At 60.5% G+C, this 138,695-nt stretch overlaps 2 protein-coding genes and 1 long non-coding RNA gene across 3 annotated transcripts in view; 2 read left to right on the top strand and 1 right to left on the bottom strand.

Moving 5' to 3' along the window:
* The window catches only part of SALL3 (spalt like transcription factor 3), a 33,310-nt gene extending 29,479 nt beyond the window's left edge, over positions 1–3,831 (top strand). Inside the window, exons 5-6 of the mRNA XM_028524338.2 lie at positions 1–2,010; positions 3,336–3,831. The exon at positions 1–2,010 is cut by the window's left edge and continues 1,500 nt beyond it. Coding sequence (XP_028380139.2) covers positions 1–2,010; positions 3,336–3,767 — 2,442 coding nt within the window. The 3' untranslated portion in view covers positions 3,768–3,831. The remainder of the gene's footprint in view (positions 2,011–3,335) is intronic.
* Positions 3,832–25,798: 21,967 nt separating this feature from the next.
* On the top strand, positions 25,799–126,732 carry ATP9B (ATPase phospholipid transporting 9B (putative)). The gene is given in 30 exon segments (XM_028524805.2): positions 25,799–25,978; positions 33,892–34,074; positions 37,482–37,632; positions 40,188–40,301; positions 40,565–40,673; positions 46,546–46,604; positions 52,555–52,606; positions 57,517–57,611; positions 63,955–64,035; positions 66,722–66,797; positions 69,581–69,657; positions 87,244–87,404; positions 95,347–95,489; positions 103,478–103,590; positions 105,692–105,940; positions 109,018–109,179; positions 109,613–109,705; positions 112,324–112,407; positions 112,630–112,800; positions 113,905–114,003; positions 115,446–115,535; positions 115,752–115,896; positions 116,210–116,274; positions 116,956–117,034; positions 117,037–117,110; positions 117,195–117,259; positions 118,638–118,746; positions 122,946–123,003; positions 123,622–123,825; positions 126,571–126,732. Coding segments are annotated over 30 exon segments (3,420 nt in total). The 5' UTR covers positions 25,799–25,856; the 3' UTR covers positions 126,708–126,732.
* On the bottom strand, positions 71,141–81,855 carry LOC118496923. The gene is made up of 3 exons (XR_004899478.1): positions 81,844–81,855; positions 71,409–71,412; positions 71,141–71,353 (listed from the first exon to the last, which is right to left on the bottom strand). It is a non-coding gene; the product is annotated as an uncharacterized LOC118496923 (long non-coding RNA).
* Positions 126,733–138,695: the final 11,963 nt, after the last annotated feature.

The following is a 138,695-nucleotide window of genomic DNA, read 5'->3' as shown; positions in this document are numbered from 1 at the left end:
ATCCCCTACGGCATGTCCCTGCCCCCGGAGAAGCCGGTCACCACCTGGCTGGACAGCAAGCCCGTGCTGCCCACGGTGCCCACGTCGGTGGGGCTGCAGCTGCCGCCCACCGTCCCCGGCGTCGGGGGCTACGCGGACTCCCCCAGCCTCACCCCGGCCGGCCGCTCCCCACAGCGGCCCTCGCCCGCCTCCAGCGAGTGCCCCTCCCTGTCGCCCGGCCTCAGCAGCTCGGAGCCGGGCGCCCTGGTGGCCGCCGAGTCGCCGCAGCCCGCCCTCGCCCTCGGCGTGTCTTCCCTGACCAAAACCGAGCCCCTGAGTCTGCCCTGCGCCAGCGCCCGGGCCGGGGACGTCCCCGCCGGCGGGCAGGTCTCCGCCGCGGCCACGGCGGACGGCGGCGTCTCCGCGGGCCTCTGCAGCCCGGTCCTCGCGGCCGGCTCCGAGCAGTTCAAGGCCAAGTTTCCCTTCGGGGGGCTGCTCGACTCCATGCAGACGTCGGAGACATCCAAGCTGCAGCAGCTGGTGGAGAACATCGACAAGAAGATGACGGACCCCAACCAGTGCGTCATCTGCCACCGGGTGCTGAGCTGCCAGAGCGCCCTGAAGATGCACTACCGCACGCACACCGGCGAGCGCCCCTTCAAGTGCAAGATCTGCGGGCGCGCCTTCACCACCAAGGGCAACCTGAAGACGCACTTCGGGGTGCACCGGGCGAAGCCGCCGCTGCGGGTGCAGCACTCCTGCCCCATCTGCCAGAAGAAGTTCACCAACGCCGTGGTCCTGCAGCAGCACATCCGCATGCACATGGGCGGCCAGATCCCCAACACGCCGCTGCCCGACGGCCTGCAGGACGCCATGGACGCCGAGCTCCCCTACGACGACAAGGCGGCCGAGGCCCTGAGCAGCTTCGAGGACGACGCGGACGAGAACTCCGTGGAGGAGGACGCGGAGCCGAAGGACCCGGCCACAGCGCTGCTGCCCTGCCCGGCCTCCTGCCCGCCCTCGCCCCCCTCCGTCATCTCCAGCATCGCCGCGCTGGAGAACCAGATGAAGATGATGGACTCGGTCATGAGCCGCCCGCCGCTGGCCGCCGCCAAGGCCGCGGAGAGCGGGTCCGGGGACAGCGACCGCCTCAGCAACGACTCCTCCTCATCCGCCGCGGGCGACCTGGAGAGCCGCAGCGCGGGCAGCCCGGCCCTGTCCGAGTCGTCCTCCTCCGTGCAGGCGCCGTCGCCCGCCAACAGCCACGGCGAGAGCCTGCCCTCCAAGTCCCCGGGCCTCAGCAGCCACGAGGAGCCGCCGCTGCCGGAGCTGCTGCTCAAGACCGAGAGGCCGGACAGCCCGCCCCCCGGCCCCGAGAACGGCGGCGCGCTGGACCTCACGGCCGCCCACCCCGGCCGGCCGGCCGTCAAGGAGGAGGCCCCCTTTAGCCTGCTGTTCCTGAGCCGGGATCGCGGTAAGTGTGAGCGGGCCGTGTGTCCCGTCTGCGGCAAGCCCTTCGCGTGCCGGAGTGCGCTGCAGATCCACCACCGCAGCCACACCAAGGAGCGCCCGTTCCTGTGCGCGGTCTGCGGGCGCGGGTGCTCCACTGTGGGCAACTTGAAGCAGCACGTGCTGACCCACAGGCTGAAAGAGCTGCCCCCTCCGTTATCTGGCCCCGACTCTGCTCCAGGTCCCAGCCAGAGCGCCCCCAGCCTGGTCTCCGGCCCCGCGCCCGCCCTGATCAAAATGGAGATGAACGGCCACGGCAAGGCGGTCACGCTGGGCGAGGGCCCGCCGCTGCCGGCCGCCGTGCAGGTGCCGGCCGGGCCGCAGGCGGTGCTGAGCCCCGGCCTCGCGCCCATGCTGGCCCCCCCGCCGCGCCGGACCCCCAAACAGCACAACTGCCAGTCGTGCGGGAAGACCTTCTCCTCGGCCAGCGCCCTGCAGATCCACGAGCGTACGCACACCGGGGAGAAGCCCTTCGGCTGCACCATCTGCGGGAGAGCCTTCACCACCAAGGGCAACCTCAAGGTGAGGAGGCCCGGGAGGCTGCCGCCAGCCCTGGGGCGCGGGCGGGCAGGCCCCCCCCACCCCGAGGTGTGGCAGACGGAGCTCTGGTGGTGGTCCGGGGTGGGGATGTGGGGGTGGCCAGCTGCTGGGGAGCCCGCACAAAACAGTACCCGTGCAGAGCGTGACTGTGTGCCTGTGTGGATGAGTGTGCATGTGGTGTGTGCACACACAAAGAGTGTGTGTGCACATGTGGCTGGGTGTGTGGGTGTGCACATGTGGATGAGTGCACATGTGGGGTGTGCACGTGTGTGCATGCATGCAGCTGGATGTGTGGGTGTGCGCACATGGTTCTTCATGCACATGTGGTATGTGCACATGTAGGGGTGTGTGCACAGGTAAGCGTGATGCGTGTTCACATCTGTAGTGTGTGTCAGGCTCATATATGCACTGTATGTGAATGAGTGTGTGTGTGCTGTGTGTGGCATGTACATAGTCTGTGGTGTGTGTGTGCCATGTGTGCACTCACATGCATGTGCTCACGTTCACTGGGGTGCGTGCCGTTTGCTCACACTCACGATGTGTGTGCTCTCTGGCTGTAGAGGACCTCCCCTCCCCTCAGGGTTTGTGCTGTGCCGGCCGCTGGTCAGGGTGCTGGGCCCCCCCTTAGGTGGTCTGGACCCTGAGGCGCAAGGGCTGGGCCTGGACACTGCTGCACGGGGCCCACACGGAGCATGAGCTGCTGGCCCGGCCGGGCTGGTCCTGCCTTCTGCCCTGTGGCTGCTGAGAGGCCGCGGGTGTCCGGGGTGGGGGGGCACCGCCCAGCCAAGGGCCCGAGCACACCGCGGGGGGCTGTCCACAGTGAGGGTCCGGCCTGCCGGCCCCATGCCCCGGGTGGGGGGAGTGTGCAGCGGGTGCTGGATGACACGTGTGGGCCAGGGCCCCACCCAGCCCCGGGCCCGGTGCCTGCCGGGGTCTCCGTGGCCTCTTTAGAGTCACAAGGTCAGTGCTGTGGCTCCCACAACCACAGAGACACAGAGGAGGTGACCTCCGGGGGCGGGAGAGGCCCGGGGCCCTGCGCTGGGGGACGCCCTCCGAGGGCTCTCGTGAGCCCCACGCCTCGCGGGGAGGGGGGTTCTGCCGTGTTCGTCAGCTGGAAGGAACACTCAGGCGCTGGCGGGCTTGGCTCCTCGCGTTTACTTAGAAGGCACGTGGCACGCCTGCGTGCAAGCTCAGAAGAGTTTGGTTCCCGCGGGCCCGTGGCCCCACGTGCGGTGCCCCTCGCGTGTGCGTCCGGGCGCCCCGCCTCGCGCTTGCTCACCGTGCGTGTCTCCGTGTCCCCCACGCAGGTGCACATGGGCACACACATGTGGAACAACGCCCCCGCGAGGCGCGGCCGCCGCCTGTCGGTGGAGAACCCCATGGCCCTGCTGGGCGGCGACGCCCTCAAGCTCTCGGAGATGTTCCGGAAGGACCTGGCGGCGCGGGCCGTGAACGTGGACCCCGGGTTCTGGAACCAGTACGCCGCGGCCATCACCAACGGCCTGGCCATGAAGAACAACGAGATCTCCGTCATCCAGAACGGGGGCCTGCCCCCGCTCCCCGTGAGCCTGGGCGGCAGCGCCCTGCCCCCGCTGGGCTCCCTGGCCGCCGGCATGGACAAGGCGCGCACGGGCAGCAGCCCGCCCGCGGTGGGCCTGGACAAAGCCGGCTCCGACGCGGCGGCCAGCCGGCCCTTCACGAGGTTCATCGAGGACAACAAGGAGATCGGGATCAACTAGCCTGGCCCCTGGCGGCCCGTCCGCCCCTCTGTCCCTCCTGCCCGCGGTGCCGTGCGGCCGTCGGGGTGTGCACTGCTGCCGCCGGGGCCTCCTCCTGCACGCCGTCCCTCGGTGGAACACCCTCCGACCGCGCGGCCGCTGCAGGCTGTCCCAGGAGCGCTGCATGGTCCTGTGTCTCGGTGAGCCCGGCTGGTCTTGAGAACCCCCCAGCCTTTCAAACAGATGGGAGTGCACTCAGGAGGAGCCCCTGCAAAGCTGCCCTGGACACCGAGGGGCTCAGTGCGTGCCTGCTCCGTTTGCCCCGACACCCGGCCATCCCCGGGGTGCAGGGCGGGGGGGGGAGCCGGGGTGCCCCAAGGTGTTCCAGGGACACTTCCGTGAAGCAGTGAGACCCTGGACTCGTCCTGGAGACGCAGCCCCGCCCGCCGCGCGCTGTGCCCCCCGACCGTACCCTTGTCTGTAGTATTTATAACGTGACGATTATGCGGGTAACCGACAATACAGCCCCAACTTCAAAGGTAGCTTTTGTACCGCAGCACACCGCTGGCTGTGTGATTTTTTTTTTTTAAAGCAAGATTCGTTTTACTATAAATAAGTGGGTTCCTTCAACGCAGGCAACTTGTGAAGCTCTGTTGGGAAAGATAGCATGCTTTCTGTGTGCAAGTACCTGTCAGTAACAAGCCTTTGGTTCTGGTTCTGGTTTTCGTTTCTTTAATTTAAATGTCTGTAGCTGCTATGTGGACGGTTGTTCTCTCGTGTGGTCCGGGAGCCAGTGGCGGGTGGCATCGCTGCCCGCTAGCCACCGCGTCATACACCGTTGTGAGTCGATGTTTCGCGCATCCGAGCTGTACAATAAAGAGGAGATGTTTGTATGCTGTGGTTGCGAACTCTTACTTTATACTGCTGCACTTTCAGCGTTTTGTATTAGGAAGTTTGTCTAGAATCTGAAGATTTAAAAAGATGTAAAGTATTTTATACATAGTCCTGATTTAAGGGAAATGAAAGAGAAAAAAAAAAACCTGTTACCGTTTCTTGTCTTGTCTCAAGGTCAGGCAACAAGAGAAATCTCTGCTCCTTAAACAGAAAAGCTACCGAGACGTGTCGGTCCCTCAGCCGGCGAGGGCCCGCCGTCCCGCCGTTAGAACGACCTACGTACCTTGTCTGCGACACTCTCGTTTAGGAGCCTGACCCCCTCTTGTGCAACCCTGATGCCTCGCGTCCCGGGAGTCCGACGCCGGCGGGAGCGGGGGCCACCTCCCTGCCCCCGTGTCTGGTGAACCGGGGGTGGGGGCGGGGAATATCGGTGTCTGCCAGGAAAGTCCACCGTACCTGGGAAATTCGCTCCCTTCCCGGTTTATTTATTATTTTCTCAGATGAAAACAAAGCACAATGTCATCCGATTATTTGAAACGCTGACGTGAGCAGTGACTTTTCTGCCGGAGGGAGGCCGGCCCGAGATCGGGCGGGTGGGCGGCGCCGGCGGGCTGTGTGTTCTACCTCATTTGGTGCGTGGCGGGCGCGGGGCCGTCTGGGACTGGCGGGCTTCCCCCAGCACCTCTGTCCCAGGGACCCAGTCACCGCGCGGGCCTGGGTGCCCCGAAGAAGGAGTCGGACAGCAGTGTCTTCCCCACCGAAACACAAAGACAGGACAATCTTCCCAACACGGCCCCAAGTGCAGCCCCGTGGAGCCGTGTGGGAGCCGCGTGGAGAGGGTTTCCGTCGGAGACGGACACCGAGCTCACTCCACGGCGTTTCCCCGCAGAGGGGCGAGGTGGCACACCCCCCCACGGGCTGCCCCCCCCCCCCCGGGGGTCGCGCGGGGCGCCTCAGTCTCGGGAAGAGAGAACGGCGCCTCCTGCTGCTGAGTCCCAGCAGTTGAATGTCTTTCTTATTTGTGTGCCCTTGCTCGGTGTGGGGTGTTGTTGTTGTTGTTGTTAGTGCTCGGAGCCCTGTAGTGTTGCTCTGTCTTCTCCCGAAAGGACGTGTAAATAGCTCCAGAAAGATGTACAGTGTGTAAATAAGACGGCTCGTGAGACCGACCGCCCCTCCGCGTGGCGAAGAGAGACACTATTTTTGTACTGCGATGCCGTGCGGGGCCCGGCCTCCCCGGACGGGCGGGGAGTCGCTGCCCAGATCCCTATTTTTTATGACGAGACCCGTGGCTCCACACACCTGCTGGTCGAAACGGGGGTTCAGTCCAGGTCCCTACGTTATTGTACGGAGTTGAATAAAATGCAGGGTGCAGTGTCGTGTCCGGACCGCGTCCCTTGGTCATCCGGATGGACACGGTGGGATTCAAGGTCGCGGCCGGTGCCGGTGGCGTCGCCCCCAGGAAGGTCCGTGTGGGCTGGCCGCTCAGATTGAAGCAATAGCTCCGGGTATCTCGGTGGGTCTTGAAATCGCTGGGTTTCACTTTCTTCTAAAATAAAAATGCAGCTTCCTGCTTCTGGACTTTCTCCATCTGCGGTGGAAGAGGCTGTAGCGGAACATGGCCATTGGGGCCGTCGGCAGCGTGTCCAAAACTGACCACACTCGGCGTCGGTGGCCTTCAGCGGAAACCCCGGCTCTCCCGGTCACTCGGCAGGTCGCCGGACGGGAAGGACACAGAAGCGGGGGCTGCCGCCGCTGCGACCCTTGGGGCGCCTGTCCGGCCGTGCCCGGCGGACACTGGTCTCAAAGCAGCTTTGCCCCCCGCAGCATTTGATAAGACTCACGACTTTAAATATAACTGAATAGCTCCTGGATTTCAACATACATCACCCACTTCTTCTGTTCTCTAGTGACTACTGATACCTTGCAGCCACAGCAACTTCTACCTGGAAGGTGCTGGGCGACGTCCAGAGGCTGACCACTAGCCGACCGCCCAGAGCACCTTCCCGCCCACGTGCTCAGCCTGAGGGGTTCGACCATGTCCATTTTGCGGCTAGACTAGAAGTTACTGGACTGAAAGGGACTTCATCAGGAGGTTCCACTTTTCTGAGTAAGGAGATAGCAAAGGTTCCTACAACCCCTTAAAATGTTTAATATAAATTAAAAGGCAGGGAAAGGGGGATACACTTCTTCTCGAGAAATTGTGTCCCACGTGAAACCAGAGGCATTTTGGCTTAACAAGCCCAGGTGTTTGCTACTTTGTGACACCAGCTCCCACGGCAGCGGAGGCCCTTCCTGAAAGAATCAGAAGTGCCAACAGCCCCCCGTGTATTATTTATTTAAGTATGTTTCTATTCTAAGTGCACTGCAGCCACCTCTCACGTTTAACACCAGTTACAAAGTGTCGCTAAAGGGCTAAAAAGTCACTGTCTTGAAACTCTCCGCTGGCCAACTCCAGCCCTGGGTGCAGGGGGGTGCAGTGGGTCCCGGCCTCTCCTGCCCGCTCGGCCGATGCGGTGGCTCCTGCCTGAGCTTTGCAGAGCCGGGAATCCCAGCTGCTGGTGTCTCCTTCACAAGGCTGCGGGGACCTTTCCACCCCCCGCCCCCCGGGCCACCTCCAGACCCGTGCGCCCACCTGCTGTCTGCCTGACACTGCAATGCTCCGCCCCCTGTGAGCTTGCAGCAGGCGACTGACTGTCACCCACGTGGGACCCCGTGTCCGGTGGCCTAGGGGCCTCCAGGGTCAGTCCCGTGTGTTGAGACCCCGTGCGCACTCGCTAGCTGTGGGGCCGAGGCCGGGGGAGCACGGGTCCTCCTCCTGACAAGCTGCTGACGACGCGTGGACACAGGCCCTGTCGGCTGAGCGTTAGCTGTGGTCAGGCCTGATCCGCAAAGTACTTTACACAACACTGGGAAGAAAACTCAATTCCCCCTTTCCACGCAAGTGGGAACTAGGAAGCATTATGTCGGCACTCTCTAAGAAAGGAAAACTGGGCAGTGAAATCAAACAGGATGTGCCTGCCATTCTGTCCACGCGCACTTGTACCAAGCTGCCGGGCTCGCTGCTGCCCCCACGGGTGGGCCGCCAGGGCCCCCCCCACCCCCGGCCTCACTCGCGGGACCCGAGAGCTCAGCCCCCTCCCTCCACTCCACCTCCTCATCTGTGAGAACCGGGCGAAATTTGTTATTCAAACCCTTCCCAGTTCGAGAACTCTAAGTGTTTTTTAACCAGAACTACCACTAATGTACCCCTCCCTCCCCTTCCCGCCCCCAAATTCACCAGACAGACGGACGGACAGTATTTATAGAGGAAGTGCAGATGGTTCCCTGAGAACATGCGTGTGAGAACTCTGTCACCAGTGACTTTGCTAAAGGAAGCGTGTGGAGTCGTTTTCGGACCACGAGAAATGTGCTGGTATCTTTGTTTTTGTTTTTTGTTTTTTAAATCATGGAATTTATTGAAGCTTTGAAAATGCAACTATATTTAAAGTAAAATAAAATCAAGCTCTGTGAACATTATGCCTGCTGCGTGTTCTGTCAGAAAAGAGTCACGTAAAGAGACCTGCTTGAGTCACAGGTTTCTAACACACGCGTGCAACACGGCTTCTTGTTAGGGTGAGAGATACATGTTCCAGAGAGTTTGGAATGTGAAGCAATGGTTATTTAAAAACATTGTTTTGAAGATTTTATTTATTTATTTTCAGAGAGAGGGGAAAGAGAGAGAGAGGAACATCAACATGTGGTTGCCTCTCATGCGCCCCCTACTGGGGACCTGGCCCGCAACCCAGGCCTGTGCCCTGACTGGGAATCGAACCGGCAACCCTTTGGTTTGCAGGCCGGCGCTCAGTCCACTGAGCTGGGCAGGGCAATGGCTATTTCTTATTGTTCGTTTCGGTGCTAGAGGGCCTGGGCTGCTGACCCCGGCTTTCCTGCCCTCCTGGGTGACCGACCGTCGGCAGGGTTTGGTCCAGCAGCACCGGCAGTCTGTCGGCCAGTCTGGGGGCCAGGCCGCCGTAGGTCCCCACGTTCACCTGCACCCGGTGCCTCGCTGAGCCAGGACTCACCTGGTGGGAGAAAAGCCGCATCGGTGAGACAGGAGAGATGTTAATGCAGGTGCCCCTGTGCTCTGTGACATCCGAAGTTCTCGGCATCACTGAGTGAGAGCGGGGTCCCCCGGCCCAGCCCAGGGAGCAGGGGACGGGGACCGGGCACTCGGTGACGCCCTCCCTGCGTGGGACCTGCGTGGAGATAAGGGTTCTGCCGACAGCAGCCCCACGTGGGGTGCTCTGTGAGGGTGGGACTCGCCCCCAGTACTTCCTGGGGTGGCATGAGACACACATCCTTAAATTAGGGTGAGATCTTACAAACCAGAGTCTCCCCGGAGACGTGAGTTACTTCCTCCCCTCTGCATCCAGGGTGTGGCGTACCCACTGATTCCACGTGTATATTTTCTTTCTCGCTTCACTTAAAACACCCCCGACTTTTCCACGTGTCCCCAGGAGGGACTCACATGTCTAAGTGACAGAAGCCATCCATCTGTTTTGCGATGGGTGGGTCCTTTAACTACGTGCACGACACAGCACAGTTCTTCCTTACTTCTACTTGCTGCAAGGAAAACTCCAAGGCTCTTGAACTAGGACCTTAGCTCTTGCTAGAACCCAAGACCACCCGGAGGAAATAGGTCAGGGCCTCCCGCAGAAACCCCCGGATGGGAAACGTTTGGGGAAGAATAACGGAAAACTATCTAGAAACGTCCCACTCGCTCGAACAATCCAAGATAATGAGGTTTTGAATTTTACGTCTGTTTTCTTGTACAAAGAAGCCGTTTTCCTAGGAAGCCCCTCGGGTCCCGACGTGGTTCTTCGGGGGGGAGGGTGTGCAGAGAGCAAGACACACGGCCGTTTCCCCGAAACTCCCGCCCTCGGGCTCTGCGTCCTCTAGTCGGGTCTCACCGGGGACTCTGCTATGCCGTGCCGGAGAGCTTCGTCAGGGCACTGGGCGTGGGTGTGCAGCTCAGCTGACGGCGACCCCGATGCCGGCTGTGGGCTCGAGGGCACAGGCCTGGGGCCCAGCCGGTCCCCCCACCCCGGGGCCCGTAGCTCAAGGGGGAGGGGCTCACACACGCCCTGGGACAGGCCAACAGTTGGGACGGGTGACTTTCTCTGCGGGCTCGTGGGCTCTTGGAGGGCGAGACTGTGGCTGCCTCGCGTCCAGAGGGGCAGCCCCACCTACAGAAGCAGCCGGTCCGGAAACTGCACCAGCAGAGGAGGGAAGAGTGGAAAACCCACCAGCCCCTCACAGGCTCACGGCTGCAGCAACCTCCGAGATTCTTGGGTGGGAGCCACCAGCAATGTGGGGAAATGGACTTTGCCAGTCGATGTGTGTAAGTGACTCGCTCGACCCGAGGAACGGCCCCAGACATCATTCCTCTGTTCGGACACTCCGTAGCATGCTGTGCACACACTCATTCCCTCACTCCCCACCGACCCCTGGCCGGGCACACAGCCACCTTCCTACCTGCCCTCACCTGCATGGCCGCCGTCCCCTGAATTTACCTCCTGGCTTGGTGTTTCTGATTTGTCAGCTTCGGTTTGACCTGGATCAGACCAGCTGTGCCCCTGCCTCTGCCGGAGAAGACAAGGAGAACAGCCTTCACTTTGTAATCATCGTTTGGTGGTTGTCCAGGGTGGTCCCTGGAGCTAAGCCCTGAGCCCAGACGTCTCTCTCCAGGGCCTGAGTTAGAATCTTAGTTTTAGAAACAGAGTCTGCGGTCGTTGAAGAAGCGCATCCAGCTGAAGACAATTCACGGATTTCTCTCCAGCCCTGGAAAGGGAAACAGGTGGTGGGTCATCACCTGGACACCCTCCCCGACAGGTGGCTTCAGCTGGAGTCTCGCAGGCGACCTCAGCGGTGCTCAGGCAGTGGGCGGGGCCACCGCCAGTGCCCGAGCCTTGCCTGCTGAGCCTTGGGAGCTGGCCAGGGCGCCCATGTCTGTGTGGGGCGTGTGCACCTGTGGCTGTGTGTGGTGTGTGCACCTGTGTGGGACGTGTGCACCTGTGTGGGGCGTATGCACCTGTGTGGGACATGCACACCTGTGTGGGACGTGCACACCTGTGTGGGATGTGTGCACCTGTGTGGGACATGCACACCTGTGTGGGGCGTGTGCACCTGTGTGGGACATGCACACCTGTGTGGGACGTGCACACCTGTGTGGGATGTGTGCACCTGTGTGGGACATGCACACCTGTGTGGGACATGCACACCTGTGTGGGGCGTGTGCACCTGTGTGGGATGTGTGCACCTGTGTGGGACATGCACACCTGTGTGGGGCGTGTGCACCTGTGTGGGACATGCACACCTGTGTGGGGCGTGTGCACCTGTGTGGGACATGCACACCTGTGTGGGACGTGCGCACCTGTGTGGGACGTGTGCACCTGTGTGGGACATGCACACCTGTGTGGGACATGCACACCTGTGTGGGACATGCACACCTGTGTGGGATGTGCACCTGTGCACTCCACAGGCGGTCTGGCGAGGCTCCTGCATGTCTCACCCCCACCTGCCGGCACCAGAATGGGGCCCCTCCCCCACAGTCCACAGTCGTCTCTGCCCACTCGACCCAACGGCCGGGCTTCCTCGGGCGTCGTTTCACGAGCTGAGAGTCCACGCTATTTCCTGCTCCGTCTCACCTGTGGCTCAGTCCCGTCCCACTTCCACTGTGCCTGTCGCCTGCCCCGGGCTCCAGCTCTCGCTGTGGGAACGGCCATCGGGGGCAGGCTGGGCACTGCCCAGCACTGTCCTCGTCCAGGGTGCCAAGCCCTGTGACGGCTCTGGGGGTCGCAGGGCAGGCTGCAGGGTCGGCTCCCCCGGGGGGCCAGCCTGGCGCGCTCCAGCCGCTGAGCAGACCCGGCCTGGGAGCGAGGGCCAGTCCCAGCACACCACCCCGGGGTGCAGGGCGAGGGCTGTGAGCGGGAACGGCCACAGCAGGGGCACCGAGGGGGGCGAGTGTGAGGAAGGCACTCGTCCAACCTTCCGTGACACTCCGGACTGCGTGCGGTTGAGGGCGGGCGGGCGGGTGGGTGGACAGAGGGGGACGGGTGGGTGGAGGACGGGTGGGTGGGTGGGCGGATGGCACACAGACGCAGGGAGGGGTGACAGGTAGACAACAGATAAAACACGATGGGTGGGTAGACAGACACACCCAGATGGTGGGTATGGGGACAGCGAGCGGACAGAGGTGGACGGATAGACGCTGGTGGGCAACAGACGGTGAGAAGAAGGCGCCTGGACTCGCCACCTGCCCGCGGGGAGCCAGGTTCTGCCTGGAGACTCCCCTGTGCGGAGGCCGCCCTGACGGCCGTCGTCCTCGGCAGCCCCCACCTCCCACCCCATCGGCGGGTGCCCCTCGAGCCCGGCAGGGGGTCTGCAGCCCTGCCGTCTGTCAGGGTCCCTGTGGCTGCTCAGCCCCCAGCACCGCCCCCCCACCCACCGAGAGGCCCCGCCCCAGCAGGTCCAGGGGTGGGGCTGGAGACTGTGTCTCTAAAGGGTTCCTGGGGACCCAGCTCCGAGAGCCCCCGACGGACGCAGTGGCCAGAGCGGGGTCCTCAGCCCTGGCTCACAGGGTCCCTGCAGAGACCGCCTCTCATTTGCACACCCGGCGGCTTCTCGGAAGACCAGGCAGCGCAGCCCCGCGGGGGGCTCAGCGGGACCTGGAATCCCACCAGGCTCTGCAAAGCCACAACCGCCAGACCCCCCGGGAAACCTCGGCAAAACGCAGACTCGGGCTCGGCGGGTCGGGGGTGGGGGTGGGCCTGGGCCTCTGCATTTCCACCAGGATCCCAGGGGGTGTGGGTGCCGCTGGTTGGTCTCGGACCACGGTCAGAAGGAGAGAAGCCGTGGAAGAGAAGCCCAGAAATGGCGTCGCTGCTCTGAGACAGGAGAAGCCCCTCCTCCACGCTGCCCTCGTGCCGGGGCCTCCGCCCTCCTTTCCCCAAGGCCCCTCCTCTGTCAGTCGGGTGTGCGTCCGACCACAAAGAACAGAAACCCCACCCAACAGCTTAACCAGAGGCTTGTTTTCCTCGGGTCATCCAGAGCCCAGAGTTCCCTCAGCGGCCCCCGCAGCACCTGCAGAGCCAGCCCCAGACCCGGGCACCGAGCACACCCCACAGACGTGTGCTGATGGGCAGAGACCGGGGTCACGTGTGCAAGAACACCTCAGAGCTCTAAAGAAGCCGGGGGGACGAAGAGGCAAGCCAGGCAAGAGGAAAGCTTGACTGCTTCCCAGGCCTCCCCTTCCTCCTGCGTCCACGGCGCCACGGGCGGCTGTGCGGAGCCGCTGCCCTGCAGCCGCCGCCTCTCCGTGCCTGGCTCCGTGATGCGGGCAGCTGCAGGCCGGGGCAGGGTGGGGGGGAGTGTGCGTTGAGGAGAACGTGAAGAAAGGGCATTATCGGTAAACGTGTTGGATGCCTGGCAAGTTTGAGAGGGTAAATTGAAATTTTACAGGACTAATGAGTTTCTGAAAACTGTTCGCCAGGCTGTCCAAACAGTTCTCTCCCCACTTAAGATTTTCTAAATTGGACTCGCAGAAATTTCAGGAGCTACTTTCGTCCCGGAATGAATAAACAGCCGAAGTAGACAGTGTGTTTCCAGCTGTCAGGCTTACACTGTGTCTCGCTCCCACTGTAACCCTAGTGTGTGGAGCTGCTTGAGCGAACATCCAGATACTTTGTAACCATCACTGAGCTCAGCTGTCAAAAAAGTGCGTCCTAGGTGTTTGTTTTTCATTTTTTTTATGGACGGTGGGGTGCTGGGCACTTCCACACAAGCCTAAAATTAAATGCTGGGGTTAGTAACTGTATTTTTGAAATTGTTCTTGGTTTAAAGAATTTAAACCCAGTGGATGTTCCAGTCTTGGAGTTGATTCTTGGGCTTAACACTTCGTGTCAACTTTGAGTGTGCACCACCAGTGCAAAGTGCAGTGGGCCTTTGAGGGGCAACCCACCCACATGCTTCGAACGGTGCGAGGCACCTCAGTCTTACGGCCGTGACCGTGGAGTTCCCCAGCCGTCGCTGCCGGCTGGCCTCAGTGCCGTTTGCCTCCCTGTGTTCTCGTCCTTTCCCCGGGACGGACGCCCACCCCTGGGCCGAGACTGTGTTTGCTTTGCGTTCACGCGCTTCCATTCGGTAACATCGTGCGTTTGCATGTGAGGAACATGCTGTATGCGCTTCGATGTCATTTTCCTTCCCACGCAGGTCACAGGGACCTGTGTCTTTGCAGCAACAACAACAACAACAATAATCTATAGTATAGTTTATCTTTGTTGTCTAGAAATATTCTTAAGTGCAATACAGGAAAGTCAAAGACAAAGTTGCTCACAATTGGAACTGACCAGAATTTGAGAAATAATGATAAATTATAAGTTGCCAGTTTCCTTTTTCTGTCTGTCTGTCTGTCTGTGTTTCTTTTTGGCCCACAACAACAACGTGATAGAGGTGCTTTGGTAACCTGTTGGGGCTCTTCCAGCCCTCGAGCGGGACCCACGCCGTTGTTTCACACCGACGCCAACGCTGGAATCACGGATTCCGAAAGGTCTAGTCTGTTGCCTTCCGAATCAGCAGTTCGTGGACACGCCTCCTTTTCACCTGGGGCCGCGTCCTCGTCGGGCCACCTCTGCGGCTAAAAGACCTAAGGATTTCCAGCGGCGGTTTTCCGCGTGCGAGTTGCAGCCGCTGTGGGTCCTGAAGCCACGTCCGTGGGCTGAACCACCTCTTTTGGGTGGAAGGGAGCGGGGGCGGGGGGGGGGGGGGGCGTTGGAAAACGCCCGACGGCAGGGGCGCAGGTGGAGACGGTGAGCTCCGCCCGCTCCCCGCCCAGCCTGCGGGCGGCGTCAGTGGGAGTGGGGCAAACACTGTGGTGTGGAGAGAGGTCTTGCCCCGTTTCCCTCGGCTTTCTCTCTCTCGGTTCCTGCCTGCCTGCCTTCTCCCCTCCCCCCTCCTCCCCCTTCCTCTCTCTGAGTCCCCAGCTCACTTGTCGGGATCAAAAGCCCAGACCACAAAACCAGAAGTCCGCCAGGCCTTCGAGGTGGGCACCGTCTTTCACCTGGCGAGCTGCTCGGCTGTCCCCGCTCCCGGCAGCGCAGGCCGGCTCCGGCACTGGCTCCCCGGCCCGTCGAGACCCTGCGTGAGCTCCGCACAGGTGAGTGCCGGGCCCAGGTTCGCCCTGCAGGCCCCCCGGAGCCGCCGCCGCCGCCGCCGCCGCCGCTGCTCAGCTCCCGGGCGAGCTTCCGCGCCAGTGTTCATCGAGTCGCTCACTGGTGTCAACGTGTCCACAACCCTTCTTGTGCATCAGTGTTCCAGCATGTCGCGTCTTGGGTCTGGCACCTGAACACAGGTGTCCGTCCCTTCTTATTAGAATTGTTTGCATGTTGATTAAGATTTTCTGCGGTCCTCGAGACAGGAACTGTCCGCCGTTACGGCGAGAGATGCCTGCTGGAGCTGAAACGTGTCGGAACAGACCCACCGAGGTTTCCGGCGACGGCAGCAAAGGCACACGTCCCAGGGAGGAGGGCGCAGGCCGCAGGCACTCAGGTCTTGGGCTGTGAGTACACGGGAGGAAGGACCATGAGCTACTTGGTGACCAAATGGTGACATGCAGCAATGCTGAAGGGGAGACACTTAGGAGTAAGCCCTAGGATCGTCTCTCGAGGTCTTGGAAGATTATCGATAAATCATCTAGGAAATCAAGAAGAAGGTCGAGCTGCACCAAAATGTGGAAGGACGACATGTAAACTGTCCAACCAGGGCTGGTGCAAGATCCAGAATTAAATCACGAACTTTGAAGAAAGCTGAAATAAAAAACGATTATTATTTACAATAGTTCTGTCTTGCAGAAACGTGTGAGCTTTTACGTAGACAACAACCATCAGAACCTTGACTCGGGGGCCTCGGCCAAACTGGGTTCTGCGAGGCGGCAGGCGGTGCCGACAGGCAAGGGTCCCGTCCTGGTCGACTGTGTCTTTCCAGGCACAAGGGGGAGGGGGCGTGACCCAGTGACCACAGAATGACCAACCCGGAACTCCAGAGGAGGTACAAACTTGACGAATCACCTCAGTAGCCACACAAGGCACAGCCCCAGACTGAACGGTCGTCTCGGCGACCCGCACTCTCTCTGCTTCTGAGAAGCCAGAAGGACCGCCGGCTTCTCATGTGGTGGTGGCAGGCGTGTGTGCCAAGTCCCTTTGTGAAGGGAGCCCCCCCACAGCTCTCTCCTCGGGGCAAACGCAGCCCAGCGGCGACACCGTCTCCCGCGCCATCGAAGGAGCTTTGTCTTCCGCGGGATGGGCACAGTCGGTCGCTGAGAAAAACGAAAGTGAGTTTTGTGCACGTTGGCATCTCTGGAGGACAGCGGTCCCCGCAGGAGTGGTCCCGCCTCTCCCACAGTGAAGGACACCGTGTCTCCCCCCCTGGAGCTGGCGGGCGTGGTCTTGTCGTGGGGGCGGGGGAGGGGGAGCTGTCCAGACAGACCGAATGCCCTTCCGAGGCAGGCGAGCAGGATTCAAAGCCGGGCCCCCAGGGGCCGTGTCCACGGACTCGAGTTATCCCCGAGGTCCTCTCCCGAGCAGCGTGAGCACAGGGCTGGTGCAGGGGCAGCAGCTCGCAGGTCACGGCCATCGAGGAGAGGGGCCAGGCCAGGGGAGCCGGTGATAAAAATCAAGTTTCGATGGCTGAACGTGCCCGTGTTAAGCCAGCCCGGGAGGGAGGCTCTGTGAGCACCAGCGTGCGGGGGCTCTGGAAGGTGGGCCTCAGCGGGTCCCCCGAGGTCCCCAGGGTGTCCCCCGCACGCCCGCGCCTCCGCCTCCTCTGCAGCCCTCAGCGAGGAGGCCAGTGGGCAGCAGGTCTGGACTCAGGGTCCGGACGTGACGCTTTCACAAGGTGAGAACGGAGAGGCTCTCTCCTTCACAACGGAACTGAAATAAAAGGCTCTCCCTGGCAGCCGGGTCGAAAGGCCGAGCCATATCGTCCTTGGCAGAGCTCCAGGGACCCTGGGGACCGACCCTGCAAGTCCCGGGATCCAGCCCAGGCTCAGTGGTTCCCAGAAAAGTCCTGCTGCCGGCAAACCGGCCGCCCGCCTCTCCCCTGGCACTGGGCTGCCCGTTCCCGGCGTTGTCGCCATGCAGAATAAAACACGCAGGGCCTCGCGAGCTGCTGTTAATTAAATTGCCAAGCTCCCCATTGGGGGTCAGCTGAAAGTTGTGCTGCTCCCTTCTTCATGTGGAATGAGCACTGCTCGGGGGAGGCGCCGTGGAATCCGGGACTCGGGAGAGAGCCTGCTGGGCTGTGAGTCACCGTCGTTCCCCGGGCTGCGGTGCTGAGCTCACGACAGTGCGCACGGGCCGCCGAGCAGATGGGGTCCGCCGCCATCGGGGTGACCGGGCCACGTGGAGACTGCAGGCGGCGACCTCGTCCCCGCAGCCCGGGGAGGTGGAAGGGCAGGGCTGCTGCCTGCCGTGGTCAGCAGTGCCAGGTGCTCTGAGAGCCCGAAGCCGCTCCATCCCCTGCAGGACGGCACACCTGACCTGACCCAAAGCAAAGCCACAATATTCCCAGGATGTGATGTGCGTGCGAGCACTCGCACGTCCATCTGTCCGCGTGTGCCCTGGTGTGACTGTCCCTGTCGCTGCCGAAGCCTGTGACTGACTGACAACCCCAGTGCCCCCGGGGCGTGGGGCACGTGTGCGGTGGCCCCTGTACCTCGTCCAGAGCTCCCAGAGTGCACGGAGGGCAGCTTCCTGGCTGCGGGGCGTGGAGACGCCGCTGTGCTAGCACCGACCTACAGACCCTGGGGGTGCTTGTGCCGGCCACATGCAGCAGGCTCTTCACCGCAGCTGGGAGCGGGGTCCCAGTGGGCCGGGAAGGCGGGCCCCCCCCAACCACGAGGAGCCTGCCTGCCGTGTGGGCGGGGCCGGTGCTCACAGGCACAGCCTGTGTATTTCCGAACAATCACCGTGTTGTGGTCAGATCAGCACCATCACCATCGCCACCTCTGGCTTCCTTGTCACTGGGGCAAAATCTTTATGTGCTGAGCCCTGGCTGGTGCGGCTCAGTGGGCTGAGCACCAGCCTGCGAACTGAAGGGTCCCCGGTTGGATTCCCAGTCAGGGCACAGGCCTGGGTTGCGGGCCAGGTCCCCAGTGGGGGGCGTGCAAGAGGCAACAGCACATCAATGTTTCTCTCCCTCTCTCACTCCCTCTCTCTAAAAAAATAAATAAAATCTTTTAAAAAAATTTTTTTAAATTAAATCTTTATGTGCTTGACTCTGCAGGGAACCAGGTAAAAAAACCAGGGTGAGCACACGAAGATCGCCCCACATGGTCCAGAGTTTCTGTTCCGGCCACGGGTCTGGCGCAGGCCGCTGGAGACAGGGGGGGTTCCGTCCCCTGCAAACACGTGCCCCAGCCTGGCCCGGCCACAGCGATGGGTGACGCGGCCTCCGCCTCCCGGGCAGCCCCCTCTCTCTCCTCTCTCTGCTCTCGCGAGGGCGGGCTGTGCGTCACACACACTCACTCACGAGCGTTTCTGAATTTTAGATTTTCTTTTTAACAGTGTACTTTAAAAAACCACACTTCCCCCTCAAGGAAATCTCACTCGTAGATTTTTTTCCCTCAATTTTCAACGTTATGCCCGTTCACAGTAGAAGGCGTGGCACGTGCGTGTGTAAGATGCAAATTCACCCTGACTCCCGTTCCCATCGATTGTTCCGGCAGCATTTCCTCACACTTCCGTGCAGTCTCGCGGTGCATGCGCGATACCCGCCTGGCTTCACGCCGGGCCTGGGGCTCGGGGCCTCTAGTGCTGGATTGGGGGGCGGCTGCCTGGCCGCAGCGATGCCAGTGGCCTCCGTGGGGTCTGCTGAGGCATGGGCATCAGGGCGCCACCTGCTCCCCGAGCTCCTGCGGTCACCTCGAAGGCCCTGGTTTATGCGGGTTCCAGGGTGAGGTGCCGCCACCACCGAAGTTAAGATCGCACTGGTGTGGCCGCCCCGTGACCCGGCGGTCCCTCTTCTGGGGCTTTATCCGAAAACTCGAAACACTGTTTTGAAAGAACCTAAGCACCCCCATGTCCACCGCAGCAGCGTGATCGACAGGGCCGAGCTGTGGAGGCCGCCCTTGGGCCCATCGGGAGGTGGGTGGGTGAACGACTGTGGGCTGTTCACACGAGGGGGTGCTGCGGGCCGTGACGAGGAAGGGAACCTTGCCCTTTGCAGCTGTGTGGGTGGACCCAGGGAGCAAGGTGCTCAGTGAAACAGGCCCAGAGAAAGGCAAACGCCATGTGATCTCCCTCGCGTGTGGAACCTCACAAACAAAGTGAACTAACAGGCAAAACAGTCGGACTCGTGGATGGAGGGCTGGCTGGCTGCTCCAGTCGGGGGCGGGGGCAGCAGAGCATGAGCCAAATAAAAAAAGGAAAAGGAAAAGGAGGGGAGAGAGGACTCCTGGACAGAGAACAGAGCAGGGATTGCTTGGGGGAGGGGGGGCAAGGGCAGGGGAAGAGGGGGGAGGGGAGACAGCGGTGGTGGGAAAAGTGTGATAAAAAAACTCGCAGCCGTGGCTCCCACGGGGCCGGCCAGGAGACAGGATGAAACGGCGTGAGGGGCTTCTCCGAGGGTCCTTGTGACGCTCTGGCCACCCTCGGAAGAAAAACACAGCGGTTTATACATATTTAACAGGAAACCGCATCGGTGGCCATAGGGGCACGTTTTCGACTTTCACAGACGTGTTTAACGGTAGCTGTTCTGTGCACAGGTGTCCGCACCGATGCTCGCACGCAGGGCTGGGAGGTGCTCGCCGGGTGCTGACTACAAGGGAGGCCGTGGACACCGTGCGGCTCCCCCAGCACACGCGGCTACTGCAGCCTCCCCGGGGCCCACGGTCTCGCGTGTTCCCCTCGATCGTCCCCTGCCTTCAGTCCTTTCCTCCTGGGAAGGAGAGGACGGCTGAGACGTGGCTGTGTCTGCATCGCCCCGACATGTCCCCTGGGTGCTGCAGCCGACCCGGCTGGGGCGGAGGACAGGTGAGCCCTCCCGGGTGGGGGGTGGAGGGGGCGCTGAGGGCTGGACCAGCTCAGCCGGGCGGGAGGGGCGGGGGCCGGCTGGGAGCCACACCCCCGGCCCGCACCCCCTGTTTAATGGAGCAGCCCTGCATTCATTTCAGTGGACAGAATCAAAGGCTAATGTGGATTTATTCCAGGCAATTGCTCCCTTTGTTTTTCTTAATTCATGAGTATTAATATTCTTTAATGAGGGATGTTTTATCGTTTATTTTTTTGAGGGAGCCCCACCTTCCTCCTTTCTGGAGCGTCGGGCACTCGGATGAACTCCAGGTCACGGAACACGCCCGAGGTGTGCGCACGACTCTGGGCAAGGGGACGAGGAGGGGAGGCTGGGTAAGGACCCTCGGAAGAGGGGGTGTTCCTGTCGTTCTCAGGCTCTGCGAATGTCATCACGGTCCCGTGATCACAACGTCCGTCTGAGGCCTGTCTTGCGACCTCTGGGTCTCCTGAGGCAGACCTGGTGCGTCGCACGGTTCACAGGCTCCGGTGTCTGAGCCGAAGGAAGGGAAGGCAAGCAGGGGCACCAGCCCTGGGGCTGAGGTGACGCTGGGAAAATCTGCTCTGAGTGCTTCATGGGTTCTCTGACGTGACTCTCACGTAATCTTTTGGCGGTCATGCTATGATCCTGAGTCCCCTTCCTCAGGCAGGGAAAGGGACACTCAGGCTTGAGAACTTGCCCCAGAAGACAGGGAGGTGACAGGGAGGTGACGGAGAGAAGACGTCACGGCCCCAACAGCCTGGGCCCGAGCACCAGCTCCCGGACACCGGGCTGTTCTCGCTGCTAAAATGCAACGAAGGCACACCAGACCCAAATGCACACTGCAAAGTAGCGTTGTTGTGCTAGGACGGGTGCTGAGTTTCGACAGTTAAAAAACGTTGCCAAATAGTTGCAGAAGGAAGAGACATTGATGAAACGTAACAGGCGGGGTAACAATGACACACGTCAGTATAGGACGCTTTTACCAGACCAGGCTGACGTGGTGGGAAGCGCTGGAGTCCCTGGCACGTCTCCCAGCGAGGAGGGCATGGGGGAGAGAAGGACGAGGCTGCGGGGTTTGAAGGCCTTGCCACCACGCAGGGAGCTTCGGACCCACCCTGAGCCCCACGGAGACAGGAGGGGCCTGCTCAGCTCTGCTCTGGCGCAGTCACAATGCCGACAGTGTCCAGGGCCCCAGGCCGTAGCTGAGCAAGGAGTGGACCACGGCTGTGACTCCGGACCTGAGCAAGCGCTGGGCCCCAAGGCAGCCCTCCTGCCAGCCAAGGTGTGGCTGTGCTCACCCCCAGGGTCCAGGGCTCTGGCTTTGCCCCCCTGCACAGCCCGGCCGAAACAGGAGAACCAGCCCCAGAGGGACCGAGGATCCTCGCTGCCGTCTCCCTGGAGACCAAAGGTGAGACGCAGTCACCGCGGAAGGTTAGACTCCAGCCCGAGTTTTCCTTACACAGATGGGGCGCCGGCGGTCAGCATCTGGAGCACTTTCTCACAAAAGTCCCCCAAGGTGACGCGCCAGACCTTTCCGTTCCAGGCACAAGAGCCCGTGAAACATCTCCGCGTTCCGGCATGCCGGCGGTGTTCGTGTGTGTGTGTGTGTGTGTGTGCATTCCTGTGCACACTTAATACCGGCACGTAGCGTCTCCTGTAAACTTGCTCAGCGGGGAGCAAACAAGCCGTCAGGGGGGCCGCACGAATACCCGCTCGCCCGCCCGGCGGGCCGCTCGGTAAACAGTGACATCAAAGGAAACCGGAGGAGCCGCAGATGGCGGGCAGAAGGGAGGCTGCTCCCCGTCTTCGCCGAGGTGTCCGTTACACGCCGAAGAGTTCGCTCGTCGGAGGTGCACACGGCTCAGGGGTATCAATGGAGTCACAGAGCCGGGCAGCATCGCCCCAACCTAGTCCGAGGAGATACTCCTCGCCCCCCAGATGCCCTGTCCCTCCGCACCCCCACGGCCGCCCCGGGCCGGCGCCCAGTGACTCGTGCCACCCACGGACTCGCCAGTTCTGGGCGTTTCACACAAATGGAAGCGTAAGACACGTGGTCGAAGGAAGATCATTCTGCCTGGGATGTCGGTTGCTATGTGCCCCTGACGAACTTTTAGACACTGCGACCCGAGTTGCTATTCCCCGCGGGGAGCGATGGGGAGGGAGCCCCGTGGGAAGTGTCGGGGCGCCTCAGCGAGGGTCTGGGAGGAGCTCCCGGGGCCGTTGGGGCGGAAGCACCCAGACCCCGTGCCAGGACGCTCCCTGGCCACCGCCCCCACGCTCACAGGATGGACGGGGGACACCAGCTTGCTCGTCACAGAGCTATTAGAGTCTCTGCGGACCCGCAGTCAAGGTCGCCTGGCACTTCCTGAGTGTGCGTTCTCTAAACAAAGGCTGGCACTTTCCACTTGGCGTGTGCGGCAGTCATGCACACACATGGCTTTGGGGCCACGGTTCCCACCACAGAGTGACCCCGGGTCTGCCAAAGTGCCGCCTCGCGTGGAACTCACTGCATCGGTCTCACTCCAAAGACGCCCTGCGTCTTTTATCACGTGACATTTAAGCTCCAAGAATTAACCAAGATTTTGGCGAGGGGGGGGGAATATCAAGGAAATCGTGTTTTCAGCCCGGGCTGGTGTGGCTCAGTGGGTTGAGGGCCAAGTGTTTCATACACACACCATATATGTAATTCTCCATATATGCACACCCACATACACATACATATCCTGTATGTAAACTATTTCAGATACAGAAACTTCTGCACGGAGTTTTCTGAAGATAAACTTTTGATATGGTGGTACTTGGTATTATATCCTTGGTATTATATCCTCTCAGGAATTTTTAAGGGGTACTTTTAAATCACTATTGAAAATATCCCACATTATGACTTGTGGATTTCCACAGTTTGCAACAAACGTAGTCGGTACGAACAATTTTCTTCTAAGAATTTTGAAGTGATGGGCCTCACCCCCCTAGAGTGGGAGATGCAAAACGAGACGTCGCAGCAGAACACACGTCCTCTGGGGCTTTGTCAGCAGAGGCTCCTTCCGGGCACCGCGGGGACCACGGTGCTGGGCCCGGAAAGGGCTTCTCAGAGGTTAAAACGACCAGCGGAAGGACTCGTCAGCCACACAGCTGTTGGCAGAACAGCCTTACTGGTTCCAAACCCCGTCCAACCATGAGGAGACCCCACTGCGGGCAGTTTGATTCCAGTTTATTTAGCCTTTAGGTGGCCCCCTGCAACTCTGCCTGAGAAGCTATTAATTACGTGTTTCCCGTTCTGACAGAAGAGTTGCAATATCCGTGGTTCAACACAAAGCAGTGATTGAGTGAATGGTTTAAAGAAAATTTTTTTTTTTATCTTTTTTTTTTTTAAGATTTTATTTATTATTTTTAGGGAGGGAAGGGAGGGAGAGAGAGAGAGAGAGAGAGAGACAGACAGAGACAGAGAGACAGAGACATCAATGTGTGGTTGCTGGGGGTTATGGCCTGCAACCCAGGCATGTACCCTGGCTGGGAATCGAACCTGGGACACTTTGGTTCCCAGCCCGCGCTCAATCCACTGAGCTACGCCAGCCAGGGCCTAAAGAAAATTTTGAATTCTCCAAGTACATTGCTCTAAATGACTTTCAGCCTGATCCTAAGCAACAGAAAACTCTTTTTCAAGTTCTCGGGCTTTCTAGGGGTGTGACTTAGGTTGCACGTGTCACATAGATTCCATGCATTCACACGCCCACTCACGGCATGCACACATGCATGCTCACATGCACACAAAAGTTTGTATTTGACCTAAATTCACAAAATGAGAGGATAGAATGAATTACTGCACAAATTTGGAAATTATGAACGTACTGTAACAAATGTGAGAATATTGTGTCATCAGTTGAACAAGTATCTTTTTCTATTGCAGTTACATTTTTCTCCTTTATAAACAATCCAGGCACCATAAATCTGGAAGGTACTTCATCTTTCCCTTTTTATAATTTTTTAAAAATCTTCACCCAAAGATATGTTTATTGATTTGAGAGAGAGAAATAGAAACATCAGCTGGTTGCTTCTCGTATGCACTCTGACCAGGGGTCAAACTGCAGTCTGGGCGTGTGCCCCGACTGGAAATCCAACCCACAACCTTTTGGTGTATGGGGACGATGCTCCAACCAACTGAGCCACCCAGCCAGCGCAATCTCTCCCCTTTTAAATGTACTTCCATTCCAGGAGTAAAATGTGATGTTGGAAATCTTGTATTTGGTCTAGGCTGAGGCGATTTGAGTTCAGATATATGGAAGAGAGCGGTACGAATAAAGATCACTTCTGGTTAACAGCTCACAACAAAAACACAGCACCCACCCTGGGGGAGGTTTTACCAGGGTGGAGAGACATACTTGCAAACTGCTATCTTTGTCGTGTTCATATCCCTCACCCAGGTACAAAACTGGAATGAAGAATCTTTGCTAAACTAAGTTAGCAATGTACAAAAGAAGAGGTCAGAATTTGGAAAAGACTTTAGGGTTTTGTGTTTTTTTTTTAAGTGGAGAGACTATGAAAGAGAATTGTCCAACCACCAGCCAAACCCTGTTGCTCACAGCTGCCTGGGGCGGCAGGTGCTGCCGGCAGTCCCTGGTTGGTCGAAGGGGGCAGGTGAGCAGTCCGGGGACATTCCAAACAATCCAGGTGAGGGGTGGCAGCTCCCTAGAACAGGATGGGGTGGCTGCGGGCTCTTGGAGCCCCTCAGAAGACACGACGACATGCTAAGCAGTGTCTCAAAACAGACCACACTTCCTCCCAAGTCCCCTCGGAACATTTGGAAAACGACCAGCCACTGGGTGTGGGCGGCAGGAAAACTCACAAACACTGCTGACTGAATCTTTAGCATTTTGGATCTTGGAATATAAAACCTACTCACAGAACATACAGTTTGGAAATCTGACCACATATTTGGCCAGGAAGAAAAACCTCAAATTTAAAAAAATGTTCTGCGTTCAGACCAAATTCCTGGGCCATAAACCAATAATCCTTAAATTAATATGATAGCAAAGTTCCGAACTCCCTGAATACTAGACCCTCTTTGGAGGCAACTTACATGGAATAATAAAATCTTAAGAAATAATACAATCCAGGGAAAATGTCTTCAGTGTAGGAGAAACCTGAACGTATTTGCACACAGAAGACCGAGGGAGGAGGCGGGGATTAGAACTCTCAGAAACTGGAAGCGCGGCGGTGGAGGAGCACGGAATTAGCCTTGGGGACTGAGTGCTTCACCGCCTGAGGTCGGGGTGAAGGGAGAGGACTCTGTCCCGGGGAGGAACGCGAGAGCTATGGACACCAGTGTAACAAATGGAGTAAATGCGCGTGTGCAGCAGCTCTGCACACCGCACGGACCCGGCGCACTCGGGACGAGGCCAGGGGTTTCCTAACACCGTTGCTCCGGCCGCAGCGGCCAGCGGCGCCGAAGGGCGGCTGTCTTTGCCCAGCAGGCGACAGGGGCCAGCGTCTCGGGGGTCCGCAGGTTGCCCTCGGCTTCCCCACCCGCGCGCACTCCGACCGCGGAACCCCGCACGGGCGCCGGCGCGGAGCCGGGTCTGCGGGCTCCCTGCGGGGCAAAGCCGCCCGGGCCGCAGCCACAGCCGGACGCCGGCCGCTCGGCCTCCACTTCCTGGAGGCGCGGCGCACGTGCGGAGCGCGCGCCGCACGGGGACTCCCGGCGACCCCGCGCGACTCCAGGGCCAAGGGGGCGGGGGCCCCACGTGACGCCCCCACCGGCTTCAGAGAAGGCCTCCGGTCCCGCGCGCGCGGCCGCGCCAACAGTACCCGCGCCCAGCGCGCGCCTCACGGAGGCCGGCGCACGGCGCGTGCGCACCCCACGCCCACCGCCTCCCCTCCCACCCTCGCCGCACGGTGACGTCACCGTGCCCCGAGGAGCAGCGGGCGGAGCCTCGGGCACCACCCCTCCCGCCCTCGTGCGCGCTGCGGTCATCGGCCCCCGACACGCGGTGACGTCATCTGCCGCCGCCGACTCGCGGACGGCCGGGAAGGGCCCGCGGGCGGAGCCTCCACCGGGTGGGAGCCGAGGGGCGAGGGCGGGGACGAGCGGCGAGCGGCGAGGGGCGAGGAGGGCGGGGAGGCGGGGGCCCGGACATGGCGGACCAGATCCCTCTGTACCCGGTGCGCAGCGCGGCCGTGGCGGCCGTGGCCAACCGCAAACGCGCGGCCTACTACAGCGCGGCGGGGCCCGGGCCGGGGGCCGAGCGACCCAGCAGGTAACGACGGCCCGCCCTCCTCCTGCCCCACCCCCTTCGCCCGCCCCGTCCCGGCGGCGCCCGCCCAGGTGGGCCCGCCGCCGGGCGCGTGGGGCGCGGTGCGCCGTACTTAGAGGACACCGCCCTCCTGCAGGGGCCCCGGGGCAGCGTCGGGGACGGGCGGGGCCCGCCCAGCCCTGCACCCCCCGACCCCGGGGTGCCCTGTCCCCCGGTCCACCCGGAGAAGTGGCGGCCTCCCATCCGGGGGAGCTGCTCTCGGAGGCGACGCGCGGGAGAAGCCGCGAGCGCTGGTCACGAGGACTGTCAAGTGTCCGAAACTCAGACTGGGACGCGGGCGGAGACCGCTCGCTGGCTCGCGGAGGGCGAGTCCCTTGTGTTCGCCCCCGGCGAGAGCACGAGAAGGCGGTTCGTCCGGCTTAGGAAGCACACTTGTTACCACAGGGAGCGTGTACAGAGCTTCCCGTAGACACCGGGGTTTGCCCTTAGGAAGGGGAAACGGAGACTTAGGTGAACGGGTTCGGTGCGCCACAGTTCGCCTGCAGTCCAAACGCACAGACGTTTGATTTAAAGTGAAAGTCTCATACCCTGTTTGGTTTTAACTCATTTATTTCACACCCCAAGAGAAGAATTCTGTGCACTTAATAAACGATAGGGTAATTTGAAACAGAAACTTGTAAGGGAAGATACTGCCTCTTGTGCAGTAGTTACCGAAGTTTTATTCCCGAGGAACTGAAGGGGCAAGTAGCCTTCAACACACAGAAGGGGAAGCCGCAGATTTCAACACCGCGCCCCGAGAGTCAGGGTTCAGATTTTGCTGCTGCTTGGGTTGAGGAGTGTCCCTTACCGGGTCCGCTGCAGTGAATCTCGTCCATCCACTTACCAGCTGTCTGATCTCAGACGCTGTATTGAGACATCAGCCCTGGTTTCCTCCCAGGAACTTGGGGGTTCCTCGTGGGTTGCTGAGGGCGAGGGGAGAACCTGGGAAGCTGCCCATGGTCCCTGCTGGGCCAGAAGTACCATTTCTGCCCCCCCCCCCCCCCCCCCCCCCTTTACACCTCCGTGAGTGCGGGCGCCCTAACTGTGTAAGTGGCCAGTTTCCGGAGATCATTGTCCAGCGAGATGCCACCTGTGTGGGTATAGGTTTCCGGCAGCTTGGGTCTGTCCGTCTTCAAGTCCTATTCCCGAGGCTCTGTAGTTTGGTGTGTACACATGTAGGACCCTTATGGCTCCCAGGTGGGTGTCTTTTATTGTTGTGCCAAGTTCCTCGCTGTCTCTGCGACTTGCCCCCTCCGCGGCCCACTGAGGTCTGCTTTAGTAGATGCTGACGTGGCCACTCCTGCTTGTCGTGGGGGCGTGGCTGCGTGGCTGGATCTGAAGTGAGTTTCATTGGGTCGCGTTTTCCATTGTGCGCTCCATTGGTCGCTGTCTTTCGATTGGTGCATTTCAGCCATTTACATTTAAGGTGATTACCGGGGGGGGGGGGGGGACCCCCACAACCTGGAATTTGTGTATTTAAATAACTGTATGTTTACTCTTACATGTTTAAACTTCGGTCAGCTTCAGAGTCCTCCCTACCTGGTGCAGTGCACCTACAAGACCTTTCCTCCACGGCTCAGAGCAGTTTTCGAGCTCGTCGATTTTGATTCCTCCTCGTGCTTCCGACGTTTTTGTTTTACCTGTTCCACATCAGCAAAATGTTTCCCTTTGAGGATTTTGTTCATCCTGGGAAACAAAAAAAAGTCGCTTGGGACAAGATCAAGTAAATAGAGAGGGTGGGGCTCAGGGGTCTTGCTGTTTGGGTCAAAAACTGCTGAACACGCAGCACAGTGTGGACAGGTGCGCTCCTAACTCACCCATCATGAAACGGGTGAACACATTGAGAGAGTCTTCAAGAAAACAAAAAATTTCACTGAAACCGAATGCAGCCTCTCACAGCAACACCAGCTGGTCCACGGATACAGACAGGTTCCTAGAACACTCACCTAACGGGGGCAGCCTGTACTACCAGGGGCCCACCCTTCAGAAGATAATTCTGGGGTGTTTTGGGTCCCCCCTCGTATCAATGGGTTAGAGTGTAGGCGTGCCCTTTTACTGTTTTGCTTGTCATTTATTTTTTCTGGTTCTCATTCGTGTTTCTCTGCTTGCCGTCCCTTGGATTACTTGAACTTGCCTTGATAGCTCTGGTGTTTCTGAGTGTTGATATTTGAATGGTTTCTGTAGCGATTGCTCTGGGCATTGCCGTGTACGGGGAAGTCACCAGCATGGGGGATGGGTGTCAGCATTTTCTTGTGTGGAGTCAAGCGTGGAGACCTGACTTCCGTTCCATTGCCTTTACCCACCTTCTCCCTCCACACCTCACAGCCACGTTGGGTGTCAGACCACGCCGATGCCTCTTGTTTAAACCGTCAAACACCACTTGGAAACTCGGGATGGTAAGCCCGCGGCACGGGCCCTGGCTTACTCTTCCTGTTACCCCTCCTTCCCAGCGCTCCACGGTTCCCTCTCTCGTGACTGCCTTTCCACTGGAAGAGCTCCCTGTAGCCAGTCTTGAAGTTTATCTGAAAGTGACTTCATTTCACCCCCGGAGGAGCGAGTCCTGGGTGCAGAGCTCTTGGCTGACGGGTCTCAGCCCCCGGGAGCCCAGCTCCCTGGCTCGTCCTTCGAGGCTCCTGCAGGAAGTCGGCCATCACTCTCCTCCTCCCACGGGGGGGGGGGGGGGGGGCGAGGGGGGGGCAGGGCGGCGTCCTCTCGCCTGGCGCTGCCTGCAAGGTTCTTATATTTGTCTCTGCTCTTCTGCAGTCTAGCTCCGGTGTATCTTACTTAGTGTGGATTTCTTCAGGCCGATGTTGTTTGGCATTCATGAAGCTTCTTCCATCTGTAGCTTCTGTCTCACCAAACTTGGGGATTTTCGCCATCGTTCTTCAGGGCTCCTTCAGTTCCGCTCCCTCTCTCCCTCCAGAGCCCCAGGGCTGTCTGGCTGGGACCCTCGGTAGTGCCGCTCCACTGCCTTGGGCTCCTTTCCTCGGTCTCTCTTCTCCGTGCCGTACACGTTGTGCAAACGCTGTCTGCTCGCTCCCGAGCCCCTGGATCCTGTCCTCTGACATCTTCACTCGGCTGCGGGTTCCTAGACCCCCTGATGTTTGGTTTTCACTGCTTTGGTTTTCAGTTTCACAATTGCTGTTCGTGTCAAGAGAATGCATAGTTGGTTGCTAGAGTATTCTTATGTTTTCTGCATAAAATGCTGTAACACAGGTTCAGTGTCCGAGGTGACCTTGGCTTTGGTGTGGGGGGTCGTCTCTTCTGGGTCTCGCTGTGAGTGTTCTGGGCCTGGGTGTGACTGGTGGTTTTCGCCGGGATCCTGGGTGTTTTGTCTCCACTGTTGGAGAGTGTGGGTCCTATTCATGCCTTTTCTAATGGGATTCCTTTGTGCTCAGTGAACACACTCCATGTGATTTTGTTTTAAACCTGGTGCCGTAGGTCTTGTGACTGCAGACCCCGTCTGCATTGGCAAGAACCCCGGGGCCCTCAGGAGAGAGTGTGGTGTTGGTGCGGGTGAGACGCTCTGAAGTGTCGACAGCTTACTTTGTCTGACATTGTTGTCACCGCTCCTGCATCCTTTCATTACTGTTCGCCTAGCGTGTAATGTTCCCACCGTCTACGTGTAGCCTGCTGGTCTCAGAAGTGACTTTCTCGTGGTTGGCGCGCGGTTGGTCGGTGGGTGTACCCACCCTGCCGGCGTCCGGTGTCTCCCGGGCGCTCGCCCTCAGGGCGGCGACTGGTGAGCAGGCCTCGCTCTGCCGCTTTACTCGCTGTTGCCCGTGTTTTCTGTTCCTCCGTGTTCTCTGCCTCCGCACGGGTTCCTGGAACGCTGTTTCTGGAGCTCCGGTTCGACTTACCTGCGGTGGTTTTCAGCATCTCTGTGTGCAGAGGCTCGGTGGTGCGTCTCGGTGCCGCGCAGACACAGGCTGTCACAGTGTAGCGGTGCCGGCGGTTTGCCAGTCTGAGTCAGGGGTGGGATCCTTACCTTTCTGTGTCCCCGAATGCTCCCTGTGGGTGATGTCATTGTCTTGTCCAGGCACACGCAGCCCTGGCCGAGCGGCTCGGTGGGTTGGGGCGTTGTCCCGTAACCAAGAGGTTGTGGGTTCTGTCCCCGGCCAGGGCACGTCCTGCGGTGCGGGTCTGCTCCCCGGGTCGGGCCGTGTCTGGTAGTGGACTGACTGATGTTTCTCTCGTACATCAGTGTTTCTCTCTCCCTCTCTCTCTCTGTCCCCCTCCTCTCTCTCTAAAATCAGTGGACATATCCTCGGGTGAGAATTTTTTTTTTAAAGTATATGTGAATTTTACATACGTGAAAGTACATAAATAGTTCTCCTATATACAATTGGAACCAAATAGCAGTGTTATAACTTTTGTTTCATCTTTCAGACATAATTTATAAAATTCGAGCTGAGAAGGAAAGCCTATTGTATTGACCCATATTGTTTGTTCTTTCTGTTCTCTTATTTCCTGATTTCCCAGAATTCCTCATTTTATTATTTCTATTCTGTTTTAACAATTTCTTAGCTATTCTTTTAAGGTAGGCCTGCTAGAAACAAGTTCTATATTTATTTTTCTTCATTTAGAGTATCTCATTTCCCCTTTATTCCTGAAGGATAATTTGAGCAGATAGACGCGATGGAGTTGACAGTTCCTTTATTTCAGCACTTGAAACACGTTGTGTCACTTTCAGTCCCCTCCCCCGCTTCTGCCGCCGCCTCAGGGCAGCGGGTGCCTCAGAGCTGGGGCTGCCCCGCTGCCCTGCTGCCACCGCCCGGGGGACAGGGGACGTGTGCTCGGCCGGAAGGGCAGGTGCCCACTCCGGTGCCCTTCCTGCGGGGCTGCCGCCCTGGTCCTTGGCTGGAGGGCCGGCCTCCTCGGCTGTGCCCGTGGGTTCTGTGGCTGCCGCTTCTAGTGCGCAGTGGGGCCCCACGAGGTGGGAGCGGAGCGTGGGGTGCTCCTTGAGGGGAGGCCCCTGGGCTGGCGGCCCCTCCAGGTCAGCCTCCTCCTCTCTTCCTCCACCTGCCCCCTCTCGCCTCCATGGCGGGGGTGCTGCCTGGGGTGCTGTGTGGGGGATGGGGAGGTGTCCCCTCAACCTGGTCCACAGCCGGCAGGGAGGGTGATTGACTTTTGCTCTTCGTTTCCTCTTTTTATTTTAAAGTCTTATTCCTTCCCGGTTTTTGACGCAGTTCACACACCACACACACCACCCAGTCTTCCCGGGACAGTGTAAGTTGCAGGGCCGCAGCGCACCCACAGGTGAGTGCGGCCATTACCGGCCAGCGGTGAGGACACTTCCGTCCCCAACGCCGGCCCCTCGCAGCCGCCCGCAGGTTTCTCCCCCGTGGGGGAGCGTGCAGGACAGCACGGGCCCTCGTGAAGTGCGCTTTTGACGTGCTCCAGACCCCACGGCCGCAGTGGACAAAGTTTTATGTAACAGTTACGGCGATTAAAACATTTACAGTCTGAGAAACGGGTGCCGTGTATTAGCATACAACTGAAACTAAAGAGCGGAAGCGAGAGTAGTCTCTGTTTTTGTCACATCTACCGGGGCCATCGCTGGCTAGACACGCACCCTGTGGCCTTGTGTTTCCAGAAACCCGCGTTTGCACCGGGAGGCCCTTCTGCCCTTGGTGGTGGCTGAGAGCGAATTACTAGTCCGAGAGGCAGCTCTGGTGCCGGCACCGCTCCGCGGACCAGCCTCGGGAGCCGCTGCCCTTGGCAGCAGGGAGCCCGGTCTGGCGCGCGCCGTGCCCGGGGGCCGCAGCGATGTGCCCCAGAGGCCCGCAGGCTCCCCTGGGGGGGAAGGGACTCGTCCTCCTGTCGTGACTGCCGCGCCAGCGTGGGGGTGCCACGTGTTCAAAGTGTCACGTCGGCGAGTCGTTACAGCACGTAGACATTTTCACCGTTGGGTTTGCACTTCATGAAGATTTCCCGCAGAAGACTCCGGCGTGACCCGAGAACAGGTTTAGTAAATGTTAGACGTCCAGTGTCTCGCTGTTCTCTTTACTGTGGAGGGTGAGGGTGGTCGCGTGCGCCTGTGCGAATGCAGCCAGGTCAGCGAGAGGCCGCGCACCCTGCACAGGTGTCCGTGGGCGCAGGTGTCCGTGGGCCGCTCGGGACGCAGCTCCTGGGGAAGGCTGCCCTTGGGGAGGCTCCGGCCAGCCTCTGGCCTGCTCCTGACGGCCTGGGGAGGAGGAGGAGTGTGCCCGTTCTCTGATGTTTGTGTTTCTGTCCTTTCGTTGGTGCCCGTGTCCCTTAAGCACCTTCCCCGGGGGGAGGGAGGGGGAGAGACGGGGGCGGGGGGGGGGGGGGCCGGGGGTAGGTACTGGGCGTGGTTTGTTTCTCGGAGCCTGTGAGTGCCCGCCCCCCCGCCCTGCGACCCCTGGCCCCGCTGGGGGACGGACGGCAGAGGGATGGACGGATGCCTGGGGCCCTGGTGGCGGGTGTGGCTCTGCAGCTGAGCAAGGGCACCCCGTGCCCCGCTGCACGGGGAGGCTGCACCCGAGGAAGCAGACACGGGCTCCTGGCCGGCACGGCGGCGTCTCGGCTCACTGACGCCCAGGCGGAGGGCACGTGTTTCTCTCTCTTCCAGAGGGCGTAAGCGTTGGTGCATTTTGAAGGTGTTCCTCCCTCAAGTGCCGGTTGACTTCTCAGAAACGTTTCTTATCAAAGTGGAAGCAATAAGGCTGTTATACTTAAGATAGAAATGTGGGTTGAGGCTGGTTGTCGTGCTGACCTGCTCTTCCAGGGTGCGTGTGAGTGGCGCGTCTCCTGGCGTCTGCGAGCCGGACGACGGCTCCCAATTGTCTTACACCCTCGGCAGCAGCTCCGACAGCTGTCTTCCCTTCTTGCTCGGCGGGTCTCCTGGGTGTGGTGTCATCCGTGCGTCGGCTTTGTTCGCATTGTTTTTACTCGTTTTAGAAATATGTTTCCAGAATGATACTTAATTGCTGCAAACGTTGATTTTCCTTGAGTGACACACCAATCAAGTTTGCATGACACTAGGCAACAAAGACACTTAAGATTCTCTGCTTAGCCCGTCTCTGAAGAAAATCCATTATTCATCATCTTATTGTTTTCAAATACTGAGGTGAGATGCTCAGCACAATAGGAAAATTGCTCTGGAAATGGGGTAAATTGCTCACCGGTTCAAAGGCTCCTTTCTGCAGTCGAGGCTGCTGCCGCTTCTGCTCATTGTCTCCGAGACCCATTGTTCCGCCCGCCCACCCGGCGTGGAGCCCGTGGAGTCCGTCGTTGGGGGCGGGGACTGCGGGTGGAGGCAGCGCGGCGCCCGGACAGCACGGTGAGCAGGGCTGGGGGTCCCCTCTGTGTGCTGCACCGTGCCTCCGCCGTGAAGCGGTGTCGGGGTCTTCACCGAGTTCTGTGTGAGAGCTCGTTTCCAGGCCGACTGTTCTCAGCGAGGCCGCGCTGTGCGGAGACCCAGACCCAAGGGGAGCTACGGGAACCCAGCTTCTCCTCCAGGCCTGTGCTGCTGCTGCGAGCGGCCCTGCTCCGTGGGCCAGCCGGCCCCCTGGGGGCGCTGGCGGGGGTGGGGCTGCCAGGGGCCGTGAGGTGTCCCCGGCGGAGGACGGCCGCTGTCCGCCCCTCTCCCGCCTCGCTGCTCGCGGGGCAGGCAGCACTCAGCTCTGCGTCTGAGCGGCCTGAGTGTGGGGAGGGAGGCTCCCCACCCCCCGCCTGCGGGCGCCCTTTGTGCGGCCCAGCCCGGCAGCCGTCTCCTGGCAGGGGGGCCTCGGACGCAGTTCAGGTTCTCGCCGGCCGGTCGGGGCCTGCGGTCAGAGTTAGCTCACAGCGCCGGGAAAAGGAGGCTTTTGCGGCGTCTCACGCAGTCTTCTCTGGTCTGCCCCGTCCGGCAGGTACCGGCTGGAGGACGAGTCCGCGCCCCTGGACGAGATGCCGCTCATGCTGTCGGAGGAGGGCCTGGAGAACGAGGAGAGCGACTACCACACGCTGCCCCGGGCCCGGGCCGCGCGGCGAGGACGCGGGCTGCGGGGGCTGCCGCGGCGGCTCTGCGGGGGCTGGGCGGCCCTGTGCACCAGGTGTGTGGCCCGCCGGCAGACGCACCCCCAGGGGGTGCCGTGCGGACGGCGTCCCGGGGTCAGTCGCGCCCCTCGGCCGGGCAGCCGGGGCCCCGTTCAGCAGCGTCGTTCCGTGCCCGCGGCTGTCCGCCCTGGCGGGCCCACGCGGCTGCTGTGCCTCTGACCGGAGGGGAGGGAGGGAAGGGAGGGACGCGAGTCTCGGACAGGGTCGCTGCCGGTCAAGATAAACCGATGCCGTGTGTGATGGGCACTGAATGGGTTCCCCTTTGACCTTAGCGTTGGTGTGTGAAAGCACACCGCACGCCAGGGACCCCGTGCCCCTGGCTGCCCTGCTGCCCCCGGGACGGGCAGGACGGGCTTGGGCTGACCGGGCCCTTGAGGGGGAGTGTCCACAGGCTCCCACGGTCCCCGCTGCTCGAGGTTTGCGGTCGGTGCCTGTCCTGCGGTCGTGAACTTGCACCCCTTTGCCCGGGAAAGGGACGACGTGATTGCAGAACAGTGCCTTGTCCCCTGTCCTTCCCGTCGTCCTGCTGGAAGTTACAGACAGGCGTGTGAGGCCCGTTGTGATTTCCGGGTCGGCTCTCGGGGCGGTGTCGACGCTGCGCCCCGGGGACCCCTGGGGTCGGAGGAGCCCCTCGGGGACCAGCAGATGGAGCCAGGCAGCCGGCGAGGCCCTGCAGGGCGTGGGCTAGCCACCCATCCCCCCCAGTCACCGCGGCCCCGCCCTCGGTGTTCTGAGCGAGTGGGAGCTTCCCACTCGAGGAAGGAGTCTCGTGGCCAAGCAGCTTCCAGGGGTTGCTGACGCGTGAAACCCGTGTTCAGACCTTCTGTGTCTTGTAAAAAACCGTTCTGCGCGTTACGCAGCCAGTGTCCAGGCGTGTCCTTTGTGGGCGGGTGTTCCAGCCCAGGGCTCGTCCCTGCTTGCTCCTGGTGGGCCCTCGCTGTGGGGACGCGGACTCTGACGGGGCACCGGGCGCTCAGGCAGGCTGCCCACCAGGCCCGAGAGCTGCGGACGTGCCGTGTGTCCGGCCTCCTCACGGCGTGGGAGGACGTTGTCAGAGTGACCGCTCCTGGCCCTTCACGGAGCCCCGCCGGGCGTGGGGTCCGTCTGTGACGTGTTCCTTTTCTCGAGGAGAACGTTAAGGACACATCTGACGATGCTGGTGTCCGCAGCGGCGACACCCGTGTCGGGGACACAGACATGCAATAACACATGCAAGACCCGTGTACGGAGAAGCAGACCATGCCACGTGGGCCGAGTTGGTCGGTCCGCGTGGCCCGGGGCCGGGCGGGTCGCAGTGTCGGCCGCCCCGAGAAAGTGCTGCGCGGCGGAGACCGTCTCCCGAGCAGGCTGGGTGGTTGGCCGCGCGCAGCGAGTGCTCTCCATCCTGCGCCTTGCGAGCCTCCGTCTCCAGCACCCGCTGCGCTCCGGGGCCCGAGCGCCAGGCACGGTGGAGCTCCGTGCCGCCGATGCCAGCAGGGGTGGGCGGAAGAGCAGAAGTCGGAGGGTGCTGCGGGGTGGGCAGGGGGGTGCGGGAGGCCCGCTGGCGGGCGCTGCGGGGAGCCGGCTTGCTGCAGAGTCTGGGAGCCCTCGCTCAGGGCCGATGCGGAGGCTCCAGTTTCTCCGTGGCTTGAGAACCGCTTCCTCATCACGACGACCGGGCCCAGAACCCCGGCTCTGCGCGCTGAGACTCTGTCTTCTGTCGCCTGCCCTGTGACACGCCGACTGTCTGTCCGGGCGGGGCTCCCAGGCACGTGGGCACCTGAGGTTCGGGGGCAGGCGGGGCCTTCTCCCGAGGTTCCCATCCCCCTCTCGCCAGAAACCTCTCCGTCCCTGGGACAGCGAGGCCTAACCAGCGTCTCCCTGTGCGCGGGGCTGGGGGTCCCGTGCGAGGCGTATTCCGGGCTCTGAACGGCCCCCATGGGCAGAGGTCGTGCCCCACATGTGGGTGCAGAAGCCCGGGCTCAGGGAAGCGCGGGTTTCCCACGAGGCCCGAGTGCGGTGCTGCCTGTGGCTTGGAGCCAAGGGACCTGGCGGATACAAGGAGGGTCTGATTCTTTGGGAGCTGGCCGCCGGTGTGGGGAGTCCCAGAGCTAGGGCTCATGGCAGGTCCAGAAGACGGCCTCTGGGGTGACAGGAAGACGCCCCACGCAGTGCCAGAGCGCTGCCTCGGTGCCACGGGCGTCGGGACAGGCTGCTCACCCGAGACCTTTCGAGGCCGTGCGCCCCTGGATGCAGGCTCAGTTTCTGCGAGGCGACTCGTATCTAACTGGGAAGGCGTCCTCCACAGCATCCACAGTTTGGGAACTTTGCAGCCGTAAGAAACGCCCTTCCGTAACCTTCCTGGCTCTGTGCTTCCAGAGGCTTCTCCTGGTTCCCTCGTCTGTCAATGCTCAGCCGCGGGGCGGTCTCCCGTCCCTCCGCCCAGGATCTGTTCCCTCCGCTCTGCCCCCAGGGCAGGTTCCAGGTGAGCGGCTGCGGGGATCTCACCTGGAGCTCTGTGCCCTGGACTCCCAGCACTGAAGTCGCCGGCCCTCCCCTGGCCGCGCCGGATGGCCCACAGGCCCGCAGCCGTTCCGGGGAGGGCCAGGCCTTTGCTGCAGCCCCGTGTGGATTGGCTCACACGGTTCCTTGAGGCCAGGCGTGGTTTGTCTGTGGCTCCCTGACCACCACTTGATTCTGTCTTTGCGTAAGGCAGTGATCAGAAACTCCACTTTCACGTGTTAACAGTTATCGGTAGCCTAGCGTTGTGAACAATGTAGCTGTGTCTTGGAGGTCTAGGCTTCTCCGTCTGTGGCACAGAGTTACAGGGACAGGCTAATCGCCTGTGGGACGTGTGCGTGAGGCCTCGGCTGGAACTCGGAGTGTCGGAGGGCAGGGCCCGTGCCTTCGCTCCAGCCGGCGCCACGGTGGCGCAGACACAGCCGCGGGCCTGAGAGACTGCTGGGGCCGGCGCAGACCCTGTGGAGCCCACGCCCCTGAGTTTCAGGGCGCGCTGCCGGGTCACACCCTCGGTGCCCCTCTGACACTGATGCTACGGAATCGCCATCGTCTGACGTGGGGGCGGGTCACCTCGAGCCACCCCGAGGAGCCCCCAGAGCCCCTGCTGGGGGCGGGCCTTCCCTCCGCGCGGGGAGCCCCCGCCCCTCCGGAAGGTCGGTGGTTCCGCATCCCGGGACGGTCCGCTCAGGGAAGGCCGCTCCCCCGGGGCCAGAGGGGCCCGAGTCTCCTCCTGCCAGGGGACAGTTGGTGCACCTGGCCTGGCCTGGCCTGGCCTGGGCGGCCCTGCAGCCAGCGCGAGAGGCGCGGTCCGTGTCTGGCGACCACGGGGGGCCGTCCTCACGGGCCTGAACTCGGGGAAGCAGTTTGAAGAGCACACACAGTGTCTGTCTCTCGTCTCGTGCAGCTGCTGCGACTGGCTGGTAAACGCCTGCCGGAGACAGAGGGAGCTGCGGGCGCGCACCGTGTGGCTCGGGCACCCCGAGAAGTGCGAAGAGAAGCACCCCAGAAACGCCATCAAAAACCAGAAGTACAACGTCTTCACCTTCATACCCGGGGTGAGACCCCTGCGTCCTGAAGACGGGCTGCCTGTCGGGGAGCGCTGGCTTCCTGTGCTCTCCTTGTTCGTTGTTTGTTTTCCGTTTTTTCCCTGGTCACCGGTGTCACCTCTTGCTTTTCAGCCGTGTTTAAATCATCGTTAGATGACTCATACGCATTTCCGTAGACATACCATGGAATTCAGCCGGAGAACATTTACGGTTTGATTGTTGCTTTCAGTTCTAGATAAACGTCGTATTTACGTTGCTGTAGAATTAGTCGAGTAAAGCTAAGTAAAGTGATCGGAAACGAGTGTGAGTTTTGTCTGGCTGGAAGTCTGTCTGGAGGGAAGGGTGGAGCGCAGCACTGAGAGCCCACCCGGGCTTGTCACAGTCACGGCAGCACAGCCTCCTGGGACACGTGACTCGGGGGCGGAACGTTCGCTAGTGTTCATGGCCACCTGTTCTTCTGCACGTTGTAAATTCTGCTCCTTGCCGTAGTGTCCTGCCTCTGGTTCTCTTTAATAGGCGCTGTGCTAATTTTATGATTTTATTGAGTTACCACCCTGAGCTAGTGTGTGTCACTGCACTAAACAGTGGCCCAGGTTTGGTGCTGGTGCATCATTCCCTCCTCGGTGACGGACTTACCCGCCTTTCCGAGGTCAGAGGGGTGCTGGCGCGGACTGCGTCTCCGTGTCGGGGTGCCTGGCACGTCCCGGGCACTGGCTCTCGTGCGGTTTTGCCAGGGAGTCTCTTCGCCGTGCGACACCAGGGCCGCTTTGCCCCTCATGTGTCGTCCGTGGTGTCGCGCCGACTTCACGCGGGCACCGACCACCCCCACCGTGCCCTCGGGAGTTGGCCAGTGCGCGGTGAGTCCCGCGGGCCCTCCCAGAACACACAGCCGACGTCTGCGGTCCGGGGACGGCCCTCTGCCTGGACAGCAGCGTGCAAAGTGTCTTTCGGACGGAGAGACTCGCTCACCTGCCGTGAGCCGTTGTCCCCGGGTTGGCCGTTGAACACTCGCGGGCTGGCCGAGCCCGGCACGGTTTCCTGAAGGTCCCCCACCCTTCGGTGGGCAGTGACGTGTCGTGACAGAGGTTCGGAGCCGGCGATGCCGCCCCCCGCCACCCCCCCCCGCAGACCGGCGCGGCCGCCCGGACGGCTGCCCCCGAGCACCTGTGGGTGGTCTGCACACTGCGGCTGTGTGAGTGATGCTTTCTTAGGTTGTCTCTTAAATTAGTCTTTTCATCTAAAACGTAGTATTTTAGAAACATTTGGTAATTGCACAGTAGGAATTCTATTCCGTTTTTAGTGTGAATGGCAATTTCTGAATTGCTAATAGGTATAATTTATGCTAACTGAGATTTTAAAGAAATCACTGAGGAGAAAGAGGGCTCTCTGTCCTGCTGGGATTAATTCATGAAATGACCCCAAACATCGCCGACAGCCGTGGCACACGATGACGCGTGTAGACGCGCCACCAGCGTGACTGACTGTTCGGCCGCAGGCACGGCGGTGTGGTGACGCGGACACCCCCGCTCTGCGGGAGCCGCGGCGCCCGGCCCGGGGCCCCGGCCTTCCAGTCTCGGGACGGCGGCGTCCCAGGGGGCCTGGGTGTGCGGGCTGCGAGTCCCTAGTGCGTCTCGTGCTGAGTTGTTCTCACCTATACACGGGAGATTTGTTCCGCTTGAATTTCAGTTTCAATCTATTGATTTGAAAATTTGTGAATGGAAGTCTACTAATATACTAAGTCTTGTTTTTCTACCTTAAAAGTCATCCTGTCTGAACTAAGCAAAAACACAAAGTCACAGGATGTGCCTCTCTAACGCTTGATGGAATGAATGGTGGTGTGTATTTTGTATTTCAAATGACTGTTGGAGACCAGGTATCGGGGCCGTACAGAATGTGGAGGCAGCTGTCTTCTGGAAGGTTGGCCTGTGATTTGCATGTCTTCACGTTTTATCGTTTCCTATGCTCTGAGTGAGGTCAGTGCCTCGAGGAGATGAAGGCAGCTCTGCAGGAAAACCACGCCTGTGAGCGCGTTGCTTATTCGCTCAGTCTTCGTAAAGCTGCCCAGAGTCCACAGGCAGGAAGTGTGGCCGTCACATCTTACTTTTACCGTGTCCTAAGCACAAGGATAGCACGACCCCTCCATCCCAGTGTTTTCTGAGTTGGTCTCGAGACGCACCTGTGTGCGTGTGTCCTCGCCGACGGCTCAGCCTCGGGGAGGCTGGGCGGCCTGCTGCTCGGCTGTGGGTCTGACGGGTCACGGACGGAAGAGGGTCCGGCACAGGGCGGCTGTGCTCGGGACAGTCCGGAGCTTTTCAGGGGCACGTCCAACATCGTTCTGGTGGTCCGCTTACCGGTTTCGCTTTAGACGTAGGCTGGGGGTAATGTGTCTTTCTTTGCATATGGTTCGCTCTTTGGAAAGCTGGTGCCAAAATCGTTGCATGGATTCAGACGTAAGGCACGTTTACTGCTTCATGGAAATGCAGTTTTTTGGGTGTTGTGCTGGCTTCACTGTTTAGGGGAGACTTCCCTCGGAGAGACTGTTGGCCCTTCCTTCTCCTCTGCAGGTTCTGTACCAACAGTTCAAGCTCTTCCTGAACCTCTACTTCCTCGTCGTCTCCTGCTCCCAGTTTGTGCCGGCGCTGAAGATAGGCTACCTCTACACCTACTGGGCCCCTCTGGTGAGAGGGGGCTGGAAGCCAAGGTCGCGATCAAATGTGTCCTTGCTGAAGACTCTCCTCACGTACTTTTAGACGGGGGGTGAGGAGAGGAGAAAGGGAGGGGGAGGAACACCAGCGTGCGGTCGGTCCTCTCGCCGGCCCTGGGACTGCGTCCCTCACCTGCGCCTTCGGGGCAGGCCAGGGTGCGGGGCTGGCGGTGAAGGGTGTGCGTCCTTCCTCTTCTGTTCGCAGCCTCAGACGCCGCGTTTCCTCTTGTCTCACAGGGGTTTGTGCTGGCCGTCACGATCACGAGGGAAGCGGTCGACGAGTTCCGGCGCTTCCGGCGAGACAAGGAGGTGAACGGGCAGCTGTACAGCAAGCTCACCGTGAGAGGTGGGCGCGGCGCGCGGTCCGGTGGGTCGCTCGTGCGGCGTGAGCGCACACGCGTCAGAGCTCGCGCGGAGGAGAGGACGCGTGTCCTCGCCGAGGGGGGCGCCGGGCGGGGGCGTGTGCGGTGTCTGGTTCGTTCTCACGTGATGCGGAGACACGCTCCCGGGGGGGCTCGCATTCATCCTCTCAGTTCCTGGATGCACCCGTGTGACTGCAGGCACACACACACACACACTGCGTGCGTACACGCGTGCACACATGGATCCACGGTCGCCAGACGCGCGCTGTCCCGTCCGTGTACTGAGACGCATGTGAACCCCCGGCGTGTGCGCGTTCTCCGTGAAGCGTGACGGCGCTGCACCAGAGCTCTCTCCACGCCGTGTTTGAGCCCAGCCCTGAGGGTCCGGCGGCCGGGGCCGAGGCTGTGCTTGCGGGAGGGACCCTGAGATGGAGTCGGGCCGCGAGCGGAGACGGACGTGTGCCCGCCGCTCCTGGCCCCTCGCCCGGGCTTCTCCTGTGCCGCGTGTTCTGTGCTTCTTAACGAGCCCGTTGCCGTGGTTTCCGCTCCCGGCAGAAGCCTGGGGAGACTGCTTTAGGACGAGAACGGGTGGGGCTCTTACGCACAGGGGCCGGACCCGAGGGGGGTGGGGCGGGGCGGGGCCTTCCGTCTGCAGAAGACGTCTGCGCGGTGGGTCGTGGGCTTGAAGGAGCCCCGCCCAGAGCAGGTCTTTCTATGCTTGACCGGGATGTGTTTCGTGGGGCCGTGCAGTCCACGGCTTTCGGTGCATTCGCAGAGGTGGGAAGGCGTCGCCGCCGCGACCGAGAACCCGTGCCACACTCGAGAGAGAGCCGACGGCCGACGGCCGCACCCACGGGCCCCCCCCCTCCTCCCCCCCCCCCCCCGACCTCCCGCGGCCTCGTCTCTGCAGGTGTGCCCTCCGCACCCGCGGCGCAGGTGGGCGCTCGGCCTCCGGTCCCTGGCTCCCGTCACTGGGGGGCTCTTTGCAGGGTTGGCCCCGTGGTAGCAGAGGCAGTGCTTGGCTTCTCGTCGTTGCCAGACACGTTCCACGTGCGGCAGACGGCGCGTCACTCGCGCCGGGCAGGTGGCGGGACCGTGAGTCCCGGGGGCAGTAGCGCTCTGCCCGTCACGTTCCCGCCGAGACCCCCGCACGTCCTGGGGAAGGGGCCCCCAGACCCTGAGGGCCGTCCCTGGTGTCGTCGGCAGCGGGGAGCCCGTGTGCCCGCTCAGTCCCTCTCGGCCCGAGTGCTGCCCAGGCCTGTGTGCCGCCCTCGGCCATGGTCTGGGTGCCAGGCACTGGGCGTGGAGAGGCCCCGACTGTCACCGGGTGCACTGTGGTCGCCCCAGAGCCCGCCCTCGCTCCCCCTGCCCCGGGGGTCGGGTCTCCTCCACACTGGGACTGGCTCCTCTGAGCCCCGCCCCCGCCCCCTCTGCAGGTGGGCCTTTTCTCCGTGGTCTCGGGGCCCGTGACCTGGGGGCAGGGACTCTTCCCGTCTCTGCAGCCGCTGCAGCCTCTGCTTGAGGCGTCCTTTCTAAGGACGAAGGCTTTGCCGAACTCCAGGTCACGGAGATCTTCTGCTGTGTTTCTCCTGTTTTCTGTCCTGCTTTGTGTTTTGTTTCAGGGTCCACATTATGCACACACACACACACACACACACACGAGCATACACACGCGTGTCTGTTTTGAGGACGTGTGCCTGGAGAAGGTGTGGGCGTGAGCACTTCTCTTGCACGCGGACCTCCAGTTGGTTCTAGCACCGTTTTTGGAACCAGTGACCTTCCCCTGCATCGCCGCACGCTTTTGTGAGAAACGACTTCTGTTCCAAGTGCGGGTTTAGCTCTGGCTTCTCTCCCGCCCGGGTGTCTGAGTGTCTGTCGCTACACGAGTCCCACGCCCTCCTGACCGCGCTGCTCTGTGCTGGTCCCTGAGGTCGGGTGCTGCCCACCCTCCGCTCTGTTCTCCGTCTATGGAGCCGCCCTGGCCGGCCTGGGTCCTGGCGTCTCCGTGCGACTGCGGGCCCGTGTCCGTGAGGCGGGCGGCTGGGGTGTTGGCCGGGGTCCCACTGAACCCACAGGTAAATCTGGGGGGGACTCACATCCCAATAACGTCGAGTCGCCTGGCCCGGGAACGAGATCGCTCTCCCTCCATCTAGGTCCTTGAAGCTTCTCTCAGCGACGCCTCGTCTTCCCTCCAGAGCGTAGATGTCTTTAAACGGCGTGTGTGTGTGTGTGTGTGCGCGCACGCCCGCGCGCAGATAAAACCATCCGTTGCTCATTTCCCGACTCGCCACTTTGCCTCGTCGTCTGTGCTAAATCAGGCTCCTCCCTCCACACCCGCCCACATGACAGAGGTCGGCCAGGCAGCCCCTGGGGGCGTGGGGTCGTCTGCCTGCTACCTCGACGCCCTGCTTTGGGGCGTGTGCGCTCCTTGGTGACCCGTGCGTGCCGTCCTGGGGGCGCGGGGCTGGGCGGTGAGTGGCCAGTGTGTTTCCAGGCGTGCTGGGCGACCTGTCTGTCTGGTGAGGCGTGTCCCAGGGCGTGTGTCCTCTTTGGTCCGCCGGGACCACCGGCCTGCTCCGGTGGTCCCACTGGCAGGACGGGCTCAGACTCCCCCTCGTGCTTGGAAGCCGGTGCGTGTGGACGCGGTGCCGCCGTGCGGGGCACTGAGTGTCCTCCGAGGGCATCTCAGTTGCACTCGCGGGGCCAGATGCCTGAGATGGGCCCGGCAGCGGGCCCCAGGCTCAGTGGGCTCTCGGACGGGGCGGGGGGGGGGGGGGGTGGCCGCACCCTGTGTGGAGGGGGCCTTTGCACTGGTTCCTGGGGGCACAGCAAGGCTCTGTGTGCCCTGGGGCCAAGGCAGTCTGGGAGGGGCGAGGTTTGGGGAATAGGAGGCGTGGCGGAGGGGGGAGGAGGGAGGGGGTCACCACAGGGCAGTGGGACAGGGGCCGCATGAGGGTGCAGCAGGGATGGGAGACAGGGACGGGAGACTGGGACGGCTCGGGGAGCCAGCGCGCTGCTCGGAGGCCGGCTGTGGGGAACCCGCGTGGAGGGAGGCGGGTGTGCGTGGTCTCCTGAGGAGTCGTTGAGTCAGGGAGCTTTTTGGGGGGAATGAACGTGATCCTGGGTATTTTCAGCGAGTTCTCTGGAACGTCACCCGGAGTCAGGGGAGCTGTGGCGTTGGAGACCGTTTGGTGGCCTGGTCTCCTCGCACAGACAGACACTCTGAGCCGCAGTGGGCCGCGGGGCCGCACGGAGGCCGGGGTGGGGGGGGGTTGGAGTCCCTCTGACCCCGGGGAGCCCCTGCACCTCGGCTCGCAGGACAGGCGAGGTGAGTGTGTCTCTCCCGCGGGAAAGCGGCGCCACCCGTCCTCCTGCAGCGCTGCGGCGGGCGCCCGGGGGCTGGGAGCCCGGGGGCGGGGCACGGAGACAGCGGAGAGGCCTCGCTGGGCCGTTCCGGGCAGGGGCAGGGGCTGCTGTCGCCTCGCTCCGAGTCCCTCACTCGTCACGAGGGCACCGAAAAGGGAAGGGCCGGCGGGGGGACCTGTGTGCCTCCCCGCGTGGGACCTGACAGTGGGCGGGGTGGGGCGGGGTGCTCCTCAGGCAAACTGTCACTGGTCCAAACACTGAAACGCGCCCTGCGGTGGGTGTCCTCACGGCTGTGCTCGGGACTGGCCTCGGGTCCGTTCCATGTCAAGCCTCATGCGCCCATTTCACGGACACTCGGGTGGACACCCCTGTTGGTTGGGCGGTTGTGTTCTCTCTGTGCGGTGACCTGTCACATTCAGGGGCGTTCTGTTGCCGCCCGCGTCTGCCGACTCTGGTGTCCGTATTTCTCCAGGGCCGGCCGCCGGCTCAGCGCCCAGAGGGCGGCAGCAACTGCACGGTTCGCGGCCCCGGGGCTGTTCAGAGGGGCAGCGAAGGTTGCGGTGCGGGGCTTCCCCTGGGCCCACGCAGTGGGCCCAGGCGGTTTTCCTGCTCCCCCCTGCTGGGCCGCTCACGGGCAGAACTGCAGGAAGGGGGCCCTGGAGGACACGCAGGCCTGCCCCTGACCCCAGGGTGAGCGTGAGCTCCGAGATGTGTCCCCTGAGCACTGATGGGAGGCAGACCGTTGTGCTGGTCAGGCCCTGGACTGCCTGGCCTCCCCTCTGTGCACACGAGGACACTGACGTTGGAGAACCTCACTCACACTGCCCCCTGCCTTGGACTGTGTTCCTTGGCGTGGAGTTGCAGGTCAGTCACGTTGGAGTGAGTAACAGTCGCTACGTAATGCTTGAGATTGAGGGCTGTTGAATCTGAATTCTGTCTGTTATGTGAAAGATAGTAACTTTCTTAGAAATGTAAAATCTTTTTTTAATATATTTTATTTATTTATTTTTAGAGAGGGAAGGGAGGGAGATAGAGAGAGAGAGAGAGAAACATCAATGTGTGGTTGCTGGGGGTCATGGCCTGCAACCCAGGCATGTGCCCTGACTGGGAATCGAACCTGGGACACTAGAAATGTAAAATCTTGATCAAGAAGGCAAGAAGGGTATGTTTCTGTTTTAGAACACTGTAAAACGTGTTGACTGCTTGTTTGTGGCACGGTGGTCTGGGACAGGGGGGCAGGGGGTGAAGAGGCCGAGGGGAGGAGCGGTGGGGGGGCAGGGGCAGGAGCGAGGGGAGTGGTGCCTGGTGGGAGGGGCTCCGCGGAGGCCGGTGGTGGGGGGGGGCGGGCGGGCGTGGACAGGAGGCTCCGAGTGACCAAGGGAGAAGGGGTCAGAGCAGGCGTTCCTCTGTGGCTGTTTTCTGGCTGTTCACAGACACACGCTGACCCGTCACAGAGACAACGCAGGACTTGTTGCGCAGGTGACTGACTCAAAAGGACGTTGCTGTCTCATGAATAGAAAGTGGCTCCAGCCCGTGGGTGTTTGTTATGTGATCGAGGACCAGGACAAATGTGACGGCATTTGCAAAGCTTGTTGACGCCCTGCAGACAGCTCTTAGGGACCAGCCGGGCACCACCCCCGTGAGGAGGCAGTGTTCCGGGGACCGGGCTCTCTGGCGGGGCGAGTGTGGTCTGGAGGACGGTGGGGCAGCGGGGTGCAGGGTGGCAGGCGTGTGCCGTGAGCTCGGCTCCGTTCTGCCAGCCGAGTGGACCGGATGTTAAAGTGGCAGCTGCGGGAGCGTGGGGACCCAGGAGGCCGCCACTGGTCCAGACAGGGCGGACGGGGAGCAGCGGGGGGGGGGGGGGGGGGGCGCAGACACTCGGGGGGAGAGGGAACTCGGGGCCTCACCTTGGCCGCCTGTCCCCTGCTCTGCGGGGTGGGGCCCTCCTCTGGGGCAGGTGTCAGACGCCGAGTGTTGTGTGTGACGGGGGTGCAGCCGGTGGGAGGGCGTCCCCCATCTGGCGGAGCCTCGGGCCTTCATGCCCCGTCTGAGCCGGTGTCCGGGGCGCTGCCTGACCGCCTCTGTCCTCCCCCCCCCGCCCCACATGGGCTCCGAGCCGGGCGGGCCGGGCACCGCGGCCACAGGGGTCTCACACTGCTCGGGGCTCACCTGCCATCCTCACACCACTCCCTGTGGCTGAGTGTCTGGTCCCGCCCGAACTCGCGGCCGAGTCGGGAGGAGCCTTCCGGGTGGGGCCTCGTCCACGTGCCCGGGGGGTGTTTCCGGGGGCGGCTCATTGTGTTTGGGGGCCAGCTAAGAACTTAATTTTAGTGGCTCATCTGGAATGTCTATCTTGGAAGTATAGATGGAGATAAGCACCTAAAGTCGTCCCCCCAAGAGTTATTTCCGAAGTGTTGTGTGTCAGCTGAAAGTGTAACTCTGGCGTGCTGTTGTTGCCCTGAGTTGACTGTGCCTCTTCTTCTTTTCAAGGTAAAGTGCAAGTTAAGAGTTCAGACATACGAGTTGGAGACCTCATCATAGTGGAAAAGGTTGATGCATTTTTAATATATTTTAGACACGTATATGCCAATTACTGCCTTTCAGTGTGATTGCGAGTAACTCGTGAAGATGAAGGAAACGGACATACTTGTTTTACATCTTAACCTCGCTGTGTAAGGTTTGCTGCATATGAAGAGAAACCCAGGTTTTCCCGTGGTGTCGTCTTGTTTGGCTAAAGTACACCTCGGCGCGTGGAGGGGGAGCCACGTGCTGTCTGTAAAACCAGACGTGTCGTCACCTGCTCACTGCTGCACTGTCGGAGTTCTCTGGCTTCCGCAGGAGCTGGGCCAGAGTCCGCCTCCGGCAGGATGCACTTCGGCCTCTAGAACTGCCCTTGACAGGGGAGGCCGGCACGTGGAGTCGCGGGACAGCCGTCCTTGGGGCCGTTGACAGGCCGGGTGTGGAGGCACCGAGGCGCTCCCGGTTGGCGGTGAGGTCAGGGAGTGCTCGGAAGGAGAAGTGGGCGTGAGAAGGGTCAGCAAGGGACAGCGTAGGTCAGTGTGGGGAGAGGCCGCCAGAAGACCCTCACAGTGGCCGGAGGGGGGAATCTCGGGCTGCCGCGGCCTGGGGAGCAGCCATGGGGGGGGCGACCACTCCCCATCCGGGACAGCACCCCAGCCCCTTGCTTTCACAGCCCAGGAGTGACTGTTTAGACATGCGAAACGGCAAGTGCCGAGAAGCCCCCTGCAGAGCAGCACAGCGCAGCCTTGGTGCCGGCTGGCGTCCAGGCCACAGGGAGGGCCACTCGGGCACCAGCCCGAGCCCCGGGGGGGGGGGGGCATCGGGCACCAGCATGCAGTGCCCCCCCCTGCAGACCGGAGCAGCCCCCCGTCCCACCCGGCTGGCCGAGGGTGGCTAGGGCCGTGTTCGGTCTTGCAGAGGCGAGTGGGAGACAGCACCCTGATTCGCCGCTCGTTTGTGTGGCGTGCACGTGCGTGGGTGCCGTGTAGGTTGCCAACCTTCGGCTCCTCCTGGGATTGCAGGTGCTTTCCGTGGCGAAGGGCCCCAGTGAACACCCCCAAGCGGAAAGGAAGAGGCAGACGTGCCCCCGGCCACAGGTGACGGGCCCGCGTGCAGAGGAGCCCGTGCCATTGCAGGAAACCTCCCGGGACTGACAGGGGCACGGTGGCTGCAAGCGATGAGATCCACACGCTGGCGCCAGCGACAGCGGGCGAGTGGAAGCTGAGCCGCGGACGCAGCGCCCTCGGTCGCCCCGAGGAAACACGGCCATGGAAACCCTGCGGGGGCGCTCACGGCGGGGAGGTCCCATTCACGGCCTGGAGAGCCGCACTGCGGTCTCGGGTGGCAGCTGCCCAGGGCTCCCCATGACTGGTCCAGGGCACCAATGCACACCCTGTCAGCACCTCGGCCAGGCTCATATGCTTCGTGAACAGAATAAGCTCGCTCCGAAACCGAGTTGGCCAGGCCCAGGCGCGGAAGTGGCCAGGAGCAGTCTTGGCAAGAGAAGGGGGGGAGGGGCATCTGTCTCCCCAGGCCAAGTCCTCCCCGGGGACGTCGGGAGCACGGCCTGCCTGCGAGGGGCACGGGCCGGCCCCCGAGACGACGCCAGGGAGAGCCCAGAGACAGGCCCACCCAGACACGCTCACGGGACGCACTGCGGGAGGGGAAAGCCCCGCCCCTGGTGGGTGAGCCGGAGCCCCCTGGGTGCACCCTCACCCAGGGGAGCACCCAGGGCACCCTCAGCGAGGCGTCACACTTCGTACAAACGCCCAGTCAGAACGGATCATGGGTTTTCGAGTAAACTGGAGAACTGGGAAAATTTAAGAAAAACAGGGAAAACACGTTCAGGATCTCGGCCAGGAAAGCAGCTCTTGGACTCGTCCCCAGAAGCACAGTGCACCAGAGGTGAGACCTGACAAGCTGCGTCCCGGGAACGCGAGAATCCCTGCTTTGCGAAAGACTCGTCGATATAAGGAGAAAACAGGCGAGAAGGGGGAGGGAATGTTTGTAAACCACGTGTCTGACAAGGGTTTTATCTACAACGTGTAAAACTGTTAAAAGTCAACAGTAAAATAAAGTCGAGTTAGAAAGTGGGCAGCAGGCACACAGGATTTCGCCGAAGAAGGAGGCGTGGACACAGCAAGTCGCCCACGGAGAGATGCCCCGCCTCACTGCCGCCACGTGGCAGCGAGCGAGTGGGCGGGTGGAGCGTCCCACGCGCGAGCAGCGCGGCTGCAGGGAAATCCAGGGCCAGGGCGGAGCTCCAGCAGCAGCCAGGGACAGGAGGGGTCGCCTGTGCTTTCCTCGTGGGAGTATCCGGTGTTACGGGCATCCCGGAAACTTGTCAGTCCGTTAGAAAGCTAAACACACACAGACTTCGTGACCCGGCAGTTGGACTGTCGCGCCTTCGTCGCAGAAAAGCGTTCGCTCGAGTCGGCACAGAAGGCTCTGCCTGACAGTCTGTGCCCTCGCCGTCGGTGGCGGCCGGAGGTCAAGCGGCCCAGCTGGGGACGGGCAGGGCGACTCTCGCACTCGACCCCAGGGCCTCACGGCCGCGACGCCCTCGCGCTGCTCCCGGTCTGCAGGGGAGGGGAGGGAGAGGCGTCCAGCAGTTATTTAAAGTTACTTCGGTTACTTACGGGTGCCTCGTAGACAGTAAACATGATGAGGGGGTGCAGTGTAATGGCTTGAAAATGAGGGAAGAGAAGAATTTCATGTACAGTGGCATCAGGAAGAATCAAGTACTTATGAATAAAACAGAATTCTCTTTCAAGACTAGACAGAAGCACAACACTTGCACTTGAAAGCCATGAAGCATTGTTGGCACGTGCTGAAGAGGACGTGAGTGGAAAGACGCCCCACGTTCACGGGTTGTTACGACGACCCCTCCGCTGGCCCGCGCGTGCAGGAGGGGCCCCGTCCCCCCCCCAGCCCCTGCCCCTGCCCTGTCCACCCGTCCTGCTGACCTTGTGCAGAAGTTGACGAGCTCAGCCTCACGTCCATTTGGAAGTACGAGGGACCCAGAACAGCCCACGTGACTTTTTTGAAGTGAACACAGCTGGAGTATCCGCATTTCTCCGCCTCAAGCCCTCGTGCAGAGACAGTCCTGGCGATCCAGACACCGAGGGGCTGGCCCAAGTTCGGGGTCGAGCGTCCGTCCACAAGGAGAGCCGTCACTTGCGGCCGGCCGACCTTTGGCGAGGGTGCCCGGAAGATTCGGTGCGATGGGGGTGTGGCCGGGCGGGCGCCCTTCTCAGCCCAGTGCGGCGAGAGAGGCCCTTCCGCCTCGTCGTCACGCGCGGCTGCAGCTCCTCCGCTTCGCTGCCGCGTGAGCTGCCCTGTGTCCGCTCTGCTGCTGCCGCCGAGCGCTCGGGCCGCTTCTCAGTGCTGCCGGCCCGGGGGCTCCTGCTTCTGTGCTGCCGCGGCGTGCGTGGGGTGTTGGGTGGGGGCGCACGTCCCAGCCCGCAGGCGCTCTGGTCAGCGCGCGTGAGGCCCGCGCTCCCGGCCTGCCGGCGTCCCGGTCTGTGTGCAGCCGACGCGGCGCTGGTGTGCACGCCCCTGGAGCTGACAAGGTGGGGCGTCTTCCTGTGTGGCCTGGGGCACCCCCCTGACCGGGGAAGAGCCTGCTGGGGTCTCCCGCCACCTCTCTCCTGGGCTCGCCTCTCTCCTTGCCAGCGTGGAGGCCCTCCGGGCAGCCCTCTGTCGCGGTCCCTCTTCCCTCCTGCTGTGCTGTGCTGTGCTGAGCAGAGATCCTTGCCTTTAGTCAGGTCCGCTTCACTGGTCTGTTTGCACTTCTTAAAAACACTGTTGACGGCGGGGAAGGATCTTCTTCCTTCCAGAGCGTCGTGAACATGCTCTCCTGTGTTATTGTTCAGGACTTCTGTCACGTGGATTTTGAAATTCAGAAATGCAGTTCCTCTGGAACAGATCTGTGTTTTTCAATGGAAGCAGGGCTCAGGCACCCCCTCCCCACCGCGGGCGTCTGGTCTTCTCCGCACCCGCGGGGGCTCCTCCCGGTCTGCCTGCAGTCCCCCCTCCCCCGCAGACCGGGCCCCCCTCTCGGGCGCAGTGCACTCGCTGGAGGAGGCCTGCCTCGTGGGTGTGGCTGTCCCGGCCCGGCCGTCAGCACAGCGCTGTCCCTGTTGGCCTCAGTCGTCCCTGGCCTTCGCGTCTCCCTGCACATGGTCGCGGGGCCTTGTCAGTTCCCACCGAAAAGCGCAGTCAGATGTTGTTGAATGTGTAGACCAGCTTATGGGCACTTGGCATGTTTGCAGTGCCGTATATTGTAGCCTTGGAACATGATACGTTGTATTTTTTAGGTTTTATTTAATTTCTCAGTAATATTTTATAGTTTTTTGTAAGGCTCGCCCATCTTTTATTAGTTTATTTTATTAGTTTTTTCTTACTATTCAGTTGGGCATATTTGAAAAATATTTACTTTCTATATTTGTTTTCTGTGTCATTAATTTTTGTGCTTATGTGTGCTTACATCTTGTACTTTCTCTGGTTCATTGGCTGTTTTTTCTTCCTGCTTCCAAACGGGTATTCAGTTCTCTGTATTTTCAGCTTCCCTCTTCTGTTGTATGCATTTGCTTGTGTATATTTTCCTCTGAAGGTTTTCCTGACTTTGGCTGTGTTCCACGCATTTTGATGTGCTGAGATTTTATTACTGGGTAGCTAAAAACCTTTTCTGATTGCCTTTGTGATTTCTTCCTTGGCCTGGGAGTTCCTTAGAGTGTAAATGCCGTTCTTTCTTCATGTTAGAAACAAGTGTCTTTCTTCTGCAACATCCTTTTTTCGCCTTAGCAACTTATATTTGTTTTTTGTTGCTTGCTGACTAACAAATAATCCATTTGTTTCCTTTTTACTGAATTAATTGGGGTGGCGCTGGGTAACAAAGTCACACAGATTTCGGGCACAGGGTCGCACGGCCCGTCGTCTGTGCACCGCACTGCCCGCCCGCCATGGGGTCTGTGTCCACCCCTGTCTACCCCCCTGCTGCGCCCCACCCCCATGCCAGCGCACCATTGTCTGTGTCTGGGAGTTTCTTCTCTTCTTTGCTCCATTCCTCCAGCCCCACCTCCACAGCTGCCGGCCCGCTCCCCGTCTTACCCTTGGCGACCGTGTGGGTGAGCGTGGGGGGCGTCATGCTGAGTGACGTGAGCCAGTCAGGGAAAGACAGGTGCCAGGTGATGCCACTCCTGCGTGGCATCGAACACACACGCTGAGCCGACAAGCAGAACAGAGACAGTCCGTTCCTGGTATCGTGTATGGGGACGTCCTTGTGTAGGTCTCAGAAAGTACAATTCCTGCAATTACGTGAAATATTCTCATTATACACTTTTTCATTTTGATACAGCTTTCTCAATCGATAGATTGTTAATAATAACGATTAAGTAAATATGTGACAACAGTTTTTATATGTCACATAGTATCATTGAGTTATTTTTTCCTTTTATAAAGCAGAAGAGGAGAAATAACTCAGTTTTACGGAGCGTATCTTTGGTTGCTCGGTTGAACATTGATTCAGTCACTCAGAATTTGCTAAGCGTTTTATTTACGGCACGCTCTGTTCTGTGTGAGGCGTTGGGAGAAGGCTCACCTGACTCTCCAGGGTCATTCAGTGTGATGGGGAGCGTGTGCTTTAATAAGGCAGCAACTGCTGTGTGGGGAGTGGGTCAGGGAGCGGTGGAGGCCACAGAAATGGTGACAGTTAACATTCCTCAGAAATGGGGCCGCTTTTGAGCTATCACTGAGTACTAGTCACATGGCTCATTAATGGGAAAAAATCTTAAAGGTCCAACTGAAGCATGAATCAAAATATTTGTTTTAATACAGATTGTAAATCTGAGTTGTTTCAACATAAATTTTAATGTAACATTTTAGTTGTTTTTATTAGCTATTTCTGCTTTGGAATGAAATTGTGTTTATTTATAAACCTGCATATAGATAATTAACATTTTGTGTTACTCTCTACAGAATCAAAGAATTCCATCGGACATGGTATTTCTTAGGACTTCAGAGAAAGCAGGTATCTTTATTCTTATTTACATTATTGATGACTCGGTATTTTGGGAGTTTAATTTTCATTTTGAAAGGAAAATTTTATAAAAACGTTTTTTTGAATGATAAATAATTAAATTCATTAATTTCTAAATTACATTAAACTGTTGATATTTAAAAGAGTGGTGTTCCCGTGTTCCCGTATGTTTGTTTAGAAAATAGGATCCTTTCAGAACCTACGTATCACATGAGCGCTTTCGTTCACGCCCGTGCTGCTGCCTAAGGAACTCGTGGTGTCACGGCTGAACATGTGGTTGTGCTCTGCGCCTGCGGTTCCATTCATCAGCTCAGCCGGCGTGTATGTGCCCTGACTGCGTGCTGGGCACTGCGTGGTGCGTGGGGCGGCAGAGGGAGCCACGCGGGTGCCCGCGGAGCTCGGGAGCCTCGCCCCCGGGCGGGTGGGGGCGCGCACACCGGCAGTGGCGGTGTGGTGCGGTGCGGTGTGGACGCGGTCAGGCGGGGCCCGGCCCTGCGGGCGGCTGAAGGAAGGCGGCTGGCAGCCGCGTGCGCCGCGTCCAGCCTTGGCCTTGACCTGTCCCAGCGGCTGCCTGCTCTGCTCTTCCCAGGCGGCCGGCGCACCGCTCTCGCGGGACCGGGGGCCTGGGAGCTGCCTGTTGAGATGGCGGAGCTCCGTGTCCTTCCGTGACCAAGCGTGTCCTTCCGTGACTCTGCGTGCGAGAGAGACGTTCTCGAAGGACCCAAACTGCCAGGCTTCTCCCTCCCATAGGCAGTGTCCTCCTGGCCCCGCGGCCCGGCGGCGGGCGGTCGGTGCCCGGCCTCCCCTGCACTTCGGGGCCCCCCCCCCGGGGCCTCCAGGGGCGCCAGGCGTCCCCACACAGATGGCCCTCGTGTCCCAGCGGCGGCGTGTCAGAGCTTCCCAAAGCCCCTTCCTGTCCTTTGGTGTCGGCTTTTAAGGTTTGTGTCGAACCCGTCGTCTACCCTGACTTGATGGCCCCTGCGGCGGCTGTTTCGATAAGCCACGGCCCCTGACGGCTTCCGACAAGCCGCCCGGGGGACCGCTCTCCCCAGTGGGTGGCCTCCGCCTCAGGCGCCGTCCAGACAGGCCCTGCCTGCCGGGGGGCCGCAGCTCTCTGGCCAGAGAGCAGCCCCCCGCGCTGCTGTCGGTGTGCTTCTCGGACAGACACGCCCGGACGGTCACGCAGTGTCTGTGCGCCAGGGTCCCGAGCAGGCCGCTCCGCACAGTGTCTGCTGGTGGTCTCACACAGCGACGGGGAGGGGACCTTCAGAGACTATTTATGCCGCCCTCCCTGCCGACACCGCCTGCCTGCGGTGTGCCGTCATCTGCAGACACACACACTGCAGTCGTCACCGTGAGTGACCGAAACCTGTCCCTGTGGACGGTGCTTCGACCCCAAGTGGCCCTTTCAGTGACTGTGCTGAGAGTGCACCTGAGGCTGAGAGCACTCCCCCGAGCGTGGAAGTAGTTCAGTCGTTGAAGGAAGTGGACGGCAGAGGCCGTGGTAGGGGTGGAAGACGAGGAACACCCCGCATTTCACAGCCGGAGACAGGAGTGTCCGCTCTCCAGAGGAGGACTCCGAGGCCGGGGACTGTCCGACGGCCGCGGTCCTGGACCTCCTTTGAGGCCTCCCGCCGGCCTCCCACCGTGCCGTCGCCGCACCGTGGTTACAGCAGCAGCGGAATGGAGTGGACGAGCGTGCGCCGGGCCAGTGGGATGGGCTGGGTGTTGCCCCTGGGCTGGCACCAGCGCTCCGTCCAAGCGGATGGCGCCCTGCCCCCCGCCCCCTCCCGCTGCACTGTGCCGGGTCGTGGGGCCGCCGCTGTGCGGAGGGGTGGCGCCCAGGGTTTCGGGTCTCTTCCAGAATCTAGGAGTTAGCTCCTTGTCACCCACAGACATGTACATTCATGCACACGTGTGCTCGTTTTTTTATGGCTTTATGTATTTTGGAAGGTTATTGATGGATCCAAGTTCAGCGCTTTGGTCTGTTTTAGCCTGTGATTCTGTTATATTTCTCAGCTTTATTTTGTTTCTATCAAATTACAAAAAACAATTGCTAGTTACTCATACCGAAATGTCAGATATGTTTCATGCTATTTTTATGTTCTTTGTAAAGTGGACCAAAAGCTTCCCACTGTATAAAATTTGTGCCATAAAATTACCTGCAGTTAAGGACCCTTAGCGGTGGCAGTTCTGTTTCTGTGACTTCAAGTAATTGTTCTAAGTGTTTTGCCTAGTTTTCAAAAGTACACATACCCAGGATTTTTTGTGTATCTGCTAGCACTGTCAATAGTACTTTATTGCTACTTTTCAGTTCCCGCTCAGAGACACCTGGTGGGGCATGGCCTGTCGCAACAGGAGTCGCCCTGGGGGCGTCGGAGGCCTGGGTCTGTGGGGCGAGGGGGAGCCTGGGCCGTCCCACGGGCGTTTGTCAGTGCCGCTCAGCGAGTCTCTCCGTGGCGTCGTATCGACTGTGTATTAATACAGGACGTTCTATTGGGCCGTCAGCTGATTGTTTAGAATGCAGATGAAGCTGTTGATGGATCTGGTGACTGATGGCTTAAATTCCAATTAATCAATGGCTTCATCAGTTTCTTAATTCAGATCAATTATCTCCTGAATGCACACGGTTCTTTTAGCGGTATTAAGAGAAATTAATGCTTGAGAACTAATTTTCATCAATCTCTTATAAATGCCAATATCTTTTTCACTTGCCTCCTAAATGATGACATTACAGTTTAAGTGTCTGGGACACATTACAGTAGCTCAGCTGTCACTGGTTAGTGGGGCGAGGGCAGCAGGTGACACCGTACTCGTCCCCGCTCTCTCTGCGGCGCTATTCATCTTGCCGTCGGCTTAAAAATTTCATGCGGAGTCATTAAGTCGCATGAATGATTCAGAAATTAAGTTTGACGGCGAACGATCTGGTCTCTCACGTGCAGAGTCGATGCCGGGTTTCCTCCCGTCGGCACACGCCGTGGCCGGCTCTCTTGGAGCTGTTGGCCCCATGGGCCGCCGTGGGCCGTGGGCTGCCATGCTGGGGGCTCATGGCAGGGCGTGGCGGGCTCGTGCGCTGCGGCCACGTCCACGGCGTGCCCGCAGTCCCAGCGTCGGCGTCTGCTGCGGCTCCGCTCTGCACCACGGGCACCGGTTGATCTCAGCTTGATTGTCACTGGGCCTGCCCTTTCCTGTCAACTCTTGTCAATTACACAAAATAAAATCCAGTGTTCATACGAAGTCCGTAACAGGACACAAGCAGACCGATTTAATAATTCACTTTTGCCAAGCCCTGACAGGCATCGGTTGGAGCTCACGCTGGCTGTTACAAAATCGGCAGCTACGGCTCCTGTAAGACAAGCCCACTTGGCCGTACCTGTGGTCACGGCCGCCCCAGCTCCTGCTCCAAACCCCATCAGTCACTGCAACAGCGGCAGTGCTCCCTGTAACGGGAGATAAATGGCACGTCAATTTCTTGTAAATTTTTAAAATAGCACATAATTATTTAACGTGCAGCAGGTCCTTTTCTTTAAGAAAGGCAGCTATACTGTTTCCCCGTTCCATAACTTACAGCAATCCAGACAGACACGCCTTCCCCTTGAGAGGCCCAGAGCGTCTGCAGGGGGTGCCCCCCGGGGGGACGCCCACGTCGTCCCGTTCCGCGCTAGAAAGCTGACCTGAGCAGGGCGGGCGCTGACCTTTCAAAGTGCGCGCCAGACAGGATCCAGCCTCCAGCCTGTGTGCGGCTTTCGTGTTCTGCACCAGACCACACACACACACACACACACACACGCAGGGTGATCACATACAGACGCAGGGTGACATGCACAGACGCAGGGTGACACGCACGCAGGGTGACACAGATGCGGGTGACATGCACAGACCCAGGTGACGGCCGCACGGAGACGTCTCGGGTGACGCACGAGGCGATCGGACGGTCGGCCCTGTTGCGCCCCAGGCGGGGGCCCAGGCTCTGCAGGCCTCCTGGGTCCCTTAGGCTGTGGGGACACCCGTGGTAGAGGCCGGTCGGAGGGGAAAGGTGTGACTGGTGAAGAGCCGGCGTGGGTCGCGCCTGCGGCGCAGAGTTGCTGGTGGTGTGACCAGTGGGAAGGGCGTCGGCGGGCAGAGAGCCGTGCCTGGCGCTGTGCACGCAGGAGAGCCGAGCGTGCGCAGGTCTGTGTGAGCCCTGGGACGCGTGCACAGCTGTGCTGGCTGAGTTGTGGGACGGTTCCTGGTCGGTCTTCGTAACACGTGTCCCCAAGCGTGAGAACTGACATCGCCCCAGTGTCCCCGGGTGTGTCGCGCTGTGCGGGTGGAACGTGCCATCCTCTGAGGGCCGGCTCCGGGAACAGCGTCGTCGGGGGGCGGGGTGGGGGGGCCTGGGTCGTTGGAGCGTGGCGTCTGCCTCTTCCTGCTTCCGGCCGGGTGGGGGTGTCCATGCGACTGTGGCCTGGACTGGGGTGTCAGCAGTCTACCTGTGCCTCTGTGACGGAGCGTGGGCTTTGTGACGGAGCGTGGGCTCTCTGGCGGCGCCCGGACGTTTCAGCGCCAGAGTCACAGCTCGCGTTCCTGGGTCACAGCTCGCGTTCCCGGGCACTTTTGAGCCTTTGCTTATTGTTCTGTTATCAAAACATGAGTCGGCGGTAGAAGTGATCGGTGAGGTCTTCTGAAATAAAGCAGAACTGACGTTAAACCTCGCCAGGCAGGAACACCGAACAGGAGGTGAGCATTACACCGTCAGTGGCCTGCACCCTTCGGCAGGCCTGTTGTGTGGATCCAACAAGTAGGGCTGCTGAAGGCTTTTGATGGGACTCTGTAGACGTGTGGTTTGGGGTCTGCCTGTGCTGAGCAACTTCGGTTTTTGAGTGCCTGTGACTCAGGAATTCCTCTTCTCTGTCCCCAAGGCTCGTGTTTCATACGAACAGATCAACTCGACGGCGAAACCGACTGGAAGCTGAGAGTGGCCGTGAGCTGCACGCAGAGGCTGCCAGCCCTGGGGGTGAGCACACCAGCTGACTCACTGAATGCACTGGTGATTTTTAAGATAGCGTTTTTTACCAAAGGAGAATCATCGAAAATTATGCCAAAATGACTTCTGTGGTATCTCAGCACGTACCCTGTTCTGGGCACAGTTTCGAGTGTCCCTGTCGGCTCGACCCCGAGGTTTCCTTCCTTTTCGTTCCCTTTCTGCTCGTCAGACCCTCTCTGTCGAGCCGTCTTTGAAAAAGCAGCGCGTCGACGCGGGTTTGGTGGGGTTTGGTGGGCCCTCCACGCTGACTCGGACCGTGCTCTCTGGGTGGGCGTCGGCCCCGCCCAGCGCGCCGCAGTCCCGCCTGTGCAGGCAGCTGGTCCTTTGGGGGGGGGCGGGGCTTGGATCCGGAGCCAGCGCAGTGGCTGGGGCTCTGCGAGAGGGGAGGGCACTCACACTCAAGCTGGACCTTTGTCCCCGGGGACCAGCAGGGGTGGGGCCAGGCAGGACCGGACTCGGCACTTGGGTGTTTTGGGCGATGTCTCAAGCATGTCACTGACGCTGAGAATCTCCCCAACTGGTAAACATCTTCTTTCTTTCTTTTTTTTTAAACAAAACCACAGTTGCAGGCATTTGGGGTTTATTTTATGGTATGTGTGGTGTTCATCCGAATGAGAGAAGCTTCGTTGTGTGTGACCTGCTGATACTCAGTGGCCGGTGAAGAGGGGCTGAGACCCTCCAAGAAGGACTGTTTGCCCACGTCCGTGGGGGCTTGGGGGCCGTCCTCGGGGCCCGGGGTCCTAGACCAGGCAGGGACCGGACGGGGCCCTGGGTGTGAGACTGGGGCGCGTGCGGTGCTCCGGGCGTCGGGGCTGCCCGTGCCCCCGGCGGTCCCTCAGCTGGAGCCCGTGGGGCTGTGCTCCTCGTCCTCTCCGTGCCCAGCCGCACGTGGCTTGCTCCCGCTTCCCGAGCGAATGTGGGTGCCCGTGTGCGTGGGGGCACTTGTTGGTGCTGCTTCTGCGTCTGTTACGGAGCCCTCACTTGGCTACCTCGGGCCGCACCGGCCTCGTCCAGCTCGTTGGGAGGAAGCCCGTCTGTCTCCTGCGTTGTTTGGATGTGCTCGGTATGAGAGTGGTGTTACTTCTTTTTTAAATACTGCACAGATTCACCCCTGAAACCACCTGGGCTAAGAGCTCGTTTGTGGGAAAGTATTTAACTGTGGATTAACTTTCTGAATTAGATAGTAGAGTTAATCAAATTTCCTGTTCATTGGGAATTTGTGGTTTTCAGTGAATTTATTCATTTTCTATAAGTTGCCAAATTGAATGGCATGAAATTCATACTGTTATTTCTAGCGTTTGTAGGTCTCACGACCTCCTTCATCCTCAGTATTGGTTCTTTACATCCTTTTTTCTTGGTCAGTCCGGCCAGAGGCTCATCAGCTTCAGTGATCATTTCAAAGAGCTTTGGGGTTCGTTGATTATGATCTGTTCGTTTCCGCTGTTACTGATTTCTGTTCTTCATTTCCTTCGTTCTGAGTTTGGGTTTAATTTTCTTTTCTTGCTTAACTTTTTAAAGAAGTTAGAATCTCGATTTTGCACCTTAGTCTTTTCTGTTACCAACTTTTAGAGCCCAGAGTCCCCTTCGAAGCGTCACCTCGCCGGCACCGTCGTCACCATCTGGTCCGGGATGTCCTCGAACTCCTTTGCTGCGGCTTGCTCTTTCACCCTCGTTTACTGGGGGACGCACTGTTTGTTCACCAAGTGTTCGGGGTTTTCTCGTTGTCGTTTATGGTTTGTTACTCGATTCTGTTACGTCCACAGAATGCATCTCGCTCTGTCTCAGCCCTCCTGTGTGTGAGCCGGGCCCGCACACGCTGCCTCTGGGTTAGTGTTCCACGTGTGCTCAAGACATGTTCTCGTGCGCCGTGCGTCAGCGTCTGCCTGGAGCAGCATGCAGCTCCCACACGGTTGTCCAGACGAGTCGGTTCTCGTCAGGAGACAGTCTCGCGGTCGGTTGGCTTCCCGGCGGGGGTGGGGCTGCTCGCTGGGTCTGTGCTCCCCGCCCAGTTGCAGAGCGTCCCTCCTCTGCGTCCTCCTCCCTTTTCTAGCGGCAGCGTCCTCAGCAGCCACTCCCGGCGGAAGGGGGGGAGGTCCCCGGTGGCCGGCCAGAAGGGTTTCCTTTGGCCGTCCGGCTGGGAGGGGCCCCACTCCCAGGAACCCTCCACTCACGGGCGAGGCCCCTGGGAAGGAGTTGCACTGAGTCGTCAGTTGTAGCAGATTAATTTTGTCACGAGTGGTAGGGAAGATGTGCAGAGGTAAAGCACTGCATGGGAAAGAGTTGGTCTGAAAGAAAAGCCAAACGTAAGCCAGGCAGACAGAAGCGTGTGGTTTCTGGCGGCACGAATGGTAATTCCGGGTGGGGGGTGGTGGAGGCTGCAGATGGCAGGGAGGCCTGCAGGGGGCGTGAGGGAGGTGTCGGGAGGGAGCCTGACGGTGGTGACGGCACAGGTGTGCACGTGTGTTAGCGTGCAGAAAAGTGGACGCTTGTATTTTTAACTTTTTTCTTATGATCGATTCTAAAGAGAGGGGAATGGAGGGAGAGAAACACTGATCCGTTGCCTCCTGCATGCACCTCGACCGGGGACCGAACCCTCAGCCCGGCATGTGCCCTGACGGGGAGTCAAACCCCAGACCGTCCGTTTTGTGGGACACACCCCGCCCACTGAGCCCCACGGCCAGGGCAGAGTCGTGCCCTTTAAACAGGTGCCACTTATTGCCTGTAAATCATGTCTTAAGAAAGTAAAGTTACATCGTTATTATCTCTGCTTTTTAGTATGAATCATGGTGACGGGAACTGACATTTCATCATATTCAGGATTGTAAGGATGGTTTTCATTTTTATTAGTGACACAGATGTATAAATTTCAAAACATTACAAAATTACAGTGAACAAGTCACGTAATACTAACTTTAAAACGTCATGGTCAGTACTAACTTCATGGCAGGGAGTGGGGTGGAGCATTTGGACTGAGCTACTATGTGGTGAATGAAAAACTTTTTAAGTTTCGATGTGGCCATAAAACCAAGAAGCAGTGTATTCCCAAAGTAGGAAATTTAACTGAATTTCTGATTCATCAGTTAGATTCAGCGTGTAGCTTTGTATAATCAGGCAGGTTTTACACGGCTGTTTCTTTCACGGGAAAGACAGCTGCAGTGCTACCGTGGATACAGGCCAGGCAGCCTGGTTCCTCATGTGCCAGCGGGCACACCCGTAACTGTCACTCACGGGACCCCTCCGTCCGGAAAGGAGTGGGTCGGGACTACTTGGTGTCATTTGCTGTCGGTCCCGTCACCAGCCGGGCGCCGTGTGCCCTGGGACACCAGCGGTGAGGACACCCCACGTCTCAGGACTTTCCTTCGGAACCGAGGACCTGCCCAGAGTAGCCTCCCCGGGTCCTGCGTCCCCGGAGCGCCTGCTGCCAGCAGAGGGGACGCGGCCCCCGGCCCCACGGCAGGTCCCGCAGGGCCCCTCGCGGTCGCACTGCTGCCCCGGCGTTGAGGAGACCCGAGCTCCAGGCACCTCACACCTCGGGAAATACGCTTCTGGCTTTTGTCATCGGGCGCATTTATTAACAACGAGTCACGGCGGTTTTCAATAAATCATGACTCGCTGATTTATTTCAGAAGATCCATAGAGCAGTAAACAATACCATTTACATTTAATGAGTTTTATTGAACGAAGGGCAATTTTATTTGTAATGAACCACATGTTATGATTAAGGATGTATTTTAATGACCTTTAAGCAATGCAAACAAATGTTGCCCTTGACCTAGTAGCAGAGGCTTTTCCACGTGATGGAAAACTTGCGAATGGTTTTTAAATGATCACGAGGAGCTCCAAGTGGCATTCTCATTACTGTGCCATCACTCCGTCATCTGGTGTCTGATACGCCAGATGAAACGCGTTCCCCTAAACGTCCGTGTCGACGTGCGGGTGGCTGCTAGCTTGTTCCTCATTGCCGTGTCTCCAGAGGTAGTGTGTTATAGGAGCGTTTCGATTTTTAGAAATTACGACGACCGTGTAATACGAATAGTGAGGGGTTCTCGAATTTGCCTTACCCTAGGAGCTGCTGGCTGCGTGTTCGGTTCGACCTGCTAGTCACACACACGAGTGTAAAACGGTCACGCCAGGCATTTCGCCTTGCGTAAGCTAGCTTGGCCCCGTTAACTTGAAAACATTGTTCTCGGTTAGCACGTAGCCCGGGCTGCCGTCGGAGACCCGCGGTGCTGAGCCGGTCCGTCCGCCCGCGGCCTGGCACGGCGCCCCTGCCCCCTGGCCCCCGAGAAGCTGTCTCTGGCGTCTTCCTGCGCGGCCTCCTTGAGGGCGAAGGCGTGAAAACAGCTCGTGCGGTGCAGCACCTCCAGCACCTCCCCCTCCCTCCCCGGCTCAGGAGCCTGGAACCTGAGGAGCCCCCTCCGCCCTCGGGCCGAGGCTCTGTGGGCGGGGCCTCCCGGGGCCCATCCCTGCTTCCCTCCCGCCCTGCAGGGCTCAGGGACGCCCACGGGGTCCTGGCTGCAGCTGGCAGATCAGCGCCCATTCACCCACAGTCCACCCAAGAAGACCCAGCCGCCCCTTGGCATTTTGGGCCTTGAACGTCGCTGGCCGCTCTCCCGGCGACAGGAGGGGAGCCTGCGGACCTTTTGGAGGGGTCAGGGCAGCCTTGCTTCCTCCCTCTGCCCGCAGTGACCTCTGTGGTCACAGCAGCGTCACTGGGGTCAGGCAGCTGTCCCAACACCCCAGCCCTTCAGTCACCCCCTAACCAGGTGTCTCCCTCACTGCAACAACGTTGCTCAATAGTCAAGCCACCTGAGCGAGGCGGGTCCCGGAGGGCAAGGGGTCCCGGTCAGACCCCGGTCCTCTGTGCAGGCTGCACTGCGACCTGTCTGGGGGTGCCGACCACTAGGGAGCAGCAGTGAGGCGCCCGAAGATGGGGCCTCCCACTTGCCCCGCGGGCAGGGGTCCCATGTTGGGGCTGATAGTGGCCCCATTTCAGATGGCCATCAGGGCAGAAGCCCTCAGTGCGGTCAGCTCAGACGGCCTAGCTGGTGCCCGCAGCGCCGACCGAGGACGGGGACAGGCCCGGACTGGTGTCCCTGTTCCTGTCAAACTCTGCCCTTTGGTAAAGACAGGTGACCTTAAACTTCTGTTTTGAATTTGTCCAGCTTTCTGTAGCCGGTTGGAAGTGTTCAGAAAGAGAGAAACAACTGAAATATCAATAATTAAAAGACCCTTAAAAGTCGACCCAGGAACAGCTCCAGCGTGGGCAGCCTCCATGTGCGGCTGTGGTTTGTGCGATGCTGGATTCCTGTGAGCAATCCCAAACACGCACGGGTGCGTCTGGGTTGTCACCACCCCCATCACGCCATCGGTCTGAATTCAGGCGAGCCCCACGGCTGCGTGCCTGCGCGTCTTGTCGGACACCGCCGCGCAGGTGTGAGGTCAAAGTGCGAAGTCACTTTCCTGGGTGGACTCCCATGCGGGCTGTGGACTCGTCAGAGTCCAGACAGGAACGTTGCGTCTTGGTGAGGTGGTGAAGTCATGGTGTGTCATTCAAAAATTAAAGCTCTTTATGTACACTGCTTACATTACTATACCTTCTGCTATTTTAGGAAAACGTAAAACCAACTGAACCTTCCGAACCAGCAGGCATACTTTTATAATTACCGTAAACAGGGTGCTTAAAACCTCACGTTGGAGACGTGCCGTTTAACTCTCACGTGTTGCGGGGAGCGGGGTGACCCGTGGTGCACATCTGCTCTGCTTCCCCACTGCCCCCGGGGAGGGGGTTCCGCTTCTGAGGATCGGCCGGGGCCCCCAGGACGCCTCTGTCCTCTGCACAGCTTCGGGGGAGGTGGCAGTCCATGGCAAGTGTGGCAGCTGCCGGGACACCAACATCTGCACACAGGAGGCGTTTTCCGGGTTCTCTCATAAAGCACAAATCCCACCGAATACCGAGGACTGGGGTATTCCGAGAGCTTCTGACCCCCCATGCCCAGCCTCCCCCACCACAGCCGGGTCCTAGGGCAGCCCCAGGCCACACACACCCGACCAGCGTCTCCCAAGGGCCTTGGCCTGTCGACAGGTAGCAGTTGTCTGTCAGAATCAAGAGAAATTGCCACACCTCCGATGAGCTTAAAAAGTGTTTGTTTTAGTTACCTTCCATCCTAGTTTATACCGTTGGCGTGCAGAAGGTAAGGAAGTCAACCACCACCTCTGGTAAATAACGTGTAAACACATTAATTGGTGACTGGGAGGCTTTCAAGGCCTCCTGCCTGGTGACACCCACTCACGCAGCTGTTCTGTGCCCCAGGACCTCCTCTCCATCCGTGCGTACGTCCACGCCCAGAAGCCGCAGCTGGACATCCACGGCTTCGAAGGCACGTTCACCAGGGTGAGTGGCCCGCCTGCGTCCCGCGTGTTCATCGTGTGCATCGGTTAAGCACTGCAAACCTCCGTTTTGAAAGAGCAGTCAAATCAAGGGTAAACTGATAGAAATTTTGAACTAAGGAGGGAATACCTAGAAAATGTTCCAAGTTTTTAAGTTTTTCTATATCCAGTCTTTCTTTAGGATGCATTCAGTATATTTTTAAAGCATATTTACTGTTGGTAAGATCTTTCTCCCGGAAAACATTCTGAGTCAGTAAGATGAGGTAAGTTAGCTGTTTGAGTTCTGACTTTGGAGAACAGGCGATCCACTACAGTATCCACACTATTTCTTAGTGCTGTGAGCTAGCTGGAGGAGGAGTGTGTGTGTCCGTTCCCTTACACACGCGTGCGTATGCGTTCTGCTCATTACTGTGGTGTGCGGTCCCCTCCCCTCCTGACCGCGTGGTGGGGCTCGGAGGAGTGAGTTCACGCCACGTCAGCAGCGTGTCCTGACGTTGTCAGTGGTGCACAGCACTGAAGGGACCTTTGCGTGTGACCGCAGCCCGTCTTTAACTGCTGCAGCTACTGTGGAAAGATCTGTGGGTGCGGTCAGCTGTGTTTCACCCTGGGTCACACGCAAGGCGTGGCGAGCAGCCGTCCCTTGAGAAACCGTTTGCTAGGGGTCTGATGTGTGCCCATCCTGGGCGCCTGCTGCGAGTGTCGGTGCGCCGACCTGCCATCCGCCAGTGCTTGTGTTTTGCACGCCTCTGGGTGCCCCGTGCTGACGTCAGCGCACACGTTCGGGGTGGCCATTTCAGTTCACACCAGAGCCACAGTAATGCTGGCTTTCAGAGGAGTGATTTTCCTTGCCTTTTGCATTCAGTGTGTTCGTCTGTTATATGGTGTGTTGGACGGAAAGTCTGGTCTCCAACCACTGCTGCACTAACATTCGCCTTCACGGGGGTTGGTGAGTTTACCGGCACCGAGACCTGTGTTGGCGGTCAGCTTCGCGTCAGTGTCGGGCCCCTCGCGGCCCCCACAGGACGCCCTGAGCACTCCTCGGCGGCGGGTCTCGTGCCCACAACTCTTCAGCTCGGCCCGTCTTGCAGCGTTTTGATTTCTTCCTTGCTTTGGAAGGACAGTTTTCCTGGACATCCAGACTCTCCTTCCCTGTTAGCATCGGGACTCCATCAGCCCGCTGCCTCTGGTCTTCAGAGGTTCTGAGGAGGACCCTTCAGAATGCGCGCGGTGACCCTCTCTCGGCTTTCAAGACCGCTCTCTGCGTCTCTCTCTGTCCAGACGTCAGCTGTGATGTGTCCTGGCCTGGGTCTCACCGAGTTCCTCGTGCTGCGCGTCTCAGCGCGGATGTTTGTGCTGACGCCTCTGGCCACGCTGGGGGGCTTTCAGCCCTGTTTCCCCAGGCCCCGCCCCCCTCCTCCCCAGGCCCCGCCCCAAGCCTGGCCATTGGCTTCCTGCTGCCCCTCGGTCCTGGGGTCCCTTCCTGGGGCCCCTCCCCTTTCCTCCAGCCTCCCCTCTTCGGTGGGGCTCCGCGGACGAGAGCGCCCCCATCATCCTGTTCCCACGCTCACTGCCTGAGGTTCCTTGGGCGGGTGTCTGTATTTCTGCTGCTGTATTGTCGCCTCTTGAACTTGTCCTTTCTTCTGGTTTCTGTTTAGGTGTTCTGTCTCTTTATTCGTAGATCATGTTTTTAACTTTGCCCACATCTTCATTTCTTTGAACATGTTTCATTTGTTTCCTTTAAAGTCTGTGTCTAGTAGATCTGCGGTCGGGTCCTTTCCAGAGTTGGTTTCTGTTGATTCACGTTTTTCTTTTAAGTGGACTGCACTTTTCTGTTTTGTTTTGGTTTTTTATGGCTTCTTTTCCGGTTGAACAGTCCTGTGGTGGCCCTCGAGGTCAGGTTCTTCCCCTTCCTCGGGTTCTGCCGCTTTCTGCAGGCTCCCTCCGTGCCAAGGACCAGCCTGCAGTATAAACTTCACCTCTCTGCGTGCCTCCTCTGAGCTTTCCCCGGCCAAGTGCACGCCCTTGCCGCCTTTCCTCGTGCCTGTTTCGATGGCCTTACCCTTCGTGTCTGGCTCCCGGGAGTGCAAACGCTGGAAAATTACGGTGTGGGCGAGTCCTCGCTCTTTCCGCTTCCGGAAGTCACTGGAGTGGCGGGGCCTCGCCCCGCCGCCGCGGAGGGAGACGCAGCGCCGCGGCCACCGCTGCTCTTCTGCGGCTGTGCTGCGGCGCAGCGTGGGCGGCGGCGGGGCGCGGACCCCGGTGCTGCGGACCGGACCGGGCTCTTTAACTGCCCTGTTTTGGGTGCATGTGTGTAAGCAGCCGCTTCGGAGCAGGTGTCCCGGTGCCCGCTGTGCAGCGGGCTGGGGGTGGGGGGGAGCCGGTGGGCTGGTGCCGAGACCCACGATGGACCGGAATTAACCAGAACTTACCGCCCACGCCTTCCTCTGGAACTTGGCAGCCTTCAGGAGACTTCGGTTCCAACGCGGCTGCACCACGCGCGTTGTGCCCGCGACGGCGCGCGGTGCCCGCCCTCTGCTCAGAGCTGCGGCTCGGTCCCTGGTTCCCACCGTGTTTGGCCGTGCCCTTGCCCTGCAGCCGGCCCGCGGACTGCCCCACGCGGCGGCCCTCCGCGGGGTGAGCCGTGAGAGTGGTGGTGACTGACTGCTGTCCCCTCTTCTCTTCCCGAGCAGGAGGACAGTGACCCGCCGGTTCACGAAAGTCTCAGCATAGAAAACACCTTGTGGGCCAGCACCGTGGTGGCCTCAGGTAAGAGGTCCATTCTGTTCTTACTGTTGATTCGCTCGTAGTGGGGGATGCTTCGTGTTTTCAAGGGACACCCCCCCCCCATGCATCTCGTGGGAACGTCACTAAGGGAGCCTGCAGGGCCGGGGCCCTGGGCGGCTGGGGCGGGGCGGGGCCGCAGGGCAGCGGGGCGGCGGCTGAGCGAGAGCACCCGAGCGCAGACGCGGGGACGTGTCTGTGGCGGTGGACGAAGTGATTCACTGTTGAACCAGTGGGGGCGCGTCTGCTCTTTGTTTTCATATCGTTTCTCTCGTTCGCTAGTGGTTGTGGTATTCTACAAAACTAGTCCTCGGGACAGAGGAGAGGTTTAAAAATGAAACCCGGCCCTCTGTCGCACCTCGTTGGGGGCTCCCGCCCCAGAACAAGGCCAGTGGGTGCAGAGTGCAGGGTCGGGGTTCTGGGGTGCGACTACCTCCTGCAGCTATCCGGGTGTCCCTGGCAGCGACGCAGGGGGGTGAGGTAGGCGGGGCACTCCGGCAGGGGGCGGGGCCATAGCAGGTAGTCCAGCCCCGCGGCCGGGCACTGGCGTGTGCAGCCCCAAGGCCGGTTCCTGGCTCCAGCTGGAGCGCTGTGTGGTGCTCACGGATCCCCTGTCCCTGCCATGTCTCTGAACCACCTACCTGGTGCTCGCTCTCTGCTCCCCCAGTGACCCCGGGGCGCACGCAGCAGCCCTGCGCAGAGGCTCTGCCGTCAGCTGGGCTCCAGGACAGGCTGCGGCCACCGGGGCTGGCACTGCTGCGGGGCGTGGCTGGGCCGTACCTGGGATCGGCCAAACCCGTGGCTTGACAGCTGTCTGTCAGCCAGTCTGTGTGTCTCCCCACAACATCTCGTTCTTCTCACACACACCCTTTCCTTCAGTCTGATGAGTATGTTGTTTTGTTGCCCGTCACGTCCCATCTCTCAGATTTACAGGCAACCCCTTTCCGTATGCCTCTCTGTCACATGTTCAGCTAACTCGGCCTTCCAGCCTGTAAATACGTGCCCTTTGTCAGAGGCGGTGGAGGGTATTTCAGATGCGCCGCCCCGACTGCAGAGGCCTTCGTCATGAGACTGCGTGGTTCCGACTGCAGCGGGCCGTCCTCCCGGGGAGAGTCCCGGGGAGAGCCCGGGAGTGCCTTCACCAGCCGTGGGGCGGTCGGGCGCCGGAGACGGCCGGGGCACCCTGGTTAGCACGCGGCACCGGACTCGGCCTGCGTCCATCTGCGTGCAGTGCCTCCTGGCCGTCCTGCCGGCCCTCAGACCCCCCGTGGGACCCTGGGCAGTGTCCCGGCAGCGTGGGCCCCGTGCTGCTCCTCCACTGCCTGCTGTCGGGCAGTGGCCTCAGTAGTTTCCAAGCCTCCTCTAGAAGACAAGACTTGTTTGTTCACTGACCTTGGGAACACTTTAATTTTGTAGGTTTCCTTGGTCTATTTTTATACTTACGTTAGTGACACTTTTACACTTTGATGAAGTTAAACTTGATTGGCAGGTTAAGAAAGTGTTGAAACTGTCGGATCACTACGTATGGAATGCCCTCCTGCGTGCCGAGTGCAGCCTGCAGGCCTGGGCCGCTCACCGGGGCGGGGTGCAGGAGAGCGCCCCCCAGGGGCTGGGGCAGGCAGGAGCCCAGGGGAGTCGGGCCTCTCGGCCTCCCCAGGGCCACACATTTTACAGAGGCGGCGCGGGGGGGGGGGGGGGGGGGTGTGAACTCTGAAACAGAAAGGTATGTGTGGCCCCTGCAAATGGCACTGCCGGGCAGGACCCTGGGCACTCGGGGGAGCTGGCCACCAGGGACCAGTGGGAGGCGGAGCCGTCACTGCCACTGTGCTGTGTGTCCAGGACCTGCCGCCACACTTCCTCGGTGGTCCTGGCTGACGACTCCGTAAGGACCACCCTGAGTTAATGTGACATCGGAGTGTAGTTGTTGTAGCCAATTCTGCACTGGCTGAGGATGATCTTCCTCACCTTCGTCATAGCTCTTACCTTCAGGACTTGCAGAGTGGGGGCTGGGAACAGCGCCAGCTGCGGCTCCAGAGACAGATGTCCCGCCTCCCCTTGGCCCTGCAGAGGCGCAGCCTCTGCACCCGTGTAGTTTGTGGGTTATCCCCGGGGTGTTTCACGATTCTTCTGTCTGAAGTTTGGCAGTCCACAGAATTACCGTTTTTCTTGGCGTGTTCAGTTAGAAGACCAGACTTTCAGGAGACGTGACTAGAGGAGACCGACAGGGTCTAACTTCTAACTCGAATGTTTCTGACACTGTCTCCCTCACTGTTCTGACTGTGTGTGTGCCGACCCCTCAGCAGGGGCGCTGAGACCTACGGCTTCGGCCCCCGCAGTGAAAGTGCCCTGCGGGCTCTCGTTCAGGGGCCCCGGCTGAGCTGCCAGCCGTGCGGTTTGAGGGCCCCACGACGACTCTGGCCAGTGTGGAAGGTGGCCTCTCGCCCCTCAACTTCAGGGTCAGAGTTGCCGTCTCAGCGGCTGCCGACTGGCAGACGAGCCCCCCTTCCGGCCTTCAGAGGACGTGTGACCGTGTCCGGACACTGCGTGTGGGCGAACTTGTGTTGCTGTAGGAGCTGCTGCAGTGTTTCAAAGCTTATTTTAAAAGTTGAGATTAGGTTTTCTTTAATCAAATTAAATACACTGCTGGGTAAACTTGTATGAAGTTAAGTGGTATGATGGCATTTTCCGTCGAAAGTGTCGATCAGAAAGCATTACCTCTGTGCTCGCCTTGAAGTGCCTTTGTAAGGACCGCTCTCGTGTTTTCGCAGGTACTGTGATAGGTGTTGTCATTTATACTGGGAGAGAGACTCGGAGTGTCATGAACACGTCCAACCCCAAAAATAAGGTAGGCTAGACGGGGGCGGCCCCCTCCCTGACCGCGCCCTTCCTCCCGGGGAGGAAGTCCACGTGGCTCCGCTCAGCCCACTGGTCGCAGCGCCGCGCAGAGCTGTGGGGGGGCGCCGCGTGGGCGCACGGAGACACTTCCCCGAGTACCTTTTCTCGATCAATCAGAATCGCACGTGTCCCTTAAATTTTCATTGTTGGATATGTAATTTGCCCATAATTGGACAGTTAATTGTACTGTCCAATTGTTGATTGGACAATTGGACAATTGTTGATTGGAATTGTTGATTTTTCTTCAATGTCTTTAACAACTTGCACCTTATTTTATGTTGATGATTCATTTTAAAAGAAAGGAATCTATATGAATGTTTATAGAGTATTTAGTTTGATGGTGTTATGTTGTTCCCTAGTTTTGTGTAAGTTACTTCCGTTTTTAGAAGAAGTATATTAGAAACCAGATTTTAGTTTTAAAGACTGCTTGATTGTATTTATAAATTGATTATATTCGTGTTATCATCCTAAAATTGTTATTTATCCAGTCAAGGTGTATGTAAGGTAAGCATTCGAGGTTGTTTAGATGAACTTTCTCCGGTCGGTGGCTGCAGGTAAGGGCTCTGGCCCTGGAGCTGGACCGCCTGGCCGTAGCCTAGGCACTGCCGCCGACCAGCTCTTCCACTCCGGGCTTGTGGCTGAACCCTGTGTCCCCCTGCACCGTAGAGGCCACCTGACATCACCATCTTTCTGTAGAAGGGAATGGGAAGTGTGACGAGTGCCACAGGCTCTGGGCCCGGCCCCCCTGCCGGTCGGAAAGTGCTCGCTGAGGTAGCCCTCGTGCCAGGTCCTGGGCCGAGCCGCCGCACTGCTCCACCCTCCCTTCTTCTTCCAGCCGCCGGTTTTCGAAATGGCTTCTAGGTTTCCTTGTGGCTGGCAGAATGCACCTTGTGACAGGAAGGCCCCTCTGAAGTTTGCACACCTGGATTTAAGTCCTCCCTTTGCCACTCGACAGCCTCGCACCTGCAGACCTGCTCCTCCAGTGGCCAGTGCCTTTCATGTGCTTGCTCAGCCCCTGGGGCCCCCATCCTGACAGGAGTCGTGGGAGCAGGGACAGGCTGTCTGTCTGGGATGCCCCAGCCTTTCCGCTGGGGCCCTGAGGCTGTCCGACCTCCCACTGGTGGCGCTGAGCGCCCCCAGGACTAGCCCTGGGGCTTCATACACTGACCTCCCGGGCTGAGCAGGCGGGTGGTGCGATTTGAGTATTTTAGGTTGCTTCATAAAACGACATATTTTTAAACTTGGCATTCTCTTCGGCTGATGTGCCAAGCCTTCTTTTCTTCAGTTCTCTTTTTTAAGATTTTATTTGTTTTTAGAGAGAGGGGAGGGGGGGAGGGAAAGAGGGAGAGAACCATCAATGTGTTGTTGCCTCTTGTGCACCCCCTACTGGGGACTTGGCTTGCAACCCAGGCATGTGCCCTGATTGGGAATCAAACTGGCGACCCTTTGGATCAAAGGCCAGTGCTCAATCCACTGAGCCAAACCGGCAAGGGCTCTACCTGCCTTTTAAAAGAAAACGTCAAACAGAAAAATATGATTATTCATATACCTAAAACTGGAGTGAACAGCTATTGTTCCACTTTATTCCAAGGGTGCATTTTTCTCTGGCTGCTGCCATAGCTGCGTGTCCTGCTCTGTGACTCCTGCTCTGCGCCACAACGACCTGAGGCGCACAGAGGGTCAGAGTTCGTCCCTTTAGACTGGCCTTTGAAATCGGACCTTGAAACCCAGCTTGCTAATGTTAGATCATCAGGATGTGCTCCACTCACACTGCAGAAGTTTATCAGAGTGCTTCTGTAAGAGGGGGTGTGCTCCATCCTGACTCGGGGATGGGAAGGGGGATGGGAAGGGTGTGGGAACGCCCTGCAGTGGGAGGGAGCGTTCTGGGGGGGGGCCGGGGGCGGGGAGGGGGTGCTTGGAGCCCTTCTCCAGGTGAGTGCTCTCCCCTCCCGTGCCCTGGGGCAGACGTGAAGCAGGGAGGTGGGTCTACACCAACGTGAAGATCTTGTTTTAGAACTTTGAACAAATCAAAAGTTTTTATTAGTAAGACATTACTTTTACAGTAATATTTGGTGAAAGTTTAAATTATAAGGAGTGCAGCTTGGGTAATGGACTGCTTTATAAACTGGGCTCGAGATATGTTTAATAAGATGACACTTGATTCCATTTAAGAGGAAAAAAACTCCTGCGGAAGGTTAGGAAGAATCCATTGTGACAGGCTGCCATTTCCACGCCACTCATAACAGTAAGTGGCTCGGAGCCGGAGCGGCGGGATGAAACGGCAACGCAAATTGCTGCAAGCGGTTATTGCGGTCCCTCGGGCACATCGGTTTGTGTTCCTAATAAAACGACACTCAGGCGTCTCGTGACAGGCGGACGGGCTGCTTGCCATTGTGTGAGTCGAGGCTGGGTGGCGAGGGCGTCTGCGGGGAACGGAACGCGGAGGGCCCGGCTCCGCGCGCTCCCAGGTGGGAGTGCCGAGGCCGTTGGCAGACGAGCTTCCTGTTCTGAAACGTCAGTCTGTTGATATTTCTTAGGTTGCGTTGGGTCCATTAAAATATTACAGTGCGGGCACTTTCTTTTGCCGGGGTTGCATGCAGGCACAGCACCCCTTAATTTTTTAAATAGTTTCCTTTTTGAATAGTAAATATTTTCAGCTTTAGACGCTGGTTCGGAGTGTGAGGCTCCTCTTGCTCAGTTGGAGTCTGTGCCAAAACGAGGCCGATGAGAGCCCCTCCCGCAGTCCGGGCCCGTGCACTGAAGGCTCGCCCCCTCCTGGCTGAGCAGCAGGGCTGGTGGTGTTCTGTTTGGACGGAGGAGAAAGGCAGGAGAGGGGGTGGCAGCCAGGGGGGCGTGGGGCACGGCGGCCGGCAGCACCCGGGCTCCTGGGTTCACCGGCTCCTCTCCTGGGAAGGTCTGATTTTCTCGACAGGCAGGAAGACACTGTCGGAGAACTGTAAAGAGCAGTCCTTTTTGGTTTATTCCTGTTTTTTAAACAAATCTATTAGACCACGAAAATGTATTCTTGCAAAACAGGTAAAGGAGAGGGATTATTTATATGAAAAGTTTGAGTTTAAAAAGCTTTCACCCTAGCACTTTTATTTATTTTTTAAAATATGGTTTATTGATTATGCTATTACAGTTGTCCCATTTCCCCCCCTCCACTCCCCTCCACCCTGCACACCCCCTCCCACCCACATCCTCCCCTTTAGTGCATGTCCATGGGTCATACATGTAAGTTCTTTGGCTTCTCCATTTCCTAAACTATTCTTACCCTCCCCAGGTCTATTTTCTACCCACCATCTATGCTACTTATTCTCCGTACCTTTTCCCCCTCTCCTCCCACTCCCCTATTGATAACCCTCCATGTGATCTCCATTTCTGTGGTTCTGTTCCTGTTCTAGTTGTTTTTTAGTTTGTTTTTGTTTTAGGTGTGGTTATTAATAATTGTGAGTTTACTATCATTTTACTGTACATGTTTTTTAACTTCTTTTTCTTAGATAAGTCCCTTTAACATTTCATAAAATAAAGGCTTGGTGATGATGAACTCCTTTAACTTGACCTTATCTGAGAAGCACTTGATCTGCCCTTCTATTCTAAATGAGAGCTTTGCTGGATAGAGTAATCTGAGATATAGGTCCTTGTCTTTCATGACTTGGAATACCTCTTTCCAGCCCCTTCTTGCCTGTAAAGCCTCTTATGAGAAATCAGCTGACAGTCTGATGGGAACTCCTTCGTAGGTAACTGTCTCCTTATCTCCTGCTGCTTCTAGGATTCTCTCCTTCATTTTTACCTTGGCTAATGTAATTATTACGTGCCTTGGTGTGTTTCTTCTTGGGTTCAACTTCTTTGGGACTCTCTGAGCTTCCTGAACTTCCTGGAAGTCTATTTCCTTTGCCAGATTGGGGAAGTTCTCCTTCATTATTTGTTCAAATAACTTTTCAATTTCTTGCTCTTCCTCTTCCCCTTCTGGCACCCCTATAATTCGGATGTTAGAATGTTTAAAGCTGTCCTGGAGGTTCCTAAGCTTCTCCTCGTTTCTTTAAATTCTTATTTCTCCATTCTTTTCTGTTTGGTTGTTTCTTTCTTCCTTCTAGTCTACTCCATTGATTTGAGTCCCAGTTTTCTTCCCATCACTGTTGGTTCCCTGCGTATTTTCCTTCATTTCACTTAGCGTAGCCTTCATTTTTTCACCTAATTAGCAACCAAATTGAACCAATTCTGTGAGCATCCTGATCACCAGTGCTTTGAACTGTGCATCTGATAGGTTGGATATCTCTTTGTCACTTGGTTGTATTTTCTGTGGAACTTTGATCTGTTCTTCCATTTGGGCCATTTTTTTTTTTTTTTGTCTTGTTGCTCCTGTTACTTATGAGGGGCAGAGCCTTAGGCGCTCACCAGGGCGGGGCAACCCCGTCGCTGGGTTGTGACGCTGTATGTGGGGGCGGGGTCCACGAGGGAACAATGGCGCCTGCTCCTCTCCCTGTCGGACTTCAGTCCCTTCCGCTGCTTCCCCAAGCAAACTGGGCCCTTCTGGTGCTGATTCCCGTATGGGTGGGCTTGTCCACGCTCTAGGACCCCGTGGGTCTCTCCAAGGAACTCTCCTGTGAGGCTGGGAGTCTCTCCCTCGGCCTCAGCCCCCACAGGTGTTCTCAGTCAGTGCCCCGGGGCTCTGTTTCCCAGCACTGGGACCCTGGGTTGTGCTCAGTGCCTTGCTTCACAGTCGCTGCCTCGCTGGGTCTGCCGCTTGCCACCCCACGCCCAGGGTCCGCCCACTGCGGTCTTGCACGCCCAGGATGCCTTACACCCTGGTCCCACTGCTCTTTGTGCCTCGACCCCTCTCGGCCCGGCCGCCCCTCCTACCGGTCTCGATGAACGTGTCTATTCGAACTGTGTGGTTGTCCGACTTCCATACAGTTCAGTTTTCTGTCAGTTCTGGTTGTTACTCTGTTTCTAAATTGTCGGTGTCCCTGTCTTGGTTGTGCGAGGAGGCGCAGTGTGTCTACCTACACCTCCATCTTGGCCGGAAGTCTCCAGTAGTTTGTTTTTTTATTACAATTACAAGAATTGTTTCATAGCCGTAAGATATAGTCTGAAACACACAATACAGAGAACAGAATTTTCACAGGGGATTCATTTAATATGTTTTAAATTCCAGACAATGTAAAGAAAAATGGCTGCTCCCAAGGGTTAATTTCCATGGAAGATGAGGTGTGTGCCCGCACTCGGGGTGGCCATGGCAGCAGTGGGGCGGCTGCGGGCTCCGGGCTGGAGGGGAACGTCGGGGGCTGCGGTGCGGGCCTCCCTGGCGGCCCACCGGCAGTCAGCTCGTGCTCGAGGTGCTCTGTGGAGCGCAGCGCTGTGGGCAGGGTCCTGACAGCTTTGGAAACAGTTGTGGTTGCTGATGAACTGAAGCCAAAGAGGTGGATGTGCGTGCTTGGACACGCTCAGGTTCCCGAGCTCCCGGCACCGCTGCACTTCCACGCCCTTGAGTCGGGCGGGGCCGCAGGCTGTGGCCCGGTCTGCTCCCTGGGAGTCGGGGCGCCGCGGGGGGAGCGAGGTGCACGCTGCTCGGGAAGGACGCCCCGCGTCCAGGTGTTCAGAGCAGCGAGGGCAAGCTAGTCATCCCCCCCCAGAGTGGCTGCAGGCTGCTCGGGACGTGCAGCAGGGAGCGCGTGGCGGCTGCTCTGCGGATGCCCCCGCGGCAGGTGCTCGGGGCCCACGGGGCGGGGCTCGGCGGCCCTCCTGTCACGCCGCGAGGGCACCGCAGCGCCCGCCGGTGACCTGCTGCCCAGCCCTGGTGGGTCTGCGGCCGTGTGCGTGCAGCTCGCGCTGTAGCCCAGACCGGCTTCGCTGTGCCGGGCCTCTCGCTGCTGCTGCTTCCGCGCGGCGGGTTCCGCGAGGACAGGCTCAGGCTGGGCGCGCGTTCTGGGTGTGGCTCTTCCTCGAGCTCCGGAGGGAGGGACGCCGGGTGTGACGCGTGCTCCTCCTCCTCCGGCTCGGGGAACTCGGGGTTCTCGACACGGAGAAGACCTGGACGTGGGCCTGCCTGTCCCTCGGGGCGTGTCGCTGGCGCGGGAGCAGGTCCCGTTAAAGCAGACGCGACCCTTGTCGCCCGGGGACCGACAGGTGTGGGGGGAGATGGACCCTGGCGCACACCTGGGGGTGCTGGCAGCAGGCGGGGAGCGCAGCCCGAGGAGGGCGGCACAGGGCGCCCCAGGAAGTGGCCTGTGGGGGCCTCCACCCGGGAAGCCAGCAGCGCACTTTGGGGTGCGGGTCACTCACATCCGAAACACTCATTCCTGGTTGTGACGCGCTCCCTGGGATGCGGTCACACGACATCCGTGAAACGGAGCGTCCGGGACTCGTTCCGCAGACACAGAGGCGCACTTCGCACGCCGAGGCTTGTGTCCTGTGCCGGGGACACTGCCCCGCCCGGCCCCCGGGGCGCTCCTGGCGCCAGCAGGTGGGGAGTTGCAGGGGGCACAGCTCCGTGCCCCCGGCCACGCTGGCTTCGTGGGGCAGAGGCCGTGCCTCGGAAACAGGGGCCCCACGGGGCCCCCCGGAGTCAGGGTCCGAGGACCGGGGCCCACGCCGGGGCAGGGGGTGCACGAGGGGTCTGAGGCGGGAGTCGGGACCAGAAGCCCCTGTGGCCCTGACCTCGAGGGCGGCTGGGTGCCCTCAGCTGGGCAGTCTCCGGAGCTGCCGGGACGTCGGCCGCAGGGGGCGGAGGAGAGCAAGGGGCGACCGAGGGGACCTGGACGGTCCTCCTGAGGTTGGGCTGGTCCGCGGCGAGCCCATCCGGGACCCTCAGGGCTGCCCGACCGAGGGAGTGGGAGCTGGCGGGAGCCCCGGCCCGAGCTCGCGTGCAGGCACCGGGGCAGGTAGGGCGGGGAGTGGGGCCCCCCTCCACACACCCACCCACCCCCCTGCACTGGCCCAGCAGACCAGAACGGGGCCCCCTGGTGGCGACAGGAGGCCAGCACAGAACGGCCCTGACACACCTGGGGGAGTGGGAAGCGTTCGGTCGGAAGTGGCTGGGTCGTGGGGGTCAGAAGAGAACCAGTTACGCACAAGTTAAACCCCAGAGGGAGCCGCTCCACGTGAGTGAGTGGCGTGGGATTCACCTCGTGGAAGGAAACTGGTGACGCATCTTTGTGCGTCTGTCTGAAGCCTTTTCTGACGCCAGCTCCCGACTGGGGCCAGCCCACAGGGTCGGGTGGCGCAGCCGCTGCCTCCCTGCCCCCCCGCCGGCCCTGGGACCCCCTTGAGGAGGCTCCGCGCCCCCCGCTGACCCGGCCGCCCTCGGTCCCCGCCGCGGCCAGAGCCTTCCTTGTGGCTCTCTCGCGTCAGCCACAAGCAACGGTCTTCGTGGGGGGGGGGGGACCTGTTGCGTGTTGTTTGCCCCGAGACGGTTCCCTGATTACGGAACCTGCTCCCCTTCAGTTCAGGGCGGCCTCCCCGTTGTGCCGGGGCCCGCCGGTGTCCCCCAGCCAGCCCGCGTGATCGCATCTGGAGTGAGTGTCTCCGAGGGCTTCAGCCACCGGGGCTGCGGCCCAGCCGCTGTCTCCTGGAGGATGGGTAATTAATGGGCGTCTGAGAGCTCGTGAGTGTGGTGCCGCCTCACACCGGCTCCCGTGCGGACGCCGTGCGGGCTCCCGGTGACCCTGAGCTGCCATCTGGTGCAGAGCCGGCGCTGCTGTCATCTGCTGCTAATTGCTGTCACCTGCACACCCAGTCCTCCGGCGGAGGCCTGGGAAAGGGGACTGCAGGCTGTTGGCCTCTCAGTGGAAGTGTTTGGGTTCGTTTGCACTTTAACACACGAGGTGTGGAAGACGGTGACCATTTGTGAAGGTTACTAGTTCACTAAATCCAAGTGTTTTGTCTCTTTTATGATTTGTTTTCATGGTTCCAGCAGTTAGTGGCCCATGAGGGCCCGAAGGTCACCCCACATCTCCCAGACGACCCCGTGCATGGACGAGCGTGCGTCGGGGCCGGGGCCCCTGGCGCCACGCTCGTAGATCTCACTCGTAACTCGGAGGTCGAGAAGGCTGCCCCGGTTGGAGGCTGCGCGGTGCCCTGTGGCACTGGCACAGCTGATAACCGTGGACGGGAAAGATGTGTATATCAAATAGTTTACCAAATGAAGCCAGCTGTGTTTCCCTACAGACTGCGGCTTCCTGACATGCATCATTAAACCTGATTAGCTGCTTCCTTTTACAAAGATTCTTGCAGTCCTGAACGCTGCATATTAACATTTTCTGCCCCTCCAACTGGAAATGATTTGCTTTATTGCAGAGTGTCAACTTGCTCTAGTTTCTGACGCGTTCTAATTGGTACTTCAGAGTATAATCATCGGGAGATACCACGCCACGCATTTCTTTATTTGGAAATTAATACAGACCTTTTCACTTTATCTGTCAATCTGGGCAACTTTTCACAATTCCCAACTCTTGGGATTGCTTACAAGCCATTAAGTATGAAATGGTTCATAAAATGTCTTTGAAGACATAAAGTAACACAAAAATTTTAGATGGTTTAAAATACTGTTACATTTTGCCAAGATACCAGTAATAAACCTCTTTAAAGATAGTTTTAATAATACAAAGCAAGATGAAAAGTTTATTCAACCCTATTATGTTTATCATTTAAACTCTTCTGGAAAGCTGCAAAATTCTGTTTTTGTTACAAAACAAAAGGATGCACATCATGAGAACCACGGATCCTGAAAACCAAAATGGATGCAGTTTCCATCCTGCTCGGTGCTTCCTGCCGTTCTGCCGGAACTCCCTGAACGTGGCGGTGTTTGCTGCACCTGCCTTGGGTGCGCGGCTGCTTATGTGGGCGTGCGCTGGGGCAGGGCCTCATCGCTGTGTTCCAGGCAATAGCAACTCCACGGTGTTTCGCACCCTGGCCAGCATGTGTGTGTCTCCACGTGTCTTCAGTGTGATCAGACACAGGTGACGCGCACTTTGTGTGAGGAAATGGCGCGGACCCGGCGACTGCCATGGAGATTCGGGTTCCGGTGAACCTCCTGGTGACGGGCCTCGTCAAGGCAGCTAATGACGCTTGATTTAAAAACACCGTCACGTGCCTTTGCGCAGTGATAGGTGCCAGGTATCGGGAGATTGGGGTGAGGACCTTATATGGTCCATAAATTCCCGCACATTTACTCAATAAACCACAGCACACCAAAGGCGATGGTGACACAGCACAGCCTTGGTGACACTTTGTGAGCTTCCTGGTCCAGGGCGGATTCTCGGGGAGCCACCCACAGGAAACGGATGTGGGGCACATGCTGAGCCAGAAGCCTGCCCACCAGGGCAATTACGAACTGCGGAATTTTCCGGCTAATTGTCCCCCACTGCGCCCCAAGATACTGTTACTCACTCAGAAGAGCGGATTCATAATGCCGTGTCTCACACTTGACCACAGCAGTCCTTAAAGGGCCCAGACCTGTGGCACCTGCCACATGAAAACAGCAGTAGCCACTGTTTAGTGAGTCCCCTCACACGGACCACGAACTACTTAGCATCTGCTGGCGCACCCCAGTTAGACGTGAGACGGCGGCGTTTTGAAACAAATCACCACACAGATTTCTGACTTTATTATAGAAACTCATCTGTGTCGTGACCTCTTATGAACAGAATCTAGGACTAGAAATTAAAGGTACGTTGTAAATTAGTGACATTCACTAATAAAAACGTAGCCATTCCCCTTTTCTGAAATTCGATCCACGCCGCTCCCGTTATAAACAAGTCTCCTGGGCAGTGGCCACACAGCCTCTCTGTGGGGAGGGCGCGCTCCAGGCCAGCCCCCTCTTCTGCGGCCCAGCCCTCTGACGTCGGGGGGCAGCAGCTCCGAGCCCTCCTGGGCCGCGGGGGCAGGGAACGCCGTCTCGGCCCTTTGGGGAGAACCCAGGGGACTCCCTGGGGGGAGGTGCCCCCTCCGCCCCGAGCTCCAGGCCCCGGCCCTGGAGGCCCCGGCTGTGCTCAGTGAGACCCCGGCGGAGCACCCGGCCCCCACGTTTCAGCAGCACAGCAGTGTTCTGACTGTGCGCACGTTACTTGAAAAGACAAGACCACTCCATCCAGTCACGTATTTTATGAATTACTTAAGGGAATATTTTAAGGACGTGTTTAAGGGTGTTTATAGAGCACACACAAGATCTCTAACAGGAAGGACTTGCCACGTTCCGGAGGAAACGCAGACACACGTGCACCTGCCCCCCAGAGGGAGGTGTGCGCCCGCTCGGCGGCCTGTCCGCCCCTTTCTCTCGCTGCGCCCGCTACAAATTCTGGGATTCGTCATGGAAGCCTTCCTTTAAAAACACCCGCACCGCTCAGGGGAATGATTGGGACGGTCTGTTTCTCACACTGCTGGGGATCGGAGGGTTCCCAGGGGTCTGGAGAAGCCCCGAGCGGCCCAAGTCCCCGGCCTGTCCCTGCGCACCTGGGCTCCCTACTTGCAGGTGGCCGGGATTCAGGAATATCTGTTAAAACATAATAAAAGTTACCAGTGTAAGTCACTTATGTAACTGAATTAAATCGAAACCCAAATCCAAACACCTGGCCTCAAGTGTCTCTCATATGAATGATACGGATGTGGGGGTTTCTGGTGTCGGGGGTCGCTTAGGTTAGCGTGGTCATTATTTTAAATGGGTGGGTCGTCTTGCAAAACCATTTAACATGGACAGCTTCCTACATTGTTACGACAGTAAGGTAAATGTACATGTATACACATGCGGGGTCTTGAAACCGTTAAGGGGAGCTGTTACCACAATTCCTGTGAGTTCAGAGATTTTCAGAGCCGCGGCTCTGTCCCTGTGGGGTGACCGCCTGTAGGACTGCGGGTGCCACGGCCTTCCACGCACTTCCGTGCAGGACAGTGGTTTTCACTCAGGATGTCCCCCCCCCCCCCGTATGTAATCGAGTGTACTGCTCTCTGAGACGTCTGTCTTGAATTTTGCATGAGAAAATAGATTTTTAGGGTTGCTCCTTTTGTTTAAAAAATGTCTTAAATATACTGAATTGGTGGAATTAGATCTAAGGTCCCCGTCACCAAAAGCAGGTTTTCACAATTTAGAAAAAAGAATCGTCAAACTTGAGCGCCCTCTGCTGGCCAAGCCACCCCATGTCACGTTTGCCTTGGCTTTCTTTTCCCAGCCTGAGAAATGCTACTGTAAAAACCACAACAAAATGCCGACACCAAACGTGACGATTGCAGTGACCTCGGACTGTATTCTGTAGAGTGCTGGAATGGTCGTTATTTGCATGGTTTGGTCTCCTCTCTGCCCCTACTTTTCAAGTCAGCTGTGTGCACTATTGTAAAATAGGATCAGGAGGACCGTGTGTCAGACAGTCGTGGGGTTTTCTTAATATTCAGTGCTGGGCTTTTTTTAAATGTTGTTTTTTTACTTAAAGATTTTATTTATTTCTAGAGGGAGGGGAAGGGAAGGAGAAAGAGAGGGAGAGAAACACCAGTGTGTGGTTGTCTCTTACCTGCCACCCACTGGGGACCTGGCCTGCAACCCAGGTACGTGCCCTGGACTAGGAATTCAACCAGCAACCCTTTGGTTCACAGGCTGGTGCTCAGTCCCCTGAGTCACACGAGCCAGGGCTCAGCGCTGGGTTTTAATGCCATTTGTGTACAGAGAGAACAAATTAAATTTCCACACACTTTTCACACTGTTTTGCATATTTGTGCATACTTATTTTTGTTTTAAATTTGGCTTTGTTGTGTCACAGTTGAGAATATTTGAAGTAATTTATAATAATTACTAAACAAAAAAGTAGGTTACCACTTTATTTTTACATCACTGTATTGTTTTAAACCTGATGACGTCTGGTACATTGGTGGTCCTCTGACAAAGGCTCAGACACCACCGAGAGGCCGTCAGACAGTGGCCGGCCTGATCAATTGTCCTGCTTGAACGTGAACGTGTGTGCAAAAGCCAGTCCGAGGGGGGGCTGTGTGAGCATGTTTATAGAAACGTGCTGTTTCATGGCACTTGGACAATTACGGGAAGTGTTCTGCTGCGTGGACACGTGTCCCAGTGAACACAGAGGCCCGTGTTGAAGTCCCCCAAGTGACCGGGACGGTGAGCAGGTTGAGGAGAGCCTCCCTGTGCGTCCACAGAGCCTCTTCAAACTTAGCAGGCGGTGTGTTTGCGAATTTGAGGAGTAATTTCGCCCACTAACGTGTGTGTTGCAGGCCGGCTGATGAAGGGTCTGGCAGCGCGCTGTCCTGAGTGTCCTGAGTGGGTGGGCAGGGCAGCACCACCCTTGCGTGAACCATTTCCCGTCCCCCCGGCTCTCACACTGACGTGGGGAGCAGCTTGCCCTCCTCGTTGAGCAGCTGTGCCTTGCGGTGACACGTCTTTGTTTGCGTAAAAATACAGCAGCTCCGTCTTCTTTCAAAATGCCAAGTGTTCAAAGAAAAAACATCTTAATAACTATATTGTAAGCAAGAAAAACCCTTAAGTGCTGAATGTAGACTAGTCTGGCAGAATTTGTCGGAAGGTAAAAATGTAGGGTATGAAATATTCTTTCAGATTAGACTTTAAAGTGTTGACTGTGTAAGTACGGACTTTGATTTTTTTAAATGAAGGTGATTTATTGCAGCATTAAGAATTGTCATACCAATACTTACTCAGGCAGCATTTAAAGGGCAGGTTATGGAGCCAGCAGCTGAGAACAGCTCAAAGCTACGCCTATTTCGCACATCACTGGGCGGAAAGGGCTCACGGCTCAGGCTCAGCTCACGTTGGGCCGCCTGCAGGCGGATCGGTGTGGGCCACACCGTGTGGTTCGTATCCCAAAAGGAGCCCATGCATAAACTGAAAAGGAGGGAAAAAGACGGTCTGGCATCACTTAAAAATACTTTTATTTTGAAAAAGTGGTTGCTCCAAGATTTAGGAGTTATTTGAAGGTCTTCAAGTTACTTATTTTTGTTGTGTTGCTGTTTAATATTCTAGTAAAGTGGAAAATAGAAGGCTGGTTTGCTTCAGGGACGTTTGAGAGGAGTCCTGTGCTTTGTGTAGGAGTTTCAGTCGCGTCGGAATGTGGCCCTGTGTCAGTTTGGAGTCCCGGTCCAAATTCTGCGTGGCAGCAGCCAATTCGCTGGTTGAGGGTAGCTCACCTGCTGAAAGGTAAATAGCCTTGGTGGCGATGCTATTTTCCCTGAATCATCTTTCATTACAACACCGTGCTGCTGCTGCTGTGTGGAGTCCTCCTGCGTGAATTAGCTGCTGGACTGGAGGCTCTTCTGGTTTTCAACTTGTCGTGTGTTTACAGGGAAAATGTAAGACAGAATAATAATACTCAGCTTTCTGTAAGAGTTTAAGTTGGCTTTCTGACATTTTGCATCTTATTTTGCTGTTCTAAAATGTTTTCGTGTAACAATTAGGTTAAGTGTGAGTTTTAAAGGAGTGGTAAAAGTATGTTGATGTTCACATGTTAATGTGCACGATGTTAATACCATAGGATCAGCAGCTAGGGGTGCGCGTGCCTGTGTCCCAGGTAGTGGTTCTGGGAAGTTTTATCACGTGAGACTTGGTTGCAGTTTGGTGTGCACATTGGTCCCCTGGGGACGTGGCAGCAGGGCCAGGCCCAGCCGAGACGGACGGGTGCTGGGTCCCAGATGCAAGGTGGGGTCTTATTTGTCCCCCGTGCGTCCAAACACTGGCCTGACCTTTCCTCGATTAGGGGGAGAATACCATATTTACCCTTTATTGTTGGTGCAAACCATTATTTTCCTGAGCGCCATTAGCTGTTTAAAACTTGGTACATAAATTAAAGAGGAGCTAAGTGGATTTGTGATCGCTGCCATTAGCGGCATTTTAGATTATACAGGCAATTATTGTGCTCATTATCCTAGAACAGCCCCTTTGCAGAACCATTGTCGTGTCTTAGACATTATGCACAAATTTTCCCTTAGAGATTAAAATTTCCAGTAGCGTATTTAATTTTGTTATCACAGTTGTTTCAAATAAAACAAATATTATGACAAGTAGAAGACAATTTGCTTTACTAAGAAATTACAACAAATATTGAAAATTACTTCCTAGTGTACTTAATTTACCTTTCCTTATACAATCATAATTACTTCAAGTGATTATTAATATATTTTATGGGTGGAAAGGTTCTGCAGTCATAACAAAAGATATCTGGTCTGTTCAGTGTTCCAGGAAATATTTTAAAGAAGAGGTTCACGTGAAAACCCAAGTTACCACCACCTGTACAGAATCTGTAACTTTATAAGTTCACTAATTTTTATATTGAGTAGTTTCCAAGAGTCTAGATTGCATTTTAGATGATTTGAAGAAACTTTAAAAGGTGTTTTAGGGAAATGAGTATAAAAATTAACTACTAACTGAAAGTTGACTTTAAAAAACATGAGCTGAAATGTATCTACTTCTCACTGTTTGTCAGAGCTGGCGAGAAAGATGAAGACCACGGACGTGCTGTAGCTTGGTTGCAGTTACGTTCCGGGGAAGACCCGCCCCGGCTCAGAATAGGCTCCGTGCAGGGACGCAGGGACCGTGGGAGGGCAGGGCTGGGTCTTGCCTGGCACGGCCCCCACGGCGGCCAGTGTGCGGGTGCTCGCACCGGCGTGTCCGCGTGTCCACGCGCCGCTGCCCCTGGACTGGCAGCCGCTGTGCGCGTTTCCAGAGGGAACGCTGTGCCGGCTCCTGGCTGCTCTGTCCCTGCACTCCCGCTTTCACGGCTCTGATGCCGGGAAAGTGTGCGGCACTGGGTATACGTTCTGCAAGACAGTGATCCTTTATTTTATTACAGAAAGAAGACCAACTCTGGAAGGCCCGATTAAATCATTCCTTTCACTTTTTAATGGGATTTGGATGAATAGAGTAAAATATGCACTTTGCATTCATTGATAGCATCTTTAGGTCGAGGTAATTGAGTCTTTTTTCCTGACTGAATGAGTAATGACTTCATCCGACCCTCAGCGGGCCTGAGACTTGGGCCGCCTTTGTCACAGCGGCAGGAGCCAGGCTTTGAAACATGCTCTACTTCCCTGCCTTAATTTTTCTTCATTTTAATCCAAAACCCCATTTTTCTCCATAATTCAAGCATAAACTATGTAGTAGTTGAAGGGGCGGAAATGGCAAGGTGTTTGTCCTTGCCGCGCCGCTTTGTGAGCAGGGCTGATCCGTGGGCTGCCGAGGGCCCCGCCGCCGCCGTGGGCCCCCGCCCGCGGGTACCGGCTGGGGCGGCTGCCAGCAGGCAATCCAGAGAGTGCGGTGGGCCTTCCTGCGGGGCGGGGGGCCCTGCTGAAAACTGAGGGGGCGGGCTTCACCGGCTGTCATGCCGACAGGCGGGGGAAGCGCCTGTGGACCCGGTAGTGAGGTTCCCCGTGCCCCGAGTCAGGAGTCTGCGCACGAAGTGACCCAGGAGACCACATCTCGCGGGCCTGGGGCTTCCTCTGCTGTCCCGCAGCGACCGGGGAGCAGGGGTGCGGGGCTCGGGGGTATGGCCTGTGGGGGCGGGGCCCGCACAGACCCACCCCCACCCGAGGAGTCCCCGCAGCTGCCAGGCCTGCGTGGGGACTCTGCAGGGCCAGCAGACCCCAGGCTGCAGGCGGACGTCCGTCACGGGGAGTCCCAGTGCCCACCCCCATTGTCCCTGCCCTGTGTTTCAAGGCCGCGATGTGCCCGCCAGCGGCAGGGCTGGTCGCCAGTCCTCAGAAGTGAGTCCGTGAGCTGGTTAGGGAGGAGGCCTTCTGTTCGGTGACTCTTTATAATAGTGTTTGTTGCTGGTGTTCATGTTATTTTTTCTGCTGGATTGGCTGTTTCCTGTGGGTAAGATCTCACAGTTTACCCATTTTTCATGACCTTTGAGTTTAGTGAAATTATATAGACATTTCCCTTTATTTGTGTGATGAATTTTCTTCACAACTAAATGGAATATGTGACAAAATTTTCTGTTTTCTCTCTAACTACAGGTTTGACATTCCCATGAGAGTTTGTGGCAAATATTAATCCAAAACATATGTAAACTAAATGCATGAAATGTGGAAGAGGCTAGCTTTTTATTGGCCAAAGTTTTGGATTTGCAAAAGTACTATAAAATAAAACAAGTTAACAGTTCAGTAATTCTCAAATTTTTTAAATCTAGTTTTTTAATCAAAGTTTTGAAATTTTGTTTTCTTTTTTAATTGCTCTTTTTTAAAATTCATACCAGAATCAGGAGAAACTCAGATGGCCTGACGTGAATGCCGTCTTCTGCTCGGGTCACACAAATCATGCGTGAGCAGCTGTGTGCAGGCGTGCTGTGCCCCCCGGCAGCCCCTGGGGAGCCCCCAGGCCAGGCCTCCCCAGGGCCTCTGTAAGCCGGGTGGTGCCAGCTTACAATGAGGAAAGTGAGGCCTAAAGAGTGTGAGGACATTCCCAGGGTCACTCGGTGTGTAAGCCAAGACTCAGGTCCACAGTTTTGATGATGATGAGGATGATGATGACATGCATCTAAGCTTACCTTCTGCCTGGAGCTCTGCATCATGTCACGGAACCCAAATCCTTGTTAGCAAGGCACTGCCTGAACCCGGTCCCTGCTCCCTCGGGCTGGGCAGCCAGGCCTCCTGGCCCAGCAGGGGGCCTGCCTCTTCCCTCTGCCTGGACTGCACACCTTCTCCACAGCCCAGGCCCCTCCACCGTGCACACTGCCTCGCGCGGTGGTCCTTCCAAGGTGACACTGAGCAAAGGGGAAGACTCCACCCGCGTTGCCGGAGCTCAGAGCGGGGGTTGTGCTCCTCAGAAGCGCGGTGTTCTCTCGGGGGGTGAAGTGGAAGGCGTTTGGGCCGCTGCTTCTACACAGAACACAACAAAAACTGACCTGAATCTCACTGACATAATTTTCACACCCCTTTTGCTCAGCTCGTCAGTGGTCCACAGAACGCACATGCGTGTGGTGTGCCTTCCTGGGAGACTCTCAAGTGTAGGATTTGTGCAAATCACAATACACAGTGTCTCATTGCAGCCTCGCTGCTCTATCTGTTGCTTTTCTTCTTAATTAGGAGTTCTTTGCAGAGAGGCTTTCGGCAGACAGGGATGGCAGACACCCCTTCCTGTTCTCGGGGGCCTGGAGCTGAAGGAAATCCGTGGGGCGGAGGGTGCGTGCAGCCTCGGTACCTGTCAGAGCGGTGCAGGGAAAACGTACACCCGCTCTCCCAAGAGCTGACCACACCCCCAGCTCTGCTGGGCCCATTGCGTCCTGTCTCGGGTGTTCCCACGAGCGGTCACACCACCACCACCACGCAGAGAAGCACCTGAGTCTCCGAGGCTGGACTCTCGGACTAGCACACCTGCCTGGACACGCCGTGGGAGCGTGACTTGTTCTCAGGAATCCTGCCTACCTCTGTCTCTGAGGGGCTTCCCGGGAGAAAACCAGAGTCAACACAGTTTTGCATTTCATCCTAATGAGGGCTGTTGCAAAAGACAACGTACAGGTGTCGTCGCTCGTGTCCAGATGTGTTGTTAGGAGCGTTATGCTTCTGCCCTAATTCCCTGTTTCCCTTTCAGGTGGGCTTGTTGGACACTGAGCTCAATCAGCTGACCAAAGCGCTGTTTCTGGCTCTGGTTGCCCTCTCGGTTGTCATGGTAACCTTACAAGGCTTTGCTGGGCCGTGGTATCGCAATCTTTTTCGGTTCCTCCTCCTCTTCTCCTACATCATCCCCATAAGGTAGGTGGAAGACTTACGGTGAAACAAATGTCTAGTTTAATTGCATGTGATTTCATGGAAATTTGAAATGGAAATTTGTTTCTCAACATGAAAGAAATTGTCCACACAAAGGTCAGAAGGAAGGAGTCCAGAGCTCTGCTGAATCCTTAGGAATCATTCCACAGAAAACAATGTGTAGGAGCCAGTTTTGTTAGAATAATCTAGAAATCTGATATCTTATCTTGTATGAATGTATTGATAATATAATCTTCAACAAGTGGGAGGAGAGACAAGACGTAAATCTGAATCTAATACAGCAGCTGTAGTTGACTGCTGACACACGTTTGTTTCCGGTGCCCTTGGGTCTGCACGCGGTCGCCGACATGTTCAGGTCCTCTGTATTCCAGAGACCGTGTACTGTGCCTGTCAAGTCCGATAAAACGCTGGGTGAGGCCGTCTTCTAAGCATGAGAGCCCATCTCACTCGAGACTGGGAGACATATAGTATCAGATGCTTTTCATCAAAGACTGATATTTACAATAAGTGTACGTTAGTCCATCTTAAAATATTTCCACAAAGGATATTTTTAAAAGATACCCTTAATATATACGTTTGGAAATTTCATGTGAATGAGCAGTTAAATCCTAGTAAGTCGTGCGCGAAGTGCGAATCCAGAATGGCAATCTTCTGTAACAGAAAACGGAGTAAAACCATGTGCAAGTATTAGGCACAGAGGTGGAAGCATGCCTTTTCATCTGCAGACCGCCGTTCTCCGTCCGTGTCACGGCTGAGTCTCCTCCTCCCCCCGCATCACGGTGAGGGCACTGTGGCGTCCCTGGGCCTCACGCACAGGTGTGCACACGCTTCCTGTCCCGCAGCTGCCGGGCTCTCCTGCACCTGTCTCCGCGGAGCAAACGTCTTTTCTCCGGTCTTGTTTCTCCTCACTGCTGCCGCTTCCGCCCGTTCTGCCACGTGTGTGATGTCGCCTTCGTGGCCGCATCACGGCACGACGCACGCAGAGGCCCGGGGAGAGCTCTGTGCCTCCCTCCTCCAGGGCCTTCCTCCCCGCACCCGGTGGGAGCCATTAAGCAGTGTGCACGCCTCTCGCGGTTTCTGAATGAAATACTTCATTTCTGTGCACTGTCTCCAATTTCTTTCTTCAGTAAAATGATAATATGAACAGACTTGACACTTTCCCCTTTACCAAAGTAACAAAGAATTGATTCCAGTTAGGACAGTTAATGCGTGAGCATTTTAAAACTAAAACTGATTTTCATTGTTTTATATTTGAAATATGTACGTTTGTACTAAAAATTAGACGAGACCTGATAACAACAGAAGGCCGGAAGCGTCATCTCACTGAGCCCTGAGCAGCCCTGCAGGGGCTCGCGGATGTGTGCACACCCTTCCACGCACGAGTGTGCGGGGGCCCGCGCAGGTGCACCAGCGCGAACACACCCTTTTTCAGGCTGAGAGTCTGTTTCCGTCCCGTGTTTCAGTCCACAGTCGAACGTCGGGGAGTCTGAGCGTGCGGAGACTCCCCAGACACGGCCGCCGCCCGGCGGCAGCGTGCCGGGGCGCACTCCACTGGGAGGCCGCCTCCTCCGGGGGGGGGGGGACGCAGGCTACGCCCCTGGGCGGGGGACGGGCGGCACACTCGGGAGCGGTTTACATGGGATTCAGCCACGCTTGTTTCCCTTTGCACAGTTTCCTGGAAATATGATGGATAATATATTCCAGTATTTGCTAAATATGCTTTCCAGTTTAACCAAAGATTTTAACATATTTTCTTGTTTTGCAAAGTGTGCAACTCTGGAAAGTGCTTTTTCCTCTACCGACCTAACACTCCTAAACAGCTTTTTAAATTTAAGAAAGTGAAGCTGTTTTTATAAGGTTTTTCGTTACAGAATAAAATGTTTGAGTCACCTGATAGAATTTACTTTGTCTTTCGTGTAAAATACGACAAGATTTAACTCTTGCTTTTCTAACTGACACGAAAGCACATTCCCCGAAGCATCTGTGTCCCTCGTGGCCAACGGCAGACTGACTGTGGGTTCTTCACAGGACATGTGGGCGCCCTCGGGCCGGAGCCCGCGGTTCCTTGTCTCTTTCATTTTCGCCCCTTTGCCTGTGCGAGTCCCTTGCGGCCCTGGCTGGTGCGGCTCCATGCACTGAGCTCCAGCCTTTGATCCAAAGGGTCGCAGGTTCAATCCCCAGTAGGGGCACAAGCCTGGGTTGTGGGTCAGGTCCCCAGCAGGCGGCGCACGAGAGGCAACACGATGTTTCTCTCCCCCTCTACCTCCCTCCCTCCTCCTCTCTCTGAAAATAATACATATAAAAAAAAAAAGTCCATTCACATCCCAGCCGTAAACACTGCCTCATCCATGCGGGGTCAGAGTTTTTCACGCTCCAGTGCAGCCCCGTGGGTGACGAGCCTCGGCGGGGGCGTCTGGGTCTGGGGGCGGGCTCCATGCCCTTGACCACCCTTCCGCCCGCCGCCTGGACACCCAAGGCTCCGCCCCGAGCCCCCCACTCACCGTTCACGGAGAGCGGACCATCTCAGCGCCGGGCGACGTGGGCACCAGTCCACGGCGGTTCAAGTGGGCGCGAACCTGCCGGCCCGCCCAGTGGCCCTGGCCCGCGGTGCAGAGCGTGTGCAGAAGGACGTGCGGGGCCGGCTGCGGGCACCCGAAACCATAGGCAGGCGGCTCCTGGGGCCACTCGGCTGTCGCCGGACATGCGGAGACCCGGAGAGGCCCTGGGGTGGCTGTGAGGGCAGCAGCGCGCTGCATGGCCCAGAGGGGAGGGGCGCGGCCCACGGGGCAAGCCGTTGGGGGAGAAGCCGTCGGGTGTCCGGGCTGTGGCACGGCTGGGCAGCGGAGCGAGGGCTTCGGGGTGAGCGAGGCCCCGGGCCTGCGTGGCTCTGGCGGTCCCGCAGTCTCAGAGGCGGGGTCTCGCTCGGCCAGCGAGGACACATGGGAGCCAGCCACGCGCTTCGCGTGGGCGACGTTCTGCGGGCAGGGATCGCTCTGCTTCGTGTAAGGGGGCCTCCCCCCGGCCCCGCGGTGCGGTGGCCTCCGACCTGAGAAGGAGTGGTTTGTGGCCTGAGGGACGTTTTCGCCTGGTTCTCCCTCTGGTCGTCTTCGCGCCCTGTCAGGCGGACTCGGGCCCGCGGACGTGGGGCCGGCCGGGGTCGCCTGCGCGGCCCCTGCCTGTCCATTCCCGAGGCAGTGACGGCCGCCTGGTTTCCACGCCGCGGGAGGGCGCCAAGGCCGACAGGACGAGCCCCACCGGGTTCTGCCATGCGCGGCCCCGGGCCCCTGCTGGGCCGTGGAGCAGCCTCCGCGTGGCGCCCGCGCGCGGCCTGCTTTCCAGCCGCCCCGGGGACGCGGCGGTCGGCGGGCGCTGCTGTCCAGGCCGGCCGTCTTCGGGAGGACGGCCTCCTCCGCACGGGCTGCGGCCACGGGCAGGTGCAGCCGGTTTCTGCACGACGACCAAACGCGCCAGCTCCAGCCCACTGCTGACCGCTGCCCACCCGAGTCCGCGGGGCGGGGTGTCGGCAGTCACGGCCACGCCGCCGGGAGCGCACCTCCGCCGCGGTCGGAGGCCCCCCGCGCCTCGCCGGGGGTCGTTTTTACGTCGGGAGCGCGGTTTTGAGGCCCTTTCGTCTCTTCCGTTTCTGTTCTTGAACGTCTAGGCGCGCTGAGCGGACTCGGTGGCCCCGGTCCTGCCCGAGCCTGGCGCTGGGGGCGGGGGGGCAGCGGGGGGCTGGGCCGGGACACTCGCGCTCTCGCCCGCCTCGCGGGGTTCCCCGCGCGCCCCCTCTGCGGCCCTCGCCTGCTCTCCGCGCACGCGCAGACCTTGTGTTTCCGGCCGCGAGCGCCCGCTCCCGGGCACCCGAGCGGGGGAGGGGCGCGGGGCGGCGCTGGCGTCTGCGTGGCGCACCTGCGGTGGCGCACCTGCGTTTCTTGGACAGCTCCGGCTGGAACAGGTGACTTCCGCCAGAAACCTTGGTTTCAGGGTTTTTACGTTTTCTTGAGTCGGTTTTGCGACTTAGGGCGTTTGGGAGCCTGTGGGCTGCACCCGAGCCCTCGAGCCCTTCCGCGGCGGCTCGCCCCGCGTGGCCGTGGGAACGGGCCTCGGCTCCCGGCCCCGCCCGAGCCCTCTGCCGCTTGGTTGAGGCGGGCCGGGGCTTCCACTGCCGGGACTCCTCCAGACGGACGCGCAGCTCCCGCGGTCCGCTCTCGCCGGGGCCGCGCCCAGGGTTCCGCGGCTGCCCCCCGACAGAGCGCGTCTGGCTTCCGCCGCGAGCTCTTCCTGGGCCCACGGCCAGCAGTTCACCCGGACGCTCGAGCTTCCCGCTCGAGTTCGGTTCCCTGGGCGGCCGGCCGAGCCCGCGCCTCGCGTCCTCCCCTGGTGTGGGGCGCGGACCCGCCCAGGCCGCGTGGGGGGCGGGGCCTGGCGCGTCGGCGCGGGGGCTCGCGGTGGCCGGCCTGGGGGTCCCGGGGCCGCGCACCCCGCCGGACTTCCTCGCGGCCTCTCCTGGCGGCCGGTCCGCGTGGCGTGGAACCCTCGGGTCAGTCCTGTGCGCGCGGCCGCTTTCCCGCTCTCCCTCGGGAGCCGGTCGGTCTGGGCGTCGCGTGCTTGTGCGGCGTTGGTGCGGGCGCGTCCCCGCTGAACTTCGCGGTTTTCGCTGTGAAGCGACTTTCTCTGTCTCCTCCGAGGCTCCTTGCGTTGCACTCTGCTCCGTTTGTGTGGGTGGAGCAGCGCCGCTGGCCCCAGTGCGCGCGGCGCGTCTTTCGTCTCTGCGCCGTCAGCGCCCCTGCGTGTGCGTGTGCCCTTGCGTGTTTCCGTGCGCGTGTCTCCTGCAAACAACACGGCGTTTGATCCCGCGGGCTCGGGTCACTGTTGCGCGTGCGCGGTTGTGCGGTGCTGTTACGCTTTTGGCCAGAACTATTGCTTGTTCTGCATTTTCAGCATGACTTGACCTTTCCTGCATACTTCTTTCTTACACTGTATTTTTTTAATAATTTCACCTTTTTCCCTAGTACTCGGGACATTTGCGAAGGGTTTCTGTTCTTCCGGTGGTTATCCTAGAGGTTAGAAGCGTCAGTTTTAATTTGCCGAAGTCTGGAGTGAGTCGCTCCCGTTACCCATCACCTCGCAGCGGTCGGCTTCGCTCACCGCCGCTGACCTCGGGCCGGTTCGCCGTTTGTCCTCGCTCCGGTCGTCCCGAAGCCCCCGAACACCGTCTGTGCATTCCCTCCTCGTTTTGATAATCGTCCATGGTTTTGTTCTGCGTTTTGTCTTGCGTTTCAGACCTTCCATGTAGCATGATTCCTCTGTCAGAATTTCCTCTTTAGTTTTTGTGTAATGCCCATCTTTGTTCAGAAGTGTCTAGGTTTTTGCATGGCCGGCCTTCGTGAAAAAACTCACCTGTCACCTGTGTGTGGATTTCTACGTGCCACCTTCACTTTACTCTCTCTCTGCCTCCATGGTGCTACTTGGCAGCGGTGGGGACTGTCTGCCCCCCCCTCCCCGCCCCCCCCCAGCCGCTCCTCCTCCCTGTGTCCCGCTGGGTGCTCGCTGGGCTCTCCAGTCTGTGGACGGGTGTCTTCCCTTCCCCCCGGAAAGTTCCCAGCCATCCTCTGTTCACGCACCGGCTGCCTTTGTCCCGCCCGTGTTGTCCCCTCACTCTGGGGACGCCACTCGTGGCCCCTCATCCATCGCCGGGTGGAGGCACCTCCGTCGGGCCTGCGCCTCCCACCGCCCGGATCTGCAGTGTCGCTCCCTGTGGGGGGGGGGACAGGGGGGGGGGGTGGGGAGGGAGGTTGTGTGGGCACTCCCCGCCCCGGCAGCTGGTCTAAACTTAGCCCGGGAAGTCTTCCCTGCCTAGTCAGTTCTTTGTTTCCCTTAAGAGTTAAAGAAACTTGTCACGTGGCATTTCCTGTTGGGTTCGGTGGCAACACGGATCAAATGAGATAGCCTGCTTTTACCCAGGGCCACAGAGCTGTCTTTTGAGATTTTCATATGAAGGAAATTACACACATTAGAATGAAAATTTCCGATGAGCTTCCATGGCAGTACTTGCCAAGGGTAAGCTTTTGAGTTCCCAAATGTGGTAAAATGGCATCTGTGCCATTTCTGTTAAATAACAGTTTGCAGGACGAGGTTTTGACGAAGCTCCTCGTGGAAATGGCAGGCGCTTCCTTTCTCTGGGGCGAGGGTCTGAAGTCCCGATGCGGAGGGTGCGGGCGGGTGACCTCGGGTGGACCCTCCTGGCGGCGTGGCCGCCCTGGAGCCACGTCACCTGCTCGGGCTGGTTCTGCGGGTCTCCCTGTGATGGGCTGGCGGTGTCCGAGCGCAGCGGGCCGCTGGGGGCCTCCGTGGGGCGGCGCTGCTTGTGTCAGAAGAACACGCCCTGACTTACTCGGGGTCCGGGTCGCCCCTGAGACGTGTCTGTAGGCAGAAGATGAAACTGGGCACAGAAGTGCCGCCATCACAGTGACGTCCCGTCATCACAGTGACGTCCTGTCGTGGAGGTAGCCTGTGCCGTCTCGCCGCAGCGGGCGTTCCTCCGCACCCCAGGCCGTCGGCACGTTCGCTCTGGCTCCTTACGGGGGGGGGGGGGCAGGGAAGGGCCCGGCCGTCTCTGGTTCCGAGACCACAGAACGTGGCAGGGGACTCTCCCTTTGCTTGGATCGGGTTTGTGGCCGACGGTGTCACCGTTGCTCAGTGAGCGGAAAACACGTCTGGCATCTAGAACTTTATAATCTGCTCCTGTAATTCTGAGTCGTAGGCGTCCCATACCTCTTTCGCTCACAAATGTCGTGATAAGGTTTAAGCCACATTGAGGTCTGCGTTTTCAAATTCTGTGAAATCAAATCATTACTGAGCAGTAAGCTAAATATAATTGCTCTGTCAACTTGATGTTTGAAGGTTGAGCTTCTAAAAGTTTTTACTGTTAAAAAGCACCTGGGTCGCACTGGCACTAACCCTGGATCGCAGCACACAGTGGGGGTCGGAGTGGACCCCCTGCTCGGCGTTGTCTCTGCTGCAGACACTGTCCTCGGCCTCAGTCTCGGTCTGTCCCCTGTCACTGAGGGGGGTTCCCAGCCCGGGGTGGCCTCCGTTCTTCCTCCAGCCTCCAGAGCGCATTTGTGGTCCGGTGGTATTCAGTTACCCCACAGCACTCCGTGACATAGGGAGTTTCCACCACCCCGTGACCTCAGCGGGTATCGTTAAACTGTGTGCCTCTCGGGGACGCAGCGGAGGCCTGGGTTGGCTGTGGGCTCGGGGAGGCGCTACCGCAGCGGCTCTGCCCAGCACCCAGGTCCCCGCCACGGCCTCGCCTCCCAGAACTGCCCACCCAGGGGGAGCCGCTGGTCCTGAGACTCGCACACATGTGCTTAGGCCACGGCTGTTGCCTCGCTCCTGAGACGTCTGCATGGAGCGCCGGCCTCGCTGGAGCTGAGCTCGCCACGCAGACCGAGGTCTGCACTTCCCTCCCAGCCTGCGGCTGCCTGGGCCTTGCAGCCCCCTGGTCCCAGGACCTGGCCCAGCCGCTGCACCCTCCCAGGCCCGGTTCGTGTCCCTCACCAAAGCCCTTCACTGTGGGGAGCGTGTTTGTCCCTGTCACAAAACAAGACCCGATTTGAGTGTTCATTCCCGCTGGGACACAGCCTGGCCCTCCGGCCCACGGGGAGCGGACAGCAGCCCTCTCTCCCCCGTCCAGCGCTGCAGACCACGCGTGCCTCTCACCGCCACCAGGGCACATTCTCGCACGTGGAAAGGGTGGTTGACTTAGAGCACGATAAGTTCACTTACTTTAAAGTCTAAAACTCAGTGTTATTTCATGTAAAGTGAAAGATAATGTGTGTAAGTGAGGTTATGTGGCAACCGTGAAGGTGGAAGTATTCTCAGGGTTGGATCCGACTGACCAGGCAATGGTTTCACTTGACAGTTTGCGTGTGAACTTGGACATGGGCAAAGCAGCGTACGGGTGGATGATGATGCGGGACGAGAACATTCCCGGCACTGTCGTCCGGACCAGCACCATCCCAGAGGAGCTGGGCCGCCTGGTGTACCTGCTGACGGATAAGACAGGTACCACCTGCGCGTGTTGCCGGGGCGACCAGGGTGGGGGGCGCGGGGCAGGCGCGTGTGGGCGTGCATCAGCATTGATCCCTGTCTAGAATGGCTCAGACGATGCTCTTGAAAACTGGCACACGACTCACCGTCACTTTCCAAAAGGCACAGTATCGTCAGAAGTAGCAGAACATTAAATTCTTAGATATGTAAGTGATATTTCTGTATTTTGAATTTTCTGCAGTTCTTGTTTTATTTAACTGCCTTTTTACACCTCTCTGCTGGCTTCTCAAGAGCAAAAATTGCGTGTTTATTACAGAATGGTACTTGTAAGCTATTAGAAGAAACTAAAAATAAGATATGTGACTCTGATGTTTTAACAACTACATTCTCCTAAGGAGCGGTATACTACAAATAATTTATCGCACCGTGAGGTTGCATGCCCAAAATTCTATTTGTCCTTATTTTGTTCTTTTCTTTTTTTCACCACAGAATTCTTGTCAATCCGTAACATAGTAAATAAAAACAAATTGAATCCAGCACTGTAATAAAAGCCATACCTAAGAGTTAAAATCCCTCCTTGATTTATTAGCTTATGACTGAAATTCCAGGTCATTATTAATGAGTTAGAAATAAAGTAATATTTGTATAAGTGGTAAAGAAAATATGTCTAAAATACATTTCAGCATTTTAAATACAGTGTTATAAAGATCCTCACTGCAGTCAGGAAGAAGAAAGAGAAATCTGCTAACAGCCGATTGCTCTAGCGGTTGCAACAAGATGAGAGCTAGCAGTAAGATAAACAGCAAAAGGAAGAAACGAATGTTTGCCGGTGTAACGACCGACCAACAGAGGAAGCCCCTGCAGAACAAGCAGGCAGTGGCGGCAGGTTCCAGACCTAGCGGCACGGGAGCCCCTGCCTTGCAGAGCAGACGGACGAACAGCACCACTCCCTGCGGCCTGAGTCCACACGGAGCGTGCCCGCTGCCGCCCAGGGCACACGCGCCCAGCGACCAGATGCCGCAGGGAAACAGAAGACACACACGTGGGAGATGCCCTGCGTCCCCGTGTGGAGTCCCGCACTCACGGGGCCTCGGTCGGGCCTGGCACCGGGCTGTGGTTCTCCTCCGAGCCTGTCCTTGGTGGATGCCGCGAACTGCGGAGGCGGGTGGTGGTCACAAATCAGAGTCGTCGGGGAGGGCCTCGCGGGGGAGGGTCTACCGAGTTTCCCTGCTCAGCTGCGTCGAGCTGGTGGGAAGACGTTTAAAGGATAAATCTGAAAACATGGAAAGCAAGCAAGCTGCGTCTGGGGATGCAGAAATGGAGTTATTTCTGGAAATAGTTTGAGAGAGCAGCCAGAGCAAAGCACGCCCGAACCCGGAACAGCTCTGCGAAGCAAGGAGAGAAACACTGAATGTAGAGCCAGCGGGTGCATGGGGCAAGGCGCGAGGAGTCCTCGCTGTCCACCGTGCCCAGAAGAAGCCTACCAGCCACGCAGCCGGGATGTCGCTGACAAACATAATCAGAAACCAAGAAACACCAGCAGAAATCAAGGCACCGATGTGAACAAGCAAGCTGTTCCCAAAGAAAACAAATCAGTGGTTTTTAACAAAGAAATCCAAAAGAACCAGTCCTGGCCTGGTAGCTCAGTTGGTTAGGGTGTTGTCCCGATTTGCTGAGGTTGTGGGTTCGATCCCCAGTCCGGGTACATGCAAGAATCAGCCGGTGGATACACCAGTCAGTGGGACAACAGATCGTGTGTGTGTGTGTGTGTGTGTGTGTGTGTCTCCCCCACCACCACCCTTCCTCTCTTTCTCTCTAAAATCAGTAAGTAAGAATTGAAGGAAAAGAACTATCAGGAAAATGTTTAGAATTATGAGAGCGCTAAGTTACACATATAAACTCAATGTCAAAATCAAGCTACGTTTCTGTGTATCCACAGCAGTTGGGACACTTAATTGTAACAGTGCCAGTTAGAATGGTAACAAAAAGTATAAAGTAATTAAAAAGTAAATTGAAATAAGAAACAGGTAGGACTAGGTCTCCTCCTCCCGGAGGCATGTGGCCTCAGGCCAGGGGCCCAGGCACTCGGGGGAAGGTCGCTGTGGCCATTCGTCAGGGCCACGCTGACCGGACTGTAGGCGTGCAGACAGAGCCCAGGCGTCACTCTGTCGCTGCCACCAGGCGACCGGGGTTCAGTCCTGTCCTCACTTGGACTCCGCAGAACCATCCGTCCCTGCAGTTAGATGGGGGCGGTGTACAGACCTGGGGTCGCATCCTCCCCCCTTAAGGATGTGTGCGTGCTCCTGGGCAGCTCCCCGGACCCCCTGAAGGAGCCATGGGTGGGGGCGGGGCTCTGTGGTGGGGTTGGTGCAGTGGGCGGGGGGGGGGGGGGGGGCTGGGACAGGCATGACCAGATTCCTCTGTGTCTGTAGGTCCCTGCCAGATTCCAGAGCCCCCCTGCCCTCTGAAACGGGCGCACGTCTGGTGTTCACACTTGCGCACACGGTCTTTCCAGAAGTGGAACTGATGGGCTCTGTTTCTGTGGCCTGCTGTGGCCTGGCGGTCACTGGGTGGCCTCCCTCACGGAGCAGCGCCGGGTCTGACAGGCGGTGGCCGTCAGGTGGAGCGTGCGTGCGGGGTGGGGGCAGTTGGCAGACCTCTTCCCAGTGCGCCGTCGTTGGCCAGAGCAGAGGGGCAGGTCCAGGAGACGCGGCACCGGTGATGGCGTCAGTTTCCCCTTCGTGGACACGGAGGCGGGAGGCTGTCATTAGGTCTGATTGGAGAGCACGTGTCTGGTAAGATCTGAAACTAATGATGTTGCCATAGTGACGCATCTGCGGCCACTGGTGCGTGAGGCACGCAGCAGTTCGCTCGGCGGGAGCCGACATCTGTGAGCTGCCGGGGTGCGGGGCGCATCGACGCCGACCCGGGGACAGCAGCCCGAGAGCGGCGAGCCGGCAGCGCAGGGCCGAGGGTGCTGCCTGGCTAGGGATGGAGCTGCACGGGACACCCGCAGGCGGCCCCGGGACAGCCACACGCTCACCGTGTCCTCGGGGAGCGGCCGTCTTTGTGCAGAGCACACCGTGGCCGAGACACCTGCTGAAGCGACAGGCTTGTCCGACTCCCATTTCAGCTGCAGCATCTGTTTCTGAAAGTGCCTTGTGGCTTGGGCCGGAGGCACACGTGAGCCTTGCGGGGTGGAGCCCCTGTGCAGGGCGCCTGCTGGCCATCTGCGTGTGTTTTGTGGTGTCCTCCCTGCCAGCGGGTGGTGGCGGTCTCAGGCGGGCACGTGTGTAAGCCTCATCACGGCAGGTGCACGTGAGGGTCAGCACTGTCCCACACTCCCCGCACCGTGGCTGAGCAGGTCAGACCGTGCTGGGGTGTCGGTGCCCCGAAGGCCCGTGCACAGCAGGCTCCTCTGCGAGCCCACCTTCGACCGTGTCAGGTGCGTTAAGAGGCAATGCATACTTCGCAGTTTGATAAGAGTTTTGTTCATTCTTTCATTGCAAGCTCCAAATAACTTTGTGTGGCAATACCGTCATTGACCCCATGGCTGACCCGGAATCTTGGCAGGAAGCGACACGCAGTCTGGGAGCTGCCCGCCCTGGGAGCTGGGGGCAGTGGCCGCTGTCTCTGTGACAACCCCTCCCCCACCCCTTCTGTGCAGGTTCCAGTTCTGGCCGGAGGCCAAGTCTCCAGGCGGAGACGCAGGAACAGCGGAGCAGAAAGCTCAGCGCCTGCTCCTCTGCGGGGCCAGGAGTCCCATCTGGCAGCACCCGCAAACGACGCCTGCAGGACTTCTTCCTCAGAAGTTAATTTCCTGTTTGCCTCTTGGCTCACTGCAGCCCAGAACTGCTTTATTGAGGAGCTGCAGCTTCACTATTATTTTTGCAGGAATCAGAAACGAACTTTTGTCAGGAGACACTTTCTGTCCACGGAGCCACCACCGCAAGCAGGTCCAGCCAGGTGACCCCCAGCCGAGGCAGGCGCAATGAGTCCTGCCCCTTTGCCACGTTTCAAATTCCGGGCATACTAATTTCTGCTACATTAAAGTGAGAAGAACTGGAGCAGCTGTCCGGTGGTTGAAATCAGGAGGATGAGGCCTGGGGCACAAGTCTGCCGGGCAGACCCCTCACAGCAGCTGCCCCCCTGGCCCGGCACTGGGACCCAGCGCGGGCCTTCCTGCTCAGAGTTAAGTCACCTGTGAGTGTATACTTCCCTAAAATTTTCAGAAACATCGCCAGGATTCATCTTAAAACGTGAGATACTGCATGTGCCCCCACCTAAAGGCCTGGCTGCGTAAACCCAGCGTGTGCGGACGGCAGGAGCTCAGACGCCAGCACTCCGCGGCGCACCTGGTGAGGGTGCTTGTCGTTTGTGGGACTGTATCCGTTTCGAGCACTTAAAACGTGATTTATTACCACACTAGAAATTTTAGGAGATGGGCAATTATTGTGGTGGTTGAGTCCAGTGATGAACCTTCAAGACAAACCTTCAGGCTGTCGGCATTTGGCATAACCGTTGGACACCCTTCGCCACAGTCTGAGTTCAGAATGTTCCGGCACGGTGTAGAGCCTCCTGTGCGTACCGGCTGCCATCCCTTCCCTCCCCGCCCCCGCCCCCACCCCCACCCGCACTAAGCAACCCCTCGTCTGCTTCCTGCCTCGGCAGTTTTGCCGTTGGACTTCCACGGGACCGGCATCCCTGGATCCACGCGACGGTCTCCAGGCTCATCCACGCTGCAGCGGGTGTCAGTGCCTCGTCCCGTTTCATCCTGGAATAATGCTCCGCCGCGTGGGCACACCACGTCTCACTCACCATCTGTCAGCTGACGGGCGCTAGCGCTGCTCCTGGGTTTCGCCTCTTCTGAGCGAAGCCGCCGTGAGCGCTCCAGGTTCCCACCAAGGCGGTGAGGCAAAGCCGCACGTGACGCACCCTTTACAGGAAACCCTAAGGAGCCCTCTCAAGGTGTATCAGAACCAGCCAGTGAGTTCACGGAGGTTTTCAGAGACGAGATCAATGTGGAAGATGAATTGGGTTTCTGTACAATAGCGATAAACTGTGCAAACATAGAATTAAGTAAATAACTCCATTTACAATCGCATCAGAAAATAGAGTCAACCGTTGGTAGAGTTGAGATGAAACAGTGTTCCCCACATTGATCTGCAGCTTCTGCACGACCCCTTTCAAACTCCCAGCTGCCGTATTCGCGGAGATTGACAAGCTGACCCCAAAGTTCACATGGACACGTGGGCTGGCCCCAGTGCTGTCCCCGGGACGAGGGCAGAGCTGAGAGACCCACGCGCCCTGGTGCAGAGGCACAGCAGCCACGGCAGTGGAGCCCGGCCCAGAAACACATGCTGCCCGTGTGGGCCGCTGGTACCAGTGCGGGTGCCTACCCCTTCGGGGGTCTCCGCGCAGGCGGTGCGGGACAGGGTCGCGCTCGCCCCGCCTCCCGCCCCGTGCCCGGCGAGCCCTGGGAGCGGAGCAGCACTGCGACCGGGGCGTCGGACCTTGCTCCGTCGTCGGAACGGCCTGGAACTCGTTCTCGCCTCGTTCCTCCCAGCGCTGCTGCGCACCGGATAAAGGCCCTCAGGTACCTCCCCAAGCACGGGGCTTTGTAAACGTGACCCGAGAGGAGGAGGAAGTGGTCCGAGCCTGGCCTCAGGGATCTTTTAAGTTGTTTTAAACTAACTGTGGAAAAGCAGTGATGTGTGCAGCGTGTGAGCCCCTGCTCGTACGTACCGTTGGTGACTCGGGGGCTCTTGCGCACGCAGACGTGAGATTTCTGCAGACGGCAGCGAGGAGCAAGGTGTGGCGGCACAGTCGGAGCTGGGGGGGTCCTGGGGCCTGGAACACCGCCGTCAGGCGGACTGCGGAGGGCAGCCCCGTGGAGCGGTGACGCGACCGTCACTCTTTAGCCACACGGACAGCCCCCTGGAGCGGTGCGGTGACGCGACCATCACTCTGCAGCTGAGATTTACGGTCTGGAAGTCGAGCCGGACGGAGTCATCGTGACGGTGGTGTGCCTCTGGTCTGGGGAGGCATCTGGCGTCCGCAGGATTTACTGTGTTCTGGACGCCGGGGCTTCGTCTTCTGTAATCTCTCGTGAGAGAGGCTCCAGGGAAGACCATCCGTCATGTGACTCAGACGTAGGACACTTTGCACCCGAGATGGATTTACAGGCCCAGGAGCGGGTCGCCGACGCCAGGTGCCATCCCGGGAGCAGGTGGCAGATGCCGTGCCTCCTGACCGAGGGTCTGTGATGCCGCGTCTCTCCAGCCGCAGTCCTGTGCGGTTGACCACAGGCCGGGAGCCAGCAGACCATGAGCTGCCCTGCGCCCTGGACAGATAGCGGCACTCGAGTCCGTGGTCGCAGAGAGAGACAGATGCAGAAGGAGACAGGAGGGAGCCTGGGGGTCAGGGAGCAAGACCTCAGCGGGGTCCACGCTCAGCCAGGCTGAGCCTGGCCTCCAAGGCAGCTAGGGACCACAGCCCTACGGCCGGACACGGATATGCGCATCAGGCCACACGTGGGAGCTCAGGAATGGGTGCTGGCTGTCCATCTGTCTGTCCCAACAGTCACTGGCAGACAGAGTGGGTGAGCGTTTGTCATGGGAGTGTCTTGATGTTCGACCCTGGCTGCAGGCATGCCCTGTGCATGCACCTCACTCCCCCCACCCCACACAGCAAGTGCGGTGCCCACATGCCGTGGGCGTCTCCCAGGCTCCGGTCCACCTGTGAGGTGGTGTTAATTAGGAAAGTGGGACCGTGGCAATAATAAGACATCCAAAATCAACATTTTTCTCTCCAAATCAACTCAATAACTAAAGCAGAATGTCATGGGTGCCAAAGAATACAGAATTAGTATTTCGCAGGTGTTTTGGAGCTCTGTGAAAAGCTCAACTTCAGTTGTCAAGCACTGGCCGTGGGCCTGCTCCTACCCCCGGTTCAGTCCCTCAGCACCAGGGTGGCCGTGCAGGGACTGGGATGCACGGGCTGGGGAGCCTGGGGCCAGCGGACAGGGCCTGCTGGACAGCCTGGCGGGCTGCGGCTCCCGGGGCCCATCACTTCTCTGGAGGCGGGCAGGCAGAAGTCGCACGCCCGTCACAGCGTGCGTTTACAGGAGGTGGTGCACGGAAGGCGTTCGGGCCTCTCGCCAGAGTCCTGAGTTTCCAGCACCTTCACACACCGGGTTCTGAGACCGCAGCGTCCTCTCTGAGCCTCTCAGCGGCGGCGCCTCGTGGCACCTGCTCGTGCAGCCGCCCCCAGAGTGACCAGCCAGCCACTGGGATGCTGCCCGCATCCACCAAGGGCCCCTCGAGCCCTCGGCCGCTCGCTCAGCTGACAGGCACACGCCTCCCTGCCCCTTGCCTCCTGCTCTCCTTCCGGGGCTTCCGTGCACCTGCCTCTGTTGAATGAAAAATGCTCCGTTTTTCAAAGCAAGGGTTTTTAAAACCTACAGACACACTCATTTAGGGCGAGTTGTCTTGCTTGGGCAGTGCTCTGCGTGTAACTTGTGGCTTTGTGCCTGTCCGTTCAGAACGGGCCAAAGCTCTGTGTGTACCGGACAGCAGGCCTCGGCCACGGCCACAGGCTAGAGAGGGGTGCAGCCTTCTGGGCCTCGGGGCTACACACAAAGACACAAACCCTCACAAAAACTGAGGAGCAAAACAAAGTGTTACGTGAATTTACGGTTTCGTGTTGAGCCTCATTCAGAGCCGTCCTGGGCCGCACACGGCCTGTGGGCTGCAGGTTGGACACGCCGGCACCAGACTGTGTCTTCCCAGAACTGGGGTCCTCCCCGTCGTCACAGCCATTGGGAAGAGGGTCTGGTGTGCTGGGGAGGAGACGCCTGTGCTCCCCAGGGGGAGGAGAGCAGTGGCAGATAACGTCAGGAGAGCTGCGTCACAGAGCAGCAGGCGTGGCGGTCGAGGCGAGTTCAGGGGGCAGAAGGGCGCAGTCCTGACGAGCCGCCCGTGTGCCTCTGTCTCCTGTCGCAGGCACCCTCACCCAGAACGAGATGGTGTTCAAGCGGCTGCACCTGGGCACCGTGTCCTACGGGACAGACACGATGGACGAGGTCCAGAGCCACGTCAGGAGCGCCTACGCACAGGTGAGCGGGCGGCCCCGGGCCGGCGCGGGCTGCTTGAGCACGAGCACTCTCCCGCCTCCAGCTCAGCGTGCCGCGTCCCCCGTGCCCCGTCCCCCGTCCCGGCTGGACAGTCACAGGACGGACTCGGGCTAATCGTAAACAAGCGTTTCCACACGGTGGAATCAGGCAGGGCATGACGGCCTTGACTCACTTGCTCCTGTTTAGGTTTCTCAGTGAGCTTCTTGTGAAAATCACTCAGTTAAGGCAGCATCTTAGGACACCAAGCAGAATGCTTCATCAGATGTGTCTTAACCATCCCTCTGTTCTTTCCAGAGTTAATACGGCTTTCTCGTGCATCCTTTTGGTTCTTCACCTTTTCAGTAAACAAAAGTACACAGTGCAGGCTAGGAGCCCAGTGTACCTGCTGTCCGTGTCAGCGGCACCACACACTGCCGGCCTGTCCTCCTCCCCCCCCCCGACGGCTCCCCAGGGACGCACGTCCCGTCCCCCGTCTCCACACGCTGCGTTGGCGCAGGCTGGACGGACGTGTGTGTGAGGCTCTCCCGCGCTGCCGGAGCGCAGGGCGGGCAGCCCCGTGTCAGTGCTGAGGACGCCTCTCCCCTGCAGCCCCGGGGCCGTGGGCTGCCCCCAGTTCAGACGCCACTCACTGCCACGGAGCACTCTGTGCTCTGGCGTGTTTACTCGGGAGAAAAATCTGAAAGTCTTTTTCCCTCTCCTAGCAACCTGTGCTGGCATTGAACATGCCAGGTGGCATGTGCTTTTTAAAACATTTGTATTTTCCACGAATATGAACATGATTGAACCAGCTCCAAGTAAGTGATCTTATTAGAAAAACTGAAAGCAGAAGACATGAGACGTTATATAAAAATGGCAAATTTGTAATATTCTTTCCATTTAAGAGGCGTTTAAAAGCCCTTTTTCCCGCAAGCTGCCCCGATTCGCTGGTTAGACGGCCCTTCCGTGTGGCGCTCACGCTGCTGCGCGTGCCCCTCGTTGCTGAGGCGACGGGCCACCGGGGCGGCCGTGACGCACGCACACGAATCCTTCACAACCTGGTTGTGCTCCCCCGCTGGAGGAATCCGGGGGTAGAGGGCGTAATCCCTAATGGAGTTTGTGGGAAATCAGATCATGCCGCCACCGGTAAGCTGGCGTGGTTCCGAGGCGGGCGGCAGCGAGGCTGCGCTCGGCGGTGGTGGCGGCGGCGTGGAGCGGGTGCAGGTGCGGGTCTGGCGCGCTGACGGGCGCCAGCTGCGGGGGGGCGGGCCTCCGTCAGACAGCTCTGCAATTTGATGGGCAGAGTCGTCACGGTTCGGTGGCTCCGCACGCCCGTCCGAGGCCACGGACTTGGCTCCTGAGGAGGCTGCCAGGAGGGAGCCCGGAGAGACTGCGGAGCGTCCGACAGTCCCGCGGGTCAGGGGGCGGGTCCCCTGCCCTCCCCAAGCAGGAGGTGAAGGATGTGAGCCCCCCCCCCCCGGGCTGGCAGGCTGAGGCCCCCCCGGACGCTCGGTGGGCCGCTGCCTCTGGAGAACGGGGTCCTGAGAGACCGCGGGGGCTCGTTCTCCCCTGGGACACAGCGGCTCCTGTTTTCGGTCACTGTGGTCCACAGCACTGGGCACGGCCTTCAGAGAGGTTGCACTCGGACTGATTGATGGTGTTCTGCAGAGGTTCATACCACACCAAGTGGAGCATTTGTGAAGACAGACCAAAGAGGTTGTGTCATATACCATTCTGCTTTGTTCTCAAGCTGCCTCTGCATTTAGAGCAGTGGGTAAACGATTACGAGGGACCCAGCACACATGTGCCTCCGTTGGAGTGGACCTGGGACCTGGGGAAAGGAAGCTGTCGAGGTTAAGCGTCACAGTGACCGTGTGTGTGTGTGTGTGTGTGTGTGTGGCCAGTGGGAGCTCCGGAGGCACTTCCTCGCGGTCGGACGAAAACTGGCCGTGCCAGCACGGGGGTGCAGGAGGCCACCAGAGTCGGACCGGGGTCCGGTGCAGCTGCTGCTCTGCCCCAGCCAGTCCGCTCTTGAAGACGGGCCGTGGGACCCACTCCAGGGCCAGCCCTGCTTTGTCTCTCACCCCGTGACTTCCGTGTCTCACAGCTGCACTCCCAAGCTGGCGGGAACGGTGCCAGCTCGACGCCACCGAGAAAAGCCCAGCCCCCAGGCCCCCGAGTCAGAAAGAGTGTGAGCAGCCGCGTCTACGAAGTGGTGAGAGCCATCGCCCTGTGCCACAACGTGACGCCCGTGTACGAGTCTGGGGCCGGCGTGACAGGGGAAACCGAGTACGCGGAGGCGGACCAGGACCTCAGCGATGAGAACCGCACCTACCAGGCCTCCAGCCCCGACGAGGTCAGTCAGCCCCTCGGAGAGCCCCGTGCGGGAGGGCCCCGTGTCCCGCGGCGCTCCTCCGAGGGCCAGCTTGCGTCGCTGGGACCCCGAGGTGCGGGCGGGCGGGCGTGCTCTGGGGTGGGCAGGGGGCTGGGCCACGGTGTCTGGCGCAGATGCCAGCGACAGGCCGCCCGGAGCCCGGGCCGGGTCTTGTTTGAGGGAGGCGCTGAGGCTCCGGCCACGGGACGGGCAGCGGTGCCCGTTCTCCCCCGTCTCCAAGGGGAGCCCTGGGGCTGCCGGTGGGATTCCCAGTTATTTTTGCCAGTGTTTTAAAGTGAAATCATTTTTAAAATCTATGGGAAACAAAAATTGTAGAATCTTAAATACAGAAAGGTTTAATTAACCTTGTATTATTATTTGATTTTTAGGTTGACAAAACTCTAAACTAATATGCCCAATTCTTACACAGTCTTGGTAAACTTTATGTGTAGTTTCCTTATACACTTTTTCTTCTTTTTTTTTATTAAGATTGTATTTGTTTTTAGAGAGGTAAAGAGAAGGAGAGAGGGAGAGAATGTGTGGTTGCCTCTCAGGCGCCCCCTACTGGGGACCTGGCCCACAACCCAGGCATGAGCCCTGACTGGGAATCAAACCAGTGACCCTTTGATTCACAGGCCCGTGCTCTGTCCACTGAGCCGCACCAGCCAGGGACTCACGTACTTTTTCTACTCTGGGTTCTTCAGAATTCTGTAAAGTAATCAAACCAGCCATGGCAAATACTTAAAAATACTTACTATAGATGTACCATGTTACCTGCCAAAAGCCAATATAAATTTTGATGAAAAGACACAGGGTTTTCATATGTGGTAACACTTTGAGTCCCAAGTGAGGAATTCACAATAAAGGGGATGTCCTTGATTCAGAGATTACTACAACTAAGTAGAAACTGCTAATCTTGTACTTCAAATGGTACTTGTTTAAAATTTCTTCCTGCTCTGGAAAGGCGACCGTGATTAAAGAGTTGGGGAACATTAGGGGATCCTGCGGGACGCTAGTAACCTGGGGGGAAGCCCTAACACAAGTTTTCGTCTGAAAGTGGAAGGGTGATTGTCGTCCTAATTTTTGAGGCGCTAGCTGTGTAGACACAGTGTTTGCGGGGCCCTGGAGCCTGTGGACAGTTGTCTCAAAACACCCAACTCGTTGCGGTCCGTAGAGCTCACCTTCCGGAAGAGGAGAAGAGAGGCCCTCCCGGCAGAGCTCACAAAGGAGGCAGCAGTGCAGGCCTGCTCATCTCCCGCCTTTCCCACGGAAAGGGGCGGGGCCTGGGCTCCGTGCTGAGCGCGGAGCGTCGGTGGCGAAGGCGAGGGCAGGTGTCCCCTGAGCAGCTGGGTGCCCCCCCTCCCTGCCCCCAGGCAGCCAGCCCCGCGCACTGTGGTGCGTCCGACCAGGCCAGTGGGGTGCAGTTCCAGGCTCGGGGTTTGTCCGAGGGCTGGGCGTGGTCTTGGCTCCCCAGAGAGTGTGCCGCAGCCTGGGGAGCACGCTCTCCGGGCGGCCCAGTGCTTGCAGACACCAAGCAGGGGTCACCTGCATAAGGGTGCCCCGTGTCTTCAGTCCACCCACAGCCAGGGGGGTCGGGGTCAGAGCCTCCCCCGGGCAGCGGAGCTCTCCCGGCCAACCTCTGGGCCAGCTGGACACTGGAACCCAGCCAGGCCTGGGTGGCCCGTTGGGGACGGGGTGCTGCTTGGAGCAGGCGGCAGCAGCCCCGCAGCCCGGGCCCGCAGATCAGCTAGTGATGACCGTGGGGACGACTGCACTGATGTGACCGGAACGCGTGCTTCTGGATGAGGAGGAGTGTGTGCAACCCAGGAAGCCGCGGCAGGTCGCAGGGCAGGCAGGGCCGGGGTGGAGGCCATCAGGCCTGCAAAGGGGTGGGGGGCAGGGGCGGGGGACACGCCAGAGGAGGTGTGGCAGTGGAAGGAGCCGCGCCTGTGAGGCCCAGGGCAGGACCCGCGGGATGCTGTCTTAGGCTGCAGGGAGTGGCTCCCCGGTCTCCCCCGGGTCAGGTTCAGGTGAAGGGCCCCGTGGGGAGGTCACTGGACGGCCCCTCCCCAACCCCTTCCCTGCAGGGACTCAGTCCTGACTTTGTGACTGGAGTCGCCGAGAATACAGACCGTTGTCCTTGTGTCCCTCCCTCCTGCTTCTCCGAAATCATCCTCATTCCCCGCGGGTAGCTCTCTCTACCTGGTAAACTTCAGAAACATCAGAAATTTACAAAAGGTGAATTCCAGTACACTGAGTGCACATGAAGTAAAGGGAAGCTGTGGTTTAAAACTGTACAAACAGCTCTGGCTGGTGTGGCTCAGTGGACTGAGCGCAGGCTGCGAACCAAAGGTTCACCAGTTCAGTTCCCAGTCAGGGCACATGCCTGGGTTGGGGGCCAGTGCCCAAGGTTGGGGGTGTGTGAGAGGCCACCACACATTGATGCTTCTCTCCCTCTCCTTCTCCCTCTCTCCACCCTCTCTAAAAATAAATTTTAAAAAAACACCTACACAAACAAGGTTGTGTTTTCAGCACAGCACAACTGTCCTGCTCACCTCTTGACCTTCTTGTTGAGATCCTAAAAAGTGAGTGGGAAATAGACTCCCCCCGCCCCCGCCCGTGAGCAGGTAGAGGGAGTGCAGGTGGACCCAGCAGCTACAGAGTCGGTCGGTCCCCAGCTCCTGTCTTGCTGTAGAACAAGGTCAGGCAAACGGAGGGATTCAGGCGGAACCAGAAAGGACCTTGGAAGGGCTGTCCTGTGCTGAGCCTGCTGGCGTGGCCGCGTGGGCCACCGGACCCTGGCTCCCTACAGCCAGCAGAGGGGCGTGCGGTCAGCTGCGCTTCTGTCTTGGGACGCGAGGCCCGGGGCTCCAGCCCCTGCTGGTGGCGGCCCCGCAGGGTGGCGTTAGGAGGGGGCACTGGGCACGGCCGCAGAAGCGCCCTCGTCCTCGGCGCAGTGGCTGAGCGAATCCGTCGCCTCTTGGCGCGCTTTCCGGGTGCCAGCCTGTCCCTCCCCTTCCCGGGAAGACAGCGGCCTCACTTCTCGGTGGCCCCTCCAGGTGGCCCTGGTGCGGTGGACGGAGAGCGTCGGCCTCACGCTGGTCAGCAGAGACCTCACGTCCATGCAGCTGCGGACGCCTGGCGGCCAGGTCCTGACCTACCGCGTCCTGCAGCTGTTCCCCTTCACCTCGGAGAGCAAGCGCATGGGCATCATCGTCCGGGTAGGTGCCGCCTGCCCCCACGCGGGGCCTCTCCGCTTCCTCAGGCGACCCTGTGTCCGGCAGCGGGCAGGTGCCGGCAGCCCTCACACCAGAATGATTGAGGACAAGTAGTCGCTGAGACGCGTCCCCGTTAGGTTTTTCACAGATGCCAAAACTCGGTGTCAGAAGTTGGCTGAGCAAGAAAGCTTGTTCAGTCAGGCAGTGGAACGTTGAGAGGAGTCACACTGACCTTGCAGCCCAAGGTCAACCCAGGGCGACATCCAGGGACACTGTCCCCCGAGGGCAGCACGGCGCCTCAGGATGGGCAGCCGAGTCCTCGCTCCCTGCCGCCCGGGATCGGGGTGTGGGGGGGTGCGTGCGGAAGGGGGCTGGGCCGCTGGGGGCCGTGTCCTGCCTGAGCGTGCGCCTGTCTGTCCTCCCTCCCTGCCTGCAGGACGAGTCCACGGCAGAGATCACCTTCTACATGAAAGGGGCCGACACCGTCATGGCCGCCGTCGTCCAGTACAACGACTGGCTGGAGGAGGAGGTAGCCGCCGCTCGGGGTGCCGGCGCGCGGGCAGAGGGGCGCGCGGGGCAGACAGGACAGCCTCTCCCGCGGGAGACGCTGGTGCCCCGGGTCGACCGCGGTGGAGGTCTCGGGCCATGGTGGGCCACAGCAGTCGTGCCACCGCAGGGGGCTGGGGAGGTCCAGGGAGCCCTTCGGTGAGGAGCAGCCCCCCGCTGTGCAAACAGCTCCCGAAGCTGGGGCTGGTGGGGTCGCTGGCACCTGCATGCACGGGCCCTGCAGAGGGACGTGCTTATGGCAGTGAGAAGGTGGACAGCGTTACTGACCGCTCGTTATAAAAACCTGAAATAATGACGTGTACGTAGCCAGAATTATATTTTAGCGCATTCACTGTGTGATCAGAGTCGTTTACGAGAAGATTTCAGTCCACTTCTGTCTTGCACGCGGTGTTCACTCTAAAGACAGAAACTGAGATGCACACGTGACCAGCGCCGTGTGTCATCAGATCCACCCCCAGACAGACAGCGTTCGTCTCAGCTCGCGGGGCGTCGAGGTGTGGGGTCCACGTGTGTGTGTCCCTGGGCAGCTGGGCTGCACGGAAGCCCTGCACAGTGGGGGGCCGGGGCCGGGGCGGGGCTGCAGCCTCCCCCTCGGGGGGCGGGGAGGTCGGTCGGCAGTCAGATCAATAGCCCTTTGGGCTCTGGGGCTTAATCAGGGACATGAATAAACTCAGTTCCCTGGAGACCTAGTAAAATGTCATAAAAATTACTTCTGGTCATAATGACGTGCAATTAATTATAAAATACTTGTTTAATTTATTTAGCTTTATGAGGTCAAATCAATAAATGTCATGCAACAGACAGACAATGTCAGATTGCCTTTCACAAAGATAACTTCATTAGCAACCCCAGTGCATCCGCACCCTCCACGCCGCGGTCTCTCCCCGCGCTGGCTCTGGCCTCCACCCCCGCCCTGTGTGGGGCTCCCATGCTCTGAGGCCTGACACCTGCCGGGGCCAGTCCCTCCCCGGCGGTCCACGCAGGCTCCTCTGTGTCCCACACGCCCTCCAGGCTGCCGGGCTGTCGGCTGCGTGCTCCTGCTCTCCAGACACTGACAAAACCCGACAGCAAAAGGCACCGGCCGGTCTCACCCGCCCCACGTGGGAGAGGGCCGGCTCACCGCAGCTGCGGTGTGAGTCTCCGCAGACGCACCAGAGCCTCATCCGGACACGGGGCCCTGGGCTGTCGCCACCCGCCCTCTGAGGGCGGGTGTGCCCTCGCCCGGACCCATTGTTGCGGGGGACAGGAGTGAGGGCTGGGGCACAGGGAGGACGAGGACCCGTCAGCTCTTCCCGCTGTGTACATGTGACCGGGAGCATCAGCTCTAGGCCCCCGATGGGGACTGCAGCCCAGCTGGGGGGCGCACCGTGTGGGCCTGCAGACCAGAGCCCCTTGCTGCCCAGTGCTGGGAGGGGGTCTGCGGGGGAGGTGGGGGGTCTGGGCCTGGAGCAGGAGGCGAGGTCATCTGGGAGGGGCAGGGTCTGCACGTGGCATCGGGGATCGAGTGAGCGAGCAGGGAGCTTAGGCCTGGACGCTTCATCAGTGGGCTGGCGGCCCGACCCCCGTCTTGGATTCTGCTCAGAAGGCCGGACACGCCCAGTCTCCACCTCCTGTGTGCGGGCACGGAGCCAGAACCTGGGGCAGCCCTCCCCGCTGCGCAGACCTGCCGCCGGTGTCTCCCTCTCTTTCCACTAAGAAGGAGCTAATCGGTTCGCTCTCTGGTGATGCATTTGCTTAAGCACATCTCGTCACCCGCTGCATGTTTTTAAGTGGACGTTGGAGGCACTGTCTTTGACGGGCTCTGCAGCTGTGCTTTTGAGCGGAAGCACTTCCCAGCGACCGCGCCGTCCCTGGTGCACGGCTGCAGGGCCCGTTCCCTCCCGGCCCTGCCTCTGCCAGGCCCCTGCCCGAGCCCATCACTGGGAATGGCCGCGGGCTCCACGGGGAAGTGGCCCCCGTGGTCTCTGCCGACCACGGGTGCCCAGGACCGGTGAGGCGGCCGGCCTTCAGGGCTTTCACGTGTCGGAGTTGGGGAGTCCAGAGGGACTCGGTGAGAAGGGCCGGGCCTCGGGCAGCAGGTGGCCCGGGAGCCACGCCGCGTGGCTGGAGGAGCCCCGGCTGCCTCGTTCTTGACGCGCCGCCAGGCGAGCCCCGGGCGGGCGGTGCGGAGCACTGCCACTCAGCGTGCGTCCCGTCGCGGCCGAGACGTCACCCTCACAGCAGCACTCCGCACCAGTCCTTCCTCCTCGCTCCCCACCCGCGGGGGCTCCCGCCGGCCCCCAGCACCAGCCTCCCTGGGCCACACTCGGCCCACATGTCCACGAGGCCACTTTGAAAAGGGGTCTGAGACGGGGAGGGATGGGGTTGGTCGTCTGGAGAGCCACCCTGGGGCGCCGGCCCCTCTCGTCCCCTCACCTCCTGTCCCTAGAGGTCAGGAGGGCAGGGGTGACTGCGTGTCTGGCCCGTGGGCCCGGGACACAGGGACTGGGAGCGGAGGGGGACATGCAGAGGACGCGGCCGCAGCCCGGACGGCCACCCTGACCCCGCAGAGGCCCCGGTGACCGGTGTCTCCCCTTCCAGTGCGGGAACATGGCCCGCGAGGGCCTGCGCACCCTGGTGGTCGCGAAGAGGGCGCTTACCGAGGAGCAGTACCAGGACTTCGAGGTGAGCGGGCGGGCCCCCCGCACACCCGCCCCGCCCGGCCGGCCCTCGTGGGCCCCCCACCCCCGAGCTGCCGTGGGAGGGGCCCTTCCTGCCCGGGCCACGTGAGGTTGCGGGGCCGCAGGGCGGGTGTCAGGAGCCAGGCCCGCCCCCGGCTGCGGCCCGCCCCCCGGGCCCCTGTCCTGAGCCCTGCGTGATTGACAGCACAGCCCCCTCCGTCCTCAGAGCCGCTACACGCAGGCCAAGCTGAGCGTGCACGACCGGGCGCTGAAGGTGGCCGCGGCGGTGGAGAGCCTGGAGCGGGAGATGCAGCTGCTGGGCCTGACGGGCGTGGAGGACCGGCTGCAGGCGGACGTGCGGCCCACGCTGGAGCTGCTGCGCAACGCGGGCATCAAGGTACCCCCGCACCTGCGGCCCTGGCGCCTCCTGGCGCCTCCTGGCGCGGGGCTCCGTGTCCCGGGACGCCCCGCCCCACCTGGGGCTGCCGGGTGGGGGGCCGGGGCAGGATGAAGCGCAGGGACAGGCGGGGTCGGAGGCTACTGCAGCGCCCCCTCGGGACTCAGGTGCCCCCGGCCGGAGCGAGGGGTCCGGGGGCGTCCAGAGTGAGGGCGGGCGGGCGGGGCGGCAGCGACGCGGGCGCAAGGGCTGCGGCAGGGAGGCGAGGGAGCTGCGCGCCCGTGCCCCAGGCCGGGGCCCCTGGGAGTTTGTGCTGCTGCCACAGAAAACACAGAGACCCGTCGGCCATACGTCGAGTGTCCTGGTTTTGCTCTTTTCGTTTACTCTGGGCGTGTTTACATACTACATGCGCAGTGTGCGTACACGTGTGTGCTTTGAAGGTTTTCCTTGGTACGGCTTCCAGCCTAACGACGCCTGTTCACCCACTGGGGCCCAGTGTCCAGCCAGAAGCCAGCCAGCTGGAAGTGGGTGGCCGGGGTCCTCCCAGCACCCGGCCACGACCGAGCGGTGCCTTGTGCCACGCCCCAGGGCACAGCCCTGAGCCTGAACTTCTCTTGGTGGCTCCTCGCTTGAGTGAGGCGAGTTTCCGGAGACGCTGTCATCATGGCCGACACCAACCTCACGGCCTCTCCCCGGCTGTGTGCCGGCACACGCACAGCGCCATGCCGCCGGCACCACCACCTCCGCCAGAACTTCTCCTCTCGCAAGCCTGGCACTCTGTCCACATGAAGCCGAGCTGCCGTCCCCTTCCCCACAGCCCCTGGCTGTCACCCACCGTCTGCCTCCTGTCCCCCGGACTCCAGGGACCCCAGAGACCCCTACAAGGGGGGCGGGACAGCAGTTGCTCTTTGTGACCGTCCGCCTTCACTCGGCAGGCCCAGCCCGGCACACCGTGTGCCCCGTGGTTTGCCCGTCTGCCCACCCTCCGGGGGCCCGTGGTCGCCCCCGGGTTTCGGGCAGTGTGAGTGGTGGTGCCGTGACCCTGGGGCCCTACAAGGAGACGAGAGTGTCGTGGGTGGGCCACCAGCGTGAACTGTCCCCTAGATATGGATGCTGACGGGCGACAAGCTGGAGACGGCCACCTGCATCGCCAAGAGCTCGCACCTGGTGTCCAGGACGCAGGACGTGCACGTCTTCAGGCCCGTAAGTCGGACCCGCCGGCGCCCCCGCTGCTCCCGTGGGAGCGTGCGGCCACCTGTCCCCCTTGACCGGCCGTCAGCTCCGAGAGGGGTGCTGTCGTGTTCCCACCCACCCGCCCAGTGTGCGCGGCCACAGAGGTGGGTCCCGCTGGTTGCACTGGCTGCCATCAGAGGCTGCCTGCTGGCAGAGAGCAGGTCCGGGTCACTGAGGAGCCCGGTCCCCAGCACCGCTGGGGCTCCTTGCACAGCCACGTGCCTGCCGCAGTCCCTGCATCCCGTCTGTGAGGCCGCCCCTGGGTGGGGGCCCCACCCCCTGCAGCCACCGCCCGTGGTCCTCGGGGGGCAAGGTCAGACTCGGAGCGGGGACCTGGCTCTCAGCTGCCACCACCCCCCCCAGGAAGTGCTGCTCCCTGATTCGCTCAGAGAAGACTAGCACACGTCACTGAATTTACGTGTTCACTGTGTGCGTTGCTTCTGACTACATTTAATTCCAACAGAACATAGAACGAGAGTTTCCGGGGTCCTGATGGATGGTGGGCGAGCAGACACCGTGTGTGTGTGTCTGCGTCTGCTCTCAGTGCGTCCCGTGCACCTGCAGACGCAGATACCGAACATAATTTACATGTAAATGCAGTTTGTTCCGAAGCATCGGAATCACAAATTAGGCCCTGCAGACAACTATTTGCAGTTAAATTATTAATGATTCTGATAAAACCTCAGATCAATTTTTGTTGACTTTTCAGTGTTACAAATTAAAATTTCTGCCATAAAATGTACCCATTTAAAGATGAGTCTGAGACTCATTTGGACCACGCATGAAATTTCTAATTTATTCCAGCCCTATAAGGTATCATTTCCTTTATGCCCCGTAAAACTTCCACGGGAAGTGCGTACAGGCCCGTGTGTCGGTGTCGGCCGTGCCTCCGTTCCACAGCTAATGACGTCCGAACGCCGCGGCGTGATTTCACTCCTTCCGTGTCCGCCGGCTGGAGCACACGGAGCCGCGGGGCCCCGGGGCCCGGACAGGGGAGCGGCTCGGCGGGGGCGCTGGCCCCGGCGCCCGGCCTCGCTCTGCCCGGGAGCTCGGCCCCCAGCGCCCCCGCGTCTCCGGTGGCGGTGGGGGCCGCGGGGACAGCAGGGGCGGCCATCGTCTGTCTCCTGACAAGCCACCGTCCTCCGCCCGCCATGCCTTGCCGGGTCCCGCTGTGGGGCTTCAGCCCCCACCGACCAGGGCGGGGGCCGGGCCCGGGCCGCCGGCGTCTGCCCCGGTGCCGTCACAGGGCCCTGCGAGTGCTGTGCTCCCGGGCCTCATGGGGGGGGGGGGGGGAACCTTTCGGTCTTCGGTCGCCTGTCGGAAGGTGTCAGGGACCCACGCTGAGGGCTCACGTGTCACTGCCCACGCGTGGGCCTCACGGCTGTCCTCTCCTCCTCTCCCCCCCCGTGCAGGTGGCCAGCCGCGGGGAGGCCCACCTGGAGCTGAACGCCTTCCGGAGGAAGCACGACTGCGCGCTGGTCGTGTCTGGGGACTCCCTGGAGGTGAGGCCGTCCCAGCCCCGCCCGGCGTGCGGCTGTGTGTGTCTGTCCGTCCGTCCGTCCGTCCGCACGCGTCAGCTTCCCCGCCACGGGCCGGGGGCCAGGCGGGTGGGGGGCGCGTCCCCATGCACCTCCGACAGTTCGGTGACTCCTCCGGTGCGGGGGCGGGGCGTGGGGACAGGGACCCGCACGCTCAGGCGTGACCGGCCCGTGTTCCAGGTGTGTCTGCGGTACTACGAGCACGAGTTCGTGGAGTTGGCCTGCCAGTGCCCCGCCGTGGTCTGCTGCCGCTGCTCGCCCACGCAGAAGGCCCGCATCGTGCAGCTGCTGCAGCAGCACACCCGCAGGCGCACCTGCGCCATCGGTGAGCTCGCGCCCCCCCCACACACGGTGCCTGGGGCTTCCCGGTCCCGCCCCCCCCACATGCACATGCACACACGTGTACACACACGGTGCCTGCGGCTTCCCGGTCCCGCCCACACACACATGCACATGCACACACGTGTACACACACGGTGCCTGGGGCTTCCCGGTCCCTGTAGGTTAAGAGAAACCGGTGTCCTGAAACTCATGGTCGAAGTCACGCTCGACCTGTGACGGCGGGCAGCGCCTGCAGTGACAGAGACCAGGGCACTGTGGGTCCGGTCCCCGCCCCCACCGTCGTTTCCGCTTCCCAGGTGACGGAGGAAACGACGTGAGCATGATCCAGGCCGCGGACTGCGGGATCGGGATCGAAGGGAAGGTACGTCCACTCCGTCAGAGCCACGGCCGGGGCGCAGCCCGAGAGCCTCCGGGGGGGGGGGCCCTGCCCCGAGGAGACGCAGGGAGGAGGCAGAGCAGCTCAGTGCCGCTTCCTCCGGGGGCCTGTGAGGGACCCGCGGACGCCGCCGTGGACGCCGCCGTGTCCTCCGCAGACCCCCCTGGTGCCCCCGGGACCTGCAGCTTCTCGCTCCCGCCTGGCACTCGCGTCACTCGTGGGTGTCCTGTCTCCGGGCCGGCCGGGAGCTGGGGTGGGGGTTGGTCTTCTGGGCTCACGTGACCCCCCTGGGAGGACCTGGAAACGAAGCCGCAGAACCGCTGCTCCCTGGGCCGCTCTGCCCCCGCAGCCGACAGTGCGCCCTTCACGGGGCTCCCTGCGGTGGCCCCCGGGGGCTTTGTGAGGCGGCGGGCGGGCAGGCGGTGTTTATAAACACGAGGGAACTCGGGCTGAGGGTCCTGAGGGTGCCCGGGAGCCCCGAGACCCGCGGGCCGGGCCCGTGGGCGGGCCGTGTGCACCTCTGCCGGTTCCCGTGACACCAAGCGGCAGCGGAGCACGGTCCCCACGTCCCGGCGGGCACGGCGGCAGCCCTGTCCCCTGCCCGGAGGCCCCCTCTCGGTGGGGTCTGCGCTCCGCCCGGTCTGCAGGGAGCCCTGTGCCTCGCAGGAGGGGAGGGCGGCCTCGCTGGCGGCGGACTTCTCCATCACGCAGTTCAGGCACATCGGCCGGCTGCTCATGGTGCACGGCGGAGCAGCTACAAGCGGTCTGCGGCGCTCGGCCAGTTCGTCATGCACCGGGGCCTCATCATCTCCACCATGCAGGTGCGCACGCGGGCGGGCCGGCAGGCGGGGGGGCGGCAGCGTGGGGAGGGCCCGTGGCTGACGCTGCCCCGCCCTCTCTCCAAGGCCGTGTTCTCCTCCGTCTGCTACTTCGCGTCCGTGCCCCTGTACCAGGGCTTCCTCATGGTCGGGTGAGTGAGGGCTCGTGGGCACCTGGTGCTCCGGCGGCCGTGCCCGTGCAGGGGCTGTGCTCTGCTGGCACGCGGGGGGGGGGGGGGGGGGGCCGCCTGTCCGCTGACCCTCTCGCGGTTCTGTCGTTAAATGGGGATTTCTGTGTTCACAGCAAATCTGTGACATTTGTCAGGAACTCGGGTTGGCCAAAAGAGTTCATTTGGTTATCAACAAGCATTTTTAGAAAAAGTTATTTAAATGGGTGAATCTTTATGTAGTCATTTTTTTTACATTACTTAGTTTTTTTGTTTGTTTTTTAAAGATTTTATTTATTTATTTTTAGAGAGGGAAGGGACAGAGAGAGAGAGAGAGAGAGAGAAACATCAATGTGCGGTTGCTGGGGGTTCTGGCCTACAACCCAGGCACGTGCCCTGACTGGTAATCGAACCTGGGACACTTTGGTTCCCAGCCCCTGCTCAATCCACTGAGCTACGCCAGCCAGGGCTATATGTAGTCATTTTAATATTGAAGATGGAAGGAAATATGCAACACTTTCAGCGTATTAGGCTTTATTATTTCAAGAAAGGTAAAAACACAATTGAAACACACACACAACAAGACTTGTGCGGAGGGTGGAGAAGGTGCTGTGACTGACCCACGTGTCACAAGTGGTGTGTGAGGGGCTGTGCTGGAGACTCCTTGCCAGGCTCCGCCACGTGGTTGTGTGGACCGGCTGAAGTTGACGGCGATCAAATCGAGACGTTAATTGAGAACAATCAGTGTTACACCCTAAAGTTACTGGTGAAAATGAAAAATGTGTCTTTTATGGAAAAAAGCAAATGGACTTTTTGGCCAACCCGATAACGATCAGAAACGGGGAACACCAACTGACCCACGGCGGTGAGTGCTGGGGTCACAGACGCCGGCACGGCCAACCGCCCGGACAGTCCGGCGGGGGGTGTGCTGGCGCAACAGCGCCCGGTGCCTCCCCAGGGAGCCGGCCGACTGCAAGTGCCGCCTCCGTGGGCCGCCTGCCGCGTGACGTGTGCAGGCGGCGTTGCGGTGGCTGAGACGTGGGGTGGAGGGGTTCGGGGGTCAGGGAGCTGGGCGGGGAGAGGTGGCAGGGGGGTCTGGGGAAGGGCTGCCTGGGTCAGCTCCAGGTCCCTGTCCCCATCCCCGCCTGAGGCCGGGCTGCCGTTTGCCAGATGCCCCCACTGGCTAGAGGGCCCAGGTCCCGTGTTACGAGTGGTCACTGCACGGGAGGCCCCAGCCGCCTCGAGCCGTTCAGTGAGGAAGGAAAACTGGGTTCCACCCAGCGCCTGCCTGGGGGTGGGGCTTCGGGAGAAGCTGCACTCAGGCCACCCTCCTCACGCTGACCCCTGTGCTCTGGGCCCTCAGCTACGCCACCGTCTACACCATGTTCCCCGTGTTCTCGCTGGTGCTGGACCAGGACGTGAAGCCGGACATGGCCATGCTGTACCCGGAGCTCTACAAGGACCTCACCAAGGTACGGCCTGGGGCCGGGCCTCCCACCGCGGGCGCGAGGCAGTCTCCCGCAGGTTTTAAATCCGTTCTCCATCCTCAGAGACACTCTCTAACCTCCTCTCGTCCTTTGGTGTTTTCCTCTGGAGTTAAGGTTAGAAAAGGGGGGCGAGCCGGCAGCTACGGGTGCTTTCTCGCTCACTGGCCGGGGCTCCGGCCTCGCGGTGCAGTGCCGACCTCGCGGGCTCGCGGCCGCCACGGTGCTTCTGCACGCCGCCCAGGTGGACGGGGAGCCCTCGCCGGCCGGCCGAGCTCCTTTCCTGCGTCTGCCTGGGTGCGGGTCCCAGGGCTGCGGGTCCCAGGGCTGCGCCTCGCACCTGCCTGCGGTGGGCGCCCGGGTGTTTCTGTCCCCGAGACCCGTGGGCCGTGGTTGGGTGATGCCACTGAGGAAGAGCCCTCCCCGGGAGCTCTGCACAAGATCCAGTCATTTGCCTCAAAGTGTGTGTTAAGGTGAAGATATTCCTGAAGGAAGTTTGCAGTTTGTCACGCGTCTTATGAAGGCGTTCTTCTGTAGCCCAGAAACGTACCGCTCTGTGGGTGGGAGCCCCCTCGGGTCTCCAGATACAGGTCGCAGCGACTTTGGAATCTTCCAGAAGCAACACGGAGAACAAAGTCCACTAACCCCAAATGACCTTAGGGTCACCGTTGACAAGCCGGAAGCCGAGGCTCAGGTTTCTGCGGTGACAGCGGCGTGGGGGGGCGGCGACCGAGGCCCCAGAGCGAGCGCCAGCCCCGCGGGCGGCGGCGGCCCCGACTCCCGGGCGTCGCTGTGAGGCTCTCGCAAGGTGACGGCTCCGTTGAGGTCCTGGGACAGCAGGGAACGCCCGTGTGACTTCTGTAACGAGGACAGAAGCAGAGCCGCCGTCTACAGATGCAGCATGAGACGAGGTAAAGTGCGAGCACTAGGACCACTGTGACGGCACCACCGTGAATGCTGCAAGTAGAAGACAAGTCCCGCGTTGACCTCCTAAAACGCTGGGGCCATTACCGTTCGGCAGAGCGGAGCCGGGTCAGAGACTCAGAAAACCACCGGCGCTACTGCGAGTCACCGTGACTTCAGTCGGCGCTCCCCGTCCCGGCCTGCCGGGCCACGGCCGGGCGCTGCTCACAGCCACCGGGGAGGGGGCGTCCTCACGGGGCACCGGCTGGGCGAGCTGCTGCCGCACAGAGCGCGTCCTCTCCTGCCACCCGCTCACAGCCCGTGTGTCAGCTCGGGGGGGGGGGGGGGGGGGGCTTGCCGCCGCAGAGCAGAGACGGGGCCTCCCCTCCCCCTGCGGCTGCAGAGTCTTGTCTCCGCACGGGCAGTGTTGGGGGGTGACGGCGATGTCAGCAGGGGGGGGACGCTCCAGAGGGCCAGGGTCTGCTGTGGAGGATTCCCTGGGCTCACGCTGCCGGCAGCCCCTTCCGGCCTCCGGGGCTGTATTGCGGGGGGGGGGAGCACCTGCGCTCACCACCCCCCGACCTGCAGGCAGCTCCGTCCCCCCGGAGCACCCGGGGGTCAGGGCTCCACGGGCTGAGCACTCCGGAGTGCTCCAGACTGGACCCGCGAGCTCAGTCACGACCCTCGGGGTCCCGTTCTTGGGGACTGAGCCGCTGCCCACAGAGACGTGTGGGCGCAGCCGCAGCATCGAGGAGGGGCCGCTCCTGCCCTCGGGACAGTCCTGGGAACTGCGAGACGCTGAACGGGAGGGCGCTTCCCTGGCTTGTTTTCTGCTGTTATTGCCCGCGTGGCTTTACCTCTGGAACGTGGGCTGGTGTCCCTGTGTGAATTGTGAAACGACAGCGACGAGGCAGGGAGGACACTGGGGACGGGTCGGGAGGAAGAAGCCAGAGTTTCTCTGCTGGTGCCACCGTCGTCCCCGCAGAAACCCGACCAGGGCACAGGGAGCCCTTCCTTCTCGCGGGTTTGGGGATGATGCGTGTGGGGACGATGCGGACCCAGGGACAGGGCAGGCTGGGCTGCCTCTGGACCGAGGGCTGGCAGTGAGCGACGGTGGGCTGCAAAGGAGTTGGGCGGTGCGGTGCCACTCCAGCAAGGCGTGTGCCAGGCGTGTGCTGAAAACGGCCAGCCGCTGGGGAGGGGGCTTAGGAAGGTGTTGGCACACGCCCCCAGGCTGGAACACGCGATGCCGATGAGTCTTGACCAGGCGGCTCTGAAGTGCGTGTGGACAGTCCAGGGAGCAGAACCGCCCGACAGCTCGGAGAGAGAAGAGCGACGCTGGGGACCCTCTGGGGGACGGCGGTCGCGGCGGCGGACGGACACGGAGTCGGTGGCACAGCATCGAGGGCCCGGAAAACTGCCACACACCCCGGCCGGGCCCTGACCCGCGGGAACGGGCTCTGGGGAGAGTGTCAGCCTGTCCGCAGTGTCCCCGCGACTGGCCGCCTCCGGCAGGAGCCGGCCCTCCCAGAAGCCCCTCCAGGGTGGTCGCGGCCTGGACCTCCGGGAGAAGGCGCCCGCGGCCTTGGGTCAGACAGGCCTCTTGGATGGGGGCCGGAAGCACGAGCCGTGGGAGACAAAGGGACGAGTGAGGCTGGGTCCTCGTGGAAGTCTTCTGTGAGTGACTGTTAAGGAAGAGAAGAGGCAGACCACAGGCCGCAGGAGAGTGTTTGCAAGTCGCACTTTTTGTTTTTAGGTTCTATCTATTTCCTGTTACAGAGAGGGGAGCGGAGGGAGAGAGTGAGGGAAACACCAGTGTGTGGTTGCCTCTCACGCGCCCCCACTGGGGACCTGGCTCACAACCCAGGCCTGCGCCCTGACCGGGAGTCGAACCGGCGACCCCTTGGTTCTCAGGCCGGCGCTCAGCCCGCTGCACCACACCAGCCAGGGCACAGATCGTACTTCTGACGGAGGACTTGAGCCCACAAGGTGTAAAGACCCCCCGACACTCAGAGGGGTCCAGTGTTCCAAGTGGACAGGGCCTGGGTTCGCCACACCGGGACCGACCGCGTGCAGGGGCGAGGGAGCTCGCGAGAAGACGCCCTGCACCGCCTTCGCTGGGGACTGACCCCGAAACCCCGAGGCAGACAGAAGCACGTCGTGAGGGACCGGCAGACGCCGAGAGCCCTCACCACACGTGCGGGGGCCGGGGCCGGCGGGGCCCCTCGCTGCCAGCCGTGTCCCCTGAAGCAAGGCGCGTGCCTGCTGCAGCCCGGCAGCCCCGCGGCTCGGCCCTCACCCGCGAGGGAGGACGGTGTGTGTCCACGCGGAGTCCCGGGCGCGGGCGTCTGTGGCGCCTTCGTCAGAAACGCCCGGACTGGGGCCACCCTGGCGTCCTTTGTCCAGTGACCGCCACGGCCACCGGGCGGGGCAGCGACGGGAGAGGAAGCAGACCGTCGCCCAGCGGCGCAGGCGGCCCTGAGACGCGCTCTGCTGAGCAGAAGCAGCCAGACCCCAAACCGTGCGGGGCCCACTCAGGTGACCCCTGGGGTGGAGGAGGGCCCAGGGTCCCCCATGTCCCGGGAGGAGGGGGACCGGCAGGCGTGGAGGGGCAGCGGCCTGGTCTGGCCCTGCGGCAGGTGGGCGGGCGCGGGCCAGACCCACGATGCAGGCAGGTGGGTGGGATGCTGACGGGGACGGAGCACCTCGCCTCGCTGGCCGGGCGGGCGGGGGCGGCCGGCTCTGCGGCCGCGGCCGGGACGACGGCAAGGAGCTCGCCGGGAGCCTGGACGTGCAGGGAACGTGCTCCGAACACGCGGGGCACGCGGCAGCCGCGGACGGGCGAGGGCAGAGCCGTGCCAGGCAGGACGCGGGCAAAGGGAGGCCGGCGTGCACCCGAGAGACCAGGGTCCTCACCCGTGTGCCCGGAAGGGGCACCGGGAGCCACCCCGGGGGCTCCCAGGACCACAGACAGCAGTGGGGTCGGAGGGCGTCCCCCGCTGGGGCAGGAGGCTGCAGCCACAGCTCAGCAGCGCTCGGGAGCGGCAGCAGCCCCCCCCCCCCCCCCCCCCCCCCGTCTGCGTTCTTGACCTCTCACACAGGCCGCACCCCTGTCCTGTGAGCGGCCCCGCTGTTCCCCAGGCTCCTCCTGCGCTCGCGGGCACGCCCCTCGCCGCCCCTCACCGCCCCTCAGGCTCTGTGTTTCCCCAGCCCGGCTGCCGCCTGGGGGGCTTTCGGGGCCACCAGACACTCTGTGCTAACAGACTCCCTCCCCGCACCCCCAGGGCAGATCCTTGTCCTTCAAGACCTTCCTCGTCTGGGTGGTGATCAGCATTTACCAAGGTAAGGGGACGGGTTCTGACTCCCGCTGGCAGCACCGTCTCCACCTGCCATTGGATCCCGCCCGGCTGGGCTGGCCTTTGACCCTGGAGACCCTGTTCCAGCCGCGGGCCTTCAGCCTCCTCCCAGGGTGGCGGGGCGGCACTTGTAACTGATGAATATCACTTAAAAACCGCTCTGTTTTTTATTAAATGTTTAAAGTCCAGGGAGACTGTGATGGGCACGCACCACACGGTGCTTTCGGGGGCCGGCAGGCAGCAGGGCCGGGAGGGTCCGGGTCTGACGCCAGCCGTCACCGGTGCCCGGGCCACACTCCCAACGGGTGAGGGGCGGCCCAGGGCGTGAGGACCAGGCTGAGCCGACCGGCTGTGCCGAAACGCGAAGTTGCTCACCCTCAGCAGGGTGGGGGCGGCCCCTCCTGCAGCTGTGTCGTTTGCAACCCGTCGTGGGCAGCACCGGGTGGGTGAGCACCCCCCCCCCCCCCGCCGCCACCCCCTGTCCCCGGGGGCCATGGTGTCAGCAGCCTTTCCTCCCCGTCTCGCTGCCGCGTGTGGTGGCAGGGCCTCTGGCCCAGACCCCGGAGCGGTCGCCTGAGAAGCCCCCCCCCACCCCGCGCTGCAGGCGGCATCCTCATGTACGGCGCCCTGGTGCTCTTCGAGTCGGAGTTCGTGCACGTCGTGGCCATCTCGTTCACCGCCCTGGTCCTCACCGAGCTGCTGATGGTGGCGCTGACCGTGCGCACGTGGCACTGGCTGATGGTCGTGGCCGAGCTGCTCAGCCTGGGCTGCTACGTGGCCTCGCTCGCCTTCCTGAACGAGTATTTCGGTGAGTCGCCCGCCCTGGGGTGTTTCCGGACGGGGGTCTGTGAGAGATGTTCGAGCGGTCTTTATCATCGCTTGTCCACACGCTGTCCTTGGTCGCAGGTCACTGTAAAGCACATACCGGCAAGCTTCCGACACACGGACTTACCGGGGAAGGGAGTCAGCGCCTTGTAATCATTTTTAAAGTTAAGGACTTCTCCACCTTGGCTTCTAGAGAGACACCGAGTGGGTCGCAGGGAGGCCTCTGCTCCAGGCACCCGAGGCGGCGCCCACGGGCCCTGCACACCCAGGCACCAGCCAGCTGCAGCTGGGCCACCCGCGGTGCTGGACAAGAGTGGACAGTGGTGCGGCCTTGGACAGGGTCAGGCGGTGGCTGTCCGCACGCTCCTCCCGGCAGCCACTCCGTCCCTGTCACCCTTGGGTGGCCTGGCGGGAACGACTGTCCATCACAGGCCCCTGCCCTGATCAAATCGCCCCTCCCTCCTCCCCCCAGTCTCCGGGCTTTGGGGCCGGAGTGTGGGAGTGACCTCCCCGTCGCCCCCGAGCTGATGCGTGCGGCCGCAGGGCTGCGGGAGACTCTTCAGGGTCTTTAAATCGGGTAAAGGGAGGCGTGAGCCACGGGGCTGTCCCGGGGCCCCGGGCGGTGGGCGTGGAGACGCTTGCGCAGCAGAACTCGGGCAGGGGCTGGTCGGGAGCAGCAGGCCACGCCCCTCCCGGTCCAAGATTGAGGGCCCCTCGGGCTGACGGCAGGTCAGCGACCACGGTGCAGGGGTGCCTGGGGACCCCACGGGGGGCCAGTGACTTCCTGCGGAAACAGCAACGTCAAGGTCACTGGTTGCCAGAAGCTCCTGGGTCCGCCTCGGCCGCTGAGCCGACGCCAGTCCAAGGGCCCCAGGACTCTGCTGCCCCCGGCCTCCTTACTGAGCCGGCGCCGGCCCTTCGGGGGGGGGCTCAGGTGACCCATGCCCAGTGACCTCTGTGAGCGTTGCGCCTGTGCTGCGGGGTGACCGGGGAGGCTGGTTCCCGAGCAGAGTTCTTCAGAGCAGAGACCCACAGGGCATCCAAATGGAGGCCGGCCGGGGCCGGATCCCGCTGGTCCCCGCCAGCTGCGGCGGTCTCCCCGAGGGTCATCGTGGGGGACAGGGGGGTCGCCCAGCCACCGAGGAGACCTGCAGCCCCGGGCGGGTGTGTGAGCCTGGAGGAAGCAAGCCCAGACGTGGGAAGGAAGCCAGGTCTGCGTCCGCTCACGGAGAGGAAGACACAGCCCCAGCGCCCCCGCGGGTGCCCCGAGGCAGCGCGGGCACCGAGGTCACAGGCGTCGCAGGGCGCTGGGGGAGGGCCCCGGGAGGTGGCTGCCTCCACGTGCTCCAGGGGCAAACACCGAGCCTGCCTCCTGTCCCAGCCGCTTGACTGCGGTTCCTTCAGGCACGAACCCCGGGACGGACGCCGAGCCTGGGCTGCTGTGGAACCGAGGAGACATGGACCTGGCCGACCCCAGTCACCGGGGAACGGGCCACGTCGTGTGCCCGCCGGGGACCCAGGCCTGTCGGACCCAGCTCCTCCGCTGTGATCTGGACGGCGACCCCGTCCACTCTGCCGACGCTGTCACTGCCGACTCGTCGGTTTGCACGTGTGCGAGCGACGTGGACAGACGCCTCCTGGGGCGTTGGGCTCGGCGGGTGCGCACCTGCCCCCTGGGAGACTAGGTCCCCCTGCCGTCCCCGACGCAGGCCCGACGGCTGTGTCGGGGCCCCGCTGGAACACTGCAGGAGCTGGTCACCGCGCTCTGGTCGCGCCTGGAAAGCTGGGGCGTCCCCCACCCCCCGAGCTCTGAGCCAGAGGTGCCGAGGCCCGGGCTGCAGATGCAGATGCTTCCTGGGGTGTCTTTGACTCGTTAGCCGACACTCGCCCCCAGCAGCTCCCGGGCCCTGTCCTCGGCCGCCTGTGCACCGTGGCGGCCGGGCAGGCCGGGCAGGGCGTCTGGTGGAGCTTTCTCAGGGGAGAGGTTAGCGCTCCTGTCGGGAGGGCAGATGCAGGGCGGTGGCGGTTGAGATTCTTAGCTGGCGAGAACAGCCTCCCTCTAACCAGGTTTCTCGCTGCCTCCTGGCGGCCTCTCCCCCCGCCCCCCATGGGAAGGAGCCCCCCCACCCCGTCAGGTTCTGTGCCCCAGGTCGGGGGCGTTCAGGTGCAAGTCTGCTGCCTTTTCATGGTGGGGGCGCGGAGCCCCTGGGAAACAGGGCCAGTGTGCCCAAAGTGTGGCGAAGTGCAGGCCGCGCCTGCGTCCTTGAGTCGGCACCCCGCACGCAGGCCGGCGTCCTCCCTGTGACTCCCCCGTGCCCCAGAGCCCGGCCCCTGCCCAGGACAGCAGTCCACTGGGCCCCTGCCCCGGGAGAGGCCAGGGTGTCAGACCCCCGGTTCTCCAGGTGCTGGGCCTCAGACGGCAGGTCCCCGCAGGGCTCCTGTGCCCCCAGGGCCGAGGGACGGGAAGGAGGGCCTGTGGTGGCCCTGCCTTGCGGCCACGCCAGCTCCTCCCGAGGGCGGGAAGGTGGCCCGACAGACTGGGCGTGTCACAGGCCCGCTGAGGCCGTGGTCGCAGGACCCTTCCCGGGAGAGTCCGTCACCCCTGATGCACAGGAGGAGCCTGAGCTCCCCACGGGCCACCCCCAGGGCCGGCAGCGCCTCCAGGGGTGCCCAGGAGGGGGGTCCTGCCTGCCTGCCTCTCACGCCCTCCTGTGCCTCTCCCCCGCAGACGTGGCCTTCATCACGACGGTGGCGTTCGTGTGGAAGGTGTTGGCCGTCACCGTGGTCAGCTGCCTCCCGCTCTACATCCTCAAGTACTTGAAGCGCAAGCTCTCCCCGCCCAGCTACTCCAAGCTGACGTCCTAGCCCCAGCCCGGCGGCGCCCTCCTGGGCCCCCCTGTGTGGGTCCCCCCCCCCCCCGAGGGACCGCTGTGCCGCGGCCCCTGGGACACGAGGGCGAGTGCACGGAGCCTGAGGCGCGGACACCGCCGGGGGCGCACCCCCCGTGCAGGGCGGTGGCCCCGGTGTCTCCTCTTTTCTGAGATCTCATTTTCACGTTGGACCAGCTTCCGTCTCTGTAAAGCACCCCCTCGCCCCGGTTCCTGAGGTCGAACCCAGAGCCCGTCTGCCTGCCGCTCTGCAGCTTCCCAGCACGCACAGCCTCCTCGGCTGCGGCGGGGGCGGGGGAGGTCCTCCCGGCCCGGCCAATAAAGCCCAGGCTCCGAGGCTGCTGCTGTGTGTCCGGGGTCCGGGCGGGCGGGGCGGCCTCGCGGCTCCGAGTCCTGCGGCAGCTGCGGCTGTGCAGGGGCGTCGCTGTGGGGGCCGGTGTCGAAGGTGCTGCCCTCCCCACACGAGGGACACCACCTCACTGCAAAGCCCACACGTGGACGCCGCGTCCTGTGAGCTCCCGGCTGCCCAGGTGGCAGACACACACGCCTGTGACCCTGTGCAGGGAGGCCTGTCCCCAGGCTGTCCTCCTGGCACCGGGAGCTGGCCCCTGCTCTTGGTGACCGGCCCCGAGTTGTCTGGGGGCTGGGGTCCGGGCCCCGCCCCCCACAGCCCACCCCGAGTTCCCAGGAGCCCAGGGTTCTCAGCTGGTCAGTCAGGCTTCCAGAGTCTTCCCCAGCGGGAGGCTGTGGCCTCACACCCGGCCACACGGGTCTGTTTGAGCCCCTCCTGGTTTCACACCGCCCCCGGTCCCCGGGAGGGCAGGGCAGGGCTGGGGCTGGGGTGGGCGCTCCTGCTCTCGGCCACTGTGCAGGCTCCCGGCTGGGATCTGAGCCCCTCTCCCGGTGCCCGCCAGCCCGGACCCGGAGCCGTTCCCCACACGGCCCACGTGGTGCCTCTGCGCGCCGGCCTCAGCCCCTGGGCTGCCGGCCGGAAGGTTCCCCGGGCCTGGGCTGCGGGGCCCGAGGGCTCTCCCTGCTGAGGGCCAGGGGCCTGGGCAGCTCCAGCCCAGCAGAACCTGGATCCTGTGTCTGCCCGTGGGGCGTGGGGCGGGCGTCTCAGGGGTGTGACCGGCCCCGTGCCCCTCGTCTGCTCCCAGCTCCGCTGGAGAAGGGGCCGTGTGGCCGCTCCTCACACTGCGTGTCCCAGTCCGTGTGCGGGCACCAAGCCCCCGTCTTCCCTGGGACGGTGCAGGGCGGGGCTCAGGCCGGGCGGCAGGAGCTGGGCGGAAGGGCCGGGCGGAGAGTTCGTCATCGACCCTGCGGTGGGCTGAGGGCGGGGGGCCCCGAGGCAGGTGAGGCGGCTCCCAGCCAAGCTGCCCTCCGCCACCCACCCCCCCGAGTCACGGGGCCTTCACAGAGAGGAGGACCCCACGTGCGGGCTGCCCTCCCCAAGTCCGGGGGGCCGGAGGGCGTGAGTGGGTGGGGGGCTGCTGCAGCACGTTCACCCAAGGTTGTGGGTGCCCCCCTGTGACTGACAGGCGGGGGGCGGGGACGCCGTGGGGGAAGGTGCGTGGGGGGCGCAGGGCGGGCAGCGGCTGCGCTGGGGGTTCTGCGTGGGCCTGCGTGGGCTGGCCCGTGACCTCCGGTGGGCTGAGGTCACTGGGTTCGGCACAGCGGGTTGGGGAGTGACCGGGGAGGGCGGAGGGGCAGGGGTGGGAGCCAGGGGACCGGGGCGTTCAGAGAGGGAGGGACAGCTGAGCAAGTGCCCCAGGGCCTGACCTCAGGGTCTGGGGTGGACTGGACAGCTGGTAGACACACAGGGACAGGCAGAGGAAGGGGGGGCCGGGGCGGGGGTGGCCTGGCCTCGTCTCATCTCGGTGGCGGTCACAGGACACCTCAGAAAAGGCTTGAGGGGCTGTGAGGACAGGTGAGAAGGGACGGGGAGCACCTGGGCGCCACCGGCTGTAACTGCGGAGGACGCCAGCAGGTGGCGCCGGAGGCCAAGAAATAGCCAGCTGGCTGCCTGGGCTCCAGGCTGGTTCCTCACCCCGGGTGCTGACCCTGTGGAAACCACCACCAACTGGCCCCCAACCCCGTGACCTCACTGGGAGCAGGGGGGCTCAGGGTCCCAGGTCCCCCAGGAGAAACCCCCCACAGGTGCTGCTGCCTCCCTCCCGTGGCCATTCCCTGGCTGCTGGAGGCCCTGGTCCCTGCACCCAGGCCCACCCTGCTCTGGGAGGGACTTGAGACGAGTGGCTGTCTCCAGACACCCCCACCCCGAGGCCCCAGGTGGGCATGGCCCTGGGGAGCCCCGTGCTGCCCAGGGCAGCCGGTGATGGCCGGGTACTGTGGTGGTATTTGTTGTTTCCTGTCAGTCCGGGCGTTCCCGTTCTCACCTGAGGGCACAGGCACGTCGCCGGCCCGGCACCGGGTGCGTCCACTTCAGGGCTGCGGGGCGCCCGGGTCCAAGGGGTGTCCCCAAGGCCACACTGCCCTGGGGGACCCCGCCCTGGGATGTGCTCCGGGGAAGGTCGGGACCCCGGGCGCCGGCGTGCGTCAGCGTGAGCCCAGGGCTTCGAGGCCCGTCCCGGGCGGCCCTGTCCGCACACAGACCGGCCGGTCACAGCGTCCGCCCTGGGCTCGTGGTGCCGGCTCCACGTGGTCTGAGTCCTCCTGTCCTGAGTCCCTCTGGGCCTGTGTCTCCTGAGGAGAAGGGTCCTGACTTGGCCGCCAGGGGAGCCGGCAGGAGCCCCGTCTCAAGAACAGCCCTGGGGCCCCAGGGCAGGGCACTGTGGCCCCCACCGTTCCCCAGACTGGAGCTGAGAGGTGGCTGGCTGTCAGGCCCCCGCCCAGAACTTACCCTCTCAAGCCCCCCGCCCCCACCCAGCGCCGTCGTGGGCGGGGACTTGGCCTCTCTCCCCGTGGGCCTGGGGAAGCTCCTGCTCCGGCCACCAGCACCGAGGGAGCAGCCCAGCCTGCAGCCCCGGGGCCCCCAGACTGGCCCGCACGCCCGCGGCAGCCTGCTACCATCGGGGCGGGGTCCTCGGGGGCTCGTGCTCACCAACCGGCTGCACCTGGTCCCCGTCCCCACCCTGTGCCCTCACTTGGGTTCCTCTGGTTCTCCCGCGGCTCCCCTGGAGGTGCCTGGGCACGGCTGAGGCCCCCCGAAGCAGACTGGTGGCAGCCGTGTCTGTGCTGCCTCTGGGTGAGCCCCGCACACGCGCGAGCCCCCACGAAGCCCCCGCCTCGTGGCAGACGGCAGCCAGACGAGAGGAGGTGGGCTGAGGGAGGCCAAACTCCCGTCCCCTCTGTCGGTCGGCCTGGCGAGGGTCTGTGCAGACAGCCAGTCTCAGGGTCAGAGTGCAAGCGGACGGGCCGGACAGGGCCCAGAGCGTCCAGTGTGCGTCCGTGCGTGTAGGAGCCGGAGAGCACGGAGTCGGAGCTGGCGGGACGCAGCTGCGCGTGCCCCGGGGCGCGGTGGAGCAGCCCGGGGGGCACAGGGCCTGGAGCCGTGTGTCGTGGAGCCCGGGCACGGGAGAGGCCGCAGGGCAGACACGGACGTGGACACGGTGTCAGGGGGACGAGAGGCCTTCGGGGCCAGTGAGCCGCCCAGGGTGGCCACACTCAGAACCCGCCCCACAGGCCACCCTGCCCCAGAGGCCACTCCCGCCAGCCAGGCCATCCTGGGCTCCGGACGCCCCTCTGCAGGACACCTGTCCTGGCCCAGAGCCCCTGTGGTGTGCCGGGGCCACAGCTCAGTTTGGGGGGATGGACTTGGGGGCGACCAGCGTGACTGTGCCCTAGGCCACCGAGCTGTGCCCCCAACAGTGGCAAAAACGGTGGGTTTTGTTGTGTGTGTTTTACCAGCTGTTAGACACGACCCCGAGGACTGCAGCTGTCTGAGAAGCCGAGAGCCGGGTGGGGGGGTCAGTGCCCACCAGCGTCCACCTCCCAGCGAGCGGCCACCCACCCACCGCCGCGGCGCCCGGGGCTGGTCTGTCCGGGCTCCCGGCAGCCCGTGCCCACTGGTGTGTGTGGGGTGGGGGACCGTGGTCGCCGAGGGCTCAGGATCGTTTACGCTTTGGCGACACGCCACCCCTCTCCTCCTCCGAGGAGAAAAAAGGCTTCGGTGGCTCGTAAACGGTGGCCATCAGCCGGGCATCAAACACGCTGACCCCGCCTCCTGATGACTGCCTGCAGTGAATCAGAAGCACATGCTCCCCATTCCCCTTGAAACTCACTCGGGTTTCAGGCGAGTGGAAAAAGTGCCTGCAGAGCCGGTCTGGTGCCCAGCGCCTCGTTAAACCAAACGCGCTTTGAAAACAGGTTGGGGGCTGCGGAGCCCAGGCCCAGGCCACCCCCTCCGTCCCTGGCTGGAGCCTCCCGAAAACCGCGTCCCCAGCACAGACACAAGTTGCTCGGGTGGGACGGGACCACAGGGAGCGCAGGCTCCTCGTCTGAGGCGGGGCGGAGCCGGCCGGTTAGATTCAGATAAACCCACTGGGTTAAGGAGAAAGGTGCGACGTTGCCATTGGAAAACTGTTACTGTGACTGCGCAACAAGGAACCGTGGTTAATTCGCAGGTGCAAGCCCCAAATCTTACCAGAAACAAAGTAACATTTCCTGGGGCAGGAGTAGGTGTAGGAAGTGGCTCCCGAGCCTGCTCCCCCCTTGCCCTGGACTTGAAGTCCCCCTCCTCCTGCAAGCATGGGCCAGAGGACGTGCCTGCCTGGGCCTCGGGCTGACCAGGAAGGGTCAGCGGTGCCCAGGCCTCCGGGGCTCAGCACAGGCGACGCATCTCAGCCTCCCTGTGCTTCCAGGGCACCAAGGGAAAGTGAGGAGCCCGGCCGGGCCCGGGGACACGGCCTCGGGGTGGTGGGAGGCAGCTCCCACGTCCCCTCCCTCCCCCCTCCCCCCTCTTGACAGCATCATGTGCGTCTCGTGCCCCTCCACAGCCAGTCCCTCCCTTCCGCACGGAGCAGGGAAGGACGCTCTGGTCAGGTCTCCAAGCTCTGGCTCTCGTGCGACCTGGGATTCCCGCCGCTGTGGCAGGATCCCACCTCCAGCCCTGCCAGGCAAACCAGGGAAGCTGTCTCCTCGGCAGGTGGGGGTCCTTGGGTCCCCCAAGATTCGGAGGCTCAAACGGCACAGGACTGGCCTCTGGACTTGCTCTCCTGCACTTGGGCCCTTCCCCTGTGGAGGAGACCGTCTCCACCCAGCAGCGGCAGGCCCGCACCCCTGCGGAGAGTGGGGGTGGCCCCGTGAACACCCCCTCCCTGGAGCAGGGGTCCCTGGACCAAGGCCGTGGGACGGATTGCTGTGTCCAGCAAGAGTGACCGGACGTGGGCCTGGAAGCAAGTGCCCGCCCGACGCGGAGGTGCCCTGGGCAGGCTGCCGGCAGGCTGGGACGGCATGTCCTTGGGGGGCAGAGCCCGGCCCCTCCTGGGCCACAGGCGCTCCAGGGACGGGGACGGGAGGTGTGACGCGGAGTCCTAGCAGGAAGTCGGGCCACGTGGTACTGGTGGCTGGCTCCCTGGGGCCCCCACAGCGAAGGACTTCAAAGTGGGGGGCTCGGAGCAACAGAAATATACTCTCTCTCGGTTTCTCAAGAAGTCCCAGGTGGAGGCCCCAGTGGGGCCGTGCTGGCCTCTTCTGGCTGCTGGCTGCTGGCTAGCACTGGGGGTGGGGGTGGGGCGAAGGCCACGGGCGGAGGTTCTGGGTCCAGCCACAGTGCGGTCTGGGCCGCAGGAGGGAGCCGGGGGCAGGAGGGTGGTGTGGACTGCCCCGGGCAGAGCCAGCATCCACCCCCCGTCCCACCCAAAGGGCTGAAGTGTCGCTGGGGGCCCCCCGTTCTGTGGGGGCTCCTCGGCCGGACGTGGTCAAGGACAGCAGGAGTCCTGCTGTGACCTCTCACCCGGTGGCTGTGGCCCCCGAGCTGGGCCCCCTGGGGAGGAGGGGCAGGTAACCCTCTGGGAGGGGAGCGGCTTCGTTCAAACCACCCAGCCGCTCGCTGAACAAAGAAACAAGCAGATGACCACAGGCCCCAGATTGTGTGTGTGCTGGGGGTGGGGGGTACCTACACCAAAAGTTGCTACAATGCATTGTTTAGAACGTCCAGTTCCCAATAGAAAAATTACGTTGCATGCAAAAAGCGAGTGTGCACGGCACACACATCCCCCACGCACAAAGCAGCCCGCACCCCGGACCGCCCGGGACCAGATGTTGGCTTCCACAGAACAGGGCTTGAAGACACCCCCAGGAGTGGGTTCCCAGAACCAGAGCAACGCTTGGTTGGGGAAGGAGAGGGGTGAGGTGACGGTGTCCCGTCGGGTGGGCGCTGTCCGTAAAGAGAGAGGAACTGTAAACCTGGGCCAGACGGACATTCTGGGGCCACAAGGTGCGGCTGAAGCCCCGGCCCCCAGCAGGTTCCACGGCAGGTGCGCGGCGGCGGGCTTGAGGGCAGCCCCTCAGTGACACTGGAGGCCGAGGGGGGAGCAGCCGGAACGAAGAGGAACGAGGGTGGCCTTGGAGACACGAGAGACCCCACCCAGGCTGCCACGTGAGCCCGGCAGGGCCGCTCGAAGGAACTGGGGGGGGGGGGGGGAAACACCCAAAGAAATAGTGGCTGAAAGTGTCGTGAATTTATTGAAAAACAACCCACCCATCCAAGAAGCTCAATAAATGATAAACGCAGACACCCACCAACTGGTACATCTCAGTTAAAGGCCGAGCATCAAGGACAAGGAGACTGGACGCAGCAAGAGCAGGACATGTGTCGTTTACAGGGGCCCCGGTGAGGCCGGCAGTGGCTTCCCGGCAGATACGGCACAGGCGCCACGGTCTTGGGCGGGGACCCAAGAACCCTGCACTCAGCAGAGCTGTTTTTCAAAACTAAAGGTGAAATGAAGATTTTCTCAGATCAATACAAACATAATCTGCTGCTCAAGGACCCACTTCACAAGAAATACTAAAGGAGGCCCTGGCTGGTGGGGCTCAGTGGATTGGGTGCCGGCCTGTGAACCAAAGGGTCGCCGGTTCAATCCCCAGTCAGGGCACAATCCTGGGTTGCAGGCCAGGTCCCCAGTAGGGGGCGCATGAGAGGCAACCGCACATTGATGTTTCTCCCCCTCTCTTTCTCCCTCCCTTCCCTTCTCTCTAGAAATAAATAACATCTTCAAAATAAAAAAAGAAATACTAAATTTAGGAATTTCTTCAGATTGAAAGCAAGTGACCCCAGACAGAAACTGAACCCACGTGAAAAACGGTCCCAGTGAAAGTGGTTACACGATTTATAAGGTAGTTCCCATGTTTATTTTCCACCTCATAACTGATTGAAAGAGCAATTGTACAGAATAATGTGTATGTAACATAACATGGGGACGGGATTAACAGAAATATAGTAGGTTGTGCTGTATCTCCAGTAACAACACAAGAAGTGGGCCGGACAAAGCCGCACTGGTTAAGGAAATGGCGGCAGACGGCACAGAAATGGTGATTGCAGTGTTTGTGGGGTCGTAACATCACCGTTCCCAACGTGTCCGACTCAACACCGTGAGAGGGAAGGAGGGGGCAGACGACACAGGACTGACACTCGTGTGTAGCGCCGGCCTGGAGCTGGCACGGCTCCGGAGCTGCCAGTGGTGTTCACGTGTGTGATGAACCCCAGAACGGTCGCTATTTCCCTAGAACGACCACTAAGGACAGAACTCAGAAAAAGTAAAAAGAAATCATCAATTGAAATGCTACATTAGAAAAGATACACTCAAGAGAAATCAACAAAGCAGGACAGAGGAAGAAAAAGGACGGGAGAGAAACGGAAAACAGAAACGTGGAGTGGAAGGTGCACGTCGATAACGACACTGAGCGGGGCGGATGAAACCAGACCGTCACGGGCAGAGACCGCCCGACTGGACCAGGAACGTAACCCAACTCCGAGGGCTACAGGGGCACGCTTCAGATTCAAAGGTGGAGAAACACAGTTGTGCAAGGAGCAGCTACAGGAAGCTGGGGTGGCCGCACCAATGTCTGACACAGTGGGTTTCAGCCAAAGGCGTCATTGAGGAGAAAGGGGTGTTTCGCGGTGACAAAAGGCCAACCCACCAGGAAAACACAGCAAGCAGAAACACGGGCACCTAATAACGGAGCCCCAAAGTACACAAAGCAGAAACCAAAGGAATGAAGGGAAAACTGGACAGTCCCACAGTAACTCCCGCCGGACACTGCGGGGTACCCCTTTGAACGAGGGATGCAACGACCAGGCCGAACGTCCACGGGAACCAGAGACTGACCGGCCCTCGGACCAGCCAGACGCCCCAGCGGCAGTGGAGCACCCAGCCCAGCGGCGGAGCACCCAGCCTTGCTGCAGGGTGGCGCTCCAGTCCTTCCAGCGTCCGAGGAGCGTTCCGGGAGACAGCGCACGGGGTGGGGCGAAGGTGGGCTCGCAGCTGCTCGCAGGGAAAATCCCACAGTAACTGCTACTGACAGGAATGAACTTCGTGGGTCGTGCACTCACACGGGTGAACCTACGTTTGCCCCACCCCATACTGGGCCAGACACCTGGGGTCGTGTAAGGTCACCGCGCTGGGCGGTGCCGACTCGGGCCGGGGAGGTGGGCAAAGACTCCTCGGAGATGCCATGAGGACCCTGGAATGGGGTGGGGGGCAGATATGGTGGGTCGGAACGAGGCTCTGGTGATGGACTGAATCAGCGACTTCCACCCGGTGTGCGGTGCGAATTTTAAACCGCGCAGTGCCTGACTGTTCAGTCAGGGGCACGGACCTCTTTTCCCCTTAGATGGTCAAACAAAATAAAAACAACAAACAAAAAAAACCCCACCACAGCCAACACGACAGTAGTCCCATGTGAACGAACCAAAATCACACTATTTTCTGTCTGATTGGCAAAAATATACGGTACGTTTTCGGCGTGCTGCACAATGGAGTGAGTGGTCTGCGTGTGCCATGAGATGACAGGGTGAGAACCACCGACTAAGGGCGGGGCTGGGGGTGGGGCATAACGCTGCATCTCAGTGTGTGGGGGCGGGGCCGGGGGTACCAGGCCCTGGGAGGCCCCCACTGAGGCCCCCGCGTGGCTGCTGCGGGGTGGAGGCTGAAGGCCACTAGCGGCTGTGGGGAGTGGCGTGGACTGTCTCCGGATGCCCCAGGCACGTGCTCTGGTGGGGGGGGGGGGGAAGCTGGTGGACTGAGGTTTCAGATCTGGGGTTCAGGATGAGGTCAGGGCGGAAGGCCAACCGAGGCGGCCTTGGCAACCACCCACGGAGGCAGGCATTGCTGAGATACTCCACGGTGTGGGATCTCTGGACCCCAAACTCACGGGTCTCCTCTAAGAACACCCCAAACTTAAACGGAACGCCTGAATGTGCGGACACGGGAGGATAATCCAGGGAAACCCTTTTTTCCTCGGCTGCAGCCACGGCTGTGAGATTTACTTGCGTTGGCTTTTTTACAAACTCTCAGCAGTTTACTTCAAAGTAAATGACCTCTGCGTCGTCCTCAGTTCTTAACTTACTGCTCAGCTCCACGCTCTGGCCCAGCGCCAAGGTCCCCCGGCCCAGCTCCAGCGCCTCTGTCCGGCCTTCGGGCTTCCTCCCCGCGGGCGGAAAGGCGCCGGCAGGCGGAACTGTGCCGCCGAGGAAGGACCCAGAAGCTCGGCGTGCTCCCCGGTGCAGACGTGTCCGAGCGGCCCGCGCTGCGGCTCGGAGTGCGGCCCCAGCACGAGCAAGCGTGCACAGTGGGCCCGCAGAGGTCTGCGCGGTGTGCCGGAGCAACAAGTGGCACCTGCGTTGTGTCCCGCTGAGTAATGGCAGGGAAGCGGCCCTGGCCAGGCCCCCGCGCTGCACCCGGGCGAGGGCGGGTAGCGCCCGGCCAGGTGCGCCACGCGGTCCCCTGGGGCTCGCGGGGCAGGAGGCCGGCGCGCTCTCAGGTCCTCCTGACCCGGCCGGCCGCCCACACCACTGAGGCCCGGTCTCCATAGCAGCTGCGCTGAAACACAAACCCAACCAACGTGACCGCCCGGGTCTCCAGAAAATGCTGCGCCGGGTGGAACATCCCGCGCGCGCTCCAGGAGAAAGGACTTGGCACCCAAGGGGACTTTGAGAGTGGTAAGCTTCTGGGGTGTCTTCGCCCCAATAATCCACAGAAACAACAGCGATCTAAAAATAGCCTTGTTTTCTGCCCTAAGCTCCTTTTTAACTTCGTTAGTCATCACCCATTCTTAAAATAAAATCCGTGTCACGTCTCTCCTGGTAGCGGCTATAAACACACCTCCCGAGGAAGCGGGAGGCCCGGGCGGCGGGAGGGGCGCGCCGGGGCCGCGGCCGCAGGACGGAGCCCGGGGGCCGCGGCGGCCGCAGAAGCCGCCGGGGCCGGGGGCGCGCTGGCCGCGGGCTGCGCCGCCGACGCCGGAACTCCCTGCGCCCTGGCGCGCGGCCACCGTGGTCCCGGCAACGGCATTAAACAGAGGGAAACAGACGGGGATTCCGTCACCGGGCGGAGGAATAAGGAGGGCATTGAGCGCAGACAGGAAAGCGCCTTTCTGGACGCGGCGAGCGCTGTTTGCCGAGGGGGAGGGGGCGCCGCGGCGGCCAGCGCTCGGCGCAGGGGCGCCCCTCCCGCCCCTGCGGGTCCCGCGGGCTCCGGGCCCGGGCCGCCTGCGCGCGTGGGGGCGCCGGAGGGGCGCACGGGTCGGACTCGACTTTCACGCGACCCGAGGGACCCGGCGCCGCCGCGCCCCCAACGCCCGGCCTCCTCCGGGCGCGTCCGGGCAACGTGCTGGCGGGGGGCGGGGCGGGAAACGGAAACCCGCGGCCGCGCCGGGCACCCGGGTCTGGGGACAGCGGGACTCGGCGCGGAGCGATCCTGTGAGACGGGCGGGGGCGGGGCGAGGGCGGCGCGGCCCTGGCGCCCCCTGGCGGCCGAGCGCCCCGGGCCGCGCGCTGCGGGCGGGAGCATCCGGCGTCCTCGCGGGGTCCCCTGCCCCCCACCCGCGGGCCCCGCGCCGGGGGCCCCGGCTCCGCCTGAGAGCAGAGGCACAAAAGTGTGACACCCACCCGGACACCCCAGGGACGAGGCGGCCCGGCGGGAGACCCGGGGCGAGAGAGGCTTCGGCTCTGCCCGCGGACGCCGCTGGGCGGCGTCCTACCATCCGCGGCTGCGCCCCCCTTTTCTCCGGGTCCGGGCCTGGGCAACTGGGGAGCCCTCCGGCGCCCCGCAGGCCTCCTGGGTCCTGGCAGCAGACGCGTCCTTTCCGTGTGGGTTTATTTTAAGACACGAAGGGTGTCGTGCCGCAGATTTATGGGGTTTGCACACCAGACAGTCTCACCGCCCTAACACTCCCGGCCCTTCCACCGCGGCCAACGAGAAAACAGGGTCCCGCTTGGCAGCCGAGCTGCGCCGAGGCCGAGACTTTGAAAGAGGAAAGTGTTACGCGAACCGCGCGTCGGCGCGGGACTCCCGGGGCGGCCCCGCCCGCGGGTCCCAAGTGCAGCCGGGGGCCGGTAGCCGGGGAGGGGCCGCGCAGCTCCCCGGCCCCCCCCCGCCCCCGGTCCCGCGCCCGGGATGGAGGGCTCGGGCGTTCGCAGGGAAGCGGCAGAGAGTCGAGGTAGCGCCGCACAATCTGTTAGTGATTTGGCGGGGTGGGAATTTCCTTTCTCGGGCCTGCCAGGGGGAGAGCTTTTCCAAATTTCCACCACGGGGAAGCCTGCGATTTTACATAATGACTTCAGCATGCCGCGCTCCGGAGCCCCTCGGCCCTGCGCCCCCACCGCCCGCTTTGGGCGGAGAGCGACTCCGGGGACCCCGCCGGGCCCGGTCCGGGTCGGTCCGCGCGCCCGGTGCCCCCACGCGCACCCCTGCCTGCTGCCCTCGCGCCCTGGCCCGAGAGGGGCGGCCTCGCGGGGAGGGGCGGGCGCTCGGCACCGGTCCCCGCGCCACGCCGGACAGGCGGG

This window comes from Phyllostomus discolor, chromosome 9 (assembly GCF_004126475.2).
Source record: "Phyllostomus discolor isolate MPI-MPIP mPhyDis1 chromosome 9, mPhyDis1.pri.v3, whole genome shotgun sequence".
Classification (NCBI taxonomy): domain Eukaryota; kingdom Metazoa; phylum Chordata; class Mammalia; order Chiroptera; family Phyllostomidae; genus Phyllostomus; species Phyllostomus discolor.
The sequence above is the reverse complement of the archived record's forward strand: the minus strand, read 5'-3'. Positions and strand labels throughout refer to the sequence as shown.